Source organism: Ursus maritimus, unplaced genomic scaffold (genome assembly GCF_017311325.1).
Source record: "Ursus maritimus isolate PB19 unplaced genomic scaffold, ASM1731132v1 scaffold_33, whole genome shotgun sequence".
Lineage (NCBI taxonomy): Eukaryota > Metazoa > Chordata > Mammalia > Carnivora > Ursidae > Ursus > Ursus maritimus.
This window is the reverse complement of record NW_024425897.1, coordinates 3,167,795-3,306,111: the sequence shown is the minus strand read 5'-3', so window position 1 is coordinate 3,306,111 and position 138,317 is coordinate 3,167,795. Positions and strand designations below refer to the sequence as shown.

The 138,317-nt window shown below is 55.9% G+C and overlaps 5 protein-coding genes across 8 annotated transcripts in view; 2 read left to right on the top strand and 3 right to left on the bottom strand.

Annotated features, from left to right (window-relative positions):
• Positions 1–16,942: 16,942 nt before the first annotated feature.
• GNB1L (G protein subunit beta 1 like) lies at positions 16,943–75,920 on the top strand. Of its 2 annotated transcripts, none has more exons than XM_008697581.2 (7): positions 16,943–17,032; positions 44,207–44,352; positions 44,844–44,969; positions 49,746–49,908; positions 54,661–54,759; positions 60,057–60,272; positions 75,342–75,920. In XM_008697581.2, exons 2-7 carry the CDS (start codon positions 44,207–44,209, stop codon positions 75,657–75,659), a joined length of 1,068 nt encoding a protein of 355 aa, XP_008695803.1. In that variant the 5' UTR covers positions 16,943–17,032; the 3' UTR covers positions 75,660–75,920. The 2 variants fall into 2 exon arrangements, with proteins under 2 accessions (XP_008695803.1, XP_008695805.1); XM_008697583.2 differs by lacking the exon at positions 16,943–17,032 and adding an exon at positions 19,078–19,181.
• On the top strand, positions 19,175–21,331 carry RTL10 (retrotransposon Gag like 10). Its single transcript, XM_008697579.2, is given in 6 exon segments — positions 19,175–19,432; positions 19,434–19,585; positions 19,587–19,658; positions 19,660–20,043; positions 20,045–20,270; positions 20,272–21,331. Coding segments are annotated over 6 exon segments (984 nt in total). The 5' UTR covers positions 19,175–19,312; the 3' UTR covers positions 20,302–21,331.
• Positions 75,921–90,930: 15,010 nt separating the features above from the next.
• Positions 90,931–97,477, bottom strand: TBX1 (T-box transcription factor 1). Its single transcript, XM_040619583.1, is given in 9 exon segments — positions 90,931–91,974; positions 92,346–92,446; positions 92,530–92,597; positions 93,211–93,366; positions 93,970–94,141; positions 95,013–95,114; positions 97,048–97,292; positions 97,295–97,376; positions 97,378–97,477. Coding segments are annotated over 9 exon segments (1,506 nt in total). The 5' UTR covers positions 97,476–97,477; the 3' UTR covers positions 90,931–91,492.
• Positions 97,478–119,650: 22,173 nt separating this feature from the next.
• The window catches only part of SEPTIN5 (septin 5), a 21,160-nt gene continuing 2,493 nt past the window's right edge, over positions 119,651–138,317 (bottom strand). The window contains exons 1-14 of one of the 3 annotated variants that reach the window (XM_040619581.1): positions 136,573–136,908; positions 135,828–135,924; positions 135,635–135,721; positions 135,258–135,381; positions 135,039–135,173; positions 134,736–134,853; positions 134,497–134,598; positions 133,612–133,708; positions 133,384–133,519; positions 133,088–133,190; positions 131,668–132,983; positions 121,304–121,404; positions 120,745–120,855; positions 119,651–120,422 (exon numbers count right to left, since the gene is read on the bottom strand). In XM_040619581.1, the coding sequence (XP_040475515.1) occupies positions 132,927–132,983; positions 133,088–133,190; positions 133,384–133,519; positions 133,612–133,708; positions 134,497–134,598; positions 134,736–134,853; positions 135,039–135,173; positions 135,258–135,381; positions 135,635–135,721; positions 135,828–135,924; positions 136,573–136,653 (1,137 nt within the window). In that variant the 5' untranslated portion in view covers positions 136,654–136,908 and the 3' untranslated portion in view covers positions 119,651–120,422; positions 120,745–120,855; positions 121,304–121,404; positions 131,668–132,926. Of the gene's footprint in view, positions 120,423–120,744; positions 120,856–121,303; positions 121,405–131,667; positions 132,984–133,087; positions 133,191–133,383; positions 133,520–133,611; positions 133,709–134,496; positions 134,599–134,735; positions 134,854–135,038; positions 135,174–135,257; positions 135,382–135,634; positions 135,722–135,827; positions 135,925–136,572; positions 136,909–138,317 lie in introns of those variants that run through there. The other 2 variants (XM_040619580.1, XM_040619579.1) reach the window with 2 other exon arrangements.
• GP1BB (glycoprotein Ib platelet subunit beta) lies at positions 130,559–131,797 on the bottom strand. The gene is made up of 2 exons (XM_040619582.1): positions 131,668–131,797; positions 130,559–131,433 (listed from the first exon to the last, which is right to left on the bottom strand). The coding sequence occupies exons 1-2, from the start codon at positions 131,675–131,677 to the stop codon at positions 130,829–130,831; spliced, it is 615 nt and encodes a 204-aa protein (XP_040475516.1). The 5' UTR covers positions 131,678–131,797; the 3' UTR covers positions 130,559–130,828.

Sequence of the window (138,317 nt, the reverse complement as noted above, 5' to 3'; positions counted from 1 at the left end):
CCCCTCACCCACTTTCTTCCTTTTCAGTGCCTAGTGTTCTCACTCGGCCCATCCTTGGGTCCTGGTCAGGGTGTACACAGGGGACACTGTGGTCTGGTCACTGTCAGAGACAGGTCGGGAGCCCACCCCCCACCCCCAGGTGAGCAAGCAGCTGTAGGGTGTTCTCTGTCTGAACCAATTCTTTTTTTTTTTAAAGATTTTATTTATTTGACAGAGACAGCCAGTGAGAGAGGGAACACAAGCAGGGGGAGTGGGAGAGGAAGAAGCAGGCTCCCAGCGGAGGAGCCTGATGTGGGGCTCGATCCCAGAACGCCGGGATCACGCCCTGAGCCGAAGGCAGACGCTTAACCGCTGTGCCACCCATGCGCCCCTGTCTGAACCAATTCTTGACCCAGATGGTGAGGGCGCTTGCATACTTGGCAATATCTGGGGCCTAAGCTGGGCCAGACTCCTGGGGGTGGGGGTGGGGGGCAGCCTCAGAGGAAGACGCTTGCTTCTGGCCCCAAACTCACAGGCTGTGGCTCTCCGGCCTGACATGGGGCCATGGCTTTTCCCTCATACTGGGACAGAGACAAGAATCAGGGACAGGACAGGGGAGGATGTAGTCATCCCAGCACAGGACCACGTGTCCCTCCAGTGGAGCCACCTGCAGGCCTGAGCCCTGCCAGCCTTTAGCCTCACACTACTAGGGACCCCACTGCCCGTCCACCCGGGGCCCTGACCCCTGTACCTTTGCCTCCCCTTCAGCCGACAGGCCACCTGGGGTTTGAGCTGGCTGACCGACGCCAGAGGGTGCTCCCGCTCCTGCACCCACTGCCACAGAGCCCCAAGCTGCAGCCCCAAGCCCTCTTGGTGGGGTCGCCAGCACAAAAGACCTCTGAGGACTCCAGCCTGAGAAAGTGGCCCTTGTAGCCTTTGGGCTGGCGGCCTCCTTCTGCCTCCCCCTTCCCTTCCCCTCGTTCCCTCCCCCTGGCCCTTCCCTGCCGTCCCCTCCTCATCAGGTTTCCCATGGTGCCAGTGCCGGCAGCTGCCTTGTAGAGAAAGCCCAGAGCCAGACGACGGGCCCCGCCCTTGTTTCTTCCTTCCTCTGCCACCGTCTTAGACCTGGGCTTTCTTGCTGGACACCGAGTGGTCCTGGGAACTGCCTTAGCCCGTCCTATCCCAGGCAGGGGCATCAATAAACAGAGATACGCCCTGGACGCCCCCCTCCTGGGGCAGGGCGGGGACGGGGTGGCCCGGGCCACGGGCTTGCCCACCTCAGCCTCAGGCCCCTCTGTACACCCAGACTGAGGGACGTGCTTGGTGCTCCACAGGACTGGCTTCTCTGCTGGGCTTTTTCACAGGGGTAGATGTGTGTTGGGGGGGGGTCTTCCCCAAAGTTGTGCAGACACCAGCTCTGCCGCTCACCACCCAGGCTGGGTGTCCCAGCTCCAAAGGGCTGGACCGCGGGGGAGCCAAGCTGTCGGGTGCTCCCCTCAGACAAGCCGATGAAGGAGGGAGGTGCACAGGGGGAGGCTGGTCTTTTAAGATTCTTCAACAGGCAAGAACTGTGGCGATTGAGAATTGGGAGAACTGGAAGAAACGTCAGCTCATGCGTGCAGGCCAGGTCGCATCTGTGAGTGAGGAGGGGCCGGTGCCCGTGCCCACCCCCCCGCCCCCCGTGGGAGATCCCATGCCCAGCACTCCTTGGGCCTCAGCAGCAGGGCCTGCCTCTCTGCCCCGCAGTCGTGACTGGCGCCACCACTTCCTGTTTGCAGACCCCACTGTGACTGGGAAAGTTTGCCAAAGGCCCAGGACATGCGGCAGACACCCTGGGCTCCCACCGGCCACAGACAGCACCCACCTCAGGCTGGCAACAGGATGCTCAGGGAATGAGAGTGACAATAGGTCTGCCACCCACCGCCAAGTAGCCAGGGCCCACCAGGAGGCCATACTCGCTCTGGATCTCTGAGGCGGCCCGGGGAGGGAGGAGACAGGACTTTGGGACTGTTTTACAGACGCTGCTTCTTGCACTCCCCTGAACCCCTCTGAGCACAACTGACCCACCACCCTGTCTCCCCTTCCCCCTCCTCCCCCATCTGCCGGCCCTTGCTGCACCGCGCTGCCGCTGGTGAGCTCTCGGGTTACTGGTCCCGCCACCCGAGGGCTCCGGGAACCCATGCGTCCTGGTGCCTGGCCAAGCACCTGTGCCTTCGAGGGCAGTCAAGGGGCCGTTGCGTCAGCCCATGGGGCCCAGCAAAGCATCTCAGAGCTGAGCCCATCTAATCCCAGCCCCGACGTGGTTTACGGCGCTTGGGTTTCCCTAATCCCGAAACCCAAGCCAGGGTCCCAGCAGCCGTCCCGGAGCCATCTGAGCGGAAGCAAGAGGACCCCCTCCCATGTCCCTGCTGTGTTTGGCGCTGACCCCCTAGGACAGAGCAGAGAGCTGGGCACTAGTGAGTGAAAATCTGACCCCGATGAACCCCGGGGCGGGGGGGGGCTCAGGAAACAGCCGAGCCCTCTGCTGCCTGGCTGGTCGTGCCCCAGCCTCTTCCCAGGCAGGAAATCCAAAGGCAGTGGCAACAACAGGAGGGACTGGCAAGGCAGGCCCAGCTCAAGCCCTCTGAGCTTCTGGCCTCTAGAGTTTCACAGAACAGTGATCCAGCCTTGTGGTTCCACAAAATTAAGCTATTTTTTTCCCCAATAAAATCGGGATATTTGGCTTATAACTGATGATCGAATAACACCAAATGCTTGGGAATGAAGTGGGACCATAAACAATAGATGGTGTGACCTTGTTACATAGCAGCGGGGGGGGGGTTGTCAAGAGCCAGCTGGACCCAGCTCCCTGTCTTCGCCACTGGCCACTAACCCAGCCAGGGCTCCCAGGCACTGGGCACCAGGCGTATGGGTGTGAGTACCCCAGCAGAGGGCACCCCGCAGTCTCTCTGTTCATAGCTTTATTAGTGAGGCACGCAAGCCACGTGTGGTGAGAACAGCTAATGGTGCCTCGTGGTCTTTAGCATCTTTGAGGAATTTTCATACCCATAAATTTCCCAAAGCAGATGTAATTAGCTCCTCAGCTACCAGGGTTAAGATATGGGACAGAATGTGAGGAGATCAAAGCAACGTCCAGATGTGTTTTCTTGGGGCCTCCCACTTGATGAGTGAGACCGATGCCTAGACCCCCCAGAAGTCCCCATGGGCTGCAATGGTGCAGCCAGGGCACAGGCATGCCGCCATCCTCCCCTCCGAGGCCTCCGCGCCAGGTCCTTGCCGTGGGACAGGGTGGATAGGAGGCAAGACCTCCGCGCAGCTTCAATGGCTCATTGTTCTGCCCTCCGTGGCTGGAATTGGGCCGGGTGATTATAATAATAAAGTCTTAACGATCAGCCAGTGGTTGGGTTTCCATAGCTTGGGGAGTATTTGATTTTCAAAGTCTTTGGTGGGGGAGATGGTGCATAAATGGAGTGTGTTGTTCACATCAGCCTGTTCTTTGGAGGTCAGGGTCCCATCTAGCACCTTACTTCCCTCAAAAGATGCTTACCTGTCAGCTCCCCAGCACCCAGGCACGTCAGGGCGGGAAGCTGCCCCAGGAGGCCCAGGCACCGCGTGAGTGAGTCCTGCCTTCACCGGCTCAGACAAGCCCTGACCCCCAGCCCAGCCTCTGAGGGCTGCCGTGAAGACCAGACGCCTGCTGCAGTGGAGGGACTCAGTGAGTTGGGGGGGGGGCTCATCTTACCCCTGACTTGTACCCTCTCCCACAACACACTTTAAGCCTTTGCCTATGCTGTCCCTTTTTTTAATAATAATTTTTATTATGTTAGTCACCGTACAGTACATCCCTAGTTTTTGATGTAATGTTCCATGATTCATTACTTGCGTATAACACCCAGTGCACCATGCAATACGTGCCCTCCTTAATACCCATCACTAGCCTATCCCATTCCCCCACCCCCCTCCCCTCTGAAGCCCTCAGTTTGTTTCCCAGAGTCCATAGTCTCTCATGGTTCATTCCCCCTTCTGTTTACCCCCCCTTTCTTCTTCCCTTTCTGAAATGTCCTACCGATCTTCCTACTTCTTATGTTCCATAAATGAGTGAAACCATATGATAATTGTCTTTCTCTGCTTGACTTATTTCGCTTAGCATAATCTCCTCCAGTCCCGTCCATGTTGCAGCAAATGTTGGGTAATCATTCTTTTTGCTGGCTGAGTAATATTCCATTGTATACATGGACCACATCTTCTTAATCCAGTCATCTGTTGAAGGGCATCTCAGCTCCTTCCACGATTTAGCTATTGTGGACAATGCTGCTATGAACATTGGGGTGCATATGGCCCTTCTCTTCACTACGTCTGTATCTTTGGGGTAAATACCCAGTAGTGCAATGGCTGGGTCATAGGGTAGCTCAATTTTTAACTTTTTAAGGGACCTCCACACGGTTTTCCAGAGTGGCTGTACCAACTTGCATTCCCACCAACAGTGTAAAAGGGATCCCCTTTCTCCACATCCTCACCAACATTTGTTGTTTCCTGCCTTGTCAATTTTTCCCATTCTAACTGGTGTAAGATGGCATCTCAGCGTGGTTTTGATTTGAATTTCCCTGATGGCTAATGATTTTGAACATTTTTTCATGTGTCTGTTAGCCATTTGTATGTCTTCATTGGAAAAGTGTCTGTTCATATCTTCTGCCCATTTTTTGATTTGATTATTTGTTTCTCGTGTATTGAGTTTGAGAAGCTCTTTGTAGATCTTGGGTACCAGTCTTTTATCTGTAGTGTCATTTGCAAATATATTCTCCCATTCCGTGGGCTGCCTCTTAGTTTTTTTGACTGTTTCCTTGGCTGTGCAGAAGCTTTTTATCTTGATGAAGTCCCACAAGTTCATTTTTTCTTTTGTTTCTCTTGCCTTTGGAGATGTGTCATGAAAAAAGTTGCTGTGGCCGATGTCAAAGAGGTTGCTGCCTATGTTCTCCTCTAGGATTTTGATGGAGCCCCTGCTATCCCCTTAGCCACAACTGGGCCTCCACCCTTCTGTCCTGGCTGACTTCCCCTCCTTGGTTAAGATTCAGTGCAGGGATCCCCCTCCAGGAAGCCTTCCCTGACACCTGGGAAGGGGCCTCCTTAGGGCCCCCACAGAATGGTGTTTCTCTGTCACCCCAAAGGAGCCTCCCTTATTCATGTCTTTGTCCCCCACACAATGCCTTGCACATAATAGGTGCTCAAAACACGGCTGTCACATGAACATTGGCATGAAATCTTTATGTTTTCAATACCAAACTTTCCATGATGCCCTGCTCGGCAAGATCTGAGGACATGTGCTCACACACACTCTGCATACTTGGAAAAGGGGTCATGGCTTAGAACCTGACCCAACTCCCTTCAGCTTACCTCCTCCGGGTTCTGACATGCCAGGGCTGTACGAGATGAGCAGAACACCAGACTTGCTCCAAGCATTTCATAAGGCACCATGTGTCCTAACCACAAAGGCAGGCACAGCAGGATTGGTGCCTATAAAATAAGTGTAAGGAGGGGCTGGTCTGAGTAATGACTGGGCAGCTTATACAGCGCTAACTTTCCTGAGTTAATAATGGCCAACTCTAGACAAAATAGAAAAGATAACTATTTGGAGGCACCAAAGAACAAATAAAAGTGGTGGAAACTAGAGGGAATCCAACCTTTGAAAGGAGAGAAATGCCCTGGGTGACATCCATGTTTGCACTGCTTTTCCCCTAAGGGCCCTCTCCATGACATGGCATGGGTGACTGAAATGTGAGCAGAAAGCTGTAATCTTATTGGCTTGATGTTCCAGAGAACAGAGTTTGGGTCAGTCAGAACATTGGGAAATGAGGAAGAAAATCCCTGAAAATGTACATATAAACTCCCCTCAAATCCTTGGTTGACTCCTAGACTGCTTATGTATGAATGAGACTCAAGGGGTCCAGTAGGAAGATAACAGCTGAGCAGAGATTTCAGCTATTGCCTGCCACAAAGGAGAGAGAGTGTGGATCTTGAGACCTGCTAAGTTAGGGGGGGCATGCAAATACCACGGGCTCTCCATTGAAACCACAGAAAGTCCATGCCTTAGGAGAAAAAAAAAAAAACTGTGTTCCAGGATGAAAAGGTTTGTGAAATTAGGACTAAGGGCAGAACTGCAACAGATCTACCCTCACAAATATAAAGCTAAGCTTCCAAAAGTTGAAAATGAAACAAAAGCAAAAGTCAACATGCTTCAGAAGAAAACAATCCAAAGCCTCTACCAAGTGCCATTTGTAATGTCCGGAATGCAATAAAAAGATTACTAGATGGGCAAGAGACAAGAAAAAAGCAGCTAAGAGAAAGCATCCCTCACACAATTCAATTAAATTTTAAAACAGCTATTATAAATATGTTTAAGTACTCAAAGGAAAAAAGGTCACAATGAATGACCAGAAGGAATTTCGGTAGAGGAATTGGTAACTAACTATACAAGAGAACCAAATGGAAATTCTAGAGCTGAAAAGTACAACAAATGAAATGTAATTGGATGGACTTTAAGTGATCTTAGGAACAGATTGGAGATGACAGAAGAAAGGATCAGTGAACTTGAAGACAGATCTTCTGATCAAAAGAACAGAGACTGACATGGGATGCCTGGGTGGTTCAGTCGGTTGAGTGTCTGCCTTTGGCTCAGGTGATGATCCTGGGATCCTGGGGTCCTGAGATCAACTCCCACACTAGGCTCCTTGCTCAGTGGGTAGGCTGCTTCTCCCTCTGCCTGCTGCACCCCCTGCTTGTGCTCTTTCTCTCTTTCCCTCTGACAAATAAAATCTTTAAAAACAACAACAACGGGGCACCTGGGTGGCACAATCGTTAAGCGTCTGCCTTCAGCTCAGGGTGTGATCCCGGCATTCTGGGATCGAGCCCCACGTCAGGCTCCTCCGCTGTGAGCCTGCTTCTTCCTCTCCCACTCCCCCTGCTTGTGTTCCCTCTCTCACTGGCTGTCTCTCTCTCTGTCAAATAAATAAATAAAATCTTTAAAAAATAATAAAATAAATAAAATAAAAACAACAACAGCAACAACAGAGAGTGACAATACAAGAAATACAGACCAGAGAGACCATACTAGAAGTCTAATATAATTGTGGCTCAGACGGAAAAAAAAAAAAGAGAGAGAGAGAGAATGGGGCAGAAAAAAAAAAATCTGAAGAAGCAATAACCAAAAATTTAATGAATTTTGGATCAACTTACAGATGTAAGAATATCAGCAAATCCCAAGCAGTATAAACGTGAAGAAAACATACCGAGGCACATCATGGTCAGACTCTTGAAAACCAAAGATAAAAAGAAATCCTGAAAGATGCCAGAGGAATAAGGACACATCACATTTCTGACTTTATATCAGAAAAAATGGAACAAAATTTATGTGAGGGAAAAAAAAGCCAACCCAGAAAATCTATGTGCAGTGAAAATATTCAACAATGAGGGAGAATTGAAGATATTTAAATGGTAGCTGAAATAATTCCTCAGCTGACTCACACTGCAAGAAACACAACAGGAGGTTCTTCAGGCTGAAGGGGAATTGCACCTATTTGTGGACGTTTGGGTCATTTTCAGCTGTTATTAATGAAGCTGCAATAAATGTTAATGAACAACTGTTTGTGTGGATATATGTTTTCGTTTCTCTTGGATATGCATCTAGGAGTGAAATGGCTAGGACATATGGTAGGTATATGTTTAACACTATAAGAATGCCAGAGTTTTTCAGAAGTGACTGTACCAGATTCCCAACATCATTCTTCACATTTGTTTTATTCTTCACATTCTTTGCAAGTATACATGGAACTTCACCAAGGAGACTACACACTGAGACATAACCACATAAAAAAAATCACAAAAAGATAGCTTGAAAAATCCCTCAAATATTTAGAAATTAAACAACATACTTCTAAATAACCCAGGGATAAAAGGACTCAAAAGAGAAATTGGAAAATATTTTTTTAAAAGATTTTATTTATTTATTTGACAGAGAGAGAGACAGCCAGTGAGAGAGGGAACACAAGCAGGGGAGTGGGAGAGGAAGAAGCAGGCTCCCAGCGGAGGAGCCTGATGTGGGGCTCGATCCCATAACGCCAGGATCACGCCCTGAGCCGAAGGCAGACGCTTAACGACTGAGCCACCCAGGCGCCCCTGGAAAATATTTTGAACGGACAATAATAAAAACATAACACTTCATTGTTTCTGAGATGCAGCCAATGAAGTGATTAGAGGCAAATGTATAGCTTTAAAACATTGGTGTTAAAAAGAAAAAACACTTGTGTCAAAAAGAAAACTACTTGTATTTTAAAAAATACTTGTGTTTATGATCTCTGACCCACACAACCTCCTGAAGAAAACAGAAGAAGAAGGGCAAATTCAGATCACAGGGAAAAGGATGGAAATAATAAATATAAAAGTGGCAATCGAAAACAAGTGATAATCAATAAAATAAAATGTTGGTTATTAACAAAATTATCAATATTAGGGATGAAGAAAAGAACATTGTTACAGAGTCTACAGGCATTAGAGAGATAATGAGGCAACGGAGCCCCTGAGTGGCTTGGTTGATTAAGCATCTGACTTCAGCTTAGGTCGTGATCTCAGGGTCCTGGGATCTAGCCTGGGGTCAGGCTCCCTGCTCAGTGGGGAGTCTGCTTCTCCCTCCTGCTCTCTCTCTGCCCTCCCCACCTCTCATGCTCTGTCTCTCTCTTAAATAAATAAAATCTTTAAAAAATTAAAGATTTTATTTACTAGACAGGGAGCAAGGGAGAGAGAGAGCACAAGTGGGTGGCCACCCCAATAAATAAAATCTTCTTTAAAAAAGATAATAAGGCAGTATTATGAACAAAAGTTGATTCAATAAATTTGACAATTTAGAAATGGACAGATTCCTTAACTTATACAGGAAGAAATAGAGAATATGAAAAGCTCCACATCTATCAAAAGGATTAAATTCTTCATTAAAAACTATTCCATAAAGAAAACTCCAGGTCCAGATAGTTTCACTCATGAATTTCATCAAACATTTAAAGAAGAAATAATGTCACTATCATACCAATTATTTCCGAAAACAGAGGAGGAAGAACCTCTTGCTGTCACTTTATGAGGCCGGCATTACCCTGACAAAGACGTTCTAGGAAAAGAAGGTTACAAACCAGTATCCCTCACGAACAGAGATGCAAAAGTCCACCACAAAATGCCAGCAAGTTGAACCTAACAATACGTACAAAGAATTGATTATGGCCGAGTGAGATCTATCCCAGGAATGCAAAGTGATTTTGCATTCGATACGCAATCAATGTAATTTATCACATTAATAGAAGGACAAAGAAAAATACTGTGATCATAGCAATAGATGGAATAAAAGCATTTGACCAAATTCAACACCCACTTATGAAAAAACAAAACTGAAAATTAGGACTGAAAGGAAACACCTTCAACCTGATAAAAAGGTGTTTATGAAAAACATCTGCAGCTGACAGCAGACTTCATGGTCAAAGACCAAACATTTTCCTTCTAAGATTAGGAGTAGGTCAAGGATCCCTACTCCTACCACTTTTACTGAACTTTATTACTGAAAGTCCTGGCCACCGCAACAAAGGAAAAAATCATGTAGTTATATGTACATATGGGTATGTATGCGTACGCATATTATATATGGATATAAATATACTAATGTCACGTATACATAAGAAAGAAGCACAGTTGTTTTTATTTGTAGATGACAGGGTCATGTACATAGAAAATCCTAAGGAAACTATAAAACAATTACTAGAACTGGTAAGTGAATTTAGCAAAAGCTCAAGATAACATGTCAATTCTAGTTTTATGTATTAGCAAAGAAAAAATGGAAACTGAAAAAATGTTAAAGTACTATTTATAATAGCATCAAAAACCATAAAATGCTCAGGGATAAATTTAACAAAATACATGCAAATCCGTGCATGAAAATTATAACAATTCTTGACAGAAATTAATGAACACCTGAATAAACAAAGAGATATAATCTGTTCGTGAATTGGAAACTTGGTATTGTTAAGCAGTTCTCTATCCCCAAATTTACTTATAGATTCAACACAATCCTAATCAAAATCTCATTAGAAATTGACAAGCTGATTTTTCATAGAAATTGGCAAGTTGATTCTAAAACTTCTATGGAAGTGTAAAAAAATTAGAGTAGCGAAAGTAATTTCGAAAAGGGAACACAAAGTTGGAGGACGTAACTATCTGATTTCAAGTCTTACTCTAAAGCTACAGTAAGTAATAGAGTATGTTTTTGGCCTAAAGACAAAGACCAGCGGAACCGAGTAGAAGGTCCCGAGTTAGGGCCACACAGATGTGGTCACTGGATTTTAACAAAATTGCCAAGGTAATGCAATTGAGAAGAGGATCCTTTTCATTCTAACAAATGGTGCTAGAAAATGGAATGTCCGCATGGGTAAAAATGAACTTCAACTTGGTAACTCATATCATACACAAAAATTGATTCAAAATACACCATAGGCCTGCGTGTAAAAGCTAAAACGATAGAACTTCCGGAAGTACGCATAGTAGAAAACTTTAGGATGTTAGGGTAGCGATGTGGTTTTTTTAGGGTTCAAAAAGCACTGGCCACAAAGATGGGAAACTTCTACTCTTCAAAGGATATCTTTAAGAAAACACATTGGCAAGTGACAGACTGAGAGAACATATATACAATACATATATCTGACAAACACTTTCAAATTAAGAATGCATGAAGAAGCTCTTGTAAATTAATAAAAGATGACAACCAACCACATTAAAAGCACGGACATCATTAGTTGTCAGGGAAATCGAAACTGCAATGAAATACCACTCCCTTCCTGACAGAATGGTTACAACGAAGAAGACCGATAATACCACGTGTTCGTGAGGATATGGAGGTATTGGAATTCGCATGCAGTGCTGGAAGAAGTATAAAAGTTCTAGATACTTTGGGAAACTTTTGGCAGCTTCTTATCAAGTTAAATATATGCACCTACCCCACGACCCAGCAAGTTCACCCATAGATATTCTTCCTAAAGAAATTAAACCCTATGCCTCCAGAAAGAACGTTTTCAAGAATGCTCGTAGCTTTATTCTTGATAGCTCCAACCTAAAAATCACCTGAACGTCCATTAACAGGAGATGGTGTGAACGCATCGTGTAGTCATATGCAACAGGTGCCACAAAGCAGTAACAAGTGAGACGCTTGCAGCCATACATAGATGAATCTTACAAATAGCGGGTCCAACACCGAGTGCATGCTATAGGAGTCCATGGTTAAGAAGTTCCGGAACAGGGGCGCCTGGGTGGCTCAGTCGTTAAGTGTCTGCCTTCGGCTCAGGGCCTGATCCCAGGGTCCTGGGATCGAGCCCCGCATCGGGCTCCTCCACTGCGAGCCTGCTTCTTCCTCTTCCACTCCCCCTGCTTATGTTCCTTCTCTCACTGGCTGTCTCTCTCTCTGTCAAATAAATAAATAAAATCTTTAAAAAAAAAAAAAAAAGAAGTTCCTGAACAGGCAAAATAAAGCTATGCAGTAGAAATCAGAACAAGGCCTATGAGGGGTGGAAACACTTTCTGGGTAATGGAATGTTCTATAGCTTAATTGTGAGTGGGGGTGGCTTACTGCACAAAATTTATGGAACTGTGCTTTTAAGATCTGTGTATTTTATTGAAGTAAATCTTACCTCAATTTAAAAAGAGAAAGAAAGAATGTAAAGAAACTGACAAAGACAACGATGGTTTCCAAAAGCTTGTCTTACTTCAGATTGCTATAACAGAATACCGTAGACTGGGGGATTTATAAGCAACAGAAATGTATTCCTCTCAGTCCTGGATGCTGGGAAGTCCAAGATCAAGGCACCCGCAGATCTGATGTCTGGTTCATAGACAGCCAACTTCTCCCTGGGTCCTCACGTGGCAGCTGTGTGAGGTCTCTTTAATAAGGGCACTAATCTCATTCATGAGGGCTCCAAAAGCCGTACCTCCTAGTACGAACATATTAGGGGTTAGGATTTCCATGCATGAATTTTAGGGGGATACAAACATTCAGTCCATAACAAGGCTGAAGGACAAAGAACCCCAGCGGCACCAGGCTCAGGTGCCCAGCCACCTGGCTAAATTGGCAGGGTCTCTGAGGTATCCATGCTAAACACTTAGGGCACAGCCCTACCAGAAGAAGAGGAAAGAGACCCTTTCTGGAAAGTGGGACCTTTGAGAAGGCACCAAAAGATTCAGCTCTATATTTTTAGGGAAACTTTGGGTAGAATGAGAAAGGTGCTGGCTGAACAGAGAGACCCCAGTATTCCTGGTTCTGGGCTCAGGCATCCACCAATGGGCTCTGGGAAAGGCCCCTGATGAAGGTCCAGGTGCAAGGAGCACAGAGAGGCTGCAGAGGCTGACAGTCCTCAGGCAGCTGGCATCACCTCTCTTGGGCTGCGTGTTCCTGCTTCCTTGTTGCCCCTTTGCTCTGGGGACACAGTGCCAACATCAACCCCGAACACTTCAGAGCCGAAGTCCTTGTTCCAATACCCCCTGCCTGACCACTGCCTCGGGGCCTCCTAATTCAAACACTCACATCTGGAACCCAGCACAGGTGGGTGCATTCCCAAAGGAGGGGCTGCAAGCTGGGTAGGGACTCTCAAGTTTATCATCCCTTGGGCAGGTCTTGGCTTTTATGAAGCTTAGCTTCTCCATCTGTGCAATGGGCTGACTCCTGCTTCATCATCCAATGAGAACCTTGCATTCACATTCTGGATACTTGGTGGGCTCAGCAGAATAAGCTTACCCCACTGTGTGGGTGAAAATGTCCTTCCCTGTTAATACATTTCAAGATCAATGTTATATACCATAACATAGAAACAACAGAATAGAAGGAAATAGAAACATAACAATAGAAAGAAGGAAATAAACATGATCACCTCAATTGATATGAAAAAAGCATGACAATATTCAACACTTTTCCATGATATAACCTTCAATAAACTACAAATAGGAGGATGCTTCCTAAAGGCCATATGCAAAAAAAAAAAAAAACACCCCACAGCCAACATCACACTCAATGGTGAAAACTGAAAGCTTTGCCTCTAAGATCAGGAACAAGGCAAGGATGCCTGCTCTTGCCACCTCTATTCAACTTAGTGCCAGAAGTCCTAGCTAGAGCAATAAGACAAGGAAGAGAAATAAAGAAATTCAAATTGTAAAGGAGGAAGTAAAATTATCTCTGTTCACAGGTGACATGATCTATGTAGAAAACGCTAAAGATCCCACAAAACCACTGCCAGAGCTAATAAATACATTCCGCAAAGTTGCAGGATATAAAATCAACACACAAAAACAGGCTGCATTTCTATACACCAACCATGAGCAATCTGAAAAGGAAATTAAGAAAACAATCCTGTTCATAATAACATCAAGCAGAATAAAATATATGGGAATAAATCTAACCAAAGAAGCAAGAGACTTGCACACGAAACACCACAAACCATCACTGAAAGAAATTATAGAAGACTTAAATAAATGGAAAGCCATCCTGTACTCATGGACTGGAAGACTTAATATTGTTGAAATATCCATACCATACCAAGTGATATTATACAGATTAAAGACAATCGCTATCAAAATTCCAACAGTGTTTTTTTTCTTTTGCAGAAATAGAGAAACCCAGCCTAAAATTCATATGGAATCTCAAGAACCCCCAATAACCACAATAATCTTGGAAAAAAGGAGTGAAATCAGACTCAAGCTTCCTGATTTCAAAACTTATTATGAAGTTATAGTAATCAAGATTATATGACATAGTGACAGACATAGACACCAATGGAATAAAATAGACACCCCAGAAATAAACCAATGCTTATACTGTCAATTGATTTTTGACAAGGGTGCCAAGAATATTCGATGGGAAAAGGACAGTCTTTTCAACAAATGATACTGGGAAACCTGGATATCCACATGCAAAAAAATGAAGTTGGGCCGTTATCTTAAACCAAGTTATATAAAAAATAACTCAAATGGATCAAAGACCTTGAACATAAGGGTTAGAACTATAAAACTCTTAGGAGAAAAAACCAGGGGAAATTTTCCACAACACTGGATTTGGCAATGATTTGGATATGATGCCAAAATAACAAAAGAAAAAATGGGTAATTTGACTTTATCAAAATTTAAAAGTTTTGTGCCTCAAAGGAAACCATCAAGAGACTGAAAAGATAAAGCACAGAATGAGAGAAAATATTCACCAATTATATATCTGATGAGGGATTAATATCCAAAATCTACAAAGAACACCTACAAGTCAACAACAAAAGAAAAAAAACCCAATTAAAAAATGGGCAAAGGATTGAACAGAAACTTCTCCAAAGAAGATCAACAAATGGCCAATAAACACAGAAAAAGATGCTGAATGTCACTCATTGCTAAAATTAAAACCATGCAATACCACTTCACACCCATTAGGATGGCTATTATCAGAAAAACCACAAACCAACCAACCAACCAACCCAGAAAAGAATAAGTGTTCGTGAGGATGTGGAGAAATTGGAATGCTTGTGCATTGCTGGTGGGAACATAAGATGATACAACTACTATGGAAAAGTTTGGCAGTTTCTCAAAAAGTTGAACATAAGATTACCATATGATTCAGCCATTTCACTCCTAGGAATATACCTAAGAGAACTGAAAGCAGGACTCACATAGATACTTGGACACCCATGGTAATAGCAGTATCGGTCACAGTAGCCTAAAGATGGAAGCAACCCAAGTGGCCATCAACAGCTGAATGGATAAACAAAATGTGGTATGTACGTATTATTGAATATTATTCAGCCTTAAAAAGGAACAAAAATTCTGATAGGTGCTACACCGTGAACCTCTTAAACATTATTCTAAGTGAAATGACAGATAATTTATGATTCCACTTAGATATGAGGAACCCAGGATAAGTAAATTAACACAGACACAGTGGAAGAGAGGTTACCAGAGGTAGTGGTGAGGAATTAGAACGGGTACAGTTTCTGTGTACACAATGGGTACACATGGGGGTGATGAAAAAGTTCTAGAGATGGGTGCTGGTGAAGATTGCACAACAGTGTGAATACACATAATGCCGCTGAATTGTACACCTAGAAATGGTTTTAAAAGGGTAAATTTTGTTATATATATTTTACCACAATTAAAAACTATATTTATATAGAAGATGGCCTGAATGAAAGAAAGCGATTTGAATAAAAAACGGTAATTTCTGATAGCCCGGCAGGCTTGGACTAGTTTTTTACACAAGCCTACTGCCTGCTCTCTGCTGACCGGCCTTGAGTTGGCCTGAGCTGCCTAGTGCCTGAGGTAAGCCAAATTGTCGGGAACTCCCCCTCTCCTTTGAGGCAGGAAGTTTAAATTATCAGGTCAATTAGGAAAGATACAACCGAAAAATACAAGTTTCATTCACACTTCAAGGAGGTGTTTCCTGGCTGGGTGCCACTTTTATTATTTTTGGCGGAGGCGGCTGAAAGCCCCACAGACCCAAGTAAAGGTACAATGTGATCTTTGATTCGCGTTTCAAAGATCAAAGAGAGTGAGTTTGGGTGTAAATGCAGATAACATTTCAGAGATGGTTTCATGAAAGGAGTCACTAGACCAGGGAAGAAAGGGAGCTGGTTTCTTACGTGTGTGTTCGCCTTGAGAAACATATTTTTCCAGTGAATTCGGACGCTGATGGCCCTAAAAACTACTGGCCTGCATCCAGGTCCCTGGCCCACAGGGCATTTGGTCTTTGGGCTGGGGGGCCGGCAGCCTCTCCCACCTCTTGGCTAGGCACCTTAAGCACAGGGAGAGGAGACATAGGGTGGTGCACGCGAGAAGCACCCAACCTCATGCTCCACTTGCTTTTGCCAAGTCTCTGGGTGCTGACTGCGCATGTCACTCCCGGGCAGCAAACTTGGCCTTGGCAGCCTGCCCTCCTTGTCCTCTCTCGGTCCAGCCTCGACCAGGGTAGGCAACACAAACCCACTCACTAGAAAACCCACAGGCCCCCGCTTGCCAACCCCTAGGCACGCAGGTGGGGAGTCCTCACTGCCAGCCCTGCCCTGTCCTCTCGCTCCTGGGCCGGAGGTATGTAGAACCAGGCATTGGGTGGTGAGAGACACTTTCCATGGGAACGCTGCCTGCCCCTCTATGCCCAAACCCTCCCTGATGCCCTCTGTCCCCAGCATCCCTTCTGACGTTCAGAAGCGCCCCAGTGCCCAGCTGATGGAGGGCAGTGGCAACGGCTCAAACGTCTCTGGGGGAACCAGGTGGGTGACCGGCCCCTCCCTCCAGCTATCCGTTCCTCAGTCCCAGCGCGTTTCACGTCTGCCTGTGAGACACTGGCAGCCCTGGACGCCCCAGTCCTGCGAACGCTGCCCAAACAACTCCAGGGACTTCCCGCGCCGCCAGATTGAGCGCGCTCCGGGACTGAGCGCGCTCCCATGACCCCCCGCGCTGCACCGCCGCGCTGGCAGAACTTGGGAGCGCCTGCGCGGCCCTAGGCCCCAAGGCTCAGGGCGCAGGCGCGGCCCTGCTGGGAGGCTAGCGTGGGACTTATGGGGCGGCTGCGCGCACGCAGGGGGCGTGGCTGCGCGGCGTGTTCGGCCTGTGCGCGCAGCGCGGGTCCGCTCGGGAGTCGCTCATTTCGGCCGGAGGGTCAGTGGGGCGCGGGAGCCCGAGCGGCCGGCTGGGTCCCCCGCCCCTGCATCGCTTCCTAACTTCCAGTCCGCAGAGAAGCGGTCGGAGTCCCCGGACTGGGTCCCAGTTGCCTTTCCGAACGGCGAGCCTCAGTTTCTCGGTCCGCGCTGCGGGCTGGGGGGATCCTGGAATCATTTTCGGGTGGTTCCCGCGGTCTTCGGAGGTCGCCCCCGCACCCTGCCTCGCCTCACGGCGGTCGATATTGTTCTGCACTTTTTAGGTGGCACTTGGACTCTCGCCGTGGGAGGGAGACCGGTCCGCAGTCTCCAGCGGCAGATTCGTGGACCCTCTTCACAGACGCTTCGCGCAGCCTCAGGTAGGTCGGCTTCTTTTTGCAGTGGGACCTGTGAGCTCATTCCCGGCGGTTTCCTGCATGGCGTTTGCGGGAGGGGTGGTGCAGTGGTCTGCCCTCCACTTGCTATGAGGCTTTGGGCAAGTTACTCTACCCCCGGGGCCCCTGGTCTCCTCGGAGCTGAGAACGCTCCAGCGTTCGCGGTGCTTTTTGGCTTTGAGGAAGCAAATGCGCGTGCGTCCCGGTACGTGCTCCTTGAGTAGAGCGCTGTGCAGTCCAGGAGAAGGGCCCAAATTCCTCGGGTTAGGGTGGGGAGAGAAGAGGTCAACAGACTGGTAGCCAAGGCTCCTGAGTGTTAAGAGACCCAGGCTTAGGAAACTTCAGGCTCAAGCAGGGCTGGCTGGTTGGAGCAAGGGAGCCTTCTCCCTCAGGCAGCAGAGGGCACACAGGCATGTCGATGAGCAGGCAGGGGACAGCTAGGGTTCTGACTGGGGATGGGAGTTTGGGACTGAGAGGAAGCCTGGACAGAGACCTGGGTAGTGTGCACTGTCTCCTGGGCATGGGATGTGGTTTTTGCGTGCAGCCTAGCACTTAACCTCAGATTGGTGGCAGGAGCTGGGGTGTGGTTCGCAGTCACTGGTTTTCAGAACTCAATGAGGAACGGAACTGGACTCAGAAGTGAACTGCATTTGTGTGCTGCCCCTTGGGCCACTGCTGCTGGCAGGCTCTAGCATATTCTTTTCCTGCGTTAGCATGGGAGGGGCTTTCAGGTGGAAGAACCCCACAGAGGGAGAGCTGTACCTGAAAGGTTTCAGAATGCTTGGCTGCCAAAGGTAGGTGGTGGTGGCCCTAGCAGGTTCGAGTGCTGCAGGCTAACCTGGGAGGTGCTCAGTAGAAAGGCCAGCAGAACTGTGTCTGCCTGGAGGAACTCACTCTGATGGGGATAGGAGAGAGAAACACATGGACAACTATGCACAAAGGTGTGTGCAGGCCGTGGTGCCCCGACGTGATGAGTTGATGGACCGTTAAGGTCTGTGTGGAGAGGTTGCAGAGTGTGTTCTGCCGTGACTATAAGTGGACCTCCCTTTGCAGAGAGACTGAGGAGGTGGCCTGAGAGGGTTCCTGGCGTTGGAAGGGAACTGTGTCTGGTGATGGTTGCAGCCTCCTTTTCCACTTCAGGTCTCTCTGGGCTGCTCAGGGTTGATGACCACTGCTCTCCAGGCCCTTTACAGGAGTGACTTTGGGGTGGCGAAAGAAGACGTAGCAAGTGGGATTAAACGTGGGGGTTTGGGTGCTGGGCTGTTGGCAGGAATGGGGAAGCAGGGAGGTGGCGTTCGGGGTTGGTGACGTTGCCAGCAGGCTATACTTTGAGTGGTGAGGTGAGTCTGGAAAGCATGGGTGAGGAGGCTGGAGGGCACAGAGAATAGCGGGCCCGGGGCTTCTGTTGGGCATAAAGGTAGGCCTTCCAAGCTCCTAGTGCTTTGATGTTAAAGGATCTTGTGACACGGTCTACTCATAAAACAGTCTGTGTGTGGGGTGACTAGGGGACTCCTCGGTGGATTGAAGGGTAGTTCATAACCAGCATGGTGATGTGTGGTGGTTAAGCTGTGGTCTTTAAAGCCAGGTTCAGCTGCCTCCATCACTTACTGGTGGGTGCTTTGTGGCCGCAGACAAGTGACTTCACTCACCACTGTGCCTCTGGTTCGATGAGAGTACCAGCTTCATCGGGGGTTAGTGTTTGGCACAGAGTAGTCAGTAAAAGGTTGCTACTGTTGTTGTCCAGAAACTCCCTGACAGCCAGCCAGGCCATCCAAGGAAACCCTGGGGGTTCTGATCTGGCCCCCTTTCCTTCTCCTGGGACTGACAGCATCTGCCATCATGCCCATGAAACATCACAGGTGGCGTTTGCCCCCCTTCTCAGACCTCCCAGGCCTGCCTCTTGCGCCCTCCTTCTACTCAGAGCTCCTAGTTGGGTTCCTGGGGTTTGCCTGCTTATTGCCTCCTCTTGCTGCACAGTGGAGATGGTTGGGCCTAGTTCCTGCTCTTCCCCACCTTGTTTTTGGACAGATTGCCTCGGATGATGGCCTGCGTCTGACAGTCCCATCAGCTCTTCTCAGCGCTCCTGAGGCCACAGCTGTCAGCTCCTCTGACCCTCAGCACTTGCCTGGAACGCGTGGGTTTGCCACACCCCTTCTCAGCCCATCTCCGTCCTGTTGTATCATGCCCACCCTCCCTGCTGTGCCATCTCTCCTTTCTTCCTCCTTCCTCTTATAGTTGGTGTGGCAACTCCCTTCTGTTCCCTGCATGCCACCTGGCTGGGGCCGTTGGCAGGGCCTTTGTAATCCCATCCAGGCGGCAGCCAATTACACCAGTGTACACCCTTGGCAGCAGATGGACCAGGTCTCTCCTGGGGTCACGTATGCCCTCCCTTGTGGATCCCTGGATTGAGTGGCCCTGCTGTGGGGACCCTGTGTGTGTGCACACAACCATGGAGCAGAAGAGCACGGCCATTAGTGCTCCCGGCGGTAAACCCACAGAAAGGGGGCTCCCGGCTCTGCACATGCCTGGCCCATGGCCCCCAGGTGGACTTCCACTGGGTGCCAGTCTCACACCCATGCACCTTTGATGGTTCCCCATGGCTTCTGGACCGATATGTCCTTTTGCTTTGAGCACTATCAGGACAACCTCACCTGCATCTTCAAGATCCTAGAGCACCTGATGGGCTGAGCCCAGGCATGGGCAGCCCCCTACCTCGACGGGGACCTGCCCCTTCCTGACGATTATGGGCTCTTCTGCCAGGATCTCAAGGAAGTTGTTCAAGACCCGAACAGTTTTACTGAGTACCATTGCTGTAGCACCTTGCTCCCTGCCTCAAGCCAGCCACCAGTGGCCCTGCAGCTGCCTATGGTGAGGCAGTACTTAGCTAGGTACTCAGAGGCCCTGGCACTCAACATGGATGCTGTCCCAGTTGCTGTGGCCACACCTACTGTTTGTAGTTCCAACTCTACATCCAGAAATACTCCCCTGAACAGCAGTGGAGAATAGCCCTGAGTCTGTGGAGTCCCACACCTTGTCTAGTTCTGCATGCAGCACTGATCCTGGTCGTGTGGGGCCAGCCTTGTCCCAGCCAGGGGAGGTGACCCCTTCACCTGTCCCTGTACTTTCAGGATCTGTTAGCCTGCCTGCCCAGAAACCAAATCCAGTTCCACCAGGGTGCCCAGAACCCTAGAAGACAGAGGAGGAGGTTTCTGAGACAAGAGGTAGACCAGAAGGCATCTTTAGGTACCCCATAGTGGGTGGGGGACATCTCAGAGGTCCCAGGAGACCTAGCAGTTTCTCCCACTCCCCACTCCACAGCCCCGGATTCTGCACATAGCCTAGGCAAATGCAGCAGTGCTCCTTGTGATGAAATGGCTTACATAGCTGAGGAACCCCACAGCCCCCCAGCGGGACAGGGTGGCCTTCCCAGATATTGCTTTATCCACTTGTTTTATTGCTGGGCAGGAGGTGCACCTGTTTGGGCTCTGCTCTTAGCACAAACAGCCCTTTTGTCCCCTCACCACCCCACCTCCTGTTCTAGCAGAATATTGGGCTGTATGCTGTGCCTGTCATCCCCTGACTTCCCCAGTGGCCCAGAAGCTGCCTCCCTGTAGGTTCTCAGCTGCATTTCCACTTGTTGGACAGAGTTTCATATAGCAGTCCTCATCAGATATTTGTATGTCTTTATAACCACTCCACTCCCCAGACCCCTTTCTCAATGTTGACTAGACTGGACGAGGTCTGCCATGTCACCCCTGTTTGGTTCTGTCCCTGGATGGTGTCTCTACTTTGTCCTCCTTCCCCATCTTGGCTCCCTGTGACCTGTCTCCTCTGGGCTGGAATTTAAAGCTGCGTGGAGGAGGCAGCCACTTTGATCATTTAGTATGAGTGGGATGGCAGAGAAAGATGCTTCCCGATGGGTTTACCAGCAGCCTTGGCCAGCTAGGAAGGTGAGATACAGGCCTCCTTGCCAGTCTCAATTCAGTGTCAGGCATTTTCCCCTTTCATATATTAACATTCTGGTTATACCTGGTTTTCTTCAGAAGTTGGCATGAATTTGTGTCTCAGTGCCTTTGCCCATGTGCCTCCCACTTTCTGCTCTTTAGCAGTCCCTGCCTTCCTGCCTGCTCTCACACATTGCTGACTCAACACTTAAACCTTAACACTATAAATGACTTGTATCTTTGGGTAGACTGTGAGCCTCTAGGTCAGGGGCTCCATCTTGATCAGCTTTGTGTCCCTGGTACACAATTTGGTGCTCATTAAACATAATGTTGACCCATGGCTCAGCTTGTGGTGTGGTGGCTGCTGATGAGCAGAGCTCTTATTTTGTTGGCAGGAACGCTGTTGCTGGTTCTGTTGGGAACAGGCTAGGCCCTAGCCATGACTAATCTAGGTCGGTTTTGGAGGTGTGATTTCTGGTGGGGGCTTTGAGAATTGAAGGGTCTGATTGAAGGAAGGAGTTAGGCTGAATATGTGGGAGGGGGAGGCTTGTCAGGTAGAGTGTGGTTTTGAGAACTGACTTCCTAGAGCTGGAGGTGAAGTGAGGAACAGGCAGCAGACCAGAGCGGTGAGGCCCAGGGGCCAGAGGATTGGAATGAAGAAAGACCTGTTCTGTACAAGGATGGGTTTTCTAATAATGAGAGCTGAGAAGCTCCCTTAAGCCAACTTTAAGACAGGATGGGTACAGTGCACCTACCCAGAGGGACAATTAGATAAGAACGTCAAGGCCCTTCAGTTTTACGGTTGCGGAAACAACACTATCCTGGAAAGTAGGAAGAAAAAAATAAGTGGAAATGTGAACTGCTACTAAAACTAATTACTTTAGAGAAAAATTAGAAATAAGGAAACATCTGGTAAAAATTTTTAAGTAAAACAGACATTGTTGGGATTATTTTATTTAGTAATTATCACTTTCAAAGGCTCTAGGTTCAGATGGTTTTATGCGTGAGCTATTTTAAGGCCCAGATGCCTTGTAAATAAAACAGTTGCAAGTCTTAGAAGTAAGTGGGAAGCTGATAGAACCCTAAAAGCAGACAAGCAAGCTAACAGAAGAAATCACTGTGCAGCCTCGATTCTGATCAAGTGTGGAAAATCCCTGCACATTGTAACCCAGCCCCAGACGCACTGCTGCCCCTCCACGCTATTGCTCAGGTCTGGACCCTCCTTTTTCAGACCCAGCTCAGACTGTTTCCCACCCCCACGCCCTGGCCTGCCAGTGGGTCTGATATTGTTGGCCATATCTTTTGAGTTGGTAAGATGTCTCTGACAATAGAACCTGGGGTTACTTTCTGGGGTGATGGCCCAGTCACTTAGTTGACATCCCCTCTCTTGCTGGCCTCTGCACAGGGCACCTTTCTCATCTACATTTAGTGGACCTGAAGTGAATCCCTTTCAGCTCAAGATTCCCGTCTTCCCTTCTGACCCCCCACTCCCACCCCATTGCCATCTCCCTTGGGCCCCAGGCAGCTCCTGCCAGCTTGGTTTGTAGTCTGGCATATGAGGGCCAACTCGCCCAAGGCAGGCCCAAGAGGATCTGTGGAGAGGTCAGATGACCTGTGTTTTCATTTGGAAAATGGGTCCCATTGTGGTTGGGCTCTCATGACGAAAAGAAATGAGGGCAGGGCCTTTGTGACAAAGATAAGGTTGTCAGTTGCTGGGTGCCCTCGAGGGTGGGATCAGGAGAGGCCTGGCCTTGCAGACGCAGTGCACGTGGTGTTGCAGAGTGACAGTCTCATTGGCAGCCAGTGCTGTGCCCTGTCTTTGGGCACATGCAACGACCTAGCTGCTTTTCCGTTCTGAGGGGGTAGAAGGAACACAGAGAACCAGGACAGGAGGCCCTGCCATGCTGGACATGCATGACGGGAGGAGGCTCCTGGGTCATTCGCCACTCCCGGCTCTTCACACACAGGTGTGAAGCTAGAGGCTGCTTCTGGGAGCAGGACAGTCTGGCAGGGTTTGCTGGCTGTGCTCAGATTCTGGCCGATGTGCTGGGGTCTGCCTAAATGGATCATCCCATACTTGGCTTTGGAAATAACCTGGAGATTTTATTTCCTAAACGTAGGACATAGTGGGCACTATGGAAGGGTTTTTAAAGTATATGTCTCCAAGGAAAATTTTGACACCAGAAAATTTTAACACCATACAGTCCTATGAGAGATGGAACTTTTTATAAAGCTGCAGCAATGAAAGTACTTGGAATTGGTGTGGATGGATGAACAGAGGGGAATAGAGAACTTTGAAATAAAGCCAAATAAATGCAGGAATTTAGTTCATGCTAAAGGTATTGTTTCAAATTAATGGGGGTGAAATGGATTATTCAGTAAAAGGAGTTGGAACAACTGGTTAGCCATCTGGAAAATAGTAAAACTGGATACCCGCCTCCCTCTGTGCCAGGCTCCACTCCGGATGGATTAAAGATTTCAATATTTAAAAAGCCATAAGAGTACTACGGGGAAGTATGGGTGAATATTTTTTTTCTTCCTGTGATCCCAGAACTTTAAAAGTTGTAGATATCCAGAATTGCTGAAAGTATGGAGAGAGAGGCTTTTTCTTACTGTTGGTGGGAATATCAAATATTACAATTCAGCCACGTAACACTTCTAAGCACACAGACTCTGGCCATTTGCCTTCGTGCAGGGGCCGTTCTTCCTCAGTGTGGGGCTTCAGAGCACGCACTTGGTCACATCGTGCTTCCACTTGCAAGCTCATGGTCCTTGGTGTCACCTGACCTCATAAGGCGGGGGGAAGATCGAATGAGATAAGGCCTGTGCAGGGGCCTGAACCCTGCCAAGTGCCTAGTGGGCACTCACTGCGAAGCTGGAAGCAGCCCAAAGGTCCTGTAGTACGGAGTGAGGTACACAGAGCTGTTGTCCTGTCACATCAATCAGGATGAGCCAGATTCTGCTGCAGTAGAAACCTCCCACGTCTCACTACTCACCTGTCCCAGACCAGCTGGGGTGCCCCCTGCCCATTGCAGAGGACCTGTCCTGACAGGAGTTCACTGGATGCATTTCTCCACAACCACAGAGGCGGGGGAAAGACCACAGTGAACCACAAGTGATACTTGTCACTCCTTTTCCGTTACTGTGGCCAAAGGCAGCTGCCAGACTACACCTGAGTTCTGAGGGATGAGTGGCTAATCCCCCCTTGGGGTGGGGCCATGAGCACGGGGAACGGGAACCTGACACACACACGGTGCAGCCGTCGCCAGAGTGGGGGCAGGCCTGCATCAGTACCTGTGAAAAGATGGCTGTGAGCTTACTAAGGCATTGGGGCCTAAACAGCAGAATGTATTTCTCCCAGTTCTGGAGGCTGGAAGCCCAAGATCAAGGTGCTGGCAGGGTTGTTTCTCCTGTGGTCTGTCCCCTTGGCTTGGGATGGCCATATTCTCCCTGTGTCCTCACATGGTTGTCTCTCTGTGCCTGTCCGTTCTAATTTCCTCTTAGAAGGACACTAGTCCTATTGGATTAGGGGCCACCCATATGACGTCATTTAACCTTAATTCCTCTTTAGAGGCCCTGTCTCCAAATAGACTCACATTCTGAGAGGATAGGGGTTAGAACTTCAACATGTGAATTGGGGGGGGGGGGGGGGACGACACAATTTGCCCATAATAATGCCCAAGATGCATTTCTTGTTTTTCATTTTTACAATTTCCAACAGTGCTATGGTGAGCACCCTTTGAGCATCGCTGAGTGGTGGGGTACAGAGCCCCTCCAGGCCACAGCAGCAGAACATGCTGGGAACTCTTTCTTATTTCAGAAATCTTTGCCTGCCTGAGGGTACAAAGACATTACCCTGTATTTCCCAGTTTTCATGTTTTGCCTTTTACATTGACTCTCAAGTCGGCTCGTGACTCATGGCATGGCTTGCAGAGGGCTCTGCTGTGGTCATCAGATAGCCAGCGACAGCCAGGGCCCCTCCACGCTCCCTGCACCAGATGTAGAATAGAAGTGGGAATCTCTTTGAGGTGTGGAGCCGCTGAGTTTGGGGGCTTGTGTTTTCCACAGCGTGACCTATCCTTCCCTAATGAGTAGAGGACCCTTTTCCCACAGGGTGTGGACCTTCCCACCCCAGGTTAAGATGCCCAGCTGCCCCAGCCTGTCCATGGTGCCGTCTTTCTCATGCATGCCTGGCTCTCTGGTCTGGGCTGTCCTCCACCAATGATCTAGCTTTATAGTCAGTCTTCACTATTTGGTAGAGAAATGTTCCCACCTGCCCGTCCCCCCCACTGACACTTTGTTCTTAAAGTTGTCTTGGCTAGTTTTAAAGACACATGTCATAAACACAGATGTGGAGAGGATGGTACAGTGGACCGTGGCCTGTCCGTTGCTCAGCTCCAGCGGTGGTCAGTCCTGATCCTGGGGCCACCGTGTTGGTGGACTGTGTGTGCGGTGCCAGACAGAGGAAGTCCTGAGCTCACTTTCTCTTTGGGCTGTGGTGCCCTCACTTGTAAATGGGCAACATGATCTCTGTTACAAAGGTGTTGATGGTGAGCCTGGGAGGAGCCCCTGGCCTGCGGGGTGCCCTTGGCAGCCCATTCCTTCTCTCCTAGCCTCAGGTGTGCACAGCCAGGGCTGGGGCCTGTGGGTGGTGGGCACTCATCCACTTGCCAGTGCGGGCAGTGAAGAGGAACATCCTGGGCTGCTCTCCACCTATGTGCCTGAGCAGCACGGGGTCTGGGCTGACAGTGGGCCCACACTCGGCCGTACAGCTGGTGAAGTGCAGGTGCTTCGTGGTCGGTGCAGGGACGCCTGGCACCGGGAGTGCCACAGCTCATGCCCCGTGGGGTCCTGGGTGCAGAATGTCGTTCACCTTGACACTTCTGCACCATAGCCAGGGTTTTCTGAAGGCCACAGGTGGGGAGATGGGCGGCTTGTGAGGGCCTGCCCGGTAGGGGAATCCAGGAAGCATGGGATGGCCAGGTACCTGATCCTGTGTGCTATCCCGTAGGGCATGGCAGCCAGCCTTCCCACCACCAAGACCCTGTGTTCCTCCCCCGGAAAATCAGGGTGCAAATGGGAGCCATGGATGGTGGTGGCCAGGAGGGTCAACCGGGGCCAGTGCGGCTCTGCGCCTGTGTTTCCACCCCGCTCCAGGTACCCGCTTCACAATGCCTCCTGGTCCCTGTCATCATGTCCCATGCCCCCGTCCCCCTCCGTCCCCCTCCACCCCTCACAAGTTGTTGAACTTTTGCAAGGCTCCCTTTGCTGCCTGTGTAATGGAGAGAATTTCTGCCTTGCATGTGCTTGGAGGCAGCAGGCCCCTCAGGGCTAACATCACTGTCCCTGATCCTTTCCTCCCCCAAGGCTTCGATCACAAGGCACTGCCAGTGGCTGTTAGTGCCAGTGGCTGTGCATGTGTGTGTGCACAGACCCAACAGCCCATTGTGAACGTGCGGTGTATCTGTGGGCCCATAATTTGCACATCTGTGAATGTGTGTGTTAGATCGGTGGGGGGACTCCCCTGCCTGAGGCAGCCTTTGTCGCAGGAGCAAACACAGATCCCTTGTCAGAAAGTGTATCACCACCACCATGGTTACAGATCCCCTCTCCAAGTGGGATCAAGTTCCCAGGAACTGCCTGGGCCCTAGGCCCATGCAGATTGGCCCATTCCATGCCCACGGTGAGAGTCGTCTGGGTGCTGTCATCAGCACTGGGCAGCTGGCTGCCGTGGACCAGATCTCATGGCAGAGTGGGCCCCAGAGGCTGGCACTGGCGCGTGGGAATGGTCACACTTCCTGTAAAACAACGAGCTTTTCCGTGTGTTCACCAGGGGACAAAACTGCTGCTGGCCTGGCTGGCTTCCCACCCCTGCCTGTAAGTTTGTGCAGGCAGGCTGGCTGAAAATGCCCCCGAGTTGGGCTTCCTTCCTGCCATCTTGCCAGGCTCCCTGGACCTGGTCCTGGGGGTGATGGGCGTCCTCAGCCGCAGCTTCAGGTGCCTGTTTGTGGAGCGGCCCCGCCTGCCCAGCCTGCCGGCCTCTGCTGCCCAGCAGCCCCTCGCCCTGGCATTTCCTTTCAGTCTAGCAAGATTGGCCTGTCCCCCTGTCCCAAGCAGAGGTCTGCGACTGCTGGCCTCAGTGGCCCAGCTCCGAAGCCCCTGCTGGCCGTGGGGCACACGGCCACACCTCACACACTGCAGCTGCTGGTTTGTCAGACACCACTGTGCCTTTGTCCGCCGGCTCCCTGCCGGCGTGGGAGCACTGGCTGAGCAGCCAGCAGGTTGTGGTGTGGTGGGGGAGAGCAGGCACGCGGCGGGGAGCGCTGTGCTCACCTCTGCCTCGGCACCCATCATACCACATGGGCCTTGACCCCTGCAGAGGAGCCAGGTCCCAGGGGGTGTGGCTGTAACTTTGCCTCCATTGGCCTCTCCTCCAAACACAGTGGAGCCCTTCCAGAAGGGGTGCTCGCACACCTGGCGGGATGAATGTCTAGACACAGTGTGGGGCACTGCTGGGTTTACTGCAGGAAAGGAGCTCCTATGGGACCTGGGACACTCCTGCCAAGGTCGTGAATCTTCCTGGACGGGGCACCTTCCCCCTCAGAGGAGCCAGGACCGCGTGAGCTTTGCAGTAGCAGAAGGTCTCCAAGTTACGGAGCAAATGATTTGCAGCTCTTGGACAGAACAAGAAGCTTCAGGCCGGGGATGGAGGTGGTGTCAGTCTGTCCCCCAGGGCCTTCAGGAGTGCCGCACTTGACTCTGCCACAGAAGCCTGTGTTTCTACAGCTGTCCCCCAGATCTGCTTTGTGGACTTTCGGGCCCATGGGGAGAGGCCCTGGCTGTACTCGGAGCTCACAGGGGGCTCCTGGCAGCTGGGCTTGGCTGTTTTCCGTGTACGCTCAAGAAACAGCCAGCGTGGAACCTGTTGAGCCTCAGGCCACCATCACCTGCTGCTCCGGGACACCGCTGTGCCAGAGGCAGGCAGGCCTGGGGCTGGCATTCCGTCCCTCAGGGGAAGGGCTGCTGGGGGGCATTCTTTACACCCCCTTACCCCCGCACTGTACACACAGAGTTCCATCCGTCACCGGGAGAGGTGGGGATGGCCACAGTTGGGGTGTGCACTTGCTGCCGGGGAAGGCGGGTGCGGGGGAAGGCGGGTGCGGGTCCAGGCTCCCACCTCCCCACTGGACTCTGAGGCCTGCTGTGCGCAGGGCTGCTGGGAGCACTATCCTCCCTCCCTCAGCCCTCCCTCCCAGGCGGGGCTGGCCGCACTGCGTCCCCGGAACCCCTCCCTGGGATCTGCATCTTTGAAGCCACGGATACTGACAGAGGATTCAATGAATCCAAGGTCGCCAGTTGGGTGTTGACAGATGCCCGGCCACGATACTATTTCTGATTTAATAACCGAATGGGAGGCTGGCCCTTGGTAATAATTAGGGCTAATTACTGAGGAGGTGTTGACAGACGGGCTGAGAGGAAACAAACTACCTTTATCCCCAGGCTTAGAGTCAGATTACCGGCCCAGTGCTATCTGCCCCTCAGAAAGTAGACGCTTCAATCACTCACCGAGGCTTCAAAGGGGAAAGGGCCCTGACAATGCACGGGGTTTGGAAAGGAGCTATGAAGTGCGCCTTTGACTCCGAATCGCCAAACGGAGCCCCATTCCAGGAATGGATTCTTTGTGAAGTTTGAGTTACCCCCGGCAAACCTGCCTCCCTGGCTCGGGGCCGGGGAGGGGTGCTATGGGCACAGGCTGGTGCCGGGACTGGCCTGACCCGCCCTGGTCCCTCCTAGGCTGGGCCTGTGCCTGGCAGCCCACGGGGCCTGAGCAGGGAGGTGCAGCATGCTTTCCTTGGCCCAGGGAATGTGTCCAGTTCTTTGTGGCCGTGAGCTGCAGGTAACGGGATAGGGATCTTACTACTCCAGCAGGCTTGTTCCTTCCCTTGTCTCATCTGCACATGCTTTCTAAAGCTGTTGTGGGCAGATCTAGGCTCTCTGGTTTTGTATTGTTTTGTTTTGTTTTTTAGGCGGGGAGGGGCAGAGAGAATCTCAAGCGGGCTCCATGCCCAGGTCAGAGCTCGATCTCACAACCCCGAGATCATGACCTGAGCTGAGATCAAGAGTCAGACTCTTAACCGACTGAGCCACCCAGGCACCCGTAGTCTGGGCTCTCTGGAAGGGGCTGTGCCCTTGGCCTTATTTATTGCAGGACCACCCCTCTGGGGCCTGGGCATCACTCACTGGGCTGCCCCCACCCCTGGCTTGAGTAGTGAGCCAATGCTGTGGATGGGACACTAACCCCCAGGAGCCCCAGTGACAGGGTGATGACTTGGAAAGGGGTTGTCCTAAGTTGTAGGCTCGTTTCTGATGCCTGTATGTGCACCTGCTGACTCCCCTGGGACTCCCTGCATTTCAAAGACCATAGAGGGCAGTGGTCAGACCTCCATTCCCCTGGTGGGAAGCAGCAGCCCCAGAAAGTTTCCCAGTGACCTGCCCTGGACCGCCCAGGTCGCTATGTCTGTGATGTGGCTTCGAAGGGCCAGTCTGGGCCTCTTGCTGTAGTCTGTCCTGATCAGGAAGGCAGGAGGGTGATGAAACAGTGTTGAGGACGGGCCTGTCCAGAGACCATCTTTCTGGTTCCAGCTGTAGCCTCGGAATCACAAAGTGAGTAGGTCTCTGTTCCTGCCAGCCTGGAGGACCAGCCAATTCAGAGGCTTCCCGCTGGGATGGCTGTGTACTTCAAGGAGAGAATGAGTTGGTCTGGCTGGTGAACAGTCTTGTGAGATCAGCATTCTTCCTTTCCCCGGCATGCTGCTCTGCTTCTGGAAGTAACCATGGTGGAGTGGAAGAAACCATGGTGGTGATGATGATGATGGTAAAAGTCATCAGCTAATTTGTTTAGCTGAATACTCACTCCCTCGTATTAGGGGCACTATGGATGACTTTAAATCTATTTCTATGAGGGCAAAAATAGGATGGTGAATTATTTTAAATGGGAAAAGCTGTCCCAGGATGCCATCCAGGGGATCACATTACATTTAGTTGTCAGATGTCCTTGGTCTCCTCTGGTCTCCTCTGTGACAGTTTCTTAGACTCTCCCTGTTTTTATAGCCTTGACAGTTTTATGGGGTACCCGTCAGGTCTTTTGTAGAATGTTCCTCAGCTAGGATATGTAACGTGTTTGTCTCATGATCAGACTGGGGCTGTGGGTTTCCGGGAGCCAGACCTCAAAGATAAAGCACCATCTCATCACATATTAATGGTACATGCTGTCAAAATGACATTACTGTTGATGTCGGCCTTGGTCACCTGGCTGAGGTAGTGGTTGTCAGGTTTCCTCTCTGTAAAGTTAGTCTTTTCTCTCCCTTTCCAGACTGTCCTCTTAGGAAGGAAATCAGTATGGGCAGCCCCTCATGAGGGGTGGAAGTTCTACTCCACATCCTTGAGGGCGTTGTAGCTACACAGATTTTTTGGAATTTTCCTGCATGCAAGATTTGTCTCTCCCCCATTTATTTATTTCTTCAATCATTTTATTTTATCAGTATGAACTCATGAGTATCTGTTATTAATATGATCATTACTATGAAATGTACTTAGATTGAGTCTTAACACCTGCCCACAGCAGCACCACCACAATCCCAACGCAGAAACTGATCCATTACCTCAGAACTTTCCTCCTGCTCCCCCTCGGTAGTCAGCCTCTCCCCTGCCCCTGGCCCCTAGCCACTGCCCACCTGTGCTCTCTACCTGGTTGGGCCGGAACGCCATATAACTAGGCTCATACTGTATGTAACCTTTCACTCACCGTAATTCTCTGGAGATCCATCCATGTTGTTGCATTTTTCAATAGTTTGTTCCTTATTATTGCTCCAGAGTATTCCATTCCGGGCGCCTGGGTGGCACAGCGGTTAAGCGTCTGCCTTCGGCTCAGGGCGTGATCCCGGCATTATGGGATCGAGCCCCACGTCAGGCTCCTCCGCTATGAGCCTGCTTCTTCCTCTCCCACTCCCCCTGCTTGTGTTCCCTCTCTCGCGGGCTGTCTCTATCTCTGTCAAATAAATAAAAAAATCTTTGAAAAAAAAATGAGTATTCCATTCACCTATGGATGGTCATTTGGGGCAATGTGAACAGAACTACTGTACACATTCATGTACAAAATTGCACATCAATTTTCATTTCTCTAGAATAAATATCTAGGGTTAGGTTTGCCAGGCAATATGATACATGTATATTTAATTCTGTAAGAAACTACACACCCATTTTCCAGAATGCTTGTACCATTTTGCATTCTTATGAACAATGTATGAGAATTCTGTGCTCCACCTTTCCCATCAGCACTTGGTTTTGTCAGGTTTTGTTCCTTTTTTTTTTTTTTTTTTTTTTTTTTTTTTAGCCATTCGTGGCCTTCAGTCCCATCTCATCTAAATTGTCAAGCTTATGTCCATTGAGTTGTTCATAGGATTTCCTTAATGTTTGTTGTGTCTCGAGTGCTAATCCTTTTTTCGTGAGGATAGTGTGTTTCTTCTCCCTTTTTTGTAGTTATCTGGCTAGATAGAGATTTGTCAATTTTATGAATCTCTCTAAAGAATTGATCTCTGATTTTATTGACTTTATTGCTTTACTATTCTCTATTTCATTTGTTTCTGCTCTATCCTTATCATTTCCCTCCTTTAGCTTGCTTTGGGTCTTATTTTGCTCCTCTTTTTCTAGTTTCTTAAGGTGCAGACTACATCATTGATTTGAGATCTTTCTTTTTCTAATGTAAGCATTTTTTTTCCTTAAGTAATCTCCACCCAGCATGGGGCTTGAACTCATGACCCTGAGATCCAAGAATCTTATGCTCTACTGACTGAGTCAGCCAGGTTTATCTCGAATGTAGGCATTTAATGCTATATATTTTCCTCCATGCTCACTTTAGCTGAATCCTACAAATTTTGATTATTTCATTTTTCATTTTTATTAAGTGCAAAATATTTTCTAATTTCTCTTGGGACCTCTTTGACCAATTATTTCAAAGTATATTGTTCATTTTCCAAATATCTGGAGATTTTCCCGTTACCTTTCTGTTACCAATTTCCAGGTTAATTCTATCATGTTAGAGAACATATTTTGTATGCTTTTGTTTCTTCTTCATTTTTTACGGTTTTGTTTTATGACCCAGGATATGGTCTATCTTGATGAATATTCCATGTGCATTTGAGAAGAATGTGTTTTTTTCTCTTGGGTAGAGTATTCTCTTAATGTCAACGAGGTCAAGTAGGTAGATAGTATTAGTCAGGATTTTGTATGACTTTTTGGCCACTTATTCAGCTAATTACTAAGGAGGAGTTTAAGTCTTAGCTATAATTACATATTTGTTTATTTCTGCTTTCAGTTCCATCCGTTTTTCCTTCACGCATTCTGAAGCTCTGTTGTTAGCTGAATACATATATAGGACTCATGTCTTTTTGATGAATGGATACCTTTTATTATTTTGTATCCTTTTTTTTTTTTTAAAGAGACGTGAGATTTTTTTTTTTTTAAGATTTTATTTATTTATTCGACAGAGATAGAGACAGCCAGCGAGAGAGGGAACACAAGCAGGGGGAGTGGGAGAGGAAGAAGCAGGCTCATAGCGGAAGAGCCTGATGTGGGGCTCGATCCCAGAACGCCGGGATCACGCCCTGAGCTGAAGGCAGACGCTTAACCGCTGTGCCACCCAGGCGCCCCTATTTTGTATCCTTCTTATCCCTGGTAATATTCCTTTCTCGGAGGCCTACTTTCTGTGACATTAATATATTTCTCCAACCAACTTTCTTTTATTGTATATATAGTAATTCTTTTTCACCTTTTTACTTTTAATCTGTTTTTATATTTAAAGTGGGTTTCTGCCAGGTAACTTACATTTGGGTCTTTTTTTTTTTTTAATAGGTTATAATTGTTAGATCTGATAATTGACATGTTGAGAGCATTTGTATTTATTGTAATCATTTACATGATTCTATTTTGGTCTATTTTGTTGCTTTCCCTTTCCCTTTTTCTTCTGATTTTTTGGTTCCTCTGTCTCCTCTCTCCTGTCTTCTTAGGAATTATTTAAATGTTTTCAAATACTCTGTTTAAATTTTTCTATTGGCTTTTTGGCTATATCTCTTTGTATTACATGTTTTTAATGGTTCGTCTAGAGATTGCAGTGTACGTTCTCAATCTTTCACAGTCTTTTTAGGGTTAATATTATTTTTCATTTCAAGTAAAATATAGAAGCCTTACAATCCTATAGGTCCTCTTACCCTCCTGCCTTCATGTGATAGCTGTCATATTGAAAACCCTACCAGATGGTGTTATCGTTTTAACAATATACATGTTCACTTAAGAGGTGAAAATTTGTCTTTTATATTTACCTGGATATTTACTATTTCTCTTCCTCTGCCTTCTGGAAGTTCCACATTTCCTTCTGATTATCATTATCTTTGAGCTGTAGAACCTCCTTTAGTATTTCCTTTATTCCACATCTGCAGGCAAGAAATTCGCTTAGTTTTCCTTCATCTGAGAATATCTATTTTTGCCTTCATTCCCAAAAGAGAATTTACTGGATATAGAGTTTTTTCTTTCTATACTTTAAAGATATTCCACTGTCTGCTGGCTTTCGTGGTTTCTGATGAGAAATCCACACCAATTCAGACTATTATTTCCCTATGTATGTGTCATCACTGTCAAGAGTTTTTTCTTTATTATTTTTTAGCAGTTTAATGATGTGTTTGAATGTGGTTTTATCCTGCTTATGGTTCATTGAGTCCTTAAATGTATAAATTTTTGTCTCTTCCCAAATTTGTGAAATTTCAGGCAATTATTTATTCAAGTTGTTTTCCTGCTCCATTTCTTTCTCTTCTTCTCAGACTCCAGTTACATGAATCTCAGACCTCTTATTGTTATTCTACAACTCCCTGATGTTCTACTCATTTATTTTAATCTCTTTTCTTTCCGATTTTCTATTAGATAATTTCTGTTGACCAAGCTTTATGTTCATTGGCTCTTTCCTTTGTCATCTCCCATTCCATTATTGAAATTTTTTGTTTTGAATATTGTATTACTCAGTTTTGAAATTTCCTTTTAAAAAATTAATTTATGTTTCTCTGCTGAGAATGTTCCTTCTGTTCATTTCAAGTATGTTTACCTTTACCTCATGGAGCATAACTGTAAAAGTTGCTTTAGAATCCTTATCTGATATTCCCAACATCTGAATAGTTTCAAGGTTGGCATCTGTAAGTTGACTTTTCCCTTGAGAACTGCTCTCATTTTCTGGTTCTTGATATGTTGAATAATTTTGTATTATATCCTAGACATATCCTGTTTGAATATTACATGGGGTCCTCTGGAAAATGTTGAGTTTTGTATTAGCAGGCAGTCAACCCAGTTAGAATTGCCACACAAGTTCTGTCTTGCCCTTTGTGGGCTATGGTTTTAATCTCTTTTCAATTTTCAAAGCTTTTGAGAGGCTCCTTTGGGTCTATCCCAGGCTTATGAAATTCAGTAGTGAGCGTGGGACTTTTATGGGTTCATTCACAGAATTAAGAGACCTTTTTCTTTAGCTCTTTCCTCTCTGCAATTCTCCCCCCAACTCCACACACACACTCCATCCAGCAAGATCCCCTTCTCTTGATTCCTGTGGCCAAAAAGACAGAGGTTTCTCTCAGAGTCACTTCTCCCACACAGTGCTGTGTCTAGGGCCCATTCTTGGGGCAGTGCTGAGAGAGAAGAGAAAAACAAACCATCAGGGATTTCCTCTCACATTCTTTAGACTTTTTCTCTGTAAAGTTGTCCAGAAACTAGTCTATCTAAGTTTTAGCTACTGCTGCCTTGTAGCTGTGCAAGCTGGGCCTACCCCAAGGCAATACCCCAAGACATACTAATAAAAATGGGAAATAATTCCCATACAGGTCACTTCTCCAAGGGTTTGCTTGCCTCCAAAATCTGTCTGTTATTTTTCATTTTTCAGAGTTTTTAGGTAATTGCTTTTTATATTTTGTCTAGAGTTTTTAGTTGCAGTCAGGCAGAGAGAGAGGCTATAGTGAACTTATTTCATCCTGGCCAGATTCAGAAGCCTGTCAATGTGGTTTTAATGTACATTTCTCCATGAGTCATGTTAAGCATCTTTTTATATGTTTAAGGGCCATTTTTAGTTTTTGTGAATGTGAATTCATGTCTTTTGTCCATTTTCTATTTGGTCTTTAGACTTTCCTTAATTTTGAAGATTTCTGTATATTCTAAAGATATTAGAATTTTTATCCCTTTTGACATGCAAAAATTTAAAAATGTCTTAGGTATTTTATCTTCTAATTGGTATTGTGAATGGAGTTTTCTCTAACAGTTTATTGTTTGTGCATATGGAAGCTATTAAGTTCTGTTAGTTTTTTTCCCTTGCTACTATACTAAATTTTTTTTAACGTTTGAATTTGTTTTATTATTAATTATCTAAGGCTGTCATATATATCATCATGTCATCTGGAAGACAATTTAATGTTTTCTTTTCCAAGTCATATGCCTTTAATTGATTTTTCTTATTTAATTGCATTGGCTTAAACCTCCAGTACAGTGTTGAATAATGGTATAGATACTGGGTATTTTGATCTTAGAGGATATACCTCCAATATTTCTTCATAAAGTAATGTGTTGACTGTAGAAGGAGGTGTGTGTATGTGTATTTTAATAATTTTTAAGAAACCCATCAGTTTCTCTTTGGTTAGGTGGGGTTTGTTTTGTTTAAGCTTTTATTTATTTATTTTGAGAGAGTGAGAGAGAGACAGCACTAGTTGGGGCTGGCAGAGGGAGAGGGAGAAGCAGACTCCCCATTGAGCAGGGAGCCAGGTTAAGTGCTTTAATAAAGACCCAGGCGCCCTGGTTAAGTGTTTTAATAAAAAATGGGTATTGAGGGGTGCACCTGGGTGGTTCAGTCAGTTAAGCATCTGCCTTCAGCTCCGGTCACGAGACCAGGGTCCTGGGTTTGAACCCTGGGTTGGGCTCCCTGCTCAGCAGTGAGCCTGCTTCTCCCACTCCCTCTGCCGCTCCCCAAGGGCTTGTGCTCTCTCGCTCTCTCTGTCAAATAAATAAATAAAATCTTAAAAAAAAATGTATAGAGAGGCAACTGGGTGGCTCAGTCGGTAAGTGTCCAACTCTTGATTTCAGCTAAGGTCATGATCTCAGGGTTGGGCCCCATGCTGGGCATGGAGCCTGCTTAAGATTCTCTCTTCTTTGTCTCCCTCTATCCCTCCCCTACTCTCTAAAAAAAAAATGGGTATCGAATGTTGTCAGAGGCTTTTTTTTTTTTAGCATCTATGAATCTAAATTATATGATCTCTCCATAGATTTATTAACATGGTGTATGACATTAATGGATTTCCTAATTAAACTAACCTTATGGGCACCTGGGTGGCTCAGTCAGTTAAGCATCTGCCTTTGGCTCAGGTCATGATCCCAGGGTCCCAGGATCGAGCCCCGTGTTGGGTTCCCTGCTCAGTAGGGAGCCTGCTTCTCCATCTGCCTCTGCTCCCCGCCTCATGCTGTCTCTCACTTGCTCTCTCTTTCTCACACACACATGCTCTGTCTCTCTCAAATAAATAAATAAAATCTGAGGCGCCTGGGTGGCTCAGTCGTTAAGTGTCTACCTTCACTCTGGTCGTGGTCCCAGGGTCCTGGGACTGAGCCCCACATCAGGCTCCCTGCTCAGCGGGAAGCCTGCTTCTCCCTCTCCCACTCCCCCTGCTTGTGTTCCCTCTCTCGCTGTCTCTCTCTCTGTCAAATAAATAAATAAATAAAATCTTTAAAAATAATAATAATAAAATAAAATCTTTAAAAAAAAAACTGACCTTGCATTCCAAGGATAAATTCCAGTTGGTCATCATGTATGACTTTTAATTTGATGTTCTATTTTGTTTGCTAATATTTTATTTACTATTTTTGTATGATATTCATAAGTGGTATTGGTCTCTACTTACCCTCTGGTCAAAGCTTTAAATATATCTCATGAATTCTGGTTTAGAGTGTTTTTCATTGTCGTTTTTAAAATTCATGGATTAAGTACTTCCCCTTTCACCTAAAATTCGTCATTTAATAAATGGTTTTAAATTTTTAGTTGGGAGGACATTTTAGTTTTTATTTTGTTAATTTCTGATTTAACTGCTCTGTGGTCATAGCATATATTTATAATATTTCTTCTTTATGGAACTTACTGATGTTTTCTTTGTGACCCAGTATACAATTTTTACACATGTTCACATGCATTTGAGGAGAAGGTGTAATCTCTGTTTTGAGAGTGTAAAGTTCCATGTCGATCCATAATATTTACCCCATGGAATCTTCTATCTCCTTACTTATTATTTTCCACTTGGTAGGACGTGTACTAAGGGGAGTAGTATATCATGTTCTCCAATTATTGGTGAGTTTTTTCTGTGATTCCTTGCATTTCCTGTAGTTTCTATTTTATAAAGGTGGTGTTTCTGTCATTTAGTACGTAAGTATTCAAAACAATCATATATTCATCGTGAATTCCAGCTTTCAGTATTGCAGAGTGTCTGCGTTTGTCAATTCTAATGCTTTTTGGCTAGAATTCAACTTTGTTGACATCTGTATTTTAACCCCTGCTCTTTTATTGTTTCTATTTGTCTGAGATACCTTTGTCCATCTCTAGTTTTAGCCTTTTGGAATCACTTTAACATTTTTTTTCAAGATTTATTTATTTATTTTAGACAGCACGAGAGAGCATGAGTGGGTGGGGGCAGTGAGGGAGAGGGAGAGAAGTCCCAAGTAGACTCTGTGCTGAGCGCAGAGCCCGACGTGGGGGTCAATCTCAGGATCCCGAGATTGTGACCTGAGCTGAAACCAGTCAGACGCACAACTGACTGCACCACCCAGGTGCCCCCCTCCTTTTTTTTTAATTGACTTTCTATTCTGAGTATTCTGGGTATGGTCTTTCATCAGATATATGTGTCATGAATATTTTCTTCGTGTCTATAGCCTCATTTTTTACATCCTTAATGTCTCTTAACGAGAATTATGATTTTGGGTTTCATCCATGTGAGACTGGAGTTTATACACTTTCAGTTTTGTGGAATATTCTGTCATATGAATGTACCAATTTTATCCTGTCCTACAGTTGATGGCCATTTGAGTTGTTTCTGGTTTTTATTAGCATGCATGATATTGCTATGAATATTTTCATACAAATCTCCCCTTGTACACATGTGGGGATTTCTTTAGGGTGTTTATCTAAGAATGGGGTTGCTGCATCATAAGGTGTGTGAACTAGTCCCAGATTGTTTTCCAAAGTGATTTTTTCAATTTATGCTCCCTCTAGCATGGTAAAGGGTTCAAGTTGTCCCACACTGTACTCAATGTTTGACAGATTGTTTAATCTTTTGCTAATTTGCTAGGAGTGTAATTATATCACATTGCGGTTTTGACAGGCATTTCCAAGATTATTACTCAGGTTAAACATCTTTTCATATGTTTATTGGCCGTTTATATTTCTTGTGATATATCTGTTCAAGTCTTTTGTTTATTTTCCTTTTTGGTGTTTGCTTTCTTGTTGTATTGATACGTGTGTTCTTTATTCTGGGTGTGAGTCCAGGCTGGGTTTGTTTTCCTCCCCCTCCTCTAGAATGCTTTCACAATTTTAAGCTTACAGAAAAGTTGCAAGTATAGCATAGTGAATACTTATATACCTTTCACTTATGTTCATCAGTTGTTAGCATTTTGCCACATTTGTTTTGCCTCTCTGTATGTAGAGGTTGAAATTTCTTTTTCTGGAACATTTGAAAACAGTGTGCAGACATCATGACATTCATGACATTTCACCCCTAAAACACTGTAGCCTGGGAATAAGGACATTCTTCTAGGCAAAATACCATTATCCTGCCCAAGAAAATTAACAATAATTTCATATTTTAAAAAATATTTTTTATTTAGAGAGAGTGAGCATGAGTGGGAGGAGGGGCAGAGGTGAGAGGGAGAGAGAGAATCCCAAGCAGACTCCGTGCCGATGCCGAGATCTCAACCTGAGCTGAAATCAAGAGTCAGATGCTCAACTGACTGAGCCACCCAGGTCCCCACAGTAATTCCATATTATCTACAGTCCATATTCAGAAATTCCCCAGTTGTCCCCCCCCCCCTTTTTGATCCAGTCAAGGTTCATGTGTTAGATCTGGTCACGATGCCTCTTTAGTCTCTCAGTTTAGAACCCTCACCCTGCTTTTTGCTCTTGTTTTTTCTCTTGATCTTGACCTTTTTGATAAGTCTGAGCTAGTTGCCTTGTCCAGTATCCTGTAATCTGGATGTGTCTGATTGTTTTCTGCGAGTTGTTGGCACAGATGTACAAGGATGGTGCCGTGTTTTCTGGCATCAGCTCAGGAGATAAGTGATGCCAGTTTGTTTACTGTTGGCGGTGCCAGCTTCAATCTCATGGTGAAAGTGGTGACAGCCAGATGTCTCCATTGTTAAGGAACATTCTCCTCTTGTGATCAGTAAATAATCTGTAGCGTAATACCTTGGCACAGTGCAAATCCCCTGTTTCCCAACAGCCTTTCACCTGGTTGGGTCCTTTTTCAAATCTGAGTGGTGATTTTTGTGATCTCTTGCTCTCCACTTGTGATTTATTTCCCTATTTTTATTTCTTTAAAAGCATTAAACACCTTTATTTCATATGCCTGAATGCTTTGTGCTCTAGGGGTCTAGTTCTGCCTTTTGTTGTTTCTCATGGCTCTCATGGTGCCATGTTTCCTTTTTTGTTTCTCTGAGTTTTGACTACTTGCATTTCATAGGGCTTTATCGGTGAATTCATCAGGCCTGCGATGAAGGGGGGCTCCTTCTGAGAGACATTTACAGACTGAAGTTTTGGAGACCTCCTAAGGTGTAAATTAGGACTAAAGCCCAAGGGCTGGCATCATTCTGGCACCTCTGGGTGTAGGTCTACTTCTGGTTCAGTCTAACACTGGGCGTTTAGTCCTGTGGGGTCTCATCTTTGTGGAGATGCTCCAGTGAAATTGTCCACTTTGGGAGGGCCCTAAGCTTTGTCTTTCATAGACTCAGAGGCCTTGCCTATAAACCAGAATTCTAGGTCACTAATGTAGCAAATGCCCTCAAGGCAGGTGCCATTTGGGGGGCTCCGTAGACCTTACTGCGTTTGACTTCCACTTACTTAGTGTTTGGCCTCCAAAGGTTCTAAACTTTTTTTTTTTTTGACAGCTTAGTGATGTACCGAAGATTTGGGGTTTTTATTTTAGTTGTTTTGTGGGCATTTATCCTGCTACAAAGTGGTGCTTCCCTAGTCCGTGCTGGTTATGGAGTTCTTAGGTGCCTTGTGGGACTGCTGGAAGCCGTTCTGTGCTCTTGTGTGGCCCACTTATGGAGGGCCTGGGCGGGGGCCTGTTTGAGGCACTTGCAGCATTCCGTGCGGCAAGTGTACTTGTACTCCCAGACATAGGCAGTCAGTGAGGCAGGACCTGGTGGGCTGGGCTGGCAGGAATAGTGCTCGGGTGACCCTGGTTGTGGTTTCCCTGCTTTGGCTCCCTTCTCAGTGCTCCTTGTTGATTCCAAGCTTCTTCAAGGACCAGTGGTCCTGGTGCAGTAAAACGCAAGGGCTCTGTGACTGGATGCTCAGGGCTGACTCATGGGTCAGGCTGTGGTCTTTGGGTACCAGCTTCTCCCTTGGCCCTGCCTCCTCTGCGTTTGCCAGTCTTTGGTTGTTTGCCTGCCTTCCCGATGACGGGCATCCTTGGGTCCCATGGCTGCTGTGCCTTCCTGCAGTGTGTGTGGCTTAGTGGGAGGGTGAGTCCCAGGTGTAGCCTGGTCCCAGCCACCCATGTGCCTTTCCGCATGGGACCCTGCCTGCGCACCGCTCCTCATGTCAGGAGGAAGGCTCTGGGCCCCTCTCTGTGGGGATGACCCTGAGGCCTGCCAGGCTGCTACCTCTGAGGCGGGACGCAGGGGGGCACTGTCGTCCTCCATCCATGGGCCGAGGGCCTGAGGGGCTTTCGGGGTTCGCAGCATCAGTTGGAAAGGCTGTCAGAGTGGCATAAATTTTGTCAGATTGTCTTTCTTTTTAATTTTGAAAAGAATGTGTCTCTCTTTGACATCTCGAAGAGCAGGCAGAATCCGAAGTTGTGCTCGGTGGATTAAGTTTCATGTTCCTTTGCCCTCTGGGAGGAAAAGACGAGTGACAGAACAGGGAAACGAGGCAGCGGCGGGCGGCCGGTACCGCGCAGTGGTGTTGCACAAGGGGCTGCGGCCTCCGCTCCAGGCGGCCCGCTGCCAGGGGAGATAGGATAACGCGATTATTCTCAATTAGATTAATAAAGAATAATTAGATGTCATAAATCAAGTAATCATAGGATATTGTCATGGGAAAAATATGTAGCTAGAATTAATTAGTTTTCAAATAAAGCGTTTATTTTAATTGCTTGAAATGATGGAGCCCTTAATTGCCGATGCATCATTTTGGCCTGAACGTTTTGGTTGTTGTAACAACGTGACGGGTTTGTTCCCTGCAGTTCTGGGGAAACAATAGAGGAGAACTTGATTTCATCACCTCAGACTGAGCCTTGTGTTGGTGAGGTTCTGGAAACTCCCATCAGGCCGCAGGCAGGTGGCAAGTGTGGGCTGTGCTTCAGCTGGCGCTGCCCAAGGCCCCCATGCTTCCTGTGCGTGTGTGTGAGTGTGTGCATGCATGTGCGTGCGTGTGTGTGCATGTGCGTGTGTGCCGTCTGTCCGTGTGCACATGCGTGTGCATGAACGCAGTGTGTGTGCGTGTCAGCACCGCACCATGGGAGCCTGTGCGGAAGTGGCCTGTAGGACATCGAGGCCCTGACCGTGAGGATGGGATGCCCCCCACCCCCCAGCCCTGGGGACCGGGGCTTTTCCGATGGGTCGAGGTGCTTTAGTGGGGTTCTCCATTCTTGGGTTTCTCCAGATCTCGGGCCCTGGAGCTGACCAGCTGTTCTGACGGAGCAGACATAGCACAGACAGCCAGTAGCTTCTGAGGGCCCAATAGCTGCTCCTCTGAATTTTGTCCCAAGCCTGCCTGCCTGAGGGCAGCCTTGCAGGGTTCATAGCCCTGGCTGAGCAGTGTCTCCTGGCAGCTCGCCTGTCCCAGCCCAGAGCAGGGGCCGTGGGTTATGGAGCAGTGTGGGGTCAGGTCTCTGTCCTCAGGAGGCCGTCCTTGTGTTTGGGAAGAGTCAGCTGGTTTTTAGCTAAAGGTGAGAGAGGCTTTTAGAGGGAGAACCCTAAAAAAGAAAGAAAGAAACAGGGACTTGGCCATTTGTAAGGTCCATCCCAGGGACCCCTTCCTTCTCTTTGGAACCCTCGACAGAGGCAGATCAAACAGTAGGGCAGCCACCACTGGTCTCTCACCAGTAAGGGTGAGCCTCTGCCCCTTGCTGGCCCTACGGTGTCTGCTCTGGGTCATTAGGATCTGTCAGTGGCCTTCTGCCGGGTCTCTGCAGCGTTTCCCTGGCTCTGGTGGTCTCCGGAGTCTCGGGTCACTGTCCCCCACCCCCACCACTGCCCTGCTGTCTAGGTGACTCGGAACCCCTTGGCTTACAATGCCCCAGCTGCCTTGACAGTGGCATTTCTCAGGTGTTTTGAACCTTTCGCTCTAGTGAAGCGATTCCAGGCTCTATTTTGAAGAGAGAAAGAAGGAAGGGTCTGGGATGGTTTCAAGGAGGGGAGGTACAGGGCTTCCCGGTTGAGGGCGTGGCTGAAGTGGTGCCTGGACTGGTCTCCTGCTGGAGAAACCCACGCCTCTCTTGCCTCTGCGCCTGCGTGTTTGCCCGTCCTCGGCCTCAGCCCCCTTCTGCGTGGGCCTCCAGCCTTGGCCTGGAACCCCCTTCTGACCTCTTGGCATTGGCCAAGGCTCCCTCCTGGAGGAATGCTCTCTTCTCTGTTCCTGTTCTTTGCCCTGCCCAGTTCCTCTGGCGGCTGTGGCTCCCTCAGCGGCCGGGCAGCCTCTTCCCTGCTCTGTGTACAGGCTGGAGATGGGCAGGCGGGGAAGTGTCTGAGAGCCCAGGAGGAGAGGCCCTCCTGATGAAGTTGCTGCAGCTCCCCAGCGGTCTGCTCCTGGCCTTTCCCTCTGCACCCTCAGCCTGGCTTGGGACCTGCGGGCTGATGGATGTGCCCCTGAGTCATTGGAGCAGGTCACTTCTGGCCCAGTAACCACCCCTGCACCGTTGCTAGGACGGGCTCAGTGGGGACACTGGGAGGCTTCGCCTTTCAGGTGGGTGGGCCCCACAGGACCAGTGATTTGAGGAAGGGTCACTCATCTGTGGTATCAGTCCTCCTGGGGAGCGGCAGGGTAACTCAGTCCCTGCCCCTTGCCCACACACCAGTGCACTGGCCACTCTGCCTCTTGGTGGCAGCATGCAGACTTCAGGCCTGAGTCTGAGGAGCCTGGGGAAGCTCACCAGACCATTCCCTGCCTCCGTTTCTCCAACAGTAAATGTGCTGCTGCCTTCTCTAAGGCCCTCAGGACCCAGCAGGGGTGTCTGCAGCACATGTGAGAGAGAGCCTCCTCTACATCTGTGGGTCCTTCTCCTCCACCAGCCCCCCAGGGGCCCCACACACCTCTTGTCTGTCCATTGGTTCGTCCCTTCAGTACGCACTTGCTGAGCAGCTGCTATGTGCCTGGTGCCGGTGGCCAGGGCTCTGGTCTGGGGGGAGCAGGCCAGGGTGGCCCCTGTTCCCTGGGCTTGCTACAGGGCCAGAGTAGACAGCACGTCCTGGCATGTCCTTGCTCCACTGCAGGGAGGAGAGGAGATGGGCCTCATGAGGGAGGAGGGAGACTGAATTTGCAGTACTCAGCCAGGTCCAGAGGCAGGACAGACACCCCAGGGCGTGTGGACAGCCCAGGTGAGAAGAAGCCAGCCCGAGTGAGGAAGAGTCACTCCTCCTGCTGCAGTGGCCAGTGGGATTCAGAGAGTCAGAGGAAACAGACGGTGGGTGGACAGCGAGCCCTGGAGGCCAGTGGTGGGCTCTACGCAGGGCACTGAGGGTGAGAGTGACCTCAGAAGGGTGTGGGCGCCCCCGTGCCCTCCCAGAGGTGGTGCAGGCTGGGGCCACGGTGATGCCATGTGGGGGTAGAGGCCAATAGGCAGGGTGGAAGACAGGCGGGAGGGGGTGGGCAGCATCCAGGGAGGCTCCTACTGCCTTCCTGAAGGCGACAGGTGGGTCACTTACACCCTTCCTTGGTCCCCAGATGACGGCACCCCTGCCCACTATGGCAGCCTCCCCACTCCCACCGCCAGACCCCCAGTTTGTCCTCCGAGGTACCCAGTCGGCGGTGCATGCGCTGCATTTCTTCGGAGGAGCCCGAGGACAGGAGTGCCCACTCCTCCTCTCAGGGTGAGTAGCTGCGGCCCCAGCCCAACCGCAGGGGTTAGCCCAGGGTGAATTTAGGGGGCGGTGGGCTAGCAATGAGTCCGGGGCTCATTTGGGGATCCTAGTGACGGGCTCAGGCCTCCCATTACTCGGGCGCACTTTCAGAACCCACTTGACAAGCTGGCCCGTGGGCCTGGCCCCCTCAGAGGAGGCAGGGAGCACGCCCTCTCTGTGATAGACACTGTCCAGTTTACAGTGTCAGCGGCAGCCCCCTCTCCCTCTGCCTGAGGCGCCCTCAGAGGCTCCCGAGGGCCCTTGGCCCGCCGTCCCTGGACAAGGAGCACCGTACCACTTTTACCCGTAGTTCGCATGTACAGCCGTCACCTAAACTAGATCTCCCGACTGAAATGCCTGGTCCACCAGCTGTGTGGTTTCCAGGCCAGCCCCGCAGAGCATGCTGGGAATGCCCTCCCCTGATGCCTCTTCCTGAGCTGTGCTTGCGCTTGTCAGAACAGGTCCCTGAGTGGGCTGGTGCACATCTGGAGCCTGCAGACGCGGAGGGCGGTTGCTACGCTGGACGGCCACGGGGGCCAGTGTGTGACCTGGCTGCAGACACTGCCCCAGGGGCACCAGCTCCTCAGGTGGGTGTTGGTGGCAGCAAGTACAGTCCCAAAGGAGTCAAGTTATAGCCTTCAGCAGGGGCCAAGAGCTTGCCACTGGAGGCTCTCGGGGTCTCCGCCAGCTGCCGGGGCAGCCCCTTCCCATGGCAGAGCCATGTGGTCTCTGCCCTTGGCCTCTCCGGAGGCAGTGTCCGCATACACTGGGTGCCTGCCACTGTAGCCTCTGTGACCAGGGCTCTGTCCAGGCACGTGCCCACTGAGAAGAGCCTGATGAACGCACGAAACAGCTCTGTCTGCAGCCCCACCCCACCTGTGGCCTAAGCAGAGCCCTCCCTGGCCTGCCAGGGCTCTCCAGTGGCAGGAGCGAGGGGTCCGTGGCTGAGCTCAAGGCTTCTCCTTAGAGGAGCCTCAGCTTCCCTCCTGTGGACCCCAGGGCTCTGGTGTCGCGACACCTGCTCTGATGGCTGGTCCCCTTCCCATGAGGTGGCAAGGACTGGTCACCAGGGTGGTGCAGAGCCTGCGCCTAAAGCCCACCCACTGATTGGGCTTGTGCTCCAGACCCCGAGTGCAGCCGCTCCCCGGGGCGCTGGGAGTGCCACACCGGCTCCCAGGCCCATGGCATTTGGGCTGACTGGTGCGGCGTGGGAGTCTGGCACTCCTGACAGAGGAAACTGCACGTGCCAAAGCCACAGTGGGCCCAGCTGTGAGTGGCTGGAGGCCGGGCAGCAGACCCCAGGGGGACTATGTTCTGGCACTGCCACCATGGCCTTGTAGAGGCACCAGGCTGGGCACTCCAGGCAAGAGGTGGGCCAGGGGGCAGCAGGAAGGGGCAGGTGGGTGAGAGAATGAGTTTATGTCTACCAAGTTTAAGTGAAACATTCCTGAATGCCCTCCAGGGCAGGTCTGTCTTCCTGCTGTGGACTCGGAGCCTGGACATCTAGGCATCATGGTTCCCAGTCCCCAAAGCACGAGGCCTGTCAGGGACCCACCCTTCTTCAAAGCACTTTTGTGCCAGACATGCCGCTCCCACCACTTGGAAGGTGGCTTGCAGGTGATCAAAGGACCAGCGGTATCCAGGAGGACGGAGGCCCTGGACGCCTGTGCTTGCAGAGCCCCAAGCTGGCTCCCTTCTCCCCCAATTGGTGTGGAAGGCCCTCCATGTGGTTGTGGACTTTCCCTGATGCTTAGAATAGATGTTGCATCCCAGTATCACTAAACCACTTGCACTGGGGGCTGCTGTTTGTAAACATTCCTCCTGAGTTTTCGGCCGAGACCGCAGGCCCTTTGGCGCCTCCCACTCCTCCAGGGCCCAGGTGCCTTGGGCTGTTCCCAGGGAACTCCCAGCCCTGGGCTCTGCTCAGAGAGCGAGCCTGATGTTTTGTGGGGAGGCAAGCGGCAAGGGCAACCTGTGAGTGAGTGTTTGATGGGCCTTCCCTTTCCGAGCTGGGTGGCGCTGCGGTGGCCCTGCTCCCGGGTCAGGAGGTCCGCTGCGCAGACCGTGCAGGTACTTGGAATGCCCAGGTGCGTTTACGTTGCACTAGAGGCCGTGCGCCCAGCTGTGTTTGGAAGCCAAGTCTCTCCAGAGGGGCCCTTGGGCAGGGAAGGTACGCTTTCATGTCTAGGTTGAGGCCGGAGGGCAGAAAGCTGGGGGCCAGGCTGAGCGTTAGGCGCCGCCCTCATGCCCGAGGGCACAGCTGTGCCCGGTGACAGCCACCTGGGTGGGTTTGCTCCCTCCCTTTTTTATTGTGGGCTGTAGCACCCTTACAGAAGAGTGCCTAGAACAGTTTTACAGAGTGGACACCTGGGTAACCACTCCAGTCAGGAGGCAGAACGCTGACGTCTGCTCCGTTCTCGTCCTCAGGGGGCAGCCCCGGCACCTCGCTCTTGCCTTACCCTTCTGAATGTGCATCTCCAAAAAGCATAGACTTGTTAGGTCTGGTTTTTTTCTTACTTAAAAAAATGGGGCCGTGCAGAACAGCTTCCTTTGTATGTGACTTCTTCCGCTCAGCTGCACTTTGTGAGCTCCGCGACGGTGCATGCGGCTACAGGGCATCGTGGGGGGTTTCTCTGTGCAGTGTTCTGCTGAATGTGTATGTATACCCCGATTATGTCTCATTCTACCATCAGTGGAGATCTGCGTCATCCGCTTGAGGCCGAGAAGCTTAAGAAGACCCCTGTCTGGGTCTCCAGGTGCCCAGTGCACACACGTCTGCAGGTTGGACCCTGGACCCAGAAGTGGGCCATCTGGGCCACAGGGCGCGCCCACGTTGGGCGGCTCAGAGGGTGCCATGCTGTCGTCAGTGGAGTGCCCCCACCCCCGCACTGCTGTCTGGGGCCTGGGAGCTTCTGGGTGCGGCCTAATTTGCATTTTCCTGACCACTTAATGAGCCAGCCCTCTCTGTGTTTGTCAGCCACTGGGATAGTCTCCCTGCAATACACGTTTCTCTATCAGATTGCCTACCTTTTTCTCATTGAGTTACAGGGGTTCTTTTTATATTCTAGGTATGGTTGATATTTTTACATCACCAGGCTCTTCTCCCAAAAAGTGGCTTATAGTTCTCACTCACTTAATGGTGTGTTAGTGAGCAGAAGGTAGCCATTTAAATGGGGTCAGATCTGCCGTCTTTCCCTTATGGCTGGTGCTTCTGTGTCATGTGAAGGAGTCCCAGCAACAGGTCGTGAAAACCTCCCTGATCTCCCAGGGCCCTCACTCTTGTTCCTTTTTAGCCCACACTGCATCTGGGATTGACGGTCGGTGTGGGTGAGCGTTCTTTGTTTCTGTATGGATGCCCGGCGGTCCCGTCCTCCCGGCCCTCGTGTCCCCTCCAAGCTGAGCGACGTGGGCAGTTGAGGAAGTGGACCGTGGGGGCGGGGGGCTTGCACGCAGAGGCGTTGGAGCAGCGTGCCCAGCGGCAGAGAGCCAGGGTGATGGGGGTGGGGTCTCAGAGGTGGCTGGAAGCTTGGGAGATTGGCTGCGTCGTGCAGGCAAGTCTGCCAGTGGAACGTGGCAGTAAATATCTTGAGGAAAATAGGAGGCAGGTTTTTCCCAGAGAACAGAGTCACAAACCTGAGAAGGAGGAAGGGGAGGAAGAAGCCCGGGGCATCAGCTTGAACTTGTGAGGTTTTGAAAATATATACACAAAGACAGGTACAGAAATACTTGTGTGTGTGTATGTTTGCATGTGCGAGTGTGTGTGTTTGTGAGGTTTGTGTGTGAATGAGGGGTGTGTGTGTAAGGTATGTCTGCATGAGTCAGGTGTGTGTGTGAAGTACGTTTGTGAGTGTGAATGTGTGTCTGAGGTATGCTTGTGTGTGTATGTGTGTGAGTGTTTGCTGTGTGTGGGGGGAGAGAGAGGTATGCTTGTGTGTGTGAGTATGTGCGTGTTGGCTGGCTCTGCCGAGAGGGCCTGGTAGCAGCAGCACCTCGCAACAGTGAGCACACCAGCACACTGATCTTGGTTTGCACATATCTCTCTGCACTGGAAGGAAGAAGGATTCCTTGGAGAAACAATTCTAGGTCTGGAATATCTTGCTGATGGACATGTGTCAGAAGGACTCTGAGCCAGCTCGAAGGCAGTCCCGTTGGCCAACCTGGGATGGTTTGAGCACAAAAATAAGTAATGGGAAGTGTAGATGACGGCCCACTGAGTAATACAGGAACACGTAAGTCCAAACCGATGGAAGCAGAGGGAACAGAAGGAGAGGGAAACGCCCATTCTTCCTGTAGGATAGCATCTCGTAAATGGAGGAGGTGGTGGGCTTGGGAGTCCCCTGCCAGTGGCCGTGAGGGCCTAGTGGACAGGTGGGCAATGTCGCTATGTGCCAAGACTGAGCCATCTGAGGGTTAGAATACAGATGGACCAGCTGGGGTCTGATGTCTCTGTAAAGGTATTTTGCTTTTAACTTAGCAGTACTGAGTGAGCACACTTTTCCAGAATTCGGCTCCTATCTGCCCTCCCCTTGGGTGTAGTGTGCCAGACATTTGTCACCGTCTGCAGTCCATCTTGGGAGCCTGACACCCTGATTGTTTTCTTTACATATACACACTAAAGTTTGCTCTTTGTGGGGTTTTCTTGTGGGCTTGACGATGTCCACCATCACGTCAGTGCCACCCCGGGGCCACCCAGGGCAGTGAGCACCCCGCAGAGCCTCCGTGCTGCCCCCTGTAGGTGGTGGCCCCAGTCCCCCACGCGCCGGAATGTCCCACCAGGGGAATCTCGAGGTAGGTGGCCGTTGGGCTCCGGCTTCCCTCACTTAGCAGAACGCACCCAATACTCCTGCGGTTGTAGCATGAGTCCCAGTTTGTCCCTGTCTGTTGCTGAGCGGAATTCTGTGGTGTGGATGCATCATGGTTGGTTCCCCGGCCTCCTACTGAAGAGTCACGTCCAGTTTGGTCCGGGCAGTTAGGAACAGAGCTGCTGTAAACATTTGCGTACCGGCTTCTGTGTGAATATAGGTTTTAAATTCACTCGGGAAAATTCGTGAGGGTGGGATTGCTGGGCTGTCACGGTTAATTCACAGAGGGAGGGAGGAGGGTGAGCTCACACTTTGGCCGCGTGGGGAGTGGCAGGAAGAGCACGGGAGGCTGGTCATGGGGCGTGTGTCGCAAAGCTCCTTGGAACTTGGTTGACAGTGTACGCTTGGTATGGCCCATGAATGTGTCAGGCATCAGGCATCTTGGATGCAAAGCCCTTCCTTCGGCGTCCGGCTGACCTCGGCACACTGGCATTTGTCCAGGTGGGACACCCAGTCTGCTCACCTGGGAGGCTCACAGCCTGTCTCCTCTTGGTTTGGCAGTCAAGGTCGGGACCTGAAGCTGCGCCTATGGGACCTGGCAGAGGGCAGAAATGCCGTCGTGGACTCTGTGCCCCTGGAGAGCTTGGGCTTCTGCAGGAGCTCCGTCCTAGCCAGGGGTCAGGAGCGCTGGATGCTGGCTATGCCGGGGAGAGGTAGTGAAGAGGTGAGTGCCAGCCCGCGTGGTGCCTGGCTCCACGAGCCACTTGCGCTTGGTTCCCCTAAATGGGCATGCTCATCCTAAGAACTGTTGTAGGAATGCTGTGCCTGCCACAGGACCACCACTGAGTGCCGGATTGCAACTCCAGGGGCCTTGGTCTGGCCGCCTGTGGGGTGCCTGGTGGTGAGCGTCAGGAAGGGAGGCCCCAGCACCCAGTACTGCACGGCATGAGGCTCGAGACCTTCAGGAGTTCGGGGGAGAGACTACCCGGAGAGGTCCTCCGAGGACTTAGGAGCAGGCATGTGTGGAGGGGCTGGCCAGCAGGGGGTGGTGGGAGAGAAACCGAGGCCTTGTGGAAGTCGGGCATCAGAGCCAGGGCAGCAGCGGCAATCTTTTGGGGAGCTGAACTGGGTTCTGGCATGAGAGGCCTCGGTCAGATCTGGAATGCTGGGGGTAAAGGCCAGCACCGGGGTAGTAAGCGCAGTACAGGGGGTGCAGGTGAGCAGGGGACCTCAGAGAACGGGGCTCTGGGGGGCATGGTGGAGCCTCGGAGGTGACTATCAGTTGGAGTGCAGGCCAGAGTGGCCAGCAGTGTTTGGTGATGGGGATCTGGTCAGGCTGGACGGCATGTCCACACCCCAGAGGCAGAAGAGGCAGAGTCCACCAAGGGAAGCAGTGGCCAGGACATGGGAACAGATGGTGGGAAGCAAGGGTGGAGGGCAAGGTAGAGGGTGAGGGTGTGGCTGGAGGGGCCAGCGCTTGAAGAGCTGAAGGGAAATCGAAGAAACCCAGGAGCAACAATCGGACAGGCCTGGTGAGAGTGGGGGGGCCAGGGGCTCAGCGAGGGCTGAGGACGCACGCACGCAGGGAGAGGGGGCCTCCTGTCTGCCGCCCACACCCACGTCGCCCTGCATTCCCTGCAGCCCCAAGAGGCTGTGCAGCAGGCGGCGCTGGGCAAGGACCCGGGGCCCCGTGCACGCAGCGAGGTTTGGCCCCTACCCAAGAAGACTCATTTGTCTCAAAGCAGATTCAGTTCATAAATAATGAGATAGGAACAGGCATTTATTTGTTCATGATTGCGTTTAAATCACCAATTAGGAGCTACACACACTTTTCTTGCCAATTTGCCAAAAACCTGTTATAAGTTTTATTAATGTGAAAAGAGAGGGGTGTGCTTCCTCCTGGACAGCCAGGGCCAGGCGGCGCCAAGCCTTGCTCCTGCACTGCACACCGCGGAGCCCAGCCCTTCCTACGGAGGCGGGGATGCCAGGTGCAGTCCTCCACCTCTCGGCCACTCTGGGCCATCCCGGCTGCGCGGCCCTGCCCCGGGGCCTGGCCCCTGGCACCGCACATGGGCTGCTCGAGGTTGTTTTTAATGGACTTGCCGGCTCCCTATTCGCCAGTGCAGGCGGCATCTAGTCAGGACCTCAGATATCCTGGGAACATGGTGGTTTTCCATGTTCCCACCTGGAATCTGCCTGGACTGAATCTACTTGGAAAAGCATCACTGGCCTGTGCCCAGACAATGCCCGGGGAGGACATGCTCCCACTCCGCTCGGCCGTCTGGGTGGCCACACTTGCCCGAACCAAACATTTTACCTTCTGGAAACAAAGGTTGCAGTCAAGTGCCAGATGGAAAGCACACTGGTGTCTGTAGGAGGCTCTGAGCACCGACGTCCAGGCTGTTGCCAGAGCCCAGAGCTCTTCCTCGGACTCAGAGCGGCCCCTGGGCTTGACCTGGTCCTTGGGCCCTGGGCTCCTTGCACCCAGGATGTGGCTGTAGGTGCCGCCACTCATGCTGCCTCTCACAATGTCTTGCTCAGGCTTCACGGTTGTCCTTGTTTTCCCCCCTCTCCTCCCTGAGCTAACTTGCAGGGTGACTCACCCCTACCCGATCCGGTCGCCTTCACATCCCTCCTCACTGCCACCAGAGGGATCTTCCTGAGCCCGCAGACTGGGAGAGGCCATCCCTTACTGCACCGATGCTGCCCTTGTCCCATGCCATCCAGGGTGTGGGCCTGCGCAAACTGTGTGTCCAGTGACTTCTGTTTCTTCTGGCATCCCTCTCTCCACCAGCACATGCAAGCAATCAGTGTGGCTTCTCCCCCCAGCCCCTTACCGCCCAGTCAACATCTTTTTTTTTTATATATTTATACTTAAAAAAAATTTTTTTTATCAGGGAGAGAGGGAGAGAGAGAGAGAGAATCTTTTTCTTTTTTTAATTTAATTTTTAAAAAAGATTGTATTTATTTGAGAGAGAGAGAAAGAGAGCATGAGTTGTGGGAAGAAGCAGAGGGAGAGGGAGAAGCAGACACCCCACTGAGCAGGGAGCCCCATGTGGGGCTCAACCCCAGGGCCCCAAGATCATGACCTGAGCTGAAGGCAGATGCCTAAAGAACTGAGCCACCCAGGTGCCCCTATTTTTTAAAAAATTTTAAAAATATTTTATTTATTTATTTGACAGAGAGCACAAGCAAGGGGAGCAGCAGGCAGAGGGAGAGGTGGCCTGATGTAGGGCTCAATCTCAGGACCCTGGGATCATGACCCGAGCCAGAGGCAGACGCTTAAGTGCCAGGAGAGAAGATCTTAAGCAGGCTCCACGCTCAGCTGGCTCCTCCCTCTCCCTCTGCCTTCACGCTGGTGGCTTGCTGCTTTGCACTTGCACAGGGCTGGGTGTCCAAGTGTCCCAACTGAGAGGAGCACGTCTTTCTTCTGTGGAGCATGTGGCCTCTGGGGTGAGCGTGCCCTGGCCGGGGCTCACAGGCTTACCATAGTGTCTGCAGCTGATTCTCGAACAATAAGCCTGAAACTGAGCTGCTGGTACTCACTGCCAAGGACACAGGGGCTCCGAAAAAGCCCCCTCCCCTTCCCCTGGGTGTTCACCTTACTTCTGGGCCATACTTAGGTACCACTGTGTCTTGGTGGTCACGTGGCTTTTCTTGCATTTCTTTTTATTTCTCTTAGAGCTTCTTGAGCGTCTTTGCTGTTCCAGGGGCTCCTTCTAGCAGCCTTTTATTTCATGACAGTAACAACTGCTCCCATCACGGAGGGTCTTTTCTGTCTCCTTTGTGGGCAGTGAGGGCTGCGGTGGGTGGCTGGCATGGACACTGATCCTACAGGCCCAGCAGACGTGGGGGGGCTGTGTGCATGCGTGTGCACATGTGTGTGCATGTTTGTGGGGACGTATACGTACTCTGCAGTGAGCCCCTCCCCTAGGATACTGTGGGCCTCTGGTGAGGGCCCTGCCCGGAAGGGGGGCACAGCCTCAGCCATGGGGGGCCGCCCCCATGCAGGCCTGCAACTGAGAAGACCGGGCTGCGTCACCGGCTTTCTCCCCTGCGGGCAGCGTGCCCTCAGGCGGACCCAGCGTGCAGCTAGCAGATCTGGGGCTTACACTCAGGACTTAATCTCAGGTCTTGGGCTGGTTCTCCCATGTGGCTTAGTGAGAGAAGCTCAGACCCACATGCTTCCAGTTCACTGGGTGTCGGAGAGCAGGCCAGCTGTCCCTTCAGTGCCCCCAACCTCCCTGCACCTCAGACTCTTCATCTGCAAACCAGAAGGTGTCCTCTTGTTGGCAGGGGATGATGTGTGGCTTCCACAATGGCCACACGTTGTTGTGACATTTTCAGTACAGCCCCTCTCACCGGTATCAAGCAGAGCTACGGGCTGGCTGAGCCTCCCCATCATGGAGCACCAGACCTGCTTCACACGGAATCCCCTCTACCTCCAAGCACCACCGGAGGGGGCGCCCTTGTCCCTGCTGGTGGATGAGGGAGATGAGGTGGTAGGGATGGGGAGGGGGTGGCAGTTTCTGGTCTGCAGTGCTCCAGTGCCCAGGCCTGCTCCTTGTGGCTGCAGCTGTCCCCTGCAGACGGTGTGGGGCAGAGCTTGCCCCAGCTCGGGTGGACAGGCCTGAGTGGGACCTGGCTGTGTGGACCAGAAAGGCACATCTTCCAGCCCGGGTTCAGGAGGCCCTGCACCTGCATTCAGGTGACTCAAATCACCACTGTGATGCCCAGTATAGAGGTGCAGGGTGCTGGGAACAGCCAGGCCCCAAACAGTTTCCCTTGGTGCACGCCATGTTCATTTCCTAGGCTTGCTGGTGGTCCCCAGGGGTTCCCTGTGCACTTTTTTTTTTTTAAGATTATTTATTTATTAATTTGACACAGAGAGAGAGAGCACAAGCAGGGGGCGTGGCAAGCAGAAGAAGAGGGAGAAGCAGGCTCTCTGCTGAGCAGGGAGCCCTATGCGGGGCTCAATCCCAGGACCCTGGGATCATGACATGAGCCAAAGGCAGATTCTTAACCGACTGAGCCCCCCAGTCGCCCCCCTCCCCGTGCAGTCCTGTAAACCATTTGATGCACCTGAGATAGCTCAGAGTTGTTCACGTGAAAGCCCACATCCGGAAAGAGAAGGAGGCAGAGGTCAGGAGGATGGGCAAACTGAAGTCAGTGCCAAGCGAGCCTCCTGCTCGGTGAAGAGATAAAATTGGCAGAGGCTGGAGGCATCTGCCAGGCGGTGATGCTGGTTAGAGGGACATGCGGGTCACTCAGAAATGACGTCTGAGTTTCACAACGCCCAGCAGCGCCTGAGCCCACGAGCCTGTGCGGCCTAATTAGGAGGCTCAGCTCCCAGGTTCCTCCGGGGAGCAGACAGAAACTCGCAGCAGCCTTGGCTAATCGCCTTAAAAGTCTCTTGTTTGTATAGCACAGGCTCGACTTGGCGTCGGCCCAAATCAACTTGTTTTCTTACTGTCAGGTTCAGATTCTGGAGATGCCATCCAAGACGTCAGTGTGCACCCTGAAGCCGGAGGCAGATGCCAAGCCAGGCATGCCCATGTGCCTGGAGCTGTGGCAGGTAAGGCCCAGCGCACGCCAACCACGCCCTGCCAGCCACGCCTTCCGGGCCGTGAATCATACCCCATTCAGGATTTGGTTTATCGGAAAACGAAAGGACAGTTAGCCCCCTGGGAGTGTGTGTGCACATGGCCTTCCGCAGCCTCAGTGTCTCGTCCGGCTCCTGCTGCCCTCCTGCCGCTGCTGCCTGTCCTACAAGCTGCCCGGGGCAGGCCTGGCTTATGCTGTCCTCCTCAGGGCGCCGCCCGGCCTGTGCAGTGAGGAGGGACAGCTGGGTCAGCGGAAAAGCCCCCTCCGGCAGAGGGCCGTGTACTCCACTCCTCTCTGCACACCAGCGTGCGGCCCTGCGGCCTGCGGCCCTGCGCAGGGCTAGGAGGGGAATGCTGACTAACCCTGCAAGCCTGCCCAGCCCCTGCTTTGCTTGGGATTACTTTTTGTTACTTCTTTGCCTCAGAGGCAGGAGTGGGCTTAACTCGCTGACTTTCCCTGCAGCCACACTTGGCATTTCTGATTCATAGTCATTTCCTTCTTTCTTGTCTATTCTTTCTGATTGGAGAGGGTCAGAAGCCATCTCCTGGGGCTGGCAGCTGAAGCCTGGGACCAGGGAGTGGGTCACATGCCTGAGTCCTGGCAGGATGGGTTTCTGCTCCAAGGCCAAGTGTGAGGCCTTGGGAGGGATCCTCCCGGGCCCACCCACTTGCCTCTACTAGTGGCCCCATCCCTCCTCAAGACATAGCCTCCCCCCAGCCACAGGGGACAGCACCGGCTCAAAGTGTAGGTTTCTGTTTCTCAGGGCTGCTAGTGTTTGGGGCAACAAAGCAAGTGGTCTGGTGTGTTCACTTGGAAAGAATCCCAGCAGCATCTTTGCCCTGGCAGAGACTGTGGTGGATAGGTCATTGACCAGTGCCTGCCTTGGGGAGCACTGCTTATAGGCCGTTTTTCCAGCTCTGTTCAGTTCACCAGCACCTTCTGGGAGCTACCCTGAGCCTGCCTGAGATCAGGAGGAGGTGATTCCTGCCTCATGCCGCTCTGCTTGTTCGAACTATTCACAAGGTGGGCTTGGGCACTTTAGAGATGTATGTCTGTGGGGCCAACAGGGCCCACAGGGCCAGGCAGCCCCAGAGACCTTGCCCCATGCTTCTTGTCCCTCCACGGACCTGCGCCTTCTTGCCATTGGTTTCTCCCTGTACAATTTCTTAACCGAGAACATTCTAATGGGAGTTTGTTTCCAATTGGAAATCTGATAAGCTGCTCCCGTGGTGTCCTGCTGCTACAGCACCTCTCAGAGAGAAGTCCACGGCGGGCTGAGTTGGCGGAGGCTCCAAGAGCCCCACCTGAGTGACAGTGCTCCTGGCACCCGCAGGTGTGTGGCGGGGAACACCCCAAGGCCGTGACGCCTGGGGCCGTGGCGCCGTGCTCACACTCCCGGGCAGGGCACTGTGGCTGCATCCGCTCGTACTCTGCTCCCTGGAAACACTGTCATTGCGTAATCATGTAAAAATTCCAGCAGAAAAATGTGTAGAAACGGGATGTACAAACTTGTTAAGGTAATTAATATAGTTGACAGAAGGACAAATCGAGTTTTTGTTAGTTGATACAGATCCAACGGAAAGCATTCTGTTAAAAAAGAGTCGACATTAATTTGAAATGTCCTTTTTTTCTCTTCAAACCTGAAGGTCCGGGTTGTAGTTTGTTCATTTGAGTGTGGCAGAGGGGCCTGACATGGCATTTCCCACTGAAACATTCAGACGTAGTCTTCTTTTCTCATCTTTTTTTTTTTAAGTTTTTTTTTTTAAGATTTTATTTATTTATGTGACAGAGAGACAGCCAGCGACAGAGGGAACACAGCAGGGGGAGTGGGAGAGGAAGAAGCAGGCTCCCAGCAGAGAAGCCTGATGTGGGGCTCGATCCCAGACCGCTGGGATCATGCCCTGAGCCGAAGGCAGACGCTTAACGACTGCGCCACCCAGGCACCCCTTTTTTAAAGTTTTTATTTATTTGAGAGAGAGAGTGAGAGGAAGAGAACATGAACGGGGGAGGGGCAGAGGTGGAGGGAGAAGCAGGCTCCCTGCTGAGCAGGGAGCCAGACTTGGGGCTCAGTCCCAGGACCCTGGGATCATGACCTGAGCTGAAGGCAGACGCTTAACCTACTGAGCCACCCAGGCGCCCCGTATTTTTTTTTTTTTTTTTTTAGATTTAAAAAAAACATAGAGCTTGCACATGCAAGTGGTAGGGAGGGGCACAGGGAGAGGAGAAAGTAGACTCCCCGCTGAGCACCGACCGCACCAAGGGGATCCACCCAGGACTCTAGGATGAAGACCTGAGCTGAAGGCCTGACTGAGCCCCCAAGCAGCCCATATTCTTTTTTGCTCTTCAAAGTGGCTGACTTGCCTTGTTAGGGTGATTATCATATAAAAGGGCAGGGGTATCGATCACAGCAGTGAGAACAGGCTTCCAGACCCTGGGCCTAGGGTCCCCGTCTAGTGAGCTGGGAGCTCCCCACAGGACAGGTCCCAGGAGGTGCTGTAGGCGGGGCCTGCCTGCTGGGGTCCCTCCCAGTCAGCGTGCCCAGAGATAGGAGAAGACACAAAGCAAGTCCTTGTGGCAACTTCAGGTCCTCACCCCATGGAGATCAGCCTGTCACCAAAGGCCTGAGGCCATGAGACCGCTGTTCTGCCTGTGCTGCTGGTCACTGGGGCCACAGGGGCCCTGCAGCACAGGTGGGGAGCCGCAGCCATCAGGGCTGGAGCTTAGCCCTTGGTCGCCCTTGGCAACAGGTGAGCCCCTGCAGGTCAGTCTGGCTCCTGATCTGGCCACCGTGGGGCACTTTGATAGGTGGGTGAGTAGCACGCGGCCTCTGAACTAGCCGAGATGCTCAGAGCCCAGAGCCCCAGGCATGATGCAGACTTGGGCTTACAGAGACGGACCAAAACCAATGTGTTGGCACTGGGAGGAGGCCCAGATGAGGGAGGAATGTGCCCAGGGGATTGGAGAGGAGCAGGGCCCTGGGGGCAGCGGGGGCGGGGGGGGGGGGTTGCAGGGGAGGCTGGGCAGAGGCAAGGTGGATGGGAAGCAGGCGACAAGACAGATTACTACCCTGAAGGGAACAGACTCAAGTGGGCCCCAGGCGAGTTCCTCAGAGCTGACCCCTAGGGTGGGGCCCAGCAAGTCTGGCCTAGGGGGTTGGCATGAGTTCCTGGTCAGCCGGACAGACAGCATTGGGCTGTTCTCACCCAGCTCTCACCCTCCCGGGGTCCAGATAGGGCTGCTCATGCGGGGAGGCCCTTTCTGGAGAGGCACAGCTGCCGGAAAGGAGGTACCTGAGCAGAGGACCTGACCACTTCTTAAAGCAGTCTGTACATGTCTGGAGAAAAGCCGTATAAATAATTTTATACCGCACAAATAGTTTCCAATCAGGTGACTCGAAAGATACCAAAATGGGGCTCTTCCCTGTTACAAAGCTACGGAGAAAGTGTACCAACACTCATGGCTTCGAACAGGAGGCCAGACGGAGGCAGTGACCACGCTCAGCTGCTCCCAGCCTTGGCCCCCCCGTGACAGGCATCACCGGGCACTGTGCACACATAGGGTTCATGGTCACAGGGCCCATATCCTGACTGCTTGCCCTGTCGGGCCCGCTGGGGGGCAGTCAGCCTGCAAGAGGCCCCAGGGAGGGGCACAGGCTGCCACAGGCTAAGTGAAGCTACAGAGCCTTTCTTTGTATGAACATGTATTATCCTCAGAAAAAGTGTAGGGGCCACTTCCGGGGATGTGCAGGAGGCGTCCTCCAGGCTAGCTCCAGCCTGGGGGGATTCCTGTGCTGTGGGCAGGTCTTGAGGGCTGTGTCCTCCCCATCTTCTGGCCCGCCAGAAGATGAGCAAAGAGCTGGTCTGCATCAGGCTCCCCTTGGCTCCCTTCACTAACCAGGGCCCCGGTGACATGTGCCATGCCCTAAAGCCTCAGTTTCCCCTTCTGATGCACAGAGAGAGAGCCCTGCTTCCGTGTGTGGAGGATAGAGTATCCACTCATTAGACACATGACCTGGTGCCTTCTGGCTAAACCCAGTCACCTTGCTTCGCTGAGCAAAGGTTCTTTCTGGGCGCTCTGGAATGTTGTGGAGAGGCACTCTGTGTGATTGGTACAGCCTCTGGGCCTGGAGCCCCTCTGGGCAGATGGAAGCACCCACACAGCTCATAACAGGAGCTCCAGCAGGTGGGCAAGGAGGGCTTCCATGGTGCTGGCAGCCCCTGTCAGCCCACAACCAGTGAGGCCCAGGCCCTCTGCTTGGTGCCAGGCTCGCCGCCAGCAGGGGACTGTTCTGGGAGTTGCAGGTGACCCAGGAGGCAGCCACACTAACCAGCTCCCTCCCACCCCTGCCACTGCCGCCAGGACCCCATGCTTACCATTGACCATCCAGAGGCTGGGGGCCAGGCCCAGGGTTCCCCCGAGGCTGAGCTGAGCTCCTGGCTCTTGGAAAATTCACTGGGTAGGGGATGTGCTCAGTTATTTCTGACACTTGAGTGACGCCAACCCCAAGCAGCTTAGCAGGAAATGCAGAGACAAGTGAAGAGCAAAAGGCATGGGCTGGCGTGTGCTTTGCCCCAGAAGCAACCTGGGTCCCTGTCTTGGAGATCCGGCACCGAGCACGGGGCTGCCGCTCTTAGTGCCAGGGTGACGCGGAATCCCGTGGCGCTCCCCTGGAGTGGTTGCCGAGGCTAGATAAACGAGGCGTCTGTCCCGGGTGCGGAGCCCTCTGACCCGCGTCCTCATTCATCACAATAGCTCAGGGCCGGCAGAGCTCGGCTCACACCAGTCAGCGCCCTGGCGACTCACCAGGCCTGGGGGGGTGGGGGGCTTCCGCGGCGACGTTGACAAAGCACAGAAAGTTCATTTTTCATTGAGATGGAGCTCGCGATTTCCTTTGGCTGGCAGTTCTAGACAGGTGACCGGCCTCACGAAGGGGTGGCCACAAGTCTCAGCCTGCAGAAAGGAGGCAGGAAGCAGCAGCAGCACCCGGCCAGGCTGGCGAGCATGGCAGTGTGAGGTGGGGACTGCGCTGGGCGACCTCGGGCTCTGTGCCCTCCAGTCTCAGGCCTCGGAGCACCCCAACACCGGCCCGTGCCAGCCTGGTGCCACTGGCGTCTGCTATCAAGGGGGCACACAGAGCCTCTGAACTGTTACCGCAGTGTGGAGAACCCAGGGAATAGCTCCCTGGCTGGGCCACCCCTCTCTGGAGCCCCTTCTCCCCCAAAACGTACCAGGAGCCTTTGGGAGCTGACTGCTGTGCTGTCCCCGCAGGCTGACTCCAGTCCCCGCCCACTCCTCCTGGCTGGCTATGAGGACGGATCGGTGGCCCTGTGGGACGTCTCTGAGCGGAAGGTGTGCAGCCGCGTCGCCTGCCACACGGAGCCCGTCATGGGCTTTGACTTTGACTCCCAGAAGGCCAGGGGCGTCTCGGGCTCCGCGGAGAAGGCGCTGGCTGTCTGGAGCCTGGATGAGCAGCAGGCCCTGCAGGTCAGTGCGCCAGACCCGAGGTGTCATTTATCCTGCTTTGCACTAACAGTCTGATAGGCTGAAACAATATTTAGGCATGAAGAGGAGTTGTTGCAGATCCCTGGCTAATTAATCACTGCGAGGCGGGGTGCAGGCCAGCCTGTCCGCGGGGCCGGTGCAGGAAGAAGGGGGCGTGGGCGTTTGTGAACCGTTCACATGGTTTGGGTTTCTCTCAGACCTCGGGTTAACAGCAGTCACGTCTTGTCCATCTAGAGAAAAGGCATGTAGAGTCCAGGAATAGGCAAGTCCATTTGCAAAAACTCAGAGGAATTTGGTCAGTAAGGAACTGATTAATCAACGAAAACCAACCCAGTGTGGAGAAATCCACGGAGTCACGCCCCCAGGGCAGTCTGCAAGCCAACCCCAGGGAAGCGGTTCCTCTCTGCCCGCCACAACGGGAAGGGGTGTGAGGCCTTGGGGTGGAGCGGGGTGTTGCTCAAAACCTTCCCATCAGGTCTCAGTGGACTTTCCCTTCCCATGTGGCTCCTGGAGCACTTGGGGGCCAGGTCGGGGCCTGTGGCTGGCGGTCAGCATGCGGTGGCCCAGCCTTCACCCTCAGCCCTGTTTGGAACCTGGGTGGGGAGAGTTGGGGGGCGGGGAGCCTCCTGTCCAGGCCTCACACTCGTGCAGATCCCAGGGGGCTGCAGGTCACAGGGGGTGAGATGTACGATGCCTCTTGGCCCCCAGAGGGCGGCCTGGGTGTCTTGGGGTGGCCAAGGAGTCCCCATTTGCCAGGAAGCCTCGGAAGGCTGAGACTTGGCCACTTGACAGCTAGTGGAAGCTGCGTGGAAGGGCAGCGCGGTAGAGCCGGGTCTGGTGCGGGAGCAGGGCCCGGGGTGGGAAATGTGTGGCCCTCAGAGAGGCTGCCGGCAGAAGCAGCAGCAGGCTCGGTGCCTGGCCTCACCTCACTCATCACTGGAGTGCTGGAGCACAGGACTGCCTGCCCTCCTCCACGGGAGCTGTGGTGAAGAAGGCATCTCCCCGGGGTGCCTGGGTGGCGCAGTCATTAAGCGTCTGCCTTCGGCTCAGGGCGTGATCCCGGCGTTCTGGGATCGAGTCCCACGTCAGGCTCCTCTGCTAGGAGCCCGCTTCTTCCTCTCCCACTCCCCCTGCTTGTGTTCCCTCTCTCGCTGGATGTCTCTCTCTCGCTGGCTGTCTCTCTCTCTCAAATAAATAAATAAAATCTTAAAAAAAAAAAATAGAAGAAGAAGAAGGCATCTCCCCTCGCCAGGTGGTAAAGCCTTGCCTACTAGCCTGGCAAGCCTGCCTCACCTCACATTTGCCCAGCCTGGACCCTCACAGACAGAGGAAGAAGCCCTGGGCAGCCGCCACCAAGCCTCTAAGGCACGGGGTTGGAGAGGGCAGGGGCGGGCCCCCAGAGAAAATCAGGGCATACTGCAGTGCCTAGCAGGCGTCACGCGTCCTGGGTGTCAGCCGGGGGTGGGGCATCGCCACCCAGTCATCCCGAAAGAGGGACAGAGCGAGGACAGCTGGGGCAGGGGTTTCACGTGGTGGGTGACGAGTCCTGGGGAAGACAGAGGCTGAGAAAGGAGCCAGGCAGCAGGGTGCTGGAGGGAACATCGAGGCCCAGAGACGGACACAGCTCAGGCAGAGGGAGACCTGGGAAGGGCCCTTTTATGCTGAAGCTGGAGCTAGACCCGGCATCCTAAAAAGAATGGTCCTGTCTGAGAACAAAGGTGAAAACCAGAACAAGTGGCCAGCAGCAGCAGGGACGGAGCCGTCTACTGTCCTGGTGCGAGGCTGCCTGGTGTCTCTCCAGGTGCGATCTGAACAGGAATCTGAGGGTGGGGGGCAGCCAGCCAGAGCCCAGCAAGAGAGGGAAAGGGGTGGGTCACATGTGACACTTGGGGACAGGGTACACATTTATGCTTCCTTAGCATTGTCCCCCCCAGCAGATCAGCTTGTGCGAGTGCACGGCTGACGTACAGTAAAGCCAACTACCCACCCGTCCTTCTTTCTGTTGTCTTAGAGAGCCCATGGAGGCCCCAGGGGAAGGGGGTTTAGACAGGCCTCCAAATGCGGCCAGGCCCGGCTGTGGCGGGGCGGAGTTCTCATGCCTCTGTCCCAGCGGAAGGGTCCCCAGGCCTTGGAATGGTGGACCTGGGTGGGGATGGGAGTGAATGTTGTCATGATGGCTGTCATCTTTAAGACGGGCAGAGCCAGTCTGGTGCTGGGTCTTCATGTCCTCAGCAGAGGAGGGCACCTCACTGGCTGTCGAGCCCAGCCAGGTGGGCCTTGCAGTTCTCTCTTACACCCCCTCCTTCCTGCACCTCGAGCCTGGTGGGGACCGGGCAGGGCTCCACCTTCCCACTGTGGGGTCCAGTGTTCCATCCTGCTGTGGCTTGAATGTCATCGGCCTGACCTTGCGAAAAGCTGAAGACTCAGGTGGCTTCCCTGAGAACCCCACCCTGGACTGCAGTACCCCCAGGACCCCTGGAAGGGTCCCCTCCTGCCGACCTGGCCCAGATTTGCCTGGTCTCTGCTGGCTTGTTGGGGAAACAGCTGCTGGAACTTAAACTTAAATTTATGGGGCACGTTCCAGTCCAGAAATGAACTTTTACTGCACTGATGAACTGAAAAGTTGAAGCACAGAGGATTATTAATGAATTTGAAAGTTAAAGCAGAAGGGGAGCCCGGCACTGCGGAGTGGACGCGGTGGTTACATGACGGTGCTACACCGGGCTCGGGGGCCCGCTCGGCCATGCACATCAAAGCGGGAGGTCAGTGCTCCTCCCGCTGAGCACGGCCACTGAGAACGGCTGCCTCGCCAGGAGACGACTGCGCCTCCGGTTCAGAGTTGGCCCCAGAGGCCCTGGAGATTTTCAGGTTGTGACGCAAGGCCTCTGAGGAGGAAGCGTCAGGGGCCGGCACCCACAGGCATCCACAGGGATCATTGCCCCGAGGCCCTCAGTGCACCGTGCTGGCCCACCGATGCGGTTGCCCGCCCCGGCCCTCGAGCCACGTGGGCACAGATGTGCCTCACCTCTCAGCCTGCTGCTGGAGTCTCTAATGAGCCCAAATCAATCTCTCCCGGGCGGGCGCTGGGAGCAGAGACGCAGATGAGGTTTCCCGCAGCAGAGCGTGGGTAATGGGAACCAGATGCCGGCCGCGCCGTGTGCACATTCCTGGCACCTGAGGTCATGTGCTGGGAGAGCCACTAGTGGCCAGGGATCCCTCCCAGAGGGTCCTCATCCAGGATGGGTGTGTCCAGGGGCATGGCAGTGACCGGGAGCCTTCGGCCACCCTCATCAGGACACCGTGGCCTTGGGGGCACATGGCGGTGCTGGGCCACTCGCTTGCCTTCCAGAGGTGGCTTTCCCTCCAGCCTCCAGGGGATTGGGCCTTGGCTGTCGTCAGACACAGGTGGTGTGCAGACCTGCTCCTTCCTCCCACACTTGGGCAGGGCCCATGGCCTTGAAGCAGGGGCTGATTTACGGCCAGCAGTATTTTTAGGCCTTTAAGTAATATCGAGGCCGCCCACCCCAGCCAGCCTGGGCTGGGAATCGGACCAACCACGCTTCCCCGAGTTGCGCCCACGGCTGGTTGGCCAGGCGTCCCCTTGTCCCTCTGTGTGTCTGTTGCCTTCTCTCTCCCAGGCCCCGCCCTCAAAAGTGTCAATAGCAGGACCTGTGGGACAGGTAGGAAGGAGACTACAGGGCCCTGAGACCAAGCAAATTGTGGACACAACTCAATCCCCCATGTGCACCTCAGGAACACAGCAGAACAAGCAAGGCTCTGGCTGCCATGACCATGAACAGACCCTGATGGACCCTCCTCGTCCTCCTTGGGAATACAAGCCCGGGACAGGGGCTGGCCTCTTTTGATTTAGGTCCCCATCAAAGCTGCTGCTGCTGCTGTCTTCATTCCTGCCAGGGAAGTCCGCTTTGTGCCTTTGCTTCGGGACCAGATTCACTTCTGCCCCGTGGGCAGCGCTGGGCATACCAGCCCCTCCCAGGTGGCAACACTGGCGTGGAAGGCGTTCTCTGCCCTGGACCCAGCTTCCAGTGCATGAGGACCACGGTTCAGGGGCCTCTATGGAAGTTCAGATTCCTCTTCCATTTGCCTTGGGTTCTCGGTGATCATCAGCAGAGAGCAGACTTGAAAGCAGCCCTTTTCTCCCTGGAAAATACTTCCCCTGTTAACAAATTCACATAAAGATGGAATATGAAGGAGGCGACCCTGCAGCAGGGCCCCACATGGGTTCCAGGGTGTCCATGGCTCTGAGCCCAGGGGTCCCCTGGCTACCCCTGGCTTGAGGCAAAGTCCACGGAAGAGAACAGGATGAGGGCCGGTGATGGTCACACGCGAGCACACGTGGGATTTGCCTTCTCACACATGCGCAGTGACCTCAGCTCCCACAGTCCTTCTCCAGCATGTGCCACTTGGAGGCCTGGGCATCATGGTCCACTAATTGGTGGAGCCAGGCACTGGCCAGAGCCCTGCAAGAGTAGGAGGAGGTCCCTGACCGTGAGATGCAGGGTGGGCGTGGAGGTGCCTGGATGGTCCAGGAACCCAGGCCACGCTTCGTGGAGGCAGGGGCTGTAGTGAGCCTCCCGCGAGTGCTGCAGGTTGGACAGCGTGCGAGTTTGCTGCCAGGTTTTGGCAGGTTCTCATCATACCAGATCCTCCTTCTACTCCTAGTGGGGAAAAAATCTGAATCGTGAATAGGCGTTGTGCTGTCAGACTCATGGCTTTTCTTCTCAGATCAGTTAATTTAATGAATTGCATTATTTGGCTTTTATGATACTGAAACAACTATTTAGTCTTAAAATAACCTGTGACAGAGCATGTCCATTTCTGTGTGGTGGGGCCCAGTCGGAGTTGTTGGGGCCATCAGTCTGTCTCTCGGTAAACTAAGCTGCACCCCCTCCCCTGTCACCCCTCTCTGTTTATGGTTTCAGGAGCCCCAGAATCGAGGCAGGCATCCCCTCCTCTCCTGATCTCTGGATAAGCTGGCAGGGGTCTGTTTGGTGAGTGGCCATGGGTCGCTCTTTCCCATGGGGGCAGGTGTTTTCTCTGCAAGGAAGGCTTGATTTTCTTTTTGGACTGATTTAGGTTTCTTGATTTTTTTTGTTAAGTTGCCTTTTTCTAAGAATTTGTCTCTGGGCATAAAAGCTTTCGAGGTATTTTCATACTACCCTTTTTTTTAGTTGTTTGAAATGATTGCATAGACTCTGCTGTATTTATAAAACTTTCCCATTTTTATCCCTAATCAGTCTTATCTCTGTTGATCTTTAAAAATCTTTTTCTATCATTAAGAGTCTCTTATGGTTTGAAAGAAGAAAAAGAAAAGAAAGAAAAAAAATCCTTTTCTGTTTCATCATTTTTGCTCTGATCTTTCCCTTCCTTCCTCCCGTGTTCTCTGGGCTTGGTCTGTGGCTCTGACTTGAACTGCATTTGAAGTCCGCTTTTTCTCTGCCGACCGACTTTTGTTTGTTCTCTGACTGCTGGGCTGATCAGAGTGTTTTTATGTTTCCAAATGTTTGGCTTTTGTTTCCTCCCCAGTTTTTTTTTTTTTTTTTTTTTTTTTTTTTTTTTTTTTAATCCTGGTGCCCCCATTTTTTTTTTTTTTTTTTTTTCTGAATTTTTAACTCAATGCCGGTGTGGTCGGAGAATAAGGTCTGCATGATATCAGCTCTTTGAAATGTGGAGGCCAGTCCAGTTGACATAAGTATTCCACATGTGTGTGGGAAGGAAGTGCTTCTCGTTGCTGGGTGCATGGCCGTACCTGCACGTGCTCTGGCAGCCGTGGGGGCCGTGCAGCCCCGACATTGTGCGTGTGACTGGGCGCCTCCGGAAGGGGCAGGGAGTCCCCGGCACCGAGGCACATCTTGGCAACTTCTCCTGCAGCCGGTGTGTTCTTGCTTCTGCATTTTGAAGCTGGCTCAGGGACATACCGGTTTAGAATGGCCATCTTCCTGGGGAATTGAACCTTTATACTTTAGCGACTCTCATTATCTCTAAGAGCCTATTTTGCCAACTATTCATATGGTTCATGCCAGATTTCTTCTGATTATACTACTTCTTTTTATAGTTTTTTTTTTCTAAGTGTTTTGCCGTCCACTTGTCTTCAGATGTTGGTGTGTCTCTCACAGAGCTGGTTTTGCACGCAGAGTGCATCTCATCGCTGCTCTTTCGTACCATAAATACTGCTCAGGCATTCTAACTCCTCAGGCACTCCTTCCAGAAGCCGAGGAGGCCGCCCATGAGGGCACGTTTAGTGGGGGCCTCTGCATGTGTGAATCTGCACGTTGATGGTGCCCACAGTTCTAGGTGCTTCTCTGGGTTTGCCCTGGCCCTTCCCCTGGGCTGTGGGGGAGCCAGCCCCCAGCCGACTCACTAGCCTTGGTGGGTCTGTCCCACAGATTCTGATTTCTGTGTCTTCATTTTTATTCAGTTCAAAATACTGTCTATTTTCCCTTATGATTTCTTCTTTGATCCAGTTGTTCCTTAGAAGTAAATTATTTAATTTCCAAATATTTGTCGATTTTGTAGCTATCTTTAATCTAGCTTAATTCTGCTGTCAGTGGAGGCATCTGCACAATGTCAGCATTTAGATATTTATTGAGGCTTGTGTTTGGCCCAGCATATGCTGTTACATCTTGGTGAACGCTTGTGTTACGCAGTTGTTGGGCGGGGTGTTCCGTCAGCACGACCTTCGTCAGGGTGGTTGGTAGCGTTCACGTCTTCAATATCCCTACTGATCTTTTCATCCAGTTTTTTGCCAGGTACCGAGAGGTCTTTGAGTCTTTGAGTGTCGTCGTGAATGTGCCTATTTCCCCCTTTCTGTCTGTTCTGCTTCGTGAATTTTGAAGCACTGTGATTACGTGCATTTAAGATGGTTACCACATCCTGCTGAATGGTCATCATGAAATATCCTTCTATAGCTCTTGTCACATCTTTTTTTGTTTAGTTGTAGTAATTTAATATTTTTAAAATCGAAGTGTAGTTGACACACAATGAATGTTACGTTAGTTTCGGGTGTAACACATCCTTTGTCTTGGGGTCGGCTTGGTCTGACGCTAATACAGCAGCACCAGCTTTCTCAGGTTTCCTCTTTTCGAGGCATGTCTCCCTTATTTTCAACCTATGTCCATCTCTTTTATTTAAAAAGCATCTTTGGGGCTCCTGGGTGGCGCAGTCGTTAAGCGTCTGCCTTCGGCTCAGGGTGTGATCCCAGTGTCCCGGGATCGAGCCCCACATCAGGCTTCTCTGCTGGGAGCCTGCTTCTTCCTCTCCCACTCCCCCTGCTTGTGTTCCCTGTCTCTCTGGCTGTCTCTCTATGTCAAATAAATAAATAAAATCTTTAAAAATAAATAAATAAAAATAAAAATAAATAAAAAGCATCTTTGGCAGTCTTGCTTTTTTTAATCCTTTCTGACAATCTTTGCCTTCTAATTGGAGCACTTTTTGCATGTAATGTAATTATTGGTCTGCCATCTTGATACTGGTTTTCCACTTGTCACTTCTGTTTTTGACCCTGTTTTACTCCTTTCCTGCCTTCTTGTGTGTTAATCAAATATTCATTTTTTAGTTTTCCATTTTATTTCCTCTCTTGGTTTCTTTGATATAGCTCTTATCATTTCTTCCGAGTGGCTACTTGCAGGCTCACGGTACACATCATCAACGTACCTAACCCAGCCCTACTCAGTCAGTGTCGCCATACCGCATGTGTCATGACCCCATGCTAGAAAGATTCCATTTACCACCCGCCCACCCTTTCTCCTGCCGCTGTTTTACATTTGACTTCTACACACCTTATAAACTTTACAGTGTTATTGGTTTTGCCTTAAATTATCAGTTACTAAACCTGAGATCAAGACCTGAGCTGAAATCGAGAATGAGACACTTAACTGACTGAACCGCCCAGGCACCCCCGGATTTTTTTTTTTTTTTTATAAATAAGGAATAGTACTATAAATGTGTTTTCTCTTCTTTAAGATTTTATTAATCTTTTCTTTTCTCTAGCTTATTGTAAGAATATGTGGTATATATTACATGTAGCATACAAAATACGTGTTAACCCTTCATGCTATCAGTAAGGCTTCCGGTCAACCGTAGGCTATTGGTAGTTTTGGGGGAGTCAGAAGTGATAAATGGATTTTCAACTGCGTGGGGGGGGGGGCGCCTGGGTGGCGCAGTTGTTAAGCGTCTGCCTTCGGCTCAGGGCGTGATCCCAGCGTTCTGGGATCGAGCCCCATATCAGGCCACTCCGCTGGGAGCCTGCTTCTTCCTCTCCCACTCCTCCTGCTTGTGTTCCCTCTCTCGTTGGCTGTCTCTCTCTCTCTGTCAAATAAATAAATAAAATCTTCAAAAAACAAACAAACAAACAAACAAAATCAACTGTGTGGGGAGTCAGCACCCCTAACCTGCATGTTGTTCAAGGGTCAACTGGAGTTTATATTTACCCATCTGTTACCATTTCTGATGCTCTTCCCGTAGGTCTGAGTTTCTGTCTGGTTTTATTTCCCTTTATCTGGGAGAATACCCTTTAGCATTTCTTGAAATGTAGTTCTTCTGGCAAAAGATTCTCTAGCTTCTGTTTGTGAATAATGTCTATCTCACCCTCTTTTTAAAAAAGAATTCTGCCTACCGAATCTAGGGATGATGGTTTTGTTTTCCTTCACTCACTGTAAAGGTGTCGTTCCATTGTCATCTGACGTCCATAGTTTCTAATAAGAATTCGTTGTATCTTATCGTTATTATCGGACACAACATGTGTCTCACTCTATGGTGGCTTTCAAGGTTGTGTTCATCTGTGGTTTTCAGTATCTGACTCTCTTGGAACTTCCATAAGTTAGACAATTGGATGTCATTCCATACTCTCTGAGGCTCTGTTCAGTTTTCTTCAATCATATTCCTCTCTCTGTTCTTCAGATTGAATAATGTCTGTTGATATGTCCTCTAGTTTACTGACTTTTTTAAATGATTTACAGTCTGCCTATCCTACAAGTTTTTCACTTCAGTTACTGAGCTGCTCAGTTCTACGTTTTCAATTGTTCTTTTTTTTTTTAAGACTTTATTTATTTATTTATTTATTTATTTATTTGAGAGAGAGAGAGAGAACACGAGCAGGGTGAGGGGCAGAAGGAGAAGCTGGCTCCCCTCTGAGCAGGGAGCCCAATACAGGGCTCCATTCCAGGACCCCGGGATCAGATGCTTAACCTACTGAGCCACCCAGGCGCCCCTCTTCTTCTTTTTTTTTTTTTTAAGATTTTATTTATTTATTTGACAGAGATAGAGACAGCCAGTGAGAGAGGGAACACAAGCAGGGGGAGTGGGAGAGGAAGAAGGAGGCTCATAGCGGAGGAGCCTGACGTGGGGCTCGATCCCATAACGCCAGGATCACGCCCTGAGCCGAAGGCAGACGCTTAACCGCTGTGCCACCCAGGCGTCCCGCCCCTCTTTTTTTTTTTTAAATAAAAGACTTTTTTTTGTTTTTTAGAACAGTTTTAGGTTCACAGCAAAATTGAGAGGAAAGTACAGGCATACCCCACACTCCCCTTGCCCTTCACCCCCACGCATGCACAGCCTCCCCCGTTATCGAGAGCCCACCGGAGCGGGACAACAGGCTGATCTCACTGACACATTATCACCCGGAGTCTGCGGCTCGCAGTACGTTCACTCTTGGTGGTGTGCCTTCTGTGGGTTTGGACGAATGTATAATGACATGTATCCACCATTATGGTATCACACACAGTGTTTTCACTGCCCTAAAAATCCTCTGTGCTCTGCACAGTCATTCCTCCTCCCGCACTGACCCTTGACAACCACTCATTGTTTTGCTGTCTCTATGGTTTGGTTTTGCCTTTTCCAGAACGTCGTATGGCTGGAATCATACAGTATGTAGCCTTTTCAGATTGGCTTCTTTTAGTGAGTAATATGCATTTAAGGTTCCTCTGTGTCTTTTATAGTCTGATGGCTCATTTCTTTTTAGCACCGAATAATAGTCCAGTGTCTGGATGCAACACAGTTTATTTGTCCCTTCACGTATTAAAGGACACCTTGGTTGCTTCCAGGTTTGGCAGTTACGAGTAAAGCTGCTGTAAACACTGATGTACAGAATTTGGGCGGGGGGGCAGAGGGAGAGGGAGAAGAGAGAATCCCAGGCAGGCTCCACACCCAGCACAGAGACTGACATGGGGCTCGATCTCGTGACCCTGAGATCATGACCTGAAAGCGAGGGTCGGGTGCTTAACTGACTGAGCCATCCAGGCACCCCACAGTTTTTTGTATGGATATACATTTTCAGCTCCTTTGGGTAAATACCAAAGCCCGCAATTTCTAGATCACGTGGTGAGAGAATGTTTAGTTTTGTCAGGATACCACCACGCTGTCTTCCAAAGTGGCTGTAGTGCATTCCTGCCCCAGTGAGCGAGAGTTCCTGTGACTCCACAGCCTCGCCAGCATTTGGTGTTGTCAGTGTTCTGGACTTTGGTCGTTCCAACAAGAGTATAATGGGTATCTGGTGTTTTCTTTATAATTATTATTGAAGTATAGTTGACATACAGTGTTATCTTAGGTTATTGTTCTAATTTGCATTTCCCTGATAACATATGACAGAAGCACTTTTCATGTGCTTACCTGCCATGTGTTGATCTGTGGTGAAGTGTGTGTTAGTCTTTTGCCCATTTTCCAATCAGGTTGTTTGTTTTCTTATTGTTGAGTTTTAAGAGTTCTTTGCACATTTTGGTTAATAGTCCTTTACCAGATGCAAATATTTTCTCCTGTTTTGTTGCCTGTCTTTTCATTCTCTCACCAGTGTCTTTCACAGAGAAGAAAATTTTAATTTTAGTGAAGCTTAGCTTATCAATTCTTTCTTTCATGGATCGTGCCTTTGATATTGTGTCTAAAATGTCATTGCTGGGCGTCTGAGTGGCTCAGTCAGTTAAGCATCTGCCTTCAGCTCAGGTCATGATCCCGGGGTCCTGGGATCGAGTCCTGCATCAGGCTCCCTGCTCAGCGGGGAGTCTGCTTCTCCCTCTGCCCCTCCCACTGCTCCTGGTTGCACATGCACTCTCTCTGTCTCACAAAAATAATAAAATCTTTTTAAAAAATTAAAATAAAATATCATTGCCAAGCCCAAAGTCATCTAGGGTTTTGTCTTATGTTATCTTTTATGATTTTTATAGTGTTGTGTTTTATATTCAGGTCTGTGATTCATTTTGAGTTATTTTTTGCAAATTAGAGGTGTGAGGTCTTTGTCAAGAATCATATTTTTGCACGGATGTCCAGTTTTTCCAGCACTGCTTGTTAAAAGAGTATCTTTTCCTTCATTATGTTTCCTTTGCTCCTTTATCAAAGATGAGTTGATTCTATTTATGTGGGTCTATTTCTGGGCTCTGTATGCTGTTTCTTTGATCTGTCTCTTCTTTCATCAATACCACACTGTCTCGACCACTGTAGCTTTCTAGTAAGTCCTGAAGTCAGGTAGCGTCAGGCCTCTGACTTTGTTCTTCTCCTTTAACATAATACGTTGGCTGTTCTGGGTTCGTTCTTTTTTTATAATCTCCATTTTTCTGCTAATAATTCCTGTCTGTTCACGCATCAGGGAAATTGTTCTTTATAATTATTTGAATGCATTTTCTTTCATTTTTTTGGAACGTACTTAAGTAGCTGCTTTAAAGTTTTTGTCTGATATGTTCAACACCTGTGCCGTTCTGGGCCAGTTTCTATTTACTGCTTTTTTTCCAGTGGACTATGGGTCATATATTCCTGCTTCTTTGCATGTCTAATAATTTCTTTGTTTGTGTGCTCAACGTTGTAAATGATACGTGATGGAGACTCAGAATTCTAATCTTTTGCTCTGAAGAATATTTACTTCTGTCCTTGCAGAGAGTTCGCTTACTGGCTGTTCACCTTGAACTTGTGGGGGCTTGGCTTTACGCTCTGTCAGGGCAGATACGTGGGAAGCCCAGGGTCCTTCCCAGGCTCCTCTAATGTGGCAGCACTCCCCTTCTGCACTCTGCCTCGCCTTCAGACCGTGTAGAGCTCTGTCTCTAGCATTGTTACAGTAGGTCCAGGGTAGGCCCTACCCGATTATTCCTGAAGCAAGACCATTGTAGCATCTCAGCTGGTGTTGGGTTGCCAGGCCTTATTTGCGCTTGGGCCGGCTGGACCCAAGATCACAGTTGATCTCCTGTATCTGTTCCATTTAACTTTGCTACAGTCACAGTCCGGTAAACCTCATGTGGTGTCGTGAGCATGCACAGCCCAGCCCTCCCACAAGGACTGATGGGGAACCCAGATGCGACTGCAGGCCAGTTGCCTCCATGCTGCTGGCTCACCCCACAGATTAGCTGCTCCAGCTGCCCCCACACTCTGATCTCTGCCTCCTCAGCTTCATGTGGCCTCTGCGCACCACCTAGGTTTCGTGGCTGGGACACTTCCCCGGGCAGATTGCTGCCAGAGCGTTTGGGAGGCTCTTCTCATCAGCTGCCCCTCCCCATCTGTTGTCCACTGCCTGCCTGGACACGGTTGCTAGCTATTTTTTGTCCAGTCTGATGGTTGGTTTATAGCATGAGGACTGGTCTGGTACCAGTTACTCCATCATAGCCGCATTCCTGTTGTTCTCACTTCATGAATGATACGCCCGTTTATCTCTAGAACAGCCAGCCATAGCTCTTCATTGCGAATTGTACCCTTTATCATTGGTAAGTATGGTACGTAGTCTGTCTTCGTGCCTTTTCCTCTGAATTCAATGTTTCCTATTACTGACACTGGACCCCTGTTTCTCTTGTCTGCACTCTCCTGGTATATCTGCTAATCACCCTTTCGGTGTCTCTCTTACACATAGCACAGATTTGGATTTAACTTTGGAATCTAATTATAAATCTGTTGAGTATATTTTTGTGGAGAAATACAAGGGCAAATACTAGGAAAACATGGCACCTCGTGTCAGGGATGGGGAAGGAAGTAATGTTGTTTTTGTCATTACTTACAGTGGATTGTCAGATAATCTCTCAAGTATGAGGTTGACGATTTTATCTTAGCCCCAAGTGACAAAAGATGAACAAATCAGTGAATTTAACAAATATCCCATCCCTCACTATCCTCCCATATTTCGGTTAGTTACATAACCGGTTCTATAGCCGTAATCCGTGTATTGTTTTAGATCTAATCCTACTGGTAAGTAGATTACTTGCTTTCTGCCAGATCATCTGCTAAAGTTCTCTGGTTATCTCTTATGAGACTGGAGTTAATCTTCCAGTCCTTCAAGAAGAGCTTATGGGAGCATATTCTTTAAGTTCTTACATGTTCAAAAATGCTTGTCTCTTGTTTTTATACTTGAACAGCAGTTTGGCTGAATATAAAATTCTTGGCCCATGCCTGCCTTCGCAGCTTCCACTGTCTGCTGGCACAGAGGTGGCCGTGGAACATTTTGAGGACGGCCTAACCTTACCTCACAATCGACATGATCTTATTTGCCTGAGTACCAAAAGGACTTTTTTAGCTGTTAAGTCCAGTGATCTTCCTAAGGCGTATCTTAACATTGACCGTCCTATAGCCTGTCTTTGGATCTGGATCATAAGGCTTCAATTTTTCTAGAAATTAAAAGTGATTTTCTAAATCACTGAATGTTAGAGCACCTCTGCCTGTCTTCCATGTCTGCTGTTTTCTCTCCAGTCCGTTGTAACTCTTTGTTTCCCTTTCACTTTGCTCACTTTGTATCATTCCTGTTCTGTCTTATTCCAGGCTCCTTCTGCCATTTCCCATTCCCTCCATTTCTCTGAGGTCTTCCTTCCTCTTCTTTTCTGTGCTCTGTCAGTTCAGCTTTCCTCCTCTGTGTTTTGCTGCTTCGGGTTCTTGTTTTATAGAGGTAACTGCTTCCTGAGGTTTGGGTTTATTAAATTATGGCCAAAAAAAAATCCTTGGTGACAATTTCTGTTTGCTTCCAAGGGATGTTGCCATTTGTTTTTCCATGTTTCTTTCTTCCTTTTCCCTTGTGTTATCTTTGTAGAGATGAGTGATTCTTAACCAGGACCACCATGGCCCCATTAGGAAGTGAATTAGGAGAAAAGGGTGTGCTGGTAAGGGACAGCAAAGGCAACCTCAGGGCAATGGGGGCTCATGGTGCATGGGGCTAGGCCAAACACAAGGTCAGTAGAAGGAAGTGGCTACTGTGTATTGTCACAATGATGGCAAAGTGCCTTTGGCATTTAGTGCATGGGGACAGAGATGCCAGATTGCAACGCATGAGACAGTGCCGTGTAACCATAAATAGCTGTGACCACAAAGGCAGCTCCGATTCCCTACCTGCTGCAGGAGGCACGTGTCGGTGAGGGTCATCACCCAGCACTGACTGTGGGAGCACTCAGCCTCCAGAGAGAGGTTGGCTCCCAGTGTCTCCATGCAGATAGAAGACGCCTGTGCAACTCCTTGTTTAGTTTTGCCTGCCCTCCTCTGAGAACCAAGCTAGGGACTAAGGTTTCAGCCATGGCCAGTGTGGCAGGTCTGCAGGTGCTCCTGCACCCGCTCCCCCCCGTGGCCCTTCAACCCTTTTGCCGCATCTCTCATCTTCCTCATGCTGTGGACGGGCGTGAGGTTTCCCCAGGAGAGAAACATGCAGACTTTATGCTGCTATCAAGCTAGAGATGCATCTTGCTGGGATGCTAGAGTGCAGTGTGTTTCCGTGGTGAGGGGCCCCAGGACCTGGCCCACTGAGGTCTTTCCTGAGGGCCTGATAGGTAGAGAAACAGCAGCCCCTGTGTTCCTCCCAGACCTTGTGTAGGGGAGCAGCTCTGCGGGACCACAGGGGCTCTCTGAGGGAAGGGCCTGAAGTCTTCTGTCATAAGTCAAGGGCTCAGTCAAGGGCAGCGGTCAGGCTGCTCCCCTCAGCAGGTCTGTGCCTGGCTCCTGGGAGGTAGGGAGTAAGTTTGCAGGAGCATATGGCCATCTTGGCAGCCTACATTTCCCTCCTTGTTCTGGCTGCCAGACTAGGGCTGTCCATGGGTGGGCACCCCTGGGACAGGTCTAAGAAGCCATTTCATGGTTCTCTTGATCTTACAGGTGTGCAGAACTCACGAACTCACCAATCCTGGGATTGCTGATGTCAAGATCAGGCCAGACCGCAAGATCCTGGCCACTGCGGGCTGGGACCATCGTGTCCGTGTGTTTCACTGGCGGACGATGAAGCCACTGGCTGTGCTGTCCTTCCACAGTGCCACTGTCCACTGTGTCGCCTTTGCCACCGATGGCTTGCTGGCCGCAGGGTCTGGTGATCAGCGCATCAGCATCTGGTCGCTCTACCCGGTCCGCAGTGACGCGTCCACTCCCTTGTTGGGACACGCTGAGGGCGGGGAGGTGGGCGCCCATGCTTTGGCCTGATCCAGGCATGTGGAAACCGTGCATCGGGACTCCCCCCCGCCCCCAGCCAGCCAGTCACAGTTCTCCTCTTCCAGTTACAAGAGGTGCTTGGTCCATGGTCTTCATTTTCTGCACAAGGCGTGTGTTTCCTTTTGTGGAATACAGCATCTGTACGACAGTGACTCTGCAGTTTACCAAGAGTAACTGGGCAGGCGCCTGGGCAACTGTGGCCCAGGCGAGAGGCCAGCCCGGGGCTGCTTTACAATAAACCTCTAGATGCAAGCCCACAGGCTCAAGGGACAAATTCTCCAAGGTGACACCCCGGATTCCCTCTTAGGGTCAGCTCCAAGAGCTCGCCTCAGACCTTCCACTGGGTAGGGTTGACCCCTGTCCAGTGGGGAACACCGAATGTGATCCCCAGGTCCTGCTGACTCGTGTGGCTCCTCACTCCGGGGATGGCCAGGAGCTCCTGACGCACAGGGCTGAAGCCAGAACCAATAGAAAGAAGTGGCCAGACCCTGCAAGGGAGCAAGGCAGGAGGCGGGTGGGCTGTGGATGGCAGCAAAGGCAGAGAGAGCTCGTGGTTCAGGGCCAGGCCAAGCGCAGGATCCATGGGAGGAAGTGCCGCCCCAACAAGAGGAAGACCAAAGATGGCAAGGTGCCATCTTCAGGGTGGAAAGCACGGCAGAATTAAGTGTTGCCGACACAGCCACCAACAACACAGAGCCAGCAGTGTGCACACAGGGCAATTGGGAATTAGCAGCCAAAGCAGGCAGTGTGTCCGGTCTCCTTCCATGCATGGCTGGGCCCAGCCATCAGGGCAGCTTTTAAAGCTGGGCTGTTGATTGGGAAGGAATGTGACCCTGGAAATTGGGATGGGGGCTATGGGCAGCCACTGAGGAAGCTGGGGGCCTCAAACCCCTTTGTTCTGCTACCTTTTTTGCCAGAAGAGCCCCTTTCAGTCTCTGACTGAAGAGGTCAGTCCTCCTTTACCTGGAGGACCCGGAATGGCTCCCCCTGGGGTGGGGTCCTTGTGGGACACTCAGGACCACCTCCCCCCACGCCAGCTTTGCTTATACTAGACTCAGGCCCCAGGAGGCCCCAAAGGGTGAGGTACAAAGTATGGCCTGTGATGAGGTGGCTATGCTCCAGAAGAACTTCATGCAGATAGAAATCTGGAGAACACGTGTGGGATCCAGGTGGCAGGAATATGAAACGCATCAGGCCAAATCCATGGAAACAGGGCCACTAACAGAGGGTCTGGACTTGTTGCAGCCCGAGGAGTAAGAAAGGGGCCCAAGGGTGTGGTTGCTTGGTTAAAACCTGGACCACAAGGCAGGTTCGCTGAGTACGGTTGCAATGCCAGAACCAGCGTGCCGCAGAGGGAATGGCCCAAGGGGTCAGGGAGATTGGGGTATTCGAGGGGACTTAGCCCATGAGAGCTGCTCACCCTCCACAAGAGGGGCCAGAGCCTTTCCCCAGGACGTTGAGGAGTGCATCCACAAGGGGAACCCAGCATCCCTGGAGAGCTGCGGTTTCTCTTCTCTGCAGGTCGGTTGGAGCCACTGTCACACAGCAGGACCTCTAAATGCAGCGGAGTCCTTGGCTCTCAGAGTGGCAAGGCCTAGTCGTGGCACTTAGCCCCCAAGATGGAGTAGGCGTGGTTGTGTGGTGGGCAGCCACGGCCCCCGGCAGCCAGACCGGCAGAGATGTGGGCATGGGCTGGCGACCTTGGGGCCCTGGAGGTGGAGCTGACAGGCAGCCCGATGAGGCTAGCTTGATCTCGGGCAGAAGCGTTCTGGATCGAGCAGACACATGTCTGACCCGGGCCACCAAAATAAATTCACCACCCCTCAGTCCCCGCCCCGGGCTCCTTGAGGAAAGACCCCACCACACTGCCGACAATGTATACTGCTGGTCTTCTGCCCAGCCTCCGCGGGGACCTCTGGCCCCTTCCTCGGGGACTGAATACCGCGGGAGCTCGTGCAAGGCCCATCCTGGGAACTGGCCTACCCACGTGGGCCCTGTTGGACAGAGGTGCTGGCGAGTGTCCTCCAGCACCTCTGGGAGGGACCCCGCCGGCCCCTGGGTATCCTGTAGCCACATCACTGGATGTTGGGGGATACACCCAGAAGGATTTCCACATGATGAATGTCAGAAGGGGAGGCTCTGTTTAGCCTGCAGGCGTTTGAACCTCCCAGTCGTGAGGAAAACCGCCGATAAGCTACTCTCGGGGTGCTCCTCATGGGGAGGCTGTCAGGTCAGAGACAACGGAGCGTGGCCTCACCGAGCCACAGCCCTGTATGGCTCCCACAAGAGGCCCCATGCTGAGGGTGTTCTCCTGGAACACGGCTGTGGCCTGCTCAGTGCTATTTCCCACCTCCCTCTTCTCTCTGCTGACACGACCCAAGGCACTTGGGGTGCTGGGTTGTGGGTGGTCATTTTGGGAGGTGACCCTCTGCTAATCCCATCTGTGGCCAGGCAGCCACAGGCTGATGCCAAACAGCGAAGAGTAGTCCAGTGAGTCTCAGAACGCGCCTGGCCTCCTTGCTAAAGCAAAGCCATGAACACAGAGCAAGTGGTGCCAACATCCCGTCCTCGCGAGCACTCTCGGGAGAGTGCGCGCCCTGCAGGCGGTCACAGAGGGGAAGGGCCACGCCTGTACAGGAGGGCAGGGGAGAGGTGACCCCCTCAGTTACTTCGCACCAGCGGCCCTGCCACAACCCACTGCCGTGGCCAGGAGGCCCCTGTGGCAGTGCCAGCCACCCTGCCTCAGCTGTGACCCCGAGGCGCAGGGCGCCGGGCTGGTGCAGCCTCCAGAGGCTTTGAAACGGCTGGCTGAGGAAGGGCTGCCCCTGCCCCCACACAGGCCTGTGTCATCAGCTCAGCAAGAATCTCGGTGACTCCGTCCTTTGGTAGAATCACCGTATTTACAAAAACAGCTATGGAGGTGTGTTCCAGACAGAGGGACAGGGCACTGTAAGTCAGCGTGAGGTTTATTAAACCCAGAGATGCTTCCAGAATGTGTGAGGTGAGCTGCGCATGTTGACTGCCAGTGCGTTGCCCCTGGAGACGGTGAGGGGAGGTGTTGGCAGACGCGCACCCAGAGTCCACCCCTGGCCCTCACCTCCCTGTCGAAGGCACAAGCAGAGGTGCATAGAAGATCACAGGCAACTGACCCTTACCGAGGTCACGTGCTGGTGAGCAGTGTCCCAGGGACATCTTGTGGCCGAATCTTGGTGTACAGGGGCCAAACTGGGCCCTCAGAGCCCTGCTAGTCCTGCGTGCCTGATGGATGTCGTGTGGAAGGACTGGTGGCCAGGACTTTCGTCCACTCCCCTGAGCCACCTGGAACCGCAGTGGCACCAACCGTACTAGAAACATGGGCGTCTGAACCACTGGGACCTCCTCTGCCCGCTGGGGGGCCCACAGCTTTGCCCAACACAGCCTCCGCATCAACACGATCTGGGGCGGTAGCCAAGACCCGACCAGTCGCAGACTCCCTAGAGATAAGGAGAAACAGGCCCCACTCCGACACCCAGCCTGGGGAAAATACTTGATGTTCGCAAAGCTCAGAGGGTCCTTGTCGTGTTCCTCGGGCTGAGTCCTTCCCCAGACCTGAGCCACTGTTGGGGGCTGGCTGTGCCACGGGACCCAGGTGTGCAGGGGCGCTGCCATCTTCCAACAGCTGTGTGGTCCCCTTGCTGGAAAGGCTTGAGCCGATCTCCCTGAGTATCCTAGGGTGGGCCGCAGAGTGGGCACGGCGCCGTCCTTGCGGCCCTCCACGGGACAGGCAGGCGCTCTACAAGGAGGAGCCTTGGTGCAGATCCAAGGTTGCCCTTCACGAGAAGGACGCGTGTGCTCTCATGGCCAGTCCCTTTGATGTCAACGGGCCCTGAATGTTCTGGGAATGGCTTTCTTTCCTTTGCACGGACGCTCATAGTGGCTTTATTCATAACAGTGCCAAACTAGAAACCACCCAAATGTATCGATGAATGGACAGAGAAGCAAACTACAGTGTAGTCCCACAAGCCATGAAGAGGAGCCTGGATGGACCTTGAGGGACTGGGGTGGGGTGGAAGCCACAGTCGTCCGTGGTCCTCACAGTCCAGAAAGCTCAGCGCAGCCCAGGTCTGCCCCAGGCCGTGCAAGGTGTCTGCGCAGGTGGGGTCCATGAAGTGAAGGCCGCTCTGGCCGCGGCCTCAGGCAGAGGCCCATGGGGGGCCTCCCACACCCCTGGCAGAGTTTTCTCCACTTTTCACTTTACCACAATTCAAAAAGGCCTGCTTTTCCTTTAAGATGCTTCCACCTGCCTCCTGTCAGTAAAACGTGTCCTTGGAAGTCCAGTTACCAGGGGTAACTGTTAAACAGACAGAAAATGAGAGCAGGGCTTGGGCCAGGCCTCCTGGCCCTCACCCCTGGCCATGTGGGAAGCCCCACTCCTTCCTGGTCACCCGCCTGCAGGCCAACAGCAACCTCGGTTGCTGACAGAGGCGTCTGCCCGTCCCTGTGGTGGCTCTGGGGCCGGGCCGAGGGTGGGGAGGCAGCGTCCAAGCATCTCGGGCTGTACGCCTGTGTGCCTTCATGTCCGATGCTTTCAGCAAGACGGCCCGGGCCCAGCCGCTCCTCCACACACCCAGCCGCATCTGCCCGTGGCAGCCGGGTGGCTTTGCGAAATCAGCCCTGGGATTTTCTGCCCGGTTCCTAAGTGCCTTTCCCGGCTACTTAGGCTGTTCACTGAGCAACGTTTCCAGGACTTACACTTAAGCGCCGTTTCACTGAGGATCCCCTTGAATTTAGCACAGTCCACAGTGGCCAGACCGTGGTGATTCTGTGCCACCGACATCGATGTTGTCATCCAGGACAACGAGGAAGGCTGTGGCTCAGGTGCCCGGCGGGGAGGAAATGCAGCCAGGCAGAGACCTGAGGTTCCCCAGGCAAGCGAAGGCGGTGGGGGGGGGGACCCGCTGGCCAAGCATCGCTCATCAGGTGTCCTCAGGTGTCCTCCCCCATGGCAAGGCACTTTCCGGTCCAACCCAACAACTGAGGGAGGCTCACCAGTCTCTCGAATTCTTCATTAATACTCTCTCAGTGGAGAGGCTGCTCACAACCAGAGAAAACTTGTTCGGAGTAGCGATGGAATTTCTCGTGTGCAGTCCTGGCTCTGGGCGATGTGTTCTGCTGTTCTGTCCTTATTGGAAGAACTTTCAGGGGCCAGGGGTGCGGGCACAGTGCAGCCGGGGCCTCTGGCCGGAGCCTCACAGGCTGTAGTTAGGTGTCAGTGGGCAGGCTACAGGACTGAGGCCCTCAGCTCCTGGAGGCTGCCCGGCCTCTCCACGGCCAGCAGGAGTGGCCTTGGGGTATTCTGTGCCGTGACTTGGGTGGCCCAGGGTGGGATCTGGATGTTCTACTGGGGAGAAAAGCATCCCCAGTCACCAGCTCCGGGGCGAAGGGTGCCTCTCATCAGCAGGGCAGACAGGCCGGCAGTGGGTCCCCCCTCCAGGCCACCCCCCGGAAAGGCAAGGCAAGCAGCTGTGGCATCCTAACCAGCCAGCCCAGGCAAGGGAGCAGCCCAGCCTCAGGCACCTGCTGCGGATCATCTTCCAGACCCGTGGTAACCCTGCAAGGGCGGCCTCACGGTCATTCCCACGCAGCACGTGGGCAGGTGGGCAGCGCTTACCCAGCATCCACTGCAGGCCGGGTCCCTCGGACAAGCAGGAGGCTCGTGGCAGACCAGGCCGTGACCCCAGTGTGGCCTCTGGATCCTGAGAATTCACCACCTTTTCCTGTGCTTTCTGAGTTTCAGAGGCGGGACAGCGTCGGACAGCCACGGGCTTGGGAAAGCCGTGAACCAGTGTCGCAGGAAGCTGGACGAGGCCCTCAGACGCCGAGGATTAGCCAGGGAAGGGCTTGCTGCTCGGCGTCCTGGGAGACCTGGCGGCGCTCGCTCGGCAGGCTGGCTTTGTGCTGACGTGCAGTGCGTGTCTTTACGCCCCTGAGTGAGTGACGTTCAATCAGGTGTTACCCACCTGCGTCTGTGCCAAGAAGCCACAGAACACCCTCTGCACAAAAGGACTGTTTGCACAAAGAAAAAACATTCCTTCAGGGGGTTCTTTAGAAACGCTTGATACTCAACTAGCTATAACTTCATGGGAAAGCCTGGTGTCAAAAACGAGCTGGCACAGATGAAAACCTTACAGCTGAGTTGCCGCGCACCTGTGCCTCAGGCTGGGCAAGCCGCCGCTCCCCAGCCCGCAGCCCCCCAGCCCACAGCCCTCCAGCCTGCAGCCCCCCAGCCTGCAGCTCGGGGGGGCGGTGGCGGTGCTGCTGCGGCGGCCACCCGGCCTCTCCTGCATCATCGCATCACCACGCCCACTCCTGCCTGGACGCAGCATCCCGGGGCTGAGCTCTCCAGCTTGTCCGGGAGCTCCCCTGGGAGCCAGGCGGGAAGGAAGCCCCCGGGCCTGGTAGAGCCAAACAGGATGCTGAGAGCCACGGCTGGTGAGTGGGGCAGGCATCCACCCAACCCGCCCGGAGACATGCCCACCAGGTACAGGACTGTCCGTCCTACAGAAGAAGTTCTAAAACTGTGCTTAGGGAATCCCCGCGGGAAAACACCCGAGCGGGAGATAGAGCCACAGACCAGAGGAGGTTGCATACCCGTACTGTGTGCTAACCTGAGCAAAGGTGCTCAAGGGCCTTCAGATGAAATGCTTCTGCCTCCATCCGTACCAGGAGGGGGCCGAGAGCTGCTCCCCCTGTCCACTCAGAGCCCACGTGGGGCCTCCGATCTTGGAGCAGCGTCAGGAAAGCCCATCCTGTGTGCCACCGACAGACACCCTTGGGCCACAGTGTGTGGGCCCACAGAGCCGTGTGTTGGCCCCTGCTTCCGTGGCACGGGGCAGACGTGGGGAGTCTGCTACTGCCACAAAACCAGGAGGCATTAAGAGGTGCCAAGAGCAGCACTGAAGGCCAAGGGGCCTCCCACATGGGCCCGGGACGTGTCAGGCAGCAAGGTGACGGTCACCATCGTCTGTTCAAACAGGCAAAATTCCGATGGGCGAAGAAGTCTCCTTGACACTCAAACAAGAAAAGTTAACTTGAAGTAGACTAACAAAGTATTGTAATAGTGACGTAGGCCAAGTGTGCCTGAAGATTGCTATGGGCTGAGTGTCTGTGTCCCCCCCAAACTCATAGGTTGAAACCTAACCCCCCAGGTGATGGTACTAGGATGGGGCCTTTAGGAAGTGCTTAGGTCATGAGCTGGAACCATTACGAATGGGATTAGTGCCTTATAAAAGAAACCCCAAAGGGCTCCCCCTGCCCTTCTGCCACGTGAGGACACGGGAATGGGGCTCTCACCAGACACTGGCTCTGCCTTGATCTTGGACTTCCAGTCTCCAGAACGGTGAGAAATGAATTTCTGTTATTTATAAGCCACCCGTCTGCGGTATTTTCTTATAACAGCCTGAACGGACTGAGACAAGATGCTCTATTTTTATTATTTTTTAAGATACGGAATGTTAAGGGGGCGCCTGGGTGGCTCAGTCGATTAAGCGTCCAACTCTTGATTTTGACTCAAGCCATGATCTCTAGGTTGTGACATGCATTCTTTTAGAGCAGAAACTGTATCTCAACAACTACTCCGTGGCAGCCACTTTGGCGTGTGAGAGTATGAACGTGTCACCCCACGCTCCCTACCTCACACCACACCTTTGCCTCCTCTGAGAGAGGGCTTGTGGGGGCCCTCCCAGAGCTAAGTGGCCCTCTTGAAGAGTCGGGGCCCCTAACGAAACCTATACAAAAAAAGAGGGAGACACTGTCCCTGTGAGAGAGACACATGAGCTAGCTGGACTGGCCAGGGCACAGGAGCTTGGAGAAGCATCCCCCAGGGGTCCTAAATCCCACACCCCAGGCTATCACCAGCATCCCCAGGGTATAAGACACACCGCTCAGGCTGGGGGCTGGACTGCCGACCTCATGGGTGAGTCTGGGTCCCCGGGCACCAGAGAGGCTTGTGGAGAGAGCCTAAGGTGGACTCGGTCTGGGGCAAGTAGCACCAGGAGGGACGCTCGCTTGTCTAGCTGCTGCCCGGTTACGTGGGGCTCAAAAGACTTGGGGCTGTGGCTGTTGGCTGGTCCAGACCCCGTGACGTCTGAGCCCAATCATTCTGTGTTGGGACCATCCTACCACCGGAGGGTGCCGAACAGTATGTCTGGCCTCCACCTACCCCATGTGGCCTTCAAAAGCATCTCCCGACATTGCCCGACGGCCTCGCAGGATGAAATTGCCATGTTAAGAACTCCTGGTTTAGAGACAGGTTAGGACGTGGTCCATCCGAGATGAACAGAGTGGCTTTTGTAGATTAGAGAGAATCCAGGCGCTCTCTAATTGTTAAATACATGCAAGCATACATTAAAAACATAAATTTGCCTTTTAACCACTTCAAGTGTCCAGGTCGGTGGCGTTAAACACATTGGCAGTGTTGAGCACCCATCCCCACCACCCATCTCCAGAACTTTGTCATCTAAACGCAGCTCTGTCCCCATTAAACACTAACTCCCCCTTCCCTCCTCCCCCAGCCCCTTGCACCCCCTCCAATACTTTCTGTCTCCATAGATCTGTCTCCTCTGGGACCTCATTTAAGTGGAATCCAACAGGATTTGTCCTTTCGTGTCTGGCTTGTTTCACTGAGCATAATGTCCTCAAGGTCCGTCCTCGTCGCATAGCTCGTGTCAGAATTTCCTTCCTTTTTATGACCCACTGTATGGCCATCCCACATTTTTATCCATTCATCAGTCCGGCTTTTATCCACTGGGTAGTTGATGACACTTGGTCTGCTTGCACCTCCCGGCTATTGTGACTAATACTGCTACGGACACAGGTGTACCAATATCTGTGTAAGTCCTTGCTTTGGTCTGTTCTCTGGGGCATACGCCCAGGGTGGAATCGCTGGGTCCTACGTAGTTCTAGATTTACTGTTTTCCACAGTGGCTGCACCGTTTTACATTCCCCCCAGCAACGCACGAGGGGCTCGATTTCTCCACGTCTTCACCCATGTGTATTCTGGGGTGTGTGTGTGTGTGTGTGTGTGTGTTCATAGCAGCCATCCTAATGGGTACGAGGTCTCTCTTGGTTGGTTTATTTATTTTTATTTTTTAAAGATTTTATTTGTTTATTTGTAAGAGAAGCAGAGACAGAGCATGGGGAGGGGTGGGAGGCAGAGGGAGAGGGAGAAGCAGGCTCCCCGAGGAGTAGGGAGCCCAACATAGGGTTTGATCCCAGGAGCATGAGATCATGACCTGAGCCGAAGGCAGACACCCAACTGACAGCTGCCCATTTGCCCCTCTCTTGTGGTTTAAACGAAAATTTTCATTCATCATATATTATTTTCCGGGTGTACACGTGATAGGATCTCCATCTTCTGGAAACTTCAATCCTCACTGGGATGAGACACCCGCATGGGAAATAGCTGGAAACTGGAGGGAACCCCAGCAGCAGTGTGTAGCGGGAGTGGGCAGGCTTTGAGGAGCCGAAGGGCCTCACCAGCACACAGACGCCGCTTGGCCCCCTCACGTGTCCTGGCCCACCTGAGACCAGTCCTTTTCCTGGCGGCGACCATATCAAGGTGCCTAGATACTGGGGGCTCCCACCTACAGCCCACCTGTCAGAGGGGCAGGATTCGTACACGTGGTCTCAGAGTCAGGAGAGCGGGTGGTGGCAGGGAAATGACAGTGGCATACGAAGAGGCCAGAGACATTGCGGCTCTGGGGACAGCCTGGCAATAGCTTCTGGGAGTCCAGGTCCCTGGAAAGGGGTGCCAACTCTGGCTTTGGGCTCTGTCTCTAAATGGACCCTTCTGGGTGGCCACCCAAAAAGAAAGAGGGCTCAATCGTTGGAGCCCAGGAGGTAAGACATGCCCAGAACCACCCAGGCCCACAAAAAGGGCCCACTGTACGAGTCCCCGTGGGGCACTGGGGAAAGTGAGTCCCACTGCCCCTGGCCATCCAGTAGCGCTGCCCAGTGGAGACGGCAGCAGGCACGCTTGGGGCCAGTGGCCTCTCTTCAGCCACCCCTGTGGGGATGGTGACCTTCCCCCAAATGCCCAGAGTGTCTGCTCACTCACAGCCGGCTTCTGGGTGGTGGATCTGTGGGAATCTGGGTGTGAGTGTCCACCTCCTCGCTCCGCTGGCAGCTCCCTGCAGCCCACTCCCCACCTTGGCCAAGATGCCCTCGGGGCCGGGTGCGGAGCCTGGCAGCCGCTGCTCTGCCACTCTGTGCTCTGCAGGCGCTCCCCAGAGAAGGGCCAAGCCGAAGCGTTTTCAAGCTGGCCAGTGGCATCTGAAGCCGCTGGCTTTTCTTAGTCCTTTTAAGACTTTACTTAGTGTTGACGGGGCACCTGGGCGGCTCAGGTCATGATCGCAGGGTTCTGGGATGGAGCCCCGCATTGGGCTCCCTGCTCGGCAGGAAGCCAGCTTCTTCCTCTCCCACTCCCCCTGCTTGTGTTCCCTCTCTCGCTGTGTCTCTCTGTCAAATAAATAAATAAAATCTTTAAAGAAAAAGGTGTTACTTAGTGTTACCAGAAGAGTGATTCTTCGCATGGAAGTTGCTGCTTCCCTATTTTGTTGCAGCCCCTTCCCCCACCCCACAGGCTCCGAGTTCCCGCTATGACGTTGCAGACCCGACCTGTCAGTGCCCAGAATGGCAGAGAACACACTACAGTGGGGCTTTCTGCAGCCCTGGGCCCCACCTGCAGACCTTGCAGGGGCTGGCCGGGCAGGCAGCCTCAGAGGTCACGGGGGGGTGGGGGGGGGGCTGTGTCCCAGCCGGTGACTCAAGCCTACCTTACCACAGGTGTACGGTGTCCTTGGACGGAAACACCAGAATCTCCGAAGTCAGGATATGTTTCCCTCGAAGGGGGACACAGTCTGATCGGAAGGCCTTTTCCTTGGTGGCACAAGCGTGGGGGGGGGGGGCGGGGGCGGACCCTCACGTGTCCCCAGTGCAGGTCTTCGAGGCCAGAGCTGGGCCGGGCTGCTCTGTGAGCCCAGGGGAAGACCCGGGCGGCTGCTGGAAGCAGAGGATTAGGATTGGGCACGGATGGGATGCAATTGAAAGCTGATAGATAAAGGATGTCGGCAATGCCATTCCTCTTTATAATTAAGAAGATAACTTAATTACTGCTATTAAAACCTAAGCTTCTCCCTCATGGGGACTGCTTTTCACAAAACACCTTTGGTTCTGCTGTTCCCCACACGCAGACCTGGCAGCAGTTAAGTGCGGGCGCCGAGACTCCAAAGTCTCGTCTTGAGAATCCATCTGGTTTGAAGTAGTAGGACAAGCGGGGAAGGGAATCGAATCAAAGGCAAGATTTGTGGGTTTTTTTAAATACGGAAAATGTGTGGGGTAGACCAGGAAACAACCCCAGCCTCCCCTCCCAGGGCCAGGAGGCGTGTGGGACCACGTCATGTCCACCCCCACCTGCTCCCCGGCTGTGCCCATGTCACAATGCGGAGGTGGCCTTGGGGGTGAGGGAGGCGTGTGCAGGGGCATCAGACATGCGCAAATGTAGATGCCTGGTCCTGCCCCTGGGACCTGTGCCAGGGCACAGCCTCATTGGACCCCACACAGAGGATGGGAGGATGGTCCCCGCTGCTCACATGGGCCTGCACGACTCACACCGCTCCCACGGGGCAGGGGTCAGCACCCAGCATGAAGGGGGAACTGAGGCACAGGGCTTGTGGAACCTGGGAGGTGTGCTCTCCCTCGCACCCAGCTCCAGGCGAGGCCACACTCCTGCTGCTGGAATCGTTCCTTTGGTCCTAGAAGAAGCACCTCAGGCCCCCCCCCCTTGCTCTGTCTGCCTGCACGCCCGGCTCCCCTGGCTGTGCCGGCTCTGCCCCCTCCCCCGCGGCTGTGGCCCTGTGGAATTCTCTAGCGCTCCAATGCTTTGATCTGCAGCACACCTGGAGATCAGTGCCTTGCGTTCACCCACCGTCGTCGTACAGGTCCCGCACGCTCTGTGGACGTCCCCGGCCAGCGGAAAAGGGCTGGCTGAAGCCCCCGCACCAGGCTTCCTCTTCCTCTGCAACTCCAGGACGAGTGCCACCACGCAGACTCCCCTCATCCTATGGCAGGATCCCAGTGTACTGCGTCTGCACCCCAAACCCTTGCCTGTGGAGGAGACTATACCAGCCCCTCGGGGAGGTGTGTCCTCAGAGACCTGTGCCCACAGCCGCCTGTGCCCCACGGTTCAGCCAACGTGCGTGCTCAGGGCACCTTCTCTTGATCTCAGGAAAGCCATGCGGTGTTGCCAGCTTTACTACGTGGCAGTACAGGGGGAAGGACCCATTCCAGAGCATCCCTGCCCCGGCTGTGGGCCGGCAGGCGAGACCCTGTGGGCAGGGGGGTTGTCAGAGGCCTTATGTCCTGGGCTTTTGGAATACCTAGATGTGTGGAGGCAGCAGCCACAGGGCTTGCGAGGGTGCCGGGCACTTGGTGAGTCCTCCAAACACGCCAGTGGTTTGTGCTGGGGCAGCGTTTCCCAAGCCTTCCTAGGAGCGGGAGTGTTTCTGTCAGACAGAGGCCCCAGCGCTGGAGGAAGGCAGCACAGCAGACCCTCCCTCCTCTCAAAGCAGCAGGCTGGGGTGCTGGGGGGGGAGGCGGGGGGCCGTGCCACCACACCCCAGCGTCCTTGGGTTCGCTAGACCCCTTATGTGGGACCCAAAGCAGTGAAGAGGGGAGTAGACAGGCCACACGCTCCTCTACTTAGTCAAGAGTTAGCCTGGTTTACTCGTTGGGCATCCATTCTTTTTTGAAGGGCTTCGAGGTTCCCGGACCAGATCTCCGAGGTCCCTTCTAATCCAAGCTCTTGTCCTCCTGAGTCCTAGCAACCGGACACGTGCAGACAGGTGAAGGGAGCCGAACAGGACCTCTGGGCCAACTGAGGGACCCAGAGGAAGACACTGAGGGGTGAGCCCACAAGGGAGCGGGTCGGATGGGACCCAAGTCCCTACACAGTGCAGCATGGTGGCTCATGGAAGAGGCAGCCCAGGCGTGTCCGCAGAGGAGCCCAAAGCGAGGGACATGGAAGCTGTCAAGACAGTGGCTTTACAGGGAAGTCAGGGACTGTCTGGGGTAGCTGGCCACGGGAATGTCAGCCCCACACGGCAGGCAGGGGCGACAGCGCTGGCAGAGCTCACCGGGCACTTGTTTCAGGAATAAGTGACTAAGAATGGCCCTAGTGCTTTTCTGAAATGAGGAGCCCCCAGCAGAAGCTGGGTGACCCGAACCACCCTTCCCTCGCAACCTCCCCAGGGCGGAAGGTGGGTGACAACAGCCCACTGAGGTGTTGCGTGGCTGCCCGGAGGAACCAGTCCCACCTGCAGCACCGAGGACCACAGCATCCATCTTAAAACCACTGAGCGTCCTTCGCAGGAGACCGGACACTGGTCAGCAGTAAGAACTGGGTGCGCGGCAGCGTGGGCCAGCCTCGAAACACCCCGGCGTGGAAAGCAGCCAGCCTGGGCACCCTGTTGCATGATCCCATTTGTGAGAAGTTCTGAAGAAGGGCAGACTCGTCTATGGGGGCAGAGGGTAGAAAACCATGCCTTCGGGGGCCTCTTCCCCCGTGCAGGGCAGCCCTCATCTGCCGCGTTCAGCGAGCTGACCTGCCGCGCATGTGCTGTCCAGCACTCAGAATGCAGCCAGGGAGGAACCGAATGTTTCATTTTATTCTATTTTCGTCCATTAACACGTAAGTGGCCCACCATGGCCAGCAGCCACCGTGTTGGACAGCAGCAGCAGTTTCCATCTGGAGTGGGTGATGATTATGGGAGCGGGTGCACATGCGGGAGGCTGGTGGGCTGCACACCCGTGCGCTCAGCTGCGTCCTCCCATGGCAAACACCCCCGCCGCTGGTTCAGAGGGGACCTTCCACTCACTTTAGCTTTAAACAAAACCAAAACAGAGATCTTTCCAACTGTGGTTCTCAACCCCTGACCCTCACCATGGCCCGAGTGTAAAGTGTGCAGGGGAAAGGGGGCCTCAGAATCGCAGTGCGCCTGGGAGGGGTGCCCAGCACCTGCAGGAGAGACTGGCCCCTCATTCCTGCAGGCCTCCCAGAACAAGAATGCAGGGTGCATTTGTGGTACAAACGGGAAACAGGCTGCATGAGTGGTGCACGCGGCTCACCCAGAGGGAGACGCTTTCGTGGACCCTAGTCCAGAGCCCATTCCTCAGCAGCTTGGTCACCCCCTCCCTTCGTAGACCTGCCTCATGGAAATGCTTCCTGCTGTCCAACTGCTAAGCCTTCTGTCACCTCATGCCACCAGGGTGAACACATCCAGGAAGAAAGTGTCCCGTCTAGGACAGACATTGGGAAATGCCTGGCTGTGCCGGGGAAGGGTGGCACCAGGTTGCCACGGCCATGTGGCAGCGACTGCCACAGACATTCTGGGACAGACACAGAACAGGGATAGAACCTCAGCCACTTGCATTTCCCGTCCATCTTGTGTCCAAGTTAGCAGCCTTGACGTTGACCGGTTGTCAGCTTTTCCTGCCTGGACTCAGGAAGGGAGGGATCAAAGAGTTCCTCTGGCCCCATCGCGGGTGTTGAGTTAATGGGGAGAGGTCCCTCACCACCTGGCCTGGGAAAAATGCTTCACAGACAGGTTTCAGGATGACTCACGACCACTGTCATTGTGCCCCCTGCCCAGGTCACTCCGTGGGGACATTCACAGGGAACAAAGTCAATAAACAGGGGAAAATGCAGGCCTGGGCTAGGGCCAGCCAGGGGAAATGCTAGAACAGCAGAATTGCCTGTTTTTGTCTTTCTGCGATCAGAGTCAGAGCTCCTCCCCTTCCCAACCCCCAACGGACAGGGTCCTGTCCTGATGGTTATTTCCAGCTTCCGTGGAAAAGCACCCAGGACAGGCACTGGTCCTGAAAACAGGCCAGGGCTGCCTGCCTGAATCCTAGAAAACGGCCAGAGTTAAGTAAAAAGGCCCTCAGCACACCTGGGGCTGGGGCGGAGCCGCTGTTAAGTTCAGCCTCGGGGAAGACGGGATGAAGCTACAAGGTGGAAGTGGGGGCGGGGAGAGGGCTGGCCGGGCCTGGAGGAGACCCTGGGAGCGAACCCGGATCGGGCCACGGCAGAGGGGGCGGGGAGAGGACGGAGAGGGGCGTGGCCGGGAAGAGGCTCTGGAAACGGGCCGGGAGGAGGCGCTCGGAGGGCACCTTAGGGACACCCACTTCGCTGCGGCTATGGGGACTGGAGCTGGGGAGACCCCGAAGTCCCCGAGTCGACCGGACACGCTCTCCCCGACATCCCCCGTGCGATCTAACTGGACACAAATAAATGGACACGCAGGCAACTTCCAAAAGAGGCGAAACCTTTATCAAGTCGGCGCCGGCGCGGTATCTACAGTATCTACAAATATCTACACGTATCTACACCGCCTGCAGTCAGGCTCTCGGGTCGTCTACACTGCAACTGCCGGCCGGGCCGGGGGTGGGGGGGCGACGCGGTCTCGCGGAGAACAATAAATATCACTTCCTTCCGCCGCTGACCGGGCGCTTTGGCACTGGCGGGCGCGGACCCCGTGGCCCTCCGGGCTGGGGAGGGACCCGCGGTGGCTCCCGGGACTGGGGAACCAGATACTTCAGCAGCCCCGGAGCTAGAAGGTGGAGGACCCCGATGGCTTCGAGGCTGGGGAAGGGGAGACCCGCACTGACCCCCGGGGCTGGAGGAACACGTTCTTGGACGGCCCTTGGGGCTGGGTGGACGGGGACCCCGACGGCCCTCAGGGCTGTGCGGGGACCCCGGGCGGGGAAGCAGCCGGCGGGCGCCCGCATTATCTGGGGCAGTAATCGTAGGAGCCGGGCGGCGCGGCCCCGGCCGACGAGTACATGTTGGCGGCCGCGGCTGCGGCGGCAGCGGCTGCGGCTGCAGCGGCGGCGGCCGGACTCACGGCCGGGTGGTGGTGGTGCGGGTGCGCGTGCGGGTGGTAGCCGTGGCCGCGCAGGCCGGGCAGCGGGTAGGGCGCCGGCCGGCTCTTGGCCCCGAGGTAATGGTCGTAGGCGGCGGCCGGGTACTTATAGGGGTGGTGGTGGAGCGGCTCCGATGCGCCGGGCGCCTCTAGGCGCAGCTCGGGGTGCGGAGGGCTGGGCCGGCCTCCGGGCGCCCCGGGCAGCGGGACGAGGCCGCCGGCGCCGCCGGCCCCGGGCAGTGCGGGGCTCAGCACCCGTGCCAGCAGCTGCGGCGGGTGCGCCGGGTCCCCGAGCACTGCCGGTCCGCCCGCGTCGCGCTCGAATTCTCGCCGAGCCTCGGCCGCGTCTGCGGGGAGGGCCGAGGGGTAAGCGCGCCGGGTCAAGACGGCAAAGGGGACCCGCGAGTGCCCCGTCGCTCCTGGCGGGGAGGAGACGCAAGCCCGCACTCGGGCGCTCCCCACCCCTTCTCGCCGAACCTGCGGGAGCCCCGGGCCCTCCCCAGGGGCCCGTGCCCCTCTGCGGGCGGCAGGCGGGGCGGGCGGGGCGCAGCCGTCGGGCCGGGCGGGCGAGTGCGCGCTTGCCCGCCGCCACTGCCGTTGTGCAACCGGCTCGAAGGCCGTGGGCGCCCCTGGGGCGCGGGCGAGGCCAGGCTCGGCCGTCTGCCCGGGGCGGAGCGCGCTCAGGGCCACGGCCCGGATCCCACGACCCCGGCCCTACCTTTCTCTGCGCCGTTGGGCTGCGTGGGGGAGGCCACGGGGTTCCGCGAGCGCGCGAAAGCGCTCATAAGCGGCAGCGCGCCGGGCCGGTGGTTCCGGGGCCTGCGGGAGGGAGGAGGGCAGGGGTCAGGGGGGCGCCCCCGCCAGGCTCCGGAGCGGTCGCTGTCTCCTCAGAGGTCACTCACCAGTCCTCCGGATCGCAGTCTCGGAAGCCTTTGGCGAAGGGGTTGCTGGCGATCTTCAGCTGCGTGATCTGCGGGGCGGGGGAGGGGCATTGAGCAAGTGGCTGGAGCCCCTGCGCTGGGGGTGGACGAGCACCGGGAGAGGGTAGTTTGGAGGAGCTGCCCCGATAAGGGCCCTTTTACTCTTCCGGGACAAGAACCTTCCCACAGTTAACTCTCTCCTTCACTGAGGTTATCCCTCTCTCCTGTCGAATGGGATAGCTCCTTTCTGGCTAAGAAACCCCTTTGTGGCCCCAAGTGATTGGGATGGAGACCCTGTGTCCCTGCCTGAGATGGGAATGTGGTCACCTCCACTGCCTGACCCGCAGTGTGTGTGGGGGGGGGCGTGCCCTAGGAATTTGGGTAAACCGTGGATCAGGCCCCTGATGGGGAGTTTCCGGAATGGTTTGGAAAACAAACTTTCAGGCTGCACTGACAGTTGCTGCTAGAGAGGTCAACCTGATAGGAGGCTGGGCCAGCCTGCAGCAGAGGGAAGGAAGCTTCTTGAGGCCCTTGGGAGTGGGACTCCATCCGTGTTGGGTTCCACCAGAACCTACAACCTTTGGGTCCAAACCTCTGTCCGCCAGGCAGCAACTGGAAATCGCAAGCCAAAAGTATTGAATTCGCCCATCCCCAGGGCCTCACCCGGTGGTTCTGGTAGGCAGTGACCGCGGTGAAGCGAGTCTCCTCAAACACAAAGGTTTTAAAGTTCTCCTCAGCGTATTTCTCACTATCTTTGCGTGGGTCCACATAGACAACGTGGAAACGGGGCTGGTATCTGTGCATGGAGTTGAGAATAATCTGGAAGACAAGGTGGCAAGTTTGGAACTAGGAAATGGGCGAAGGTCCAGATAGGCAGTGAACTCCCCAGAGAACTTGGACAAAACTCTGAACTCCCGAAGCGAGGTCTGGCCATGGGGCTCAAGCGGAGACTGCAACCAACGGGGGACCACCAGGAAAGACACTCAAAATGGCAAAAGGTCAGGGTTTCGATCCTTTTCCCGTAGGTCCCTGAGAACTCCTTTGGGCCTACAGTGGGTGGGTGGTAGGTGGCTGCCGGCCAGAGCTCAGCCCGCAGGAAAGCGGCATCGCCCGCCTGGATTTATTCTACAAAGTTCTACCGCTATCCCCACGCGCGGCCCCATCCTTTCCAGTTACAAAACCTCCAGCAGAAAATCAGGAGTGGAGTGCAGGGGGCAAGGGGACACCCTCTCCCAGGCCTGAGGGCCACCAGGCCCTGGGAGCCCCTGACCCAGAGGGGCCTCCTCTCCTCAGCCTCCTCTCCTGTCCCTTATTCACACCCCGAGCTGCCCAAGCTCTGCTTCCGGCTCTGGGCCACAAGGACTCTGGAGGGCCCGCACCGGGGAGAGCAGCGTCGCCTGGGGAGGTGCGGGGATCGCTCACATGGCCGTTGTCATCCAGCAGGTTGTTGGTCAGCTTGAGCTTGTCGAAGGACACGATTTGCTTCATCCACTGTGCACCTTTGGCAGGCGAGTCCGGGTGGTAGTGCACTCGGCCTGGAGTGGCGGGGTCCGCCTTCCCGGCCACCAGCCAGGAGGAGCTGTGGAAGGCGTACCTGGGGCAGCACCGGAACAGGGGTCATGCCATGTGGGGTGAACCGAGAAGGCCTTGCTGAGTGAACCCCAAAAGTGCCTCTGATGCGTTTCTCCATCATTGGGGTGAAATTGAGCCTTCGGCTGCCACACAGACTGGGAGCATTTCTGAGGGGGATTGTGAAGAACATAGAAAACTCCCTCCCATCTCAATATACAAGACGGCAGGAAGCCCGGCACCGAGGGAGGAGGCTGGGCTCCCGGCGCCACAGTTCCACATTTCGTCGCACGCGGGTCTGCCTGCCCTGGGCCTCCCCGCCACCGGTCTCCCAGTCCGCCGCGTGCGGGCCCCGAGTTGGCTGCGCCAGCGGCCTCGGGTGCAGGGCGGACCACGTTCTCTTTATTAATTGCTGTTAATTGTCCGGGCAGCTGAGGCCCGCCCTGCATAATCTTTCCCGGCCACCCCACCTTTCCTGCTCGGCTCCAGGGCCCAGCGTTCCGGGGAATGGGGGAAGGGGACAAGGTGCCCACGCTCACCCCGTGGGAGAAGGAGCCGAGAATAAAGGCAGCGGCTGTGTGCGAGGGGCCTGCCCACCTCAGGCCAAGCTGGCCCAGGGGCGTGGGAGCCCTCTCGGGCCTACTGCTGGTGGAGAGGCCCAGCCTGTGTGACCTCCTGAGGGGAGTTCCCCAAGAACTGCTGGGGGTGGGGTGTGTGGGTCTGGAGTCTGACAGGGACTGGGAGGGGGCAGGTCAGGGGAGTTGGTGGGGCAGCCGGGGCAGGTGCCGGGACTCCCGGTCACTAACGTTCTCGCGGGCTGCCCTCCGAGGCATCACCAGGCAGGGACCGGCCGCTTCCCAGGGCACCCTCCCTCCCAGGTCCTGCTGGGCGCTCACCGGTAGCGCTTGTCGTCCACCGGAACGAAGTCCATGAGCAGCATGTAGTCCGCCATGGGGTCCATGCCGAAGAGCTTCACTTGAAACGTGGGGAACATGCGCCTGGGGGCGGCGAGGCCTCCGGTCACCTCGGGTAGGGGAAGGCAGGGCCGCCCCACCTTGACCAACCCCAGACGAGTAGCTTCCCGCTGGCTCCTGCGTTCAGCCGCCTGCCCCCTCCACCTCCTCTCCTCTCCCTCAGCTACTCTAACCCAACTAGGCCCCTGCCCAGCCAAAGACAAGTGGAGTGGCAGGGCAGCCCCCTGCCCCCGTTTCTGAAGCCCCCAAACGGCTCACTCAGCACGAGAGCTGAGCCCCCGCGTCCCAGTGTAATCTGGGGCTGCTCTGCGCATCTGCCCGCACAGGGCCAGCCTAGCGTTCGCTACTTCTCGGCTGTCCAGGCCAGAGCTGGCCTCAGCTGGCAGCACCCCATCGGCAAGACTCCCCAGACGCGGTCCCAGAGATTCTCAGCCCTCCACAGCACCTCCTCCATTTCGATTTAAGCGACGGATGTAAACTCCCGGCTCGAACAAAGTGAAACCGGGGCGCTCTGTGTGCTTCCCAGGAGTCCCAGTTGCCCTTTCGGCTGGTTCTGCGGCTGCTCCCCAACCCCTCCAGCGACGCTGAGGCCTCAGAGCCCACAGCCCCAACAGGCCCTGTCTCGACCCAATGGTGGAGTCCCCCCACCTTCCTCAGGGTTACACGCAAGTTCCCACCCCGCGCCTCAGCTACTCTGGCAGACCTTGGCTTGTGCCCCCATGGTCACCTAACTCTCCCTCCCTGGACTCTGACTCTATGACCCATGCAAGCTCCTGAAAGGACATTCTGCAGCTCCCGGATGGGCCGCCGGCCGTGGGCCGGCCCTGTCCTGAGGACACAGCAGTGCCAGCCACTGGGCCCTGGAGGACAGCATGAGGCTTGGCTCCCACCTGCCCTTCCTAGGCGTCCCCTCATAAGCAACTCCGTGCAGGCAGTGGGCAGAAAACAGATGCCATGGAGCTGAGCCTCCTGGTCAGGCCTGCCACCCCCACCTCTGCAGGCTGGTGGGTGCTACAGAATGTTGGCTTCTGGGATGAAGCCTGGCCACCGCCAAGGCCCTTGCAGGGCTGGACTGGGCCCCTCAGGGGACAGTAAGGAGAGCCCGCAGAAGACCCACTGAACTGAAGCAGAGCACAGGCCGCCGGATCCCCAGGGAGGACAGCCGCGGCAGGGAAACAGAAACCGCGAGAAGGCTCTGCAAACAGGCCCTGAGTTCCCCTTGGCTGTGTGGTGGAAGAGCTGGTGTCTCCGTGTGTACACTAGACACAGCCCGGCACCCGCCTTTGTCTGCCGGTCGAATCGGTTGCATCGCAAAACTTGTTCCCCTTCTCTCTGGGCCCTTAAAACAAATACAGGCCAATTGGAAGGTGGCTGGCCCCAGCAGCAGAGCCAGGCCCCACAATCACCCGAAATTTAGGCCCAAGGTAACTGGGTAGCAACTTCCACAGAAGAGACCATACTGTTTTTAAGGGTCTTAACTTTCTCCTAAAATTCTCCAGACAATTGTCCAGCGGCCCCTCTTTATCTAACCCGTATAGACTGAACTGGGAAACTAAAGACATGAATTTCCTTCCAGGTGGGATCCGTTGGAAGCCGGCTTGTCGGCGAGGCCGCTCAGGGGCAGCTGCCTAACCCCTAGCCCGGTGTGCTCCGAGTCGGCTCGGGCTTCCGGCGGCGGGCGCCGTGGGGCTGCAGGAGGGGCGAGCCGGTCCTCCAGGCTTCTCTCCACCGGCCTTCTGAGGCTGCCCGCGCCGTCCCCTGGCCCCGCCCGGCGCGCCAGGCGCCTGTCGCTGGAGCCGGGACCGCGGAGAACGAAGAGCCAGCTTGCGCCTAGAGGGGGCCGCAGGTGGCGGGGCCGCGCCCCCACCCCGCTTCTCGGCCACACTCGCGTGGATCGCGCTGCCCGAGACTGGGGCCACGTGGGGAGTGTCGCGGGCAGTGAGGGGGGCACCCTGACCTGCCGGCCTTGGTGACGATCATCTCGGTGCCCAGCTGATTGAACTCGTCCCACAGCGCCTTCATCTCCAGCTGCACACTCACGCTGGCCACCTTCGCGTTCTTCTTCACTGGCGCCTTGGCGGCGGCCGCGCAGCTGGCCCCGGGGCCCTCGGGCTCGGCGGCGGCGCTGGTGGCCGCCCCGGCGGCCGGCGCGAATGGGTAGGCGTGCGGCGGCGGGCCCGGGGCGCCGGGGGCGGCGGCGGCGCGCACGGGTCGTAGCGCGGCGGCGGCGGGAGCTCGCGCGGGCCGTACGGGTCGGCGCCCGGCGACGCGGCGCCCGGGAAGCCCCGCGGCCCCCAGGCTGCTCAGGCTGCTGGCCGTGAAGGCTGCAACGTCGCAGAAGTGTGAGAGCTGCGTGAGCCACGGGCTGGACACGGCGGAGATCATGACCGGCGGGCCGCCGCCGCCGCCGCCCCCGCCGCCGAGGTGAGCGCTGCCCCGCGCCCCGGGCCGAGTGGCGGGCGCTGCGCTGCGCCCCGGGCCGCGCCGCCCTACACCGCGGGCCGGCCCCGAGGAGGCGCCCCCCCCCCCCCCCCCCGCGCCCCCCCAGCGCCGAGACAATGGCCTCCCTCCCCTCCCCCTCTCTCGCCCCTCCCCGCTCCTTCCCCCCCTCCCCGGCCCCCAGCCCGCCCGCCGCGGCTCGCTCGGCCCGGGCCCCCCGACCGCCCGGACCGGCTCCCCAGAGCGCCGGGCCGTCCGCCGCCCCTCGCTCTGCCGCCCTCCCGCGTTGCATTTCTCCTTTCTCTCTCCAGGCTCTTTTTCCAATTTGTTATTTCTTTACCTTTGTCTTCGTCGATGAAATTTTCCCTCCTAATCCTCTTTCCTTCTTCCACTATCTCTTTCGTTTCTCTTTATTTCTGTTGTATTTTCTGCCTCTTTCTTTCTCCAGTTCTGTCCCTCTCCTTTCTTTCCACTTCATTTTTCATCACTTCGTCTTTCTTTCCAGTCTGCCTTTTGCCGCTTATTTCTGTAGGTCTTTTCCTGTTATTCAGGATTTTTTCTCTCTCTCTCTCTCTTTTTTTTAACAAAATAAAAACTGGAGATTTTCTCTAGTTTTCCCTTTTTTTATGACTTTATTTTCTGTCTTAAATTTCCCTTCACTTTCTTCCTTTTCGTTCTCGCTCTCTTTATTTCTTTTTCATCTCTCTCATTTTTTCCGACCTTCCTTTTGAGTTTTCTGTGTTTTCTCTCTTCTCAATTTCTTTTCCTCCCGCTGCCCTCACCCCTTTCTCTAGCTCGTTTTCCCGGGTTCCCAGACTCTGTGACATTCTCCTCTCCTGCCACCTTCCCTCCACCTCTCCCAGCTTGCGGCCACCTCCACCACCTTTCTGTGGTCCTCCTCTCCCGTCCCTCCTGGCTTCCATTAGTCCTATTCTGGGCCTGAGTCTAGCTGCTTGCTCGTCTCTGCAGTTGGGTCCCCAGGCTGGAGGGTGCACAGGCTTTGGGCAGGATGCCTGCCCTTCTTCTCTGCTCCACAGTCACTGGAAGCCTGGAGCCCACCCCATAGAGCTCCCTCCACCCACTCTGGCCCCCAGGGGGGCCTTGCCAACACTCTTTGCTTGGGCCCCACGGCAGCAGTGGCAGGGGGTCTGGCCAGCGGGTCCCTGTAGACACGGCGGGGTGGCTCACCTTCCATGTCCCTGGTGACGGTGCTGAAGTGCATCCCGGCCGGGGATCCCGACAGCCGGCGAAGCTTCGCCTGGTCGGAGGACCGGGGGCCCAGGCGAACGGTGCGCTCTGCGGCCTCTGCTGCAACCAGAGAGGCGATGCTGAACGCGCTGGCCCGGGGAGACAGCGGGCTCCGCGCGTCCATAGGCGCCCGGGCGGCCTGGCCGGCGCCGCCTCCGACTGCGTGCACCCAGCCGCACCGAGGCCGGCCCAGCCCACGGGACCCGGGGGCGGGGGCCTGCGGTGCCACTCACAGCCTGCAGCCCTGGGCCCAGGGGATTATGGCGTCACAGCCCCCCACTCCGGGCTGGTGGCAGCCGAGGGGCCCAGATGGGTGGAGCGCCCTGGGAGTGTGGGGCCCTTCTGTTTTTCAAGCTCCCTGCCCCTGGCCTCTGCTCCCAGGGACCTCCGTGACCAGCGCCCTTCAAACATCCCGCTGTTCCCACCGAGGCCGGGGTTCCCTCTGTCCGGCGAAGCCACTGTCGGGTTCTACAGCCCCCGAGTGGAAGCAGCTGCACCGGGAGCGCCCAGCCTCAGCCCGTGTCAGTGAGGCAGCGATGGATCACCGTGGGGCCGCCTGGGCTCAGCCTTGCCCCTGCCCTCAGCCCCTCCCGCCTCCTCCTCCCTGGCTGCCCCTGCACCTGGGTGAGGAGAGGGCAGTTCGGGCTCCGGCACTGGCCACAGGCGGACAACCCCAGAGCTGTGGTGTCGTCCGTCCCTCAGCGCGGCGGAACAGGACCCGGCCCAGCAAACGCCCCCCAACCCCCTTCAGCCGGCTCACTGTCGTGGCTGGGGACCCCAAGCAGAGGGACGCCGCCCAGGCCGCGCAGCCCGGGAGCCCGAGTGTCACGCGCACCCGCGCGCACCACCCGCCTCTGGCCAGGACGCTTATACATCCGGAGGGTGGGCAGTGCCCGCTCCTCCGACCTCCCCGCGCACCGGCCGGGCGCAGGGAGGGCCGGGGGCGGGGCCTGGACTGGCCCAGGGAGCCGAGGACACGTCGGAGGAGTTCAGGCCGCCGGGTCGGATCGTATGCTGCCCCCTGCCACCCACCCTGCCCACCTGGGAAGGCCCTGCTGCCTTGGTGTCCAGCAGGCCCAGCAGAGTGAGGCAAGGCCCACCCTGAGGCCTCAAGGCCTCTAGGCCCAGGCATCCAGGACACTAAGGCCTAACTCGGCCTATGCCTTCCCTCACCTACTGCCACGGAGGTCTTCTCTGACCAGCTCAAGACATCCGTGGCTTTGCGGCCCAGAGTCTCCCCGGGAGAGCATCAAGTCTCTCAGCCTCCCAGGAGCCTCTCTGGCCCTTCACTGAGGCTCTGGCCGTCAGGGCCTCTGTTTGCAAGGCTTCTCTGCCTGCAACCATGTTGTAGGCCTTCGCCTGCGCTTGCCTGGGATGAGGGTGGGAGGCAGGCGGCCTCTTCCAGAGCTTTTACAATCCCTGGGCCTCAGACCCCAGGCTGGAGAGGGTGCTGGCTAGGAAGTGGGGAAGGCTCAGGAACTGAGGACCAGGGCATAAGCTCCAGTAGGAAGGGACTGGCTCCTGGGCCTGAGGTCCAGGAAAGAGCATGAGGCGGTGAGTGCAGCGCGGGAGCATGTGGGTCTATGACTGGGGTGTGGTGTGTGTGACTTCCTGTACAGTGAGCCCCCCTACTTGCCCCCTGGCTGCGGCTGTAGTGGCTGTAGTTGTGGAGTGTGGAGGGAAAGGGAAGCTGATGCCAGAGGGTGCCTTCAGCCCTGAGTGGCTATTTGGGGCTGTGACAGTGACAATGACCTGTGCGACCGAGGGTCAGGTGGGGGGGGTGAGATGTGGGATCAGCTGGGCTTGAGGTCCCTCTTCCTCTTCCCTGAGCAGGACAGCGCACTGCCTCCAGGACCCCAGGAAGAGCTTCTTCTGATGGAGGGGAGAGCCCAGCTGGGAGGGGGCATTGGTGGGGCCAGGTTGTGGCAGTGTTGCAGGAGGTGTGCCTACTGCTGACAGTCCACACCCAGAAAGGTGTGCAGGGCAGTGTCACCAGAGAGGCCCTGGGCCCTCCAGGCTGTGTATAGGGCCCATGTGGGGGCTCTGGGAGGGGCTCCTGTGTGCGGTTGTGCATTATCTGGGATGCATGCTGCCCCAGCATGTGGGGATGCTAGTGGTTGTGTCCTGTGCACCTGGGGAGCCGTCTGCGTGTATCTGGGCACACACCTGAGGGCAGTGGCCAGATGTTGGAGTCTGAGGGTGACACCAATATTGAGAAGGGAGAAGTGAAAGTGAAAAGCCCTGGGGCTCCCTGGATGGGCCTCTGGGGTACCTTCCTGAGGCCCTTGGCCCTCGGTGTCTGAGGTGGTGGAGGGGAGCGCAAGGTCCTCCCAGCCCCTCATTAACCCCTTCGTGCCGGAACTGGGACCCGCCGGGGCTGGGCTGGGAGGGCAGAAGTGCGGGAGCAGAGGATTCTGTGGGGTGGGCAAACCCTGGTCGAGGAAAAGGGCCCGGGAAGAGGTGGGGGTCCTTCCTCCCCGAGGCCGCTCCGTCGTCGCGGGGTCGACCCCTTTCCACCCGCGGCCGATACTCACCCGCGCGACTGCAGCACCCCCGACCCCGCTGCTCAATGCCCGGGCCCTCCTGGAGCCCTCGACTGGAAGGGCCCGAAGCGCTCGAAGCGCGAGCCTCCAGCCCGCGACGGAGTCGCTGCCTCCACCGCCCACCCCGGCTGCGCCTCTCGGAACCACCCTCCGTCCCTCCTGGGGCGCGCACCGCCCTCTCGCGCTGCGCTCCACCGCCCCGCAAGCCGCCCGCGCGCTCGCCGCCGCCTCCCCGGCCCCTGCCCCGGCCCGCAGCCCGGAGGATTGCGCCCGCCCGCCGGCCCGCGCCCCGCACACCCGGGCCCGCACGCGCACGCCGCGCGGCCGCCCGCGGGAAGCCTTCCTCCCTCACCTGGCCGGCCGCGGCTCCCTTCCGCCTCGCTCCCCCTGCCGGCCGCGCCTCCAGTACCGCGAGGTAGGAGGCCTGGCGGGGCGCCGGCCTGCGCGGGCCGGGAGGGCCGAATGGCCGGCGGTCGGGAGCCGCCCGGGGTCTGCCTTCTCGGGGCGCCGTCCGCCCCTCTGCCTGGGGCGCAGAGAGAAGACAAGAGCCGCATTTTGCAGCCCGGCTGGCTGCGAAGTCAGGGTTACTATGAGACCATTTCACAGGCCCTAAAACCGAGGCTGGGCGTTGCTGGGCCTCCGGTAGGTGCGGGGTGGGGACCAGAAGTCCAGCTGAGGGCAGGAGGCGGGAGGAGCGGGAGGAGGCTGAGACCCAGGCACGGCCTCCGCACCAGGGCGGCTGCAGCCTTTGCTTCCCTCTGGGCCCCGCACGGGGTCCCACGTGTGCACTCGGCTCTGCCCCAGCACCACCCTGGAAGGCTCAGCCACCCCTCGCCCCGGCATCTTTGGAGTTTGCCTGAAGCAAGCCCTGTGTCGGAGGTTTTCTCCCCGGCGTGCAGGAGGTGGCCCCTGGAGAGTCTTGACTAGCGGGCTGCCTGCCCGGCTCCGCCTCCGGAGAGTGCACGTGTCTCCCCCAGGGGAGCTGTCACCACAGGCACCTTCACACTCTTCTGGCTGGACCCCACTTCTCATCCTCCGTCCATTTGCAAAGGCACACCTCTAGCGCTGCGCCGGCTGCTGCTAATTGCCTCCGAAGTTTTCCATTCCCAGCCCTGGAAGGACCTGTGCACCCTTGTGCATCTCGGGCCAGCGCAAAACCCTCGGATCCTTGCACTCAGCTGCTGCTGAAGACCAGGGGCACAGCACCCGCGCCCCCAGCGTGGGTCTCCCGGCATGTGGGGCAAATGCATGCGCAGATGGATCCGTGCAGGCGCCCACAGGGTGTGGGTGCGTGGCGCACTGGAGACCCCCTCCTCCAGGAACCAGAGTTTGGATGAGGGCAGAACCAGGCTGCGCCTCCCAGGGCATAGACAGAAAGAGCCGGGCTTTACTCGATCCCATTAATTCGTTTCAGGATTGATCAGCCGGGAACTGCCTCAAGTGCCTGCTTAGACTTGACCTCAGGGGTCTCAAAGGAAAGTCCTGCACCAGGAGCACCCTGTATCCTGCTTTTCTGCCTCAGTCAGCGCCTCCACCCCACGATGAGCGAGTCTTGAGCCTTCGGAGCCAAGTCTCCACAGGGCAGCAGCAGGGGCGAGAGGCTAGCTTTGCTGGAGCCCGGGGAGGCAGGCACACTGGGTGGCTCCGTTCTCCCTTCCCAGCTCCATCCCCACCTCAACACTCCGGCCAGCCACTGGTGCGCCACTGGTGCCTCATTGGTGCCTTAGTCCCTCAGGTGCGCCCCATCATTCCTCCATCCAGCGAAGGTGCTTTGGCCCCGACGCTGTGAACCTGGCTTTCAAGGTGGCGCTGGTGTGGATAGGCAGGGACCCCAAGCTCTGGAGGCAGATGGGTGGGGCTGCCATGCCCACATTGTCTGCACAGCGGCTGGGCTGTGGCCTCCTTACTCTTGATCCCCAGCCACTGAGCAGGGATAACCTCCAGCTCCCTGCTGAGGAGAATCAGGCTCAGTCGTTCCCCCTCCCCCCACATCTCCCAGGAGCCCAGGCTGCACAGTGAGCAGGCGCCCTGCATGGGGTACTGCTTGCCTGAGTACCGTCTGACCACATGCCATGGATTTACAAACCCTCTGGGTGCTGGTCTGGCACTGGGCGGGGGGATCTTCAGGGGCTATGGTGTGGCCCGGGGCTGGGGCCAGAATGGGGGCAAGAGCAGTTTCCTGCCCTGGCCCTGCAGTGCGCACATCTGATCTCTTGTGACACTGTCCTGCAAAGCTGGAGGAGGCGAATCCCTCTCTCCAGCTTGAGGAGTCAGTGTGCCCAGAGGAGCAGTGACTCCGTTGACCTCTCATTGCTCCCTGGCCCTTCCCTCCTCATGCCCCTCCCCCTACTGAAGCAGAAGCCCCTGTGAGCCCACCTCTAGGCATCCTCCTTGGTGTTGGGCTCTTACTGAGACCTCTGCTGGGCGGGAACGCATGTCTGCCCAGTCCCGAGTTCTGTGGGGTGTGCCAGAGTACCATCCCAAGTCCTGCCTGGGGGCCCCACGCCCACAGAGGGATTCACACGAGGGGGACTGAGGGCTCTGAGGGGATGCCCAAGTGAGCCCGGCCAGGCACATCCCATGAAGTTCTTGGCAAAGGTCCAGGAGTTAGAAACAGCCTGGTGTGTGCACTCTGGTGGCTTGGAGGGGACATGGGGGGGGGGTGTTGAAGCATGGCTAGGGAAGGGGCTGGCCCTCTCACCCCTCCCGTGACCTCCCTAGGACTCTTTCTGGACCCCAGTGTCACCTGCCTCCTGGTCCCAGAGCAGGGCTTGCTGCATCTTTGGAGTGCTGGTGCCTGGATCCTGGGGATGGTGACTGCAGGGTAGCAAATAGGGAAACCGGGAATTGATGGGTAGATACCAGAGGCGATGGCAGTAGTGGGGAGAAGAGAAGACAGGACAGAGAGACACACAACCCTGTGACACCAGGCCCCTCAGAGCCAGGAGGGGATGGGCCCGGGCCTGCACAGCCATGCATAGCTGGGTCACAGCCTCCCTCTGCCTAGGGCCTAGCTGTGCCCCTTCATGGGGGTGCTGTCTTCCAGGGGGACATGACAGGGAGATGGGGAGAGGGATGGCCGGCCGGATGGGGCTGTCAGCTAGGCCTGGGTGGTAGCACCCCTGCCCCCCGCCAGGGCCTCCTGCAGTCTGGAAGTTCCCACAACTCCAGAACAAACAAACAAACAGACCGATGCATAGCCAGGCCCTGGGCCCCTCTCCGATTTCTGGGCCTGTTGATTTAGCTGCCCACTTGGCGGGAGGACCCAGCCACATGGAGAGCCGGCTGTCCATCTGTCTGTCCATCTACTGGTCACGCCAGCCTCTCCACCCCAGGTGCTGTCCGGCAGAGGTGGGGCTCAGAAACCCAGGTGACAGAGATTTAGGTGTACTACTGGGAGGACTGAGGACAGCAGCCCCACCAGCACCCCTTGCTTGCCCTTTTTGGCCAGGACGGGACTGACACTTTCCAGGGAAAGGGACAGGCCCCAAAAGCTCCTGGGGTGTGTTGGCTGAAGTTGACCAGGGAACCAGCACCCCCTTCTCAGGCCCTGACATGGCATCGACACCACCACACACCCACACTCACGAGCATGAATGTCCATGCATGCATATACCACACACACACACACACACACACACACACAGGTGTGCGCACACATGCACATTATACACACACGTGGATACGTGGACACATGCACACGCTGGACATAGACATGCATACCTGTGAGCACGGGCATGCACACACATACTGCATACACACGTGTAAACAGGGGCACACGCATGCATGCACTGTTCGTACACACAGACACCAATATGGGCTAGAGTGCCCACACCGGGAAGTGCAGAACACGCATACAGGCGTGCATGTGCGCGCGGCTGTACCCTTCGCAGGTGGCTACCATGGTGGGTCCTCAGTGTCCAGGACGCTCATTTCACTAACTTAAGTGAAACTCGTCTTCCTTGACTTGGATGAAGTCCATGGGGGGCTGCAGGTACCCCATGGTGAAGGAAGACTACAGTGCGGCAGTCCACTCATACTGGGTGATTTCCTGAAGGTGACACACTCAGGCGATGCCCCGAGGCAGGGAGTTCTGATGGCCAGGATGATGCCATGGGCACTGGGACAGGAAGAGTCTCCCAACAGGGTCACTCAACAGGGATCCTTCCGTGTGGTCAGTCTTCATGCTCAGGCCCCAGCCCCGAATCAGGCTTGGAGGCCAACCTGAGCCCGGAGAGGCTCCAAAAAGAAAGTAACTGGGGACGGGGCCAGAGACAAGGAGGACTGTCCACTAAGCCAGTTACGTCAGCACCGCTGTCGATAGGTGCTAGTGAGAGCACGCTCCCTCATGGTCTTTAGATCGATTACGTCTCCCCTTACGGATACTTAGAACATGTCAAATAGTTGCATATGTCTAACTTGAAATTTTTGCTCAATGTTTAAGTTAGTAATTAGATTCAAGTTGTCCACATATTTGCTGTGACAACAAAGCGTGACTACTCGGAGAAGTTCTGTGTCAAAATCTGGTCCAAGTACAGTGGAGATTTGGCTCTGCTCCTGGACCCCTCTTCATCCACTCTGCTCCCTGGCTCAGCCCCCAGGGCGGCTGGATTGTCCCCATTAGCCAAGGACCATCCCCAGGTGCCGTAAGCCTGGCAGCCGGAGCCTTTGCACCCACTGCCCTCAGCAGGCCCACCCTGGTTCTCTCTGCCTGCTGACCTGGCACTGAAGGCAGGAGGCACGTGGACTGTCTAGCCTGGGGCAGGTGGCAAGAACGCTGCTATCATGGCAGAGTTAGTGGGAGGACACAGGGGCCTGATGGGCAAGGCTCTAGAGTGGGGGCTCCTCTACCAAGGGAAAGCACCCAATGGGTAGATGGGAGACTAACGCCCCCGAGAGATCTGGGGAGGCAGCCGGACCTCCATGGTGGATGCCACTCCCCAGCAGATGTCCCCGCCCTGCCTGGTCTCCTGCCTTTCTGGAGAAGGCTGTGTGCGTTGGGGGGAAACTGCTGCGGGAAAACACCAGGAATAACATATTGGAGAATTGACTCCTTTAGGCAGGGCTCTCTGTCCTCTCGGCCCTTCAGAGGAGGACAGAACCAGGGGTGGCTCAGTCCTCATGAGCAGGGGGCAGGTGTGATCCTTGCTCTGTGGTGTTCCGTGTCTGGGACACACCTTGGCCTCTCCAAGCTTCAGTGCTCCTGTGTGAGAAATGGGGAGAATTCTCAAGGCCCCGCAAGGTGGACACGGGGACCCATGTCAGCTCTTGAACATGGCTCCTCCACTGATCTCACCATTGCAGCTGCCCTGGCCTCCTTGGGCCACCCCCCAATCTCAACTAGTCCGCCGGGACTGGGAAGGGCAGCTGTCGTCTCTGTGATTCTGTGGGGCCGCCAGGCCTGGCTTGGGAGTCAGTGGCCCAGTGGGGAGTGGTCCTGGCTGTGTCCCCAAGAAGCCCAGTTACAAACACTCTGCCCAGCTTCCACACCTGGCCCAGGTGCCTAGACTTAGCCTCAGTTTCCCCATGTTCATGAGCACAGCTCCGCCCTGCCGCAGCCAGACAAACCCCTTCCCTCCTCCAAGACTCCACTGAACCAGGTTGGAATTTCTCAAAAGCAAACAAACAGGCGAGCTCAGCGTTGTGGTTTTCAGAGCTCATGCTCCTCCGGTCTGTCTGAGCTGGCATCCAGTGCAGCCCGCCGCCCCCGACAGGCTGGACCGGGCCCACAGCTGAGCCCCTTAGGTCGCAGAGTGGGGGTACCAGGCTCAGAGCTAACCCGAAGCACTAGGCTGCCCCCACTGCCCTCCTGAGACCCCGCAAGCATGGCAGGAGGCCGCCGGCGGTGCTAAACAGAAAGGACACCTGGTGGGGACATGGCTGGACGTGAACAGGAATCTGCGGTGGGGACAGCAGCTCCTGACGGTGCCCTGCTGAGGTCAGGCGGAGCTGTCTGTCGGAGCAGGGCCAGTGAGGACTGGAAAGCTCGGGCGCTCAGAGGATCCGTGCCCTGGGGGGTCGACCCTAGGCAGCGGGCAGAGCGGGTGGTGATATTGAGGCTCCGGGGCAGGGCCATGGTGGCTGTGTGGGAACGCGGGGGTGGGGAGGTGGGCCAAGGGCGGGAAGGCACCTCAAGGGGCTGAAGGGGCTAGGAGGGAGGGCGGGGGTGAGGGGAGGGGTGGAGGGGGCTCTCGCCAGGTGGTCTTAATCTCCTCAGTGAAATAGGAGTCCTGGGGGCGGGCGGGGGAGGTGGGAGCCTGAGACAGCTGCGGGGAGGGGACAGCCTGACAGCCCTGAGGCCCCCCAGACTGGGAGCCCCTGCCTGCCAGGCCCACTCCCTGAGTCAGTCCTGGGATGGGTCCCTGGGCCAAGACTTGGAGCCGGTTCTTCTACCCACCCCCTCCCCCTTGGCCTCTTTTGCCTTCGTGGCCCAGAGAGTCTGGCCTGTGTCTGTATTGCGTGTATAGATGGTGGCCTGGCCTTTCCTGCTGTCTAAACAGCCTTCAGTGACTGGGCGGGGCAGAGGCTGGGTCACTTTTGCCTCTACTGAAGCCCCCTAACTTGGATCCCCACTAACCTTAAGCTATCAATTGCCCTGACGTAATGCCTGTGGGTGGCAGGGGGGAGGAAGAAGGAGCCCCTGGCCAGGCCTGGACCCTCAGTTTCCCCTGGGCAGCCCTCCACAGGGACCAGGACAGAAGGGAGGGACTGGATGGGTCTTCTCCTTTCCCCACCAAGGGGCCTCCCACAGACAGGGAAACTGAGGCTGAGAGGAGGTGGGTGAAATTGGCCTTGGCCACTAAGCAGTGGGGACAGGAGGGGACGTGGGCCGCGTGGAGGCGCCGGCTGCCCCATCCTGCTAAGTGGGTGCTTGGCACCAGCTGTGGTGGGCGGACAGACAGACAGATGCGAGCTTTCACTGGTGTCCCAGGCCAAGCCAGCCCCTCCTTCCAGGGTGTTTGCCAGGACCTAATGCACCCAGGCTGCCCCATGATGGGCGGGGTATGGGCAGCGCCAAGCTGTCTCAGGCCTCCCTGGGAATGGCCAAGCCCTGGGGCAGAGGCGGGTGTCTGAGGCGCCCACCCGAGAAACCGGGGTGGCCCTCCAACAAAGGCGATGTGAAGTGGGAGCACTTGGGGCTTTCCAGGCCTGGCCTTTCTTCTGAATCTATGGCAGGCCCCTCTCTGAATTGTCCGCCTGCCTGGGTCCTGGCTCCTGTCTGGGCCCCTGGCCCTGTGTCCTCTCCTTCTTGACTCTGTGCCATGGTTCTGTCCCTCGTGACAATTAAACCCGTCTTAGGACTGTACCCCTTTGCACCTGCTGGGCCCTGCACCCTGTAGGGTGGGGCGGGGGAGCGCTCACTCCAGGGTGTTTGCCAGTGCTGTCACTGTGCCCTTCCAGGCCGGGAACTGGCGGGCCAAGAAAGGCATCAGGAGACCAATCTGGCCCACATGCGGACAGCAGCAGTGAGCGGCAAGGCAGGCCCAAGCTGTTTTGGTGGGTGGCCTCAAAGGTCGCTGCAAGAAGGTGGCGCATGAGTCAGGGCTAAGCAGCCCTGGTGAGCTAGACCAGGCCTGAGGCCGGGAGAGTCGGCCTGAACTGAGGGGGGGAGGTGGGACTGGTCCCTGAGCTTTCCTCTCCCCAAATCCCCATCAAGTCAACGCCCAGAGAGTTTGTTGACAGGGCCTCAGGTGTCACTGTTCCCCCAAGCACCTCCCATCAGCCTCCAACAAGAAGACCGTTCCTCACTAGAGGACATTCTTACAGATTCTTCCCTAACATCTGCTAAGCGCAGCCATAGGCTTACTTCAGGGGAGAGTACCTTTCAGTCTGGGAAGATGGAAGGTGGCAATACCCTGTAGTTGTCTGCAGGGCTGTCCTTGGGTACCAGGTCTCAGGGGAGAAAGTTCTGGAAGGAGGTTTGTTGTTCCCAGAAGAAGAGTAGTGAGATTGTGCAGAGTGTCTGGGAGGGAAGCAAAGAGGTGGCCGTTGGGAAGGGAGGAGGACAATTGGGGCGGCACAGGCCGCAGGGGGACAAGGGGACACGCAGCCACTGTGCTGAATCTGAAGAACATTTTCCTGACCTAGCTTTGGGCTTCTGGCCTTGCTTCCGGGGACGCTCAGTGCGAATCTGTTCTCTGCACGTCATCTGCCCTGGGATCGAGGGCTGACGACCTGTGGCCTGGCTGCTGAGGACTTTGGAGTTCGCTTTCCTTGTCCACAGGCCCAGTGGGAGCCTGAGACCTTCCTTCCTACCCCAGGACTGGGGCAGTGAGGACTAACCATGTTATGGATCAGGGGATAAGGGCAGAGGTGTGAGGCTGTAAGACGTGTCCCAGGGCAGCCCATGGGGGCCTCAGGGGCTATTGCTGTGGGAAGCAGTCATTGATTGGTGGGTGCTTAGTATGGTTTCAGTAAATTACACCTGTTATGCACACACTTCACCAAGTAACAGTGGTCGTGGTATAGGTGCTGAGAACACTGCCCTCTTGGTATCACATGTCACCTCCTCCATTCTGCATGTGCTGTCTCTCTTAATGTGGCCCCAAGTGTCCCTGGCTCTGATCTTGAGGCTGGAAGTCTCCAAAGAGGCGTCCAGGCCCTTCCTGACCTCCTGGCAGCACCCCCACCCCAGCCCACCGGTTGGTCTACAGCCTGGTCCTAGTCCCAGAGCAGCTCATCGCAGCCATACGACAGCCAGCATCAACCATCTTGGATTTCTGACAGAGGGACCCCCACCTGGTGGCAGTTGACACCTGAGCCCACCCCACCCAGTGGCAAGGGGCAGGGGTGAGTGACCTGGCTGGAGACAGCTGCTGTGGGAACAGTCAGAAAATCCCAATGTCACTAGCCCTGGTTTCAGAGGGGAGACTGAGGCACGGAGCAAAGCAAGGCTTCTGGCATTGCCCAGCCAGGCGTCCTGCCACAATCCATCCCGGCCCTGCCCTTGGTGCCCTGTATGCCTCCGCTGTCCACCCGCCCGCCCAGGCAGAAAATGGCCATTTCCTCCGGCCCCTGCCCCAGGGAGCGACACGGAGCTGGCAAAACAAACAGGCCGTTCCTCCTGTGGCCGCCGGCTGGTGATGGATGGCCGGAGGGGCTGGCCTCGCTGATGGACGACCGCCCATCATGTGTGGGCCGGAGGCGGGGGCCCAGTGAAGCCTTGGCCACAGGCACAGACACACACTCGTGAGCCGTGGTGCTGGCCTCACTCTACCTTGAGACACTCCTGGGCCAGAGACCCAGGTGGACCGAGACCTGGGCATACCAATTCCCCCAGCATCAGTCTCCCCATTGGTGTGGGGGGGGGATCGTAGCCTAGGTCCCCATAATGGGTAGGGGTTGAGCCAATGTACCTCGGGGTGGGGTCCTCCAGAGCCCCTCTGAGGCTCCCACCTGTCTCACGAAGGACTAGCATCCTTCCTCGACCTGTACGCTAGTCCCGGCCAGGCTGGGGTCCTCTGAAGCACTTGCGCGTGCACGCTTGGGCTTGCGGGGCCTCCGCGGCCGGGCTCCCCGGCAGAGCTAGAGCACGCTGTGCAGAGCCCGGCACCTGGCTGAGGTTGGGTCCCTGAGCTCAAGGCAGGGTCAGGCAGTCACACCGGGAGTGTCTAAGGTGCGAATGAAGGCTGGGCAGTGGGACCCCAGGTCTCAGGGGTCTGACGGGGCCTGGACCCACTGCACTGACCCAGAAGGCCCTGGGGTCCTCTGTCCCTGTTATCCCTGTCCAGCCTTCATTGGCAACCCTTCGATCTGTTTACCTCAGGCGGATGGGTGAACCAAGGTTCGGGGGAATTCTGGCTTGAGGGAACAGAGGCCTGGGCTGAGGTGGACCCCACTGGGCGCTTCTGAGTCCTGCTGCACCCAGCTGACAGCGACTCCCACCAGGCAGGGCCGGATGTGCTGATGGTGCTGACGGCCCCACGGAGGCCACAGCTGACAAGCCTATATGGCACTGGCAGGCTCCGAGAACTTCCGGCCCTGACCGTAGGCCACCTGCAGGGCCCGAGGGACACCCAGCTACCCAGCACGAGGCCGGCAGCAGCACAGGCCACCCAGCTGGTGACCGGCTGGAGAGGAAGGGGCAGCTGTGGCCGGGCCTCTGACCCCCCTAGCTGCCCTGCCTCACCGGGAGCACGTCTGGCCAAGAGGAAGCTTCTGAGACCCCCACTTCCTGAACCTCAGAGCAGGCTGGCCTGGGGCCGCCTACTTCCCTCCAGAGCCCCCAGCCCTGCCCTCAGCTCCTCCAACCCAGTCCTGCAGCTCCACGACCCCCAGCTATGTGTCTTCCGGGGCGGAGGGCAGAGGGGGCAGGTGGTCGACTTGCCCTGATGTAGGGTCAGCAGGGGCAGGAAGCCCCGTTGAATGGGGTGTGAAGACCTGGTGGGTGAGGGGCCTGGGCAGCGGGGGAGGGCTGGGCCAAGGGGGGACCTCTCCCGGAGATGAGGCTCCCCACGGAGCAGGGTGATGGTCTCTGCTAAAGGACCCCTCGAATGCAGGCTAGCCCCCGGGTTCAACCTTGTGGGTGCCAGATGGGCCCACCTCAGCCATGGCCAGGGTGATGCCCTGATTCAGCCATCAGCTTCGAGAGCTGGGCTGGGGACCGCTGAGGTCATGGTTCCCCGCTGGAATGAACTGTGGGAGCAGCTGGGGATGTTAGAGCTGGAGTGTCTGAAGGAAGGCCTTTGGGCAGGGACACGGGGTCCTAGGTGGAGGTTCTCAGGCCCTCAGCTCTGGGGAGTTTGGATTGTGCCTGTGGGGTTGGGTCAGGCAGCGACGTCTTGGCCCCTTCACACTGCTGGGGGCAGGAAGTCTGGGTCTGGCCTGGGCTGGCAGAATCGGGGGCAGGACCAAGCCCCAGGCAGGGCAGGAAGCGGCCCTGGACTCCAGCAGGGATGGGGTGGCCTCTGAGAGGCCATTTCCTCCCTGGGAACATCCTGCCCAGGCAGCAGCGGGGAAGAGGACTCCAGTCCGGGGGGGCAGGAAGGGCCTGGGGCTCAGTGTCCCCTCAGGCAGGGCCCTGGGAGGTCCCAGGAGGGAATGACCTCATGGATGTCTGAGCCTCAGGAGCTAAAAGGGCAGTTGCCCCCCTCCCCCCCACCCCCAAGACTTGGAGCTCCTAGGCTCCCACCTCAGGCTGAGTTCCTGGAGTTTCCAGCAGCCAGCATTATTCTGCTGTGGCCAGGTGCTCGGACCCCCGCCCAACCTCAGTTTCCCATATGAGCGATGGCTGGAATCCATGCCTCCCCAGCCTGCATGCAGCTATCAACAGAGGGCCAGGAGCCGAGGGAAAGGCGCCACGGGCAGCAACCTGCACCTCAGAGCTCAACCCAAGCCATCAGGCTGGGCCTGGGCAGACGGCCCAGCCCCAGCTGCCCCTGCTCCAGGCCCCGGGAGGGGGGCAGCAGCCCAGCAGCCCCCCCCAACGATGTCCTAAATATAACCAGAGCAGGCGCCTGGCCGGGAATAGAGACCTCTGTCAGCCCCTAGCAGGTGCCAGTGGGAGGAAGGTCAGTGTGATTGGCAGGGGTGCTGGCCGGGCAGGCAGCCAGATGTGGGTCATGTGAATGTCCGGTGGCAAGGCCCAAGGGTGGGGTGGCGTGTCCTCACAGGACAGCTGGGTGCCCGGCCCGCCCTGTTTAGAGTAACCCTGGACCCTGCCCTCACCCTCACCCCACTTCTGAGGCTGTCGCCAGGCCTCCAGAAAAGGCAGGCCTGCCCAGCACTGGCCATGTGCCTGAGCCTTTCCCACCATCCCACCCTGCCACTCTGGCCCCCACAGTCTGAGCCCCCGACCTGCAGCCCCACATGGTGACCATCTGGCCCCATGGGGTCACTGAGCAGATGCTCAGAATGCTGTCTGGCACTGCCCAATATCCCTCTGTCCCTCACCCCTGCAGGACTCTCCTGTCCCCTCCGCACTTAGGCCTCTTCCTGCCCTGTATGCTCATCATTGCACTACCCCCAGACCCTCTACTCTGGGCTGTTTTGCACTGACCGCCAGCCTGGCCGATGGAGCTGGCCTCCAAGTCCTCCAGAGTCCCCCTGGACCTCACCTCCTGTCCCAGCATCCAGCTGCTCCCGACCTGTCAGGTGAGGCTCTCTTGAGCCCACATCACTGGGGTCAGGCTCTGAGGAAGGCTGCCCTCCCAGCTCCCTCGGGCAGCATCCTGGGCTCCAGGCCAGGTCCTGCCCTGGCCTGTCTCCGGAGCCCAGCGCTGCATCCCCCTCTGCTGGGCGAGTCCTGGACGTCCTTGGACGTGGCTCTCACCAGCCAGCTTGCTCTACTGTTCACTTAAAGCAAAGCCTTCTGCCCCACTCCTTCCTGTTGCGAGGAGATTGTCCAGCTAAGAATCTGTAAATATCTTGAAAAATGCCAAGCAGCCTGAGAGATGGATCCTTGCTGGCTTTCCACTGTGGTCATCCCAGTTACTTGAATACAGATCAACAGTTTCTCCCCTGCTTGACTGAAGTCACAGGCAAGGGAAGTGGGGTGGGAGTGGCAGGTGCTGGGGTGGGGAGGCCTGTCCGAGGCATCACAAGGGTCCGGTGGCCTGTCCTGACCCTCAGGAGTGACATGGAAGGGCAAGGCTGGTCAAGACATCCAGCTGCCCCTGGACCCCACTGGGGTGTTTGTTGATTGAATAAATGAGTATTTGTCCCGCACCTACCACGTGCCCGGCACTGTGCTGGCCACATGACATGCCGCCATCCCGGAGGTCAGAATTCTGGAACCTGGGCTCTAGGAGGGAGTCTTGGGTCCAGAGACTCTTGTCTGAAAAGGACCTGGGGAAACTGGCCATACCCTCCATCCTGTGCCCCCCCCCCCGCTCTAGCCCCCTGGCTGCAGTCTTCCCACCCTCCTCGCGTGCCCTGGTGATGAGAACCTCACGCCTCACAAAGAGCACACTGCACCCAGGACAGCAAGCTTTGAGCTTTGCAGTTCTCAGTTCTCGCTTTGCGGGTCTTTGAGGAGAAAGCCTGTCCCCAGCACAGGGGGGCGGTGCCCGGAATGGGAGGAGTTGGGTGGGGACACAGAAGGGGGCGAACTGGGGAGGCTGGGTGCCGGCTGCAGAGTGTGGACTGTGATCTGCACCCCCTGTCCCACTACCCCTCCCGGCCTGACTCTCAGGCCCCCAGAAAGGCAAGCCCCAGCTCCCTGGCCCTGCTGGTGCTGGACATGGTAGCGGCTGCGGTGTGGGCTTGTTTGTTCTTCGTCTAGTTTTTCTGGTTTGCAGCCTGGATGCCCCAGCAGGGCTAGGGGCCTGGGAATGGGTGGGGGTGGGGAGTGGGGAGAGAAGCAGAGGGCCCTGGCAGAGGTGTGGCTGAGCGAAGGGATCAGACTTGAGCGCAAGGCCATCCCTGGACCCGCCTTGCTGTCACCTTCCTGTCCTTACCTGCCCTCACCTGCGGACAGGTGGGGGAGCTCCACCCTGAGCCATGGGGGTCTCCCACATGGGCTTCCAGGAGGAGGTCTGTCCTGAACCCATCTGCCTTCACCCTCTGGCCTGGCTGCAGGTTCCTAATGACCACCTAGCTTTCGTTTTTGGCCCCCTCCACCTTCCTTGGAGAGGCCTGAGTAATGCACTCCGTGTGTGGGAACAGTGGGGACAGGGGCAGTGGGCAGTTGCTAGAGGCTCCAGAGTGTGGAGCTCTTGGGGGAGGCACCTCCCACCCACATGGCATCCATCTGCCTTCGGTTTAAATCCAGGCTCCTCCGCTTCCTGCGGGTGGAGCCCTAGGCCTCTCTGTACCTCTGGAGGGGGCTGCTGGGGGTCTTCCTCTTGCTTCCTGGCCCCCATGCCCCATGGCCCACCTCATCTTCCAATAACCCCTGACCAAAATGCCTGGGATACCCTCTCCTCTTCCCAATTAAATTCTGCCCACTTGCCCTTCTCCCAGATCAATGTAGGGAAACTGAGGCCCAAGGAATGGAAGGAAGGGCTGAGATGCAGCAGCGCTGAGTGGTGTGGCCTGAATTCTAATGGTGGCAGTGGTGGTCAGGTGCCGGGCCGTAACCACCAGAGTCAGCAGCTTCGGGGCAGCATGGGAGGGGCTGCTCTGCAAGCTTCAGCCCTAGTGGGCACAGTCCCCCGGTCCCGAGCCTGGCAGGGCCATTAGTCAGGTGTCTGCCTGCAGACAGCAGGGACCTGGAGAGAGGGCCCTGAGCAGCTAGCCAGACAAGGGAACTAGGGAGAGCATCTGCACCCCGCTGTGGGCACCACTCTCAGACACTTCCAGCAGCTGTCCTTCCTCTGGGCAGCCCCCCCTGATCTCCCCCTGAGCATTCAGTCAGGATACCCAGGGCTCATCACCCACTAGACACTCACCATCTCCTTTTCAGAGTTGGGGAAACTGAGGCACTGTGACCTAGTGTGTCTGTCCTGACAGCATGAATCCAGGCCTAGCAGTGAGGGTGGCCTGTCCAGTGAGGTGAGGAGGCAAGGCCAAGACTGGGACTGCCAAAGAGGGGGACTGGTGGGCTCCCAGTGGGGCACGAGGCACAGAATTCCCACCGGGAGGGGGAATTAACAGCTGAAGATGGGGCTGGGAGTGTGTGTGCCATTTGGGGCTCATGGTTCAAACCCTCATGGGTTTTGAGGGGGCATAGGAGTTCACCAGGGCAGAAGGGCAAGCGAGAAGCACAGCCTGATGATGCTCACCAAGGCCCTGAGGGGAACTGGGACTCAGGGTGAGTAAGCAGCATCCAGGCCCCCGAAGCAGGACACCGGGATTTACTGAGGTCTGTCCTGTACACCCAGCGGCCAGAACCGTGTCCCTCCTATGGGCAGAGATTACAGGGCTTTGGGGACTGGGACAGACTCGGGGGAAGGATTCTGTACAGCAGGGATGGCTGTAGGTCTTCCCTCTGACCCTGGACGGGCTGCCCCCTCTCTGGGACTCAGTTTCCCCATCTGTAAAATGGTGAATATGGCCCCCCGGGGAGGCTCATGGCTCTGAATAGGCTTGCTGGCTCAGGGGTGGGGATGTGGCCAAGTCCTACCAACTGAGACCAGATCAGGGACTCAGCCACAGGTGCTTTGAGGGCTGGGGACCCAGCTGGCTGGGGAGCTCCCGACGGCCTACCCTGGAAGAATCACCAGAGCAACTGCCCCTGTGCTCCCCCACATTCCCAGCTAGGCCTGGGCTGGCCCAGCCCCCAAACATTTCTTAGAGATTAGGCCCTAATCCTCATCTGCCCCAGGGGGACCCCAGCCTCCCTTTGCTGTCACTCACCCACCCAGCTCCTCTACCCATGGTGCTCCAGTCCTCAAGGCCCTAAGAAGCTTCCAGAAGGAAGATGGCACCACTGAGTCCCCAGGTGGGCCCTGGAGCCTGGCCTTGCCCTGGCCAGCTCTACTCAGCCTGAGGCATGCTTCTGGTCCCTCTATTGTTCAGGTGGTGAGGGGTCCCTTCTGATGTGGAGATGAAGAAACTCTGTCCTGTTGCTTTTTAAAGCCAGTTCCAAGGCACAGATCCCCATTCTAAGTCCTGCACCCCAGGCAGGCATTGCCAATCCACCCCAGATCTCCTGCTCCATGCTCTGGGAAGCTTCGGGTTTCTAGCAGCCCTGAGCTCCAGGTGGTTCTGCCAGTGGGTCAAAAGTGGCGCATCAACTCGCCTGCCCTGCTGACGGTGGGGAAGGCAGTCTGGTGGCATTCCCGGGGCTCCCAGATCAGGGAAAGCCAGCCCTAGAGGAGTTCAGGGCTCCTTACGGGCTTCACATGGTGCTAGAGGCCCAACAGAGAAGGACCAGCAGAGTGGGAGCTGACACCAGGCCCCCCACCCTTGGCACTGAAGTGGCCCCCGGCTCTGACCCCTCATGGGCGTTCTCACCTCATCACCACCAACCCCCGACCCCAGTCACCAGAAACTTCGGTCCAGGAAGGGGCAGGTTGGTTCATGGGTAAGGGTAGGGGGGCTGGCCCTGCCCCCACAAGGCCTGGGCGGGCGCCTTGACACAGCTCGGGCTCCAGAAACATTTGCTTTAAGTCTTAAAATATCAGGTTCCTGCATCACAGGGCTTCCCTGGGGGCCACCAGGCAGGCGGGAGGGATTTCAGGAGTAAGAAGATTCCCCCACTGGCCCCCACCCCATTAGCCACTCTGCCCGCCTCTTGGCCTCAGCCGAATCCAGCCTGAGTGGTGGTGGCCAGCTGGGCCCCTACCCTCCTGCTCTGGGGGAACCCCCAGTGGGCCACATCAAACCCCACCTCTTCAGAGCCCCCAACCTCCGCAGAGCCCTGGGATGGGGTGGAGGTGCAGGACCCAGCAGCCTGTCTCCCCCTAGAGCTCAAACTGGCTCCAATGGACCTGGGGATGCTTTCACCCAAGGACAGTTCGGATGGGGAAACTGAGGCCCAGGGGAAGCAAGGCTTCCTTAAAGCCACAAATGAGCCTCTCGCTCATGGCAGTGGAGCTGCGTACCCCATCCTAGTGTCCAGCCCTGTGGCAGATGCAAGGCCGCTAGAGAGAAGTCTTTTTTTTTTTTTTTTAAGTAATTTCTACACACAACGTGGGGCTCAAACTCACAACCCTCCAATTAAGAGTTGCATATTCTCCTGGCCCCTCAGAGGAAGTCTTGAAAAGGTGGTGATACCACTTTGGTGCTGGGCCCAGCATTCCAGGTGGCTTCCCAGGGACAGAAGCAGACCCTTTGCATGGGGTCTTGAAGGGTGAGTAGGAGTTCTATGATGGTCCCAGTGGGCAGGCTCCCTGGACTTAAGGGCCAGCTTTAGCAGAAGGACCAGCCTGGACAGTACAGGCTGGTGCCAGACCCATGGTGTCCACAGAACGGATGGCTCTGAGAGGGCGGGCCCTGGAGGGCCTCGAACACAGGCCCAGGCACTTGGTTAGCCCTGCCGCCAGGTGAGGGTGGGATGGGGACCTGGGCGAGTCTGGTGCCCAGAGGCTTTGGGACCTGCTGCTTGGGGGGTCAGAAGAGCCCTCCTGGACGGCCAGCTCTGCCACTCAGCATGAGGGTGATGCCCTCCTACTTCTGCTACCCCTGGGACCGCTGTCCAGAGGAAGGCACAGCCCCCATAGCCCGCCCACTCCCTCCCAGGCAGACCACCGGCCTCGGCCCGGGGGACCAGCCTAGTGCAGAGCGGGAATTGGAGCCAGGCAGCAACAGCTGGCCCCACTCGAGCGTCCCCGGGGGCCACCGCCTTCTTCCCAGGCCCCCATCCCAGCCCGTTCCCAGGCTGCACCCCACCCCCCAAAACACACTGCTAGGGACGTGGTTGGGCGAGGCTGTGAAGGGACCACCGGCTGGGAAATCTCCTACTCCCTCGCCACCAGGATGCAGGACCTCACCATCAGGCTGTGGGGGGGCCCAGCATGGCCCCCACCCCACGGGGCCCCTGCCTCATTCCACTGCTTGTGTTCATGGGCTAGGTCTCCCTGCAGGAATACACGCACTTCAGATGACTGGAAGACTCCAGGGGAACCTCACCAGCCAGAGGGGACCATAGGGGGGGCAGCGAGACCCCCCCCAGCTTTCAAAGAAGATGCACACAGATCTGTGTAGGTGCAGAAAGACATCGTTTTGGTGGCTGCCATCCTTCTTGGTAGCACAAGTGGGATGAGCGTCTACTTGCTTCCCTGGGAGTTCCAGGGGGTCTTGGAGAGCTCTGGGTGGTGTCCACAGACCTTGTGTTTCTGTCCTCACCTCCCTCCCCCCCCATCCCATGCATACCCCGGGGTGCCGATTTTCATCTGTGGCTGAGGCATTGAATGCCCGTGCACCAGCGGTGCCCGTTAGAGGATTTCAGACCCAGCCACACACCCGGCGTTCCCCTCTCAGAAGGGTCACCGCTGTGCTATTTACTTGGCGACTGCTGAGTGTCTGACCACCTGGCTGCCCTATCTGTTCTCAGAGCCTCCCACACCTTGGCTGGGAGAAGTCTTCCATTTTGCAGATGGGGGAAACTGAGGCTAAAAAAGGCTGTGAGGCTGAGCCCATGGAGGTGGAGGTGTCCTATAGATTGTCAACAGTGGCTGCCAAGTGTCACGGCGAGTTGTGGGAGGGATTGGAGGCAGAGTCTTGGGGGTGGGGGTGGGGTCCAGGGACAGATCCCCAATGTCCACACTGACCACACTGCCCACACCGTCTTGCTTCATGGCTGGGGCCAGAGGAGGCAGGGGCCAGAGCAGCTCCCCCACAGCCCTGAGGAACCAGGTGTTGTGTCCCCGAAGGGTGGAGAGTTACAGCCAGGAGGATTAGTAGGTCGTTGGCACCCCTGAAACCCAAGCTGGCTGCCGGCTCTGGGAATGGGCGTCTGACCCCTCTGCGGCCTCTGGGATCCCGGAGAAAATCCTCGAGGCCGAGTTAATACCAAGACCAATTTTTATTTCAACAAAGTTAATTCTCAACAATGTGACACTGAGGGAGAGGGATTTTCCTGCCGCAGGGGAAGGGGGGCTGGGGTCCCGACACGGCACCGCCCCTCCCCCTCCCCAGCTGTCCCCACCATGCGGGTAGGGACTGGGCTGTCCTGAGGATGAAGTTCTGGACAGAGCAGTTCAGGCGGCTCCTTTCAGGGTGATCCCGCCACCTTCACCTCCTCTTCCTCGGGCCTGCAGGGTCTCTGGGCCTGGAATGCCCTCCCCCATCCCTCTCTGCCCTCCCAGGCCCCTGAGGTGAGTGAGGGGAACTCCAAGCCCCCCCCCCACCTCCCTTATCTCCTTGAGGAGGGTGGGGTCTAACCCCTGTCTGTGACCTGGGCAGGCAGGGCTCCGGAAGGTTCACTGAGCAATGCATGAGCCTGTGTCCCTTGGGTCACACGAACTTTGTGGACCCTGACCACACCCCATCGAACGGGCCACACGTCCTCCCACTTCCAAGGGTGCAGCTGGCCTGGACTCCGACCTGGCCCAGGGTACTCGATGGGAGGGCTGCTCGCGAGGAGCAGGGGCTCTGGTGGCAGAAGGTGTCCCCCACCCAGCCCCTCCCGCCCACCCCCGCAAGCCCTGAGCGGAGAGGGTGGGAGGGGCTGGCACCAAGGGCTCTAGGACTCGACCCGCTGGCCCCGGCCGAGCCTGGGGCTGGACCCGGAAGCTGCTCTCCGACCAGATAATCGATGGTCTGGGGGCTGCTGCGGCTGCGGGAAGGTTGGGATCCCTGTCAGAAACCGCTCCTGACGATGACCACATGCGCTGCCCGAAGGGACAGGCTCCGCCAGGCCCCACCCCACTGCCCCGCCTGCCCTCCGCAGTGGCCACTCCATCACTCGCGCCCCGGCTCTTGCCGCCCTCCAGGCGGGGCGGCCGTTACTCCCCTCCGATGGAGGGGAAGCGGGCCTGCTTGGCCATGGCCTCTACGCACACCCCAGCCAGCAGAAGTGCTTGCGGACCCCAAGCGCTCTAGGGTAGCCCCGAGGGGACCCAGCCACGGGAGGCCCGCGGCGGTGGGGGGACACTCACCGGGCGGCAGAGGGACCAATGCGTGCCAAGGTTAGAGGTACTGTCCACACGGGCCCCCGGGCTTCACTCTGAGGGTACTGCCCGAGGGCAGGACTAGGGGCCCAAGGGCACCTACGACAGGCCAAAGTCAAACCAGATGGGCTAGGGGCCCTGTGGGGCAGGCGGGCCATTCGTCACCGTTATCTGCTCCGCCGCCGAAATCACAAACACATTTTTAAGTGAAGGACTAGCTGCCACCGGCTTGCGGGCCCTGATGCCGCCCAGCTGTGGCCACACTAGGCCCGGGTTGGGGAGGGGGGCGGGTGTGGAGAGGGGGTATGGGGGGGCCAGCAACTGGCCGGCCTGAGGGAGGAGTGCCTGCAGCCCCCAACATGCCCCCCAAGGCTGCTCTGGCAGCGAGCCGGTGCCAAGCCCCCTGGTCTGACGTCTGCTTGAACCCCTCTGGAGCTGGGGTGACGGGCCCGGGGAGCACCCTCATCTCTGCTCTGGCCATTGGTGCCTCCTGCCTTCGTCCCACAACCTTAGCAGCACAGAGCCACTCTCCGACTCACACACTGACCTGGGCTGCGCATCCGGCTGCTCGTGGGGACAGAGGCCTCCAGGTCAGGGCCGCGCCTTCTGCATGGGGCTGGCGGCTCAGTGGTCATTCCACGGGAGGGGCTGCGACCAAGACAGAAACAGAGGCAAGAGATAGAAAGAGACAGAAATGGGAGAGTGAGCCTGGCGCCTGTCATCAGAGACCCACCCTGTGTGTCACCGCAAAGCCAGCAAGTCTCGGTGGCATGGCCCAGTCCCGCTTGTGCTGTGGCCTGGCTTTGCAACGCGGCCGGGCATGTCCTCCAGGGTGTGCAGGAGGGTGGGGCTGGGCTTCTTCTGGCCGTCACTCTGGGAGCTGAATGCAGGTCCTGCCCAGCACCCTGGACCCCCGGGCAGGCCCATGGGGGTGGGGGGCGCCGGGAGAAATGGCCTGTGACGGGGGTGGGCGTCCCGGGCGGGAAAGCAAACAGTGTCAGCGGCTAATGAGCGGGAACCGGGCCTGGGGCCGAGGGCCCAGGGAGGGGCATGGCCATCGCTCATCCTGACAGGCGGGCAGCAAGGGGGGGCTGGGGACTAGAAGTGGGGGAGAGCATGAGAGCCGACAGCGGGTACCCTGGAGACCCGACCCCACACACAGACAGACAGACGGACAGAGTGGAGGCGGCCCGGCCTCTCACCCCTGGTTGGCTCCCATCCCAGCTGTGGCCCCTATGGCACTTCACTTGCTCCATCATCTGCCCTGTCTGACCCGGCTGGCTGTCCCCCTCCCCCACACATAGTCTTTACAGGACAAAGGAAACCCTCCCAGGAGGGGGTGCTGAACCTGGGACCCCCACATTGCACACTGGGGAGTAAGAACTGGAGACTTGAGGTCCTGCCCCTCCCTGGGCCTCAGTTTCCCAATCTTTACAAGGCTGAGGAGGGAAGGTATGCTCTGAGAGGTCCTCCCTGCCCTGACTTTCCATGGTCACTGTTCCTCCCTCCCTATGTGCAGCCCCAGCTGTCCTCAAGGTCCCCACCCTTTCACACAGTCTTCCCCCAAACCTCGATGCCTCCAACGGGCCCCATAGCAGTGGGTGGGCTGACTCCACCCCTGAGGGGAGCGGCCCCTCCAGTCCTGTACGGTAAAGCTGCTGTCCCATTTCATAGGTGGGAAGACTGAGGTGCAGAGTGGGAGGGCAGATAGACGGGTTGGACGTCAGGCCCAGCACTTGGCTCTCCTGCCTCTGGCAGGTTAGGAACCCCTACATCCCAGCCCTCCCCTGGGCCAAACTGACCCAGCCTCTTTGCCTCTCGTCTGCCTTGAGCACCCTAAAACTGCAGGGTCTCTGAGCAGGCAAGACCTCGAGAGTGCCCCTGAGTTCCTCCTGGCCCAGCCCTGGCCCTGGTGGCCCCAGGACAGCTTGGTTGGCCGAGCGGCCTGTAGGTGCCTGCCTACGGGGGTGTCCAGGCCCCTGTCCTGCCTCAGCTGGGAGGGAGGGGCAGCCATAAATTCACACCGCCAGCCGCCCGAGGGATAAATGTGTCATCGACTGCACGATTTACGAGCACACCCCTGGCCCGCAAGGCAGAGCAAACAAGCCTCCGTGTACACATGGCGCGGAGGGCAGGGCTGGGCGGCTGCCGGGGGGCAGGTGGGGGCACGGCAGGCCGGCAGGACACGTGCACGCGAGAGGTATGGGGGTGTGGACGTGGGGCTGTGGGGACACAGACATGTGGACAGGTATGTGTGGGCACGGACACACTCATATAGGGAGGTGGGACCATACATCCCCGATCTACCCACAAACACACGTGCGCACACACACAGTGGTGTGATTACACAGACCCTCACACCTGAGAAGGTGGCATAGCATGCTCGGGGACACTCAGTGGCATGTCACCCAGAAGCACGCATGGTTAGCCTATGCTGAGCCCACCCTGGAGGTGTGCTGTCTCCCAGCCCCTCGAAGGAGCCAGACCCAAGGAAGGGAAGACAAGGAAGGCTCTCTGGATGCTTGTGTGCATGCATGCGTGCGTGCATGTGTGTGTGTGTGCAGGGTCTCTCCCGTCCCCAGACAGCTCATGGAGGGGGCCGTGGTGGAGGGGTCACCGCATGACGACACAAAGGCAGAGCAGGAGACCAGTGGCCCAAGGAGGACACAGGGCAAGCATGAGGGGAGGCGAGGATGCGCGGGGACAAGGGCTGGGTGGTGATGCCTCAGTCCTGAGTGCATCCTGCCTGCTTTGAGGCTTGATTGTCCGAGAGGCCCAGGAGAACCTGGCAGCCGGGCCCCACCAGGCCAGCTCCCGAACACACCTCAGGCAGCCGCGCTAAGGAGTGAAGCCATAACTCAGCCTTGGCTGCCTGGCCTGCTGACCATATGCCCACGGCCCACTTTGTCCATAAGAACCCCGTGGGGCAGTTCCAGGCTTGAGGCTCTTCGGGCACCAACTGAAGTCACCTGCTGGGACCAATCCTGAGGGTGCGGGGTGGGAGGCGGGGACTGCAGGCGTGCTCCTGGAAGCTTCAGGGAGCGCTGGGAGGATTCCAGGGAGACTCAGTGGACCCATAACAGCATCACTGAAGTCTGGCAAGGACTCGGGAGCTTTGTGGAATTGAGGCTGTCAGCCTTAGCTTTCAACGTCCTTCCACGGATGATCTGGGGACACACCCTGGCCACTCATGCTGCTGGCCTTGCCACAGGGGTGTCGGTAGTGTGGCCCCCGGGAGGGTTCCTGGGATGGGGGACCCCCAGTGCAGGGAGGAGGGGCTGCCTGGTGTCCTGGAGACCACGGTGGCAGAACTGCGGTACCCCCAATGAAGAGAGACACCATCACCAACTTCCACACTGGGGACCCCCAGACGCAGAGCAGGCACCTGGAGAGCTGATCAGGGACCCTTGAGACTAGAGACCCACCAAACAGGGACCTCAGGCTAGGGGTCCACAGAACAGAGACCCCCGTACCACGGACCCCTACACCGGAAATTCCCATACCAGGGATCCACAGAGAAGAAATCTATACAGCAGGGGCTTCAGATAAAGGATCAGCAGCAGAGAGACACATAAAATAGGGATCCCCCCAACTTGGGACCCCCAGAGCAAGGGGTACTCAGGTGAGGCATTTTGTGCCAGGAGGGACCCAGGGCTCCCACAAACAAGTCTGTCTCCACTTTTCCCATAAAGAAAACCAATGGTCTCCCCCACTCCCCCTTTTCATGAACATCTCAGGGTGGTGGTCACGTCCACGGGCTCCGGCTCTGCTCTGGGTCCGTGTCGCTGGTGCTGTCGTGGGTGCGGTCCCCCAGGCTACACTCCTGTGGGAGAAGAGGCCGCCTGAACACGGTGAGCGCCTTCGGTGGGCACACAGGGGCGCGGGCAGGCGTGTTTGGACCTCCCCAGCCCTGCCCAGACAGAAGCCCTTCCCTCGGTATCTGCAAAGCCTGGCTGGAATCCCTCACGAGCATCTTTAAATAAACAAAGCATAGAGAACAGGGAACTCCTAAATACAAGTCACATCAGCATAGATTTCCACGCAGACGCGAGGTGGAGCGTGGCCTTTAGGCCTCCCACGGGCAGCTCCTCGAAGCCCTGCCCAAGCCTGGGAGGGCTTCAAAGGCCCACGGGCACAATCACCTGGGTGATGCCCACGCTGCCCCAGTAACTTCACCCCCACCTCCCCAGGCCCCCAGCCCCAGGCTGCATCCTCCGTCTCGGGGATGGGCATGCCAGGCCTATCCACACACCTGGGCAAGAAAAGTGGCTACCACGGGCACCCTCTACTTCCCCTGAGGTCTGTAACGCCCAACCCCCCCCACCCCGTGGCTCCATCAGGCAAAGTTTGAAGAATCCCCTCCAGCCCTTCGCACTTCTGAAGGGTCTTTTCCCTCACTGGGAACCCAGTGACCTTGTGGGGATGATCCCAGGGTCCCATGTGACTGGGACGGAGGCCGAGAGAGCAGCACTGGAGGCCGAGAGAGCAGCACTGGCCGCTGGCCGGGTGGGGAGAGCCAGGCAGACTGGCCCTTGTTGGTGCAGGAGCCCTCCCCTCCCCCACCCCTTGCCGCGTGAGGGTCGGTCTGGTCCAGAGCCCCTCAATGTGTCTGACACACTTACACAGGGTGAGGTAAGCTCCCCAGGGATGCCTCTAGTAGAAGGTGAGAGAAGGGGGGGCCTCTACTGGATGAAGGTCGGGGACCAAGAGACCTGCACCCCGAAGCCCTCCCCCAAGCAGCCAGCGGCCTCCAGACAGGGTTGCACACTGCTGGGAACAATGCTTGAGAACCAGTGAAGGCCTGGACGGCAGCTCCGCCTGCACACTCGGGGGGCCCTTTGGCCCTCGCCCTCCCACAGGCTGAGCCCAGTGCACCTCTGGGCCGTGCCCTCCCTGTCCCCTCCCCTGACAGGCATCTCCGGCTGCAGGCTGCACAGAGCGGCTCCCTCAGCCTGAACATCCCCAGGAGCCCCTCCTCCCCAAACACACACACACACGGCTCAGTGCTTTTGATGTCCCAAGGCTGGGGCACTCAGGCTTGTTCTGAGGGTCAAGAGGCTCGTCCACATAACGAGGCCCAGGGCTTCTCAGGCACAGAATTCCAAGAGCTCTGCAGGAAGCCCCGTCCCAGCTCCCACTGCTCTTTGAGAGAATTTATGGTGGACATTTGTTTCCCTGTGTACAAGTGGCCTTATTTCGGCCACATGAGCCCTGACGGGTGGTCTGTTGGACGGACCCCTGGGGCAGGGATCGCTGACGCCAGTGGCTGGAATCGGGGGCCTGGGCAGTGGGGGTGCTGAGCACACCCCACAGGTCTTGGGAACACTCCCATGGCCTCTCTCAGGTTTCGCCCACTGAATACTGACCCCCCCCAGGGGTTGTTCACACCCATGGAGGGGTCCCCACCTCGTCCATCTCTCAACACCCTTTGTCCAGCTGTCCCTCAGCACCCTGCGGGGCGGTGGTGACAGGAAAGCAGGACAGAAGAAGGGACAGACAGTGTTTCCTCTGGGACAGAGCAGACCCCCCTGGGAGGGCTTCTCCGGGGAGGACTGATGACCCCCCAGATCCTGCAGGACCAGCCCAGGGGTTCTCCTGATAGGACAGGACATTCCCCACAGACATTTCCTGTCTGTGCACAGAGAAGATGAGCACGGTGAGAGTGCCTCCAGTAGAGACAGCACTGGGTGTAGACGGTTCTGGGCATGGGACTGCGCTGGGGAAAAACAGAAGTGGGCCTGGGGGATTCCCCTAGGGGCTTTTTAAGGAGGGAGGGACACAACAGCTAAGGCCAGGCCCAGTCACCAGGACCAGTGACCCCAAAGACCCCCCTCAGCCTAGGGGGGGGAGTGCTTTCCGAGAGCCCCCCGCTGATTTATGGTTCTCCAGGGTGGACAGAGTTATGGCTGCTAAGGCCTTGCTCCCTCCCTCCTCCTCCTCCCTGTTGGGGGTCTGCTGGGGTGGGGTGGCTCTCAGCTGGTTTCCAGATGGGACTGGTGGAGGGGGCACCTGGGGGTGGCAGGCCAGACACCCTGAGCAAAGGGACCTGGCCGGTGTCAACTGGCCAGCCCTAACTGCCTTTGTCTCTCTCTGCGGTTGTCTCTCTGTCTCTGTCTCAGGCTCTGTCTCTGTCACATGCAGCCCCCCTTCCCCAGGGCAGCCTGGGTGGGTGGGAGTGGGAGCCGGTGATTTATCGCCTGCTGCCTGTCTTCCATCGGAAACGCCGGGGGTGGGCGCAGACGGTGCGGTGAGCTATGGGCCCCCAGGGCCCCGCCACCCACTCCAATGTTGTTGCTCTGTCTGGGCGGCGGGTGCGCCGCTCCCCCACAACGTGGCCAGAGCTTAGGCCCCTCCAGACCTTCCCAGGGCCTCGTCCACTCGGGCGCCACTCAAGTCTCTGCCCAGTGAGGGGCCGCCCCCCCGCCGCACGCTCCCCCTCATCTCCCTAGGCTGGAGGGGGCCCAGGGAGGGCCCGCGCACACACACCCCGCCCCCAGGTTGGCTGGGAGGTGGCGCAGGCTCTGTTCCACTTCCCCCAGGAGCTGGCTTTACCGTCCCCACCCGGTATCCTCAGCAGAAGCGGCTGAGGCCAGCTCTTCACAGACACCCTCCACGCCTGCCACGCAGCAGCTCCTTCCAGCCCCGCCGCGGTGTACACAGCAGGGGCTCAATAAGTGTTTACGGAGCAAACAGGCGGCGGGAGGGCGGATGGTGCACCTGGGCTGACACCCCCTCCGCCCGAGCGGAAGAGGTCCCTTATCTTCCCTGTTGATGGGCTGTCAGCGATCCAAGGGAGGGGGGGGTGGGGAGGGGAGGGGGAGGATGCAGAAGGGGCGCTCACCCCTCCCCGTGTGTTAGTGGCCGCTCGGCGCACCCTTCCCTGTTCCCATGGGGGTGGGGGTGCGACCTGTCCGCCGTCTCGGCGACCACCCCCACCAGCCTGGGCAATTTCTCCCTCTCTGGGCCGCTGTTTCTCCGCGGACCCTGGCTGCCTGCACACCCGGTGCCCACCTCGGCCTCCCCTGCCCCACGCTGGCGGTTTCCACAGACCGCGAGCGCCCTCTGGTGGTCTCCCAGCGTCATGGCGAGTGAGGGGAGAGCAGGATGCGTTGTTTTGGGCGGGAGAGTCTCAGCCCACGCAGCACCCACGCATTTCACGGACAAGGACACGAAGGCTACCAGCGGGAGGTAACGGCTGTGTCTTCCCCAGGAATGTTGTCTGGCCCTGCTCAGGGGTGGCCAGTGGTTTGGTCAGAGGACCCTTGGGCTGCAGGGCAAAGGGCCCTGAATCAGCCAGCCTGGGGGCTGAAGGTGTGGGGGGATGAGTAGCGCCTTGCGTGATCACCGCCTTGTTCCCATCTGGAAGGAGTCTGAAGCCACAGAGAGGACCAGATTGTCAGTGGGGAACAGAGCCTGGGGCAGGTATGTTGTCCATTAGATGGAGGACAACGCTGGGGGAGGGGCATGATAGGGCAGGGAGCCCAGGTAGGGGTGTACACGCCCCCTCCCGGCACCGGGCCATTCAGGGGCGCTGAGCTGGGACCATCCTCTTCTCCACACTCCTTGGAAGCTGAGGTCCCTGGGTCAGCGCATGGAGGGTCAGCTCGGGGTCAGAAGTTGAGACTGGGGGCTCCCAGGCAGCCTGGAAAAGGTTGGCCAATGAGGCCAGGCCAGCACCCTCTGTGCTCAGTACCTTGGCAGAAGCCAATCCAAATCATGGAGAACTGGCAAAAGAGAGAGAATCTTGGAGAAACCGTGGAATTCAGCTGCCCTATCTACCAGGGAGTAAGGAAGTTCTTCCTTAGGTCTGACCACACTGTGATGCCAACCTCTTTCCTCCATCAGAGAAGCTCCAGCTGCTTCTGCAGCTCCAGGCTCTCAGAGCTGTGTGCCCACCCTTTCAGCTGGACACTGGCCCAGAGGCCCTCAAGCTTGTGGGCACTGGGCAGCAGACCTGGGCTCCTACTGACCCTTCCCCATAGTTTCTGCTGGAGCCTCAGCAGAAGAGGGGCTCCTTCTTTTAGCTTGGGGTCACCTAGGACCCCCAGGTCATTTTCTCCTGGGCCCTGCATTTGTCCCCTGAAGGCCTCAGTGAGGAGGAAGAGAGAGGGGTCCTGGGGGCCTCGTGTTAGCTTTGCCCCCCCTACAGCTGTGGACATAGCTCTAGCTCAGTAGGAGGACCCCACTCTGGCGTCCGGCTTCCTCCTCTGGAAAGTAAGGGGGACACTTTCTCCCCCTACCACGTTGGGACTGAGTTAGGAGGTTGCCTGTGTACCTTGCTGTGACAACGACTATTACCTCTGACCCCTACCAGGGGCTCTGAGTGTGCTGGGCCACCCCTGGGGGTGGGGAGGGTGGCAGTTCATTTGTACAAAAGGGGCCACCATCCCTGATGTGGTGATAAGGCCGGATGGACGATTGGACAGTCGGCCACAGCCCACAATGGGCCGGATGCCCCGCACCTGCCCACAAAGGAGGGGGTGGCTCCTGCCTCATGTCTGACCGGCAGCCCCGAGATAGCATCAGCCCAACCGGAGGGCCATCCATCTTGTCCCACAAAGACTGGGACAAAGGCCATGTCAGCGGCAGCCTCCCCGACCTGGTCATTGGGGGCCAGAGCCTTCCTGTGCCAGGCACCCCAGACCCAGGCCTGAGGCTTCTTGTCAGGGTCCTATTTTTGGTTGGTGGAGAGCAGCCTTGTTTATAGGGCCAGCCAGGTGGGGGCCACACGAGGGCGGGAGCAGGACTCTAATAGTGAGGAAAGCGTCAGCCCCTCATTTCGGCACCCCAGGCCCCTTGTTAGCGGCTTGTGCCTTGCTGGGGCACCCCGGAGTCATCCCAGGCCCTGGCTGCTCAGCCCGGGCAGTCAGAGACGCCAAGTCCAGGACCTGATTCCAGATACCATGCAACCCCCTGGTACCCACTCACCCCTGCCTTGGAGGCTGAGCCTCTAATTCAGATGCCCAGGGAGTTCCCAGTCGGCCATCAGACCGGCCTCACCACCCCCAGTCCAGCCCCGACCGCCCTGAAAGCTGCTCACGTGGCACGGTCCCTGTCACTCATGCTCTGAACAGTCCTCACGGCCCCTCACCGACGCCCAGGGACTGCTACTGCAAACTCTCCCTCTCTTTCTCTCAACCACACTGCCCTGCAGTGCCCTCGATGTCCCCCACTGTCCCAAGTCCTCACTGTTGCTGTGTCCTCACTGCCCCTACAGTGTCCTCACTGTTCGCTCGGAGTCCTTACTGTCCACGGAATCCTCACGGCACTCAGTTGTCCTTGCTGTCCCTGTGTCCTCACTGCCCCACAATGTCCTCACTGTCCCAAGTGTCCTGTCCTCAGTGTCATCATTGTCCCATGTCCTTGCTGTTCCCACTATCCACTGCCTTCACTGTCCCCACAGTGTCCTGATGGTCCCATGTCCTGTCCTCAGTGTCCTCGTTGTCCCCAGTATCTTTGCTGTCCCTGGTGTCCTCCTTCCCCAGTGTCCTCACAGTGGTTCACACTGTCTTCATTGTCCCCACAGCGTCTTTGCTCCCTGAAATGTCCTCGCAGTGACCTCACTGTTCCCCCACTGTCCTCCCTCCCCTGCAATGTGGTCACTCTCCGAGTTCTGTGCTTTCCTCTTCACCTTCTGTGAGAGTGAGTGGTCTGGGAGAGTTCACTGCCTGACCCCGTGTTTGGCCGGCAGTGATCCTGAGTGTACAAAGATGTGATGCGGCCCTTCGAACCGCCTCCCAGGGCTGTTCCTGCGGTTTGTGGAGGGGAACTTCCCGGTGGCGGGGCGCAGAGACCAGGCAGATAGGGAGAAGGGTTTATTCTGCGCTGGAGTTTGGCGTGGGGAACTCGCAGGGGCAGGGCTGCAGCTCACCCCCTTGACCTGCCTCAGGGACCCGGGCTAGCAGAGGGCACTCAGCGGTGGGGCGCGCCAGGCCCGGGGGCCCGCAGGGGTTTGGCGTGGTCTCGGAAATTGTGCCCAGGCGGAGGACGCGACCCGGTCCCGGTCAGCGCGAGGGTCCCCACGGGGGAGGGTTCCTTCGGCTCAGCGCGCCCGCGTCGCTCGGCACTCGTCTCAGGACTCGCCTGCTCCGGCCGGCCCCGCCACCAGCGGGGAGGTCAGCGACAACGGGTGCGCGGCGCGGGCGCGGGCGCGCAGCCGGCGCAGGCGGCACAGCAGCAGCAGCAGCAGCAGCGCGTGCAGCAGCCCGAGGCCCAGCAGCAGCAGCTGCGCCACCAGCGCCCCCCAGCAGAGCGCACCCGGCGCACAGGCTGCGCGCAGCTCGTCCTCCGCCAGGTAGGGCAGCAGGCGGCCGCGCAGGGCGGGGGGCGCGGAGCAGCGCAGCTCGCGGTAGGGCGCGCGCTCCGGCCGACCGGCCAGCCAGGCGCGCAGCGGCACCAGGTGGCAGTCGCAGCGCCAGGGATTGGCCCCCAGGTACGCGGTGCGCAGCTCGGGCAGCGCGTCCAGCAGTCCCGGCGGCAGCGCCGTCAGGTTGTTGCCCGTCAGCACCAGTTCGGTCGTGTCCAGCGGGAAGGCGGCGGGCAGCGAGGCCCACGTCAGCCCGCGGCGCCCGCAATCCACGCGCGTCCCCGCGCAGTCACACGGCGCCGGGCAGCCCGCGGCCGGGCGGCTGGGCGGTGCTATCAGCAGGAGTAGCAGGCTCAGCGCCCCGCGCGGCCCTGGAAGGGAAGCGCCGTAGTGAGCCTGACAGCCTGTGGGGCACCTGGGCGGGGATCCCTTTCACCCGGAGCGCTGGGCCGGCTCCTATTGCCCCCAAGCCTCTCCATCTCCATCATCTTGCGTGCTGGCTAGAGGTCCCTTCGAAGTCCGACCCAAACCTCCCTACTGCAGCGCCTCCCAACCCGATTTGGCTCAAGGAGCGCAGCCCGGACCCTGCCTGACCCCAGACTCACCGGAGCCCATGGTGAGAGGATGGTGACCCGGCTTGCTCTGGAGCGCGTAGCCTTGGCTGGCGAGCCAGGCGATAAGGCCGCCCCGCCCCTGCCAGGCCCCAGAGCCCCCGCCAAACCGACCACAGCGCAGCCATCCGCCAGAAATAACCCGGAGGAGGCCGAGGGGACAGGCGCTGCGGCCCCAGATACAGCGCTATCACCAGGGCCCGCAGGCCGCCAGGGCTTCCGCCCCCACAAACTCCCAGGGGCGCACGAATCACTCTGACACCGCTGCGACTTCACCAACATTGTTCTCCTGTCACCAGGACAGGACGCAGCATTCACAACTGAACAAAACTGGAGAGTGGGGTTTGGGGGAAGGTATCATGCTGGGGGTGGGGTGGGGGTGGGGGATGGGCTAGGGAACCCGGGGCAACAGTGCTGCTGGGAAGAAGGGACCTCCAGCCACAGGCAGGGAATGGCAGTCTAGGGATAGGGGGTTGTCAGGTTGCCCACCACCCACTGCTCCTGGAGCCCTCAGGCCAGGCCACAGCCATGGGTGAGGAGTAGAGGTGATCACAGGTGTCCCAGCCCCACCAGCCCCACGAAATCCTTGCCTGCAGCCAGGTGCCCTCCTTTGGTCTGGAGGGATCATGAATGCTTCTGTTGCCCAACCTGCCCCCTGAGCTACCCAGTGAGGGGGTGAGGAGGTAAGGAAGGACCTGGCCCACCTCGGCACAAAGTGAGGTCTCAGCATAAGCTGGGTGGCCCAAGGGAGTGGGCATATGAGGGCTCCCACATCCATTCTGCGGCACTGGGGTGGGGAAATAGGCCCGGGATGCTGGGGATCTGCTCCCCTATTCTGGCTTGTTTTACCCACCAGCCTGAGTAGGGCCTGGAGTTGGAGTTCATGACCTTCTAGGGTAGGGGTAGATCTTAAAAGTCATGCCCCAACCTAGCTGCTGCTCCCCCAAGGCCGAAGGCGGCCAGCTGTGGGGGCTACTCTCCAGGCCCCTTGGAAGCAGATACAAATGAGGGGAGGGACTGATGCTGAGAATAAATTAGGGTTGGCTGGGGGCTGTGACCCCGCGTCTCTGGGTCAGGTCAGGAACAGCTAGGAACAGTCCTGGTCCTGGTCGCTCTGGGACTGGGTTGGTGCCCAGGCCTGTTGGAGATCCAGATGATTCCAGGGTTGAGTCCAGGCCAGTCGGGGTCCAGGGACGGGAAGGGCCAGCCCAGAAACTGGCAGTCTCTCCGCGGTTACTTGGGGCCGGGCTGGGTCACTGGTCCTGCATCTGCTGCTTCATCTTCTGCAACATCTCCTGCATGCGCCTTAGCTGGAGGTGAGGGAGGGACAGGGGAGGACGGCGGGAGACACGTGATGGGACGGGCCTGCCGCCTGCCCCCACCAGCCCCTGCTCCTCCCCGTGGCCCTACTAACCTCCTCGTCCTTCATCCTGATCAGCTTCTCTGTCTCAGCGTCGGGCGTAGGCAGGGGCAGGATGGGGATGGGGCTCTCCATGCGGCTGTCCTGGGTCAGTTTGCTGTGGGGCCGACACGAGGGCCTGAGTGACACCCGGCACTAGCGATGCCCTCCCCCTCTGAGCTCCCACACGCTCGGGGGGCGCTGGGAAGGCGAGGTGCACGGGAAGGGGGCGTCCCCGGGGGTGGGGACCACGTTCGGGTCTGGGCGGGCGCAAGGAGCAGCGAGGGAGCCGGGCCTGGCAGGCCGCGCACCTGGTCATCTGCTGGATGCAGTGCGCGCGGTAGTTCTCGTAGTGCACGTCGCACGTCACGTCCTTGAGGTCGTGCATGTGCGTGCGGATGAGCATGTTGCGCAGCTTCACGAAGTCGCAGTGGGCCTGGTTCTCCACTGCGGGGCGCCAGCGGGTGGTGGGTGGGTGCCGGCCCCGGGGAGCCTCCCCACCCCTCCCCCCCCCGGGGGCGCCCCAGGCCGGAACTCACCCTCCACGATCCCCCAGGGGTACAGTCGCCCCCGGACCCGCTGCCCTTTGGCCTCCACCACTGTGTTGCTGCCGATCACCGCGAAGGGCGCGCTCTCCTGGGGAGGGCAGTGCCAGGGTCGCGCCCCGTGAGTATGAGTATGAGTTAGTGGCTGCAGAGGGGCATGGGCACGCCGCACCCGGCAGGCCCCTCCAGCAACATCAACAGCCTCTCCCCAAAGAGCTCCTACAGTTGTCCCGCTCTTGGCTTCTCTGAAGCCAGAGCTAGCACAGCTTAGACCCTAGGGGCCTTTGCCAGGCTGGGCCCCACCGCACATATCCTCACCTTCTGGCACCACCCCCCATCAGGAACTGCTCCAGCTAGCTACCTTCGCCATCCCACCCCAGGGCTGAGCCCACGGCCCTGTTAGTGAGGCTGACTTTGGCCGGGGCCAAGGCCCCACCCTGCTCCCGGCCCAGCGGCCGCCTGGCCCGTGTCTTGGGCTTGGTTGTTGCCACTCTACATCCCAGGGCACCCAAAAGTCACAGCCACCCTCTGGAGCTCAGAATTCTGGGAGCCGGGTCATGCATAGGCTTGTGGGCCCCTGGGCCCCGGGCCGGACCCTTCTGCTGGTGACCCCTTGGAAGAAGGCTAAGGAGTAGGGTCAGAGTGGAGGCCTGGCCAGCACCGTGCCTTTGGGCCTGGCAAGCGCTCCATGACACATGAACCACACGGGGCCCACATTGCACAAGCCAGTGGGGACATGGGGGACTGTACCCCCCCAGCCCCAGGTGGAGGGGCTCTACTGCCCAGACAAGACTCCTGTCCCCACTGGGTTGGACCTGAATGCTTGGCCCCATGTAAACTAATCTCCAGTTCCCTCCTCTGCCACACCAGGCTGCTCACCTTCAGCTCCCGATCTTGCTGCTTAAAGTCCTCATCCTCGTCGGAGTCACACTCGGGGAACTGGTACACATGGATACCGAACTTGTCAATCTCCTCCCGGATCTGTAGCGGGGCAAGGGCTGTCAGATTTGAGGCTGGCCAGGTACCCAGGGCTGGCCACGTTGGCACCCAGACTCAGCACACCCGGTGGTCTCCGGCCCAGAGACCTGGCCCAAGCCCCACCGCCACAGCAAGCTCACCCGCTCCTTCAGCTTCCGGATCTCACCGGGGACGAGACAGTCAGCTTTGGCGATGAGGGGCACGATGTTCACCTTCTCATGCAGGGCCTTCATGAAACCCACATCCACGGGCCGCAGCCTGCGGAGAGCAGCCAGGATGGCGAGGGGCAGAGTGGGGGTGGCAGGGGCCCGGGGAGAGGCTGGGGTGGGCTCGGGGAGGGCGCGCTTGTACCGCACGGGCAGGGGATAGGCAACGGCCGGTACAGCCGTGCGGATCCGTGGCGGCGGGTTGCCCCCGCGCCTGTCCCCAGGCCAGTCACGCACCCGTGCCCAAAAGGGGAGATGAAGTACAGGCAGCAGTGCACGCGGTTGTCTTGGATGTTCTTGCGGTTGAGGCCGCTCTCGTCGCGGAAATACTGCTCAAACTGCTGGTCCACGTAGTCGGTGATGGGCTTCCAGCTGCAGGGAGACAGCAGGGTCCTTGAGCCGGAGCGGAGGCTGGGCCAGCCTAGGCAGACTGTCCCCCCGCCAGGCTTTGCTCACCACTCAGAGTTGTTGACAGCATCCCCGAAGCCGGGTGTGTCTACAATGGTGAGCTTCAGCTTCACCCCCTTCTCCTCAATGTCCACCGTGTGCTTCAGGATCTCCACAGTCTGGCTGATGCGCTCTGTGGGGGTCGGGGCGTTGTCTGGAGGGGGTCTCTCCAACTCCCACCCCCACCCCGGGCAGCCAGGCCCCTTGTTCTCATTCATTCTAGTGTTTTGGCTCTGGCCTATGATCCAGCCACTCCTCCTGGACCCTGAACAGGAGATCCAGGCTGTGGGAAGAGAGGAGCGAGGTCTGGACCTGGAAGGGAACTCTGAGGGGTCACACCGCAGGGGATGGGGAACCCGTGCCACGGCTTCCCGGGGCCCACTCACCCTCAGCACTGAGCAGCTTCCGGTCCTTGTACAAATCGGTCAGGAAGAGGCTGTGGACCAGTGTGGACTTCCCCAGGCCCGACTCACCTGCCAGCAGGTATGTGAAAGAATCAGGTTAAGTCTGAGGCCCCTATGACAGAGCCTGGCTGGCTAATGGCCCAAGCCACCCTACCTGGGAGTCCAGCCCACTCACCGGCCACCATGAGCGTGAAATCAAAGCCCTTCTTCACAGACTTCCGGTGCACCTGATTGGGCAGTGTGGCGAAGCCCACGTACTGCTTGTCGATATCCTGGGGGCCAGGGTGGGGCAAGTCAGGGGCACGCTGGCGTTCCTGGGGCAGTCTGATGCCCTGTTCCCTACCTGGCTCAGACATGGAGGCAGCAGGGGGCAGAGGCCCCTGGGTGGGGAGTTTCAACGGCACAAATGGGGTGAGGGCCTGTGGGCAAAGGCCTGGCGGTGGAAAGGCAGGTAAGGAGGTGGCAGGCATCCTTGCCCCAGCCTCAGTGAGGGGCTTTGCAGGGACCTGACGTCTGTGTGTGTAGAGTTTAGGATGTCTGGCTGTAGCAGGCATAGGCTGTGTCCTCCCTTGGGTGGTGGGAAGAGGGCGCCAGGACCAAGACCCCTCAGACACACCCAAGGTCCTCCACAGGCGGGAGAAGCCCCCTGGCCTTAATATTCACCCCTCCTGAGTGTACCAGGGGGTGGGAGGCCCCATCTGGCCGTGATCCAGCCGCGGGGGTGGCTGGCTGCTGCTACCAAGGCGAGCAGGGGCTATTTATAGACAGCGGCACCGAGCCTCCCCCGCCAGCCGGGTCCCATGGCCCACCCCGGCAGACCCTGGCCCTGTGGGTCCCTGTCACGTCCCAGAGCCCTGGGGACCGTGACCAGGCGGGCGCACACACACTGACCCACATTCCGCTCCCCTCTCCACACACACCTTGAGCCGCCTCTGGGCCTGGGTCCGCGGCGACAGCAGCTGCTCCACCAGGCGGTCCTGGGGCGCTGCCAGCGAGTCCATCGCTGCGTTCGCACCCCAGACCCGGTCAGGCCCACAGGGGCCGGGCTTACAGGAGGGACTTACGCGCGGTTCTGCCTTGAAGCCCGGTTCTCGCCCCCGTTTTACGGGCCCGGGAACTGAGGCCCAGAGAAGGGACGTCGCCCACCCGGGGTACCGCCGACCCCGGAGGCCGTGCGTGCCATGCCTCTGCCGACCGGCCCCGAGCCGCCCGCGGCGTTGCAGCCACAGGCAGGCCCCGCTCCCGCGCCCGAACCAGAGGCGGGGCCTCGCCGGCGCTGGCTGGGGGTGGGGGGGGGAACAAGACCGCCCCACCCGTGCGGTCGCTGGGAAACAGTCGCCTGGAAATTGGGCCGCGGGCGGAGCCACCGGAAAGCTGCTGCGGAGGGCAGGGCCGAGCATAGGCGCGCATAGGCGCGGGGGCGGAGTCCTGCTGCCGGACCTGCGTCCTGGGTGCCCGCGTCGCGACCACCCGGGTGGGCGGGTGGGGGAAGCCCGAGCCCACCCAAGGGCCCAGGGGGACGGGGTTGTGGCTGCCCCGCGTCCCGTCCCCCGCCCAGGTGCGGCGCGGCTTACGCCCGCCAGAGGGCGCCGGGGGAACGCTCCCGGTACCCAAGCGCACCCACGCGGGAACCGGCCCCGCTCACTCCTCTCCTCGCAGAATTGGCCCGGAAACCTCCCGGCGGTGTCACGGCGGCCCAACTACCCACGGCCACACCCGTTCCTGCACTGCTTCCTCCTCCCTCGTGCGCGCGCGCGTGGGCAGGGGTGTTCTTGACTGGTGTGGCCTCCCCAGACTCGTGGGAACTGGGAGGGGGCAGAGCCCACCTCCCCAGCCTGGACCCGCTCCCCCCGCCACCCCCCCCCCGGGTTTGCAGAAGCTTAAAGCGGGGGAGGGGAGCTTAGTTAGAGCACTAGAGGCCTACCCACCCTACCTCTGGAAACTTGGAAGCTGCAGCCAGCACGGGCCACAACTGACCCCAGACCACTCCTTCGAGCAAAGATGGGTGTGGGGCGGGGTATGTGGAGTGAACTTACTCCCTCCCCAGTATGCCGGTCCCTCTGAGTTTCCTCGCCTGCTCTGACCCACAGTACTGGGCCTAGGGGGACTGGAGAGCTCCAGCCAGTGTAGCTCTCACCTTCTGTGACCACCCCAGGGACCATAGGCATCTCCTGAGTCACCAAACCCTTCCTCACCCTTTCCTCCAGGACCCCACCAGAATTTGAACCAGCCAGTACCAGCGGGGCAGAGGGACACTTGGAAAGCAGCTGCAACATGAAGAGTACCACCCCCCCAGCTCTTCCCCACCCCGGTCCTCCCTTCTTGGCTCCCCTGGTTGACGGGCCTCTGTCTCTCTGTCCAGGCTCATGATGCTGCTGTGAGGCCTGGAGGCCACTGGCACCTGGGGAGGAGGGCTGGGCCCACAGCTGGGAACAGGAGAGTCTTTCATCCAGAGGAGAGCAGGGGAAGCCACAGGGCACCTCCCTCGGCTCTCCCGGATGGGCCCTCAGTCCTTGCCCTGACAAAGCCTCCATACTGGCCCCCGCCTTCTGCCATGCTAACCTGAAGGAGGTGTCTGGACCAAGTCCCAGCCAACCTCCACCTGTAGGCCCACTGCAGACACAGCCCCCAGCCTAGCCCCCCACCCCCACCCCAGACAAGCTGG

What these genes read in the sequence shown, in the direction of transcription:
- GNB1L (XM_008697581.2), top strand. Translation starts at nt 44,207, where the DNA reads ATGACGGCACCCCTGCCCACTATGGCAGCCTCCCCACTCCCACCGCCA. An exon ending in TGCCCACTCCTCCTCTCAGG is followed by an intron (nt 44,353 to 44,843) that starts GTGAGTAGCTGC and finishes TTGTCAGAACAG; the next exon opens with GTCCCTGAGTGGGCTGGTGC. An exon ending in TGTGCCTGGAGCTGTGGCAG is followed by an intron (nt 54,760 to 60,056) that starts GTAAGGCCCAGC and finishes CTGTCCCCGCAG; the next exon opens with GCTGACTCCAGTCCCCGCCC.